This window comes from Canis lupus, chromosome 22 (assembly GCF_011100685.1).
Source record: "Canis lupus familiaris isolate Mischka breed German Shepherd chromosome 22, alternate assembly UU_Cfam_GSD_1.0, whole genome shotgun sequence".
Classification (NCBI taxonomy): domain Eukaryota; kingdom Metazoa; phylum Chordata; class Mammalia; order Carnivora; family Canidae; genus Canis; species Canis lupus.
The window spans coordinates 12,020,458-12,164,636 of NC_049243.1; the positions used below are offsets into that span (position 1 = coordinate 12,020,458).

The 144,179-nt window shown below is 33.8% G+C and overlaps 1 long non-coding RNA gene, 1 other non-coding gene and 1 pseudogene across 3 annotated transcripts; all 3 read right to left on the minus strand.

Moving 5' to 3' along the window:
* Positions 1 to 1,389: 1,389 nt before the first annotated feature.
* Positions 1,390 to 76,015, minus strand: LOC119865195. Of its 2 annotated transcripts, none has more exons than XR_005376310.1 (9): positions 75,882 to 76,015; positions 70,314 to 70,470; positions 68,988 to 69,240; positions 64,238 to 64,306; positions 61,189 to 61,241; positions 60,366 to 60,565; positions 48,846 to 48,897; positions 32,112 to 32,159; positions 1,390 to 1,759 (listed from the first exon to the last, which is right to left on the minus strand). It is a non-coding gene; the product is annotated as an uncharacterized LOC119865195 (long non-coding RNA). The 2 variants fall into 2 exon arrangements; XR_005376311.1 differs by lacking the exon at positions 1,390 to 1,759 and adding an exon at positions 24,769 to 25,348.
* Positions 23,824 to 23,930, minus strand: LOC119865276. Its single transcript, XR_005376655.1, has one exon. It is a non-coding gene; the product is annotated as a U6 spliceosomal RNA (small nuclear RNA).
* Positions 76,016 to 119,098: 43,083 nt separating the features above from the next.
* Positions 119,099 to 120,337, minus strand: LOC100685986 (annotated as a pseudogene).
* Positions 120,338 to 144,179: the final 23,842 nt, after the last annotated feature.

Here is a 144,179-nt window from a genome sequence, read left to right on the forward strand (position 1 = left end):
CAATTGCTGTTAATATTGCTAATATGAATAAAACTTAAAAATAACCTTTGTTATATAATATCATTTAAAGAATAAGCATGAGAAAGACACAAAGGAGACTAAGTAAAGGCAAGAGAGAAAAATCCAAGGAGGTAAAAGAAAAAAGAACTCATAAGTGTATTTAATATAACATATATCACATAGGAAAGAAAGTAGAGAAGGGTATTTAAGACTGAGAACATAAGATAAAAATTGTATTCATAAACAGGCATGTAAAATTAAATCATTATTATCTTAACATTCATTCACTATAGGGATGAGCATGCTACTTTCTGAATGTTTGAAAAGAGGGAAAAAAGGGTTAGTGCATGCAGGTTAGTGTGAAGAGAGTATGTAATGAGGCATAACATTTTATCATTTTATCTACGTTGCATTTTTTTTAAGCTAATTTGGAATTGTTTTTGAGTGGCTGGCTTCTATCTATACAAAGTAGAGTATTTTACAATACCTGGCAGTAGAGATGACTTCTTCCAAATGAGGAACTTGTTATATGTTTCATCTTCAAATCAATACATCATCTTATGAATGGGAATCGAAACCACCTAACTGTATCAGCATGAACATAGGTTTCTTATTTTAAGTGTATAAAGAGACTATTGTTATTCTTTTGAGAAAAATCATGCTGTGCAGTTTTTCTGTATATGTTTTAGAAGCATATGAAGCATGCTGCCAGGACTGTTCTATTTCAAAGCCTGATTCACTTTGTAAATGTTATAACTGGCCATATTAATGGGCTTGGGGTGGATGTGGATGTTGGGGGTGTTGCAAAGATAATAAAGGGGCTCTGATGAATTAAGTATATGTGTTCCTGTGGGGCGATGGAAATAGAATAGAATCATAATGAAATTTCAACCCTGCAGCTGTATTTCACCTGAAACATTCTGTTCATAGGATTTTTCTCTTCCTTAGGCTTCTAACTAGCTGAGAGGAATATAGAAGATAAGCTTCTCTGAGACAGAAACTCTAATTTTCAATGAATAAACTTATTCTCCTATATAGGTATATATAAAAAATAAACATTTTGCTTTTCAAAAGTTAAGTACCTTACTTAGCAATATTTTATGTAACAGTATGCAGCACATATTTTAGCATGTGTAATGATCCTTTTAATATAGAGAGAATTATGTGTAGCAGTATCCGAATTGTTTCCCAGGGAAAATACCAAAACTTATTCTCTACTAATTTTTATGTGTTCCTTCATAATAAAAACTATTTTGCAGTTCTTTCATCTGATAATTTAATGTTTATGATACAAACTATGAGGACTTGGTTTGAGGGATGTGGTTAAAAGTTACATAAGGAATAAAATGTCTTAGATTAAAATATTTAAAATAATTGTTGATCACTACCTAATTAGAAATACCATTATGGAATATCATATCAAAGTCACAAAACCCCCATAAAGAGCAAGCTCTTAGATAAATTGGCAGATTATGTATTTACTCCAAGTCCTTTCCTTCCTTTGCTAGAGGGATTTGTCCATCTCTACTTACTGCATATTCCCACATGACCTAGAGACTTGATCCTTATTCTCTTGTCAGTCTTTTTCATATGACTTTCTCTGGCCAGTAAAACAGGAGAGGAAGTAACTTCATACCACTTCTGAGAAGAAGCTTAAAATGCCATGTGTGTTTCTGCTAATTCTCTGGCAATTTACTCTACCGCATTAATGTCATAATCCAAATGGAGGTTTCTTTTTCATTCAGGTGTCTCCTGGATTCTGAAATGAAAACAGAACATGGAGAGAGCAGAACCCCTAGCTTGTACATAAGCAAGGAATAAAACTTCATTGTTAGGCCACTGACATTTTTTACTATAGTAAAGCTGACTAATATAGTATGTCTTGTTAAAGACTCTATTGTTTGTGTTGAAAGTAAATCAATAAGGAGTTTAAGATGAGTAGCAATTACTTCACAGTAATTCTGTGAAGTACTTCTCCAGGGCAGTGACGAAATTTAATTTATATTTGAATTCTCAAGGTTTAATATGCGGTATGACACATAATTGGTAATTAAAAATTATCCACTGACTGATGGGTTGATCAATGAATGAATTAATGAATGTATGAGTGAATGAATGATTGATTGAATAAATGCCACACCTGAAAGTAAGTACATTATATTAGGTACTGGAGACTCAATAAGAAATAAATATCCTCAAGGAATCATAAAAGACGCAAGGAAAATTTAATGAATTAGTGAGAATATATACTGAGAAACATAGTGGTATGAAATTCAAAGATCAGAAGTCTAACTCACGGTTCATAATAGGTCTAATTAGAGACTGTTAGAGAAGAATAAGAAAATAAATTTCCAACAAACACTTTCTTGTAGTTTCCCTCCATTACAAGAATGGTATGTTCCTAATGGGGCTGCTTCAGGTTTTTAAACAATTAGTCCTTTAAATTTGAAAATATACAACACCCAATTAGAATTGAAAGCTATTAAAACTCTTTCTCAGCATCAGAAGAACAACATCCTGATTTGTTTTCACATTCCTAAACTATGTTTTTTTGTAAAAGATATAATAAAAATAATAGGAATACATTAAAATAGTCCATAAATTACATGTAATGTACAAACAATAATGTTTTCTTAGTACTGCATTCAAAATATACATTAATTCTCTGTATCTTTCAGTATAAATGATATAATTTTAACAAATACTGTGTATTTTATGTTGAGTTATTTTTACATTTTTTCTATCTCAATCAAATGTGTAGAAAACCGTATCATTACTTATGTTCACTGCATTACATGAATACTGGAATCTTCACTCAGTTGGGTAGCTAAAGGGATGCAAAACATTGTCTTGCATCCCAGAAAATCGCCTGCATTTTTGAGCTACATTATCTGCCTCAACAAACGCTGTCATTCTGCTTGGGTTTTCACTCCAAGTTGTCAGCTGCAGGGAAACCCGGATTAAACTATTCAAACTACAAAGCGGGGAAAATAATTAAAGCTGTCTGACACTAAACTTAACATGTAGACTTTAATTTGTGAAATGGTAAATATTAGCCTCTTCCTTGATCTCTACCATCTAGAACTCCCAGGGGAGAAAGCAATTGGATTCATTCGTAAAGCTTCTCTGAAGACAGGCAAGCTATAAAAATGCACTACTTTATCAGAATTCTTTGGAGATTTTATGTGTACACACTTCATTGATTATCAGTTTTCTGATGAGGCTTGCTGGAGTTTAGGAAGCTCCCTAGAAAAAGATTTTTGTTCCCTGGGAAATGAAATCATGGTCTGTTAGCTTGGAAACAACAAAATAGTGAAGGAGAAGTAATGGGATAAGTGGATTTTGCGTGTGAGGTTTAGCATCAGCCTTAGCATCAGCTGATGGACTAGTGAGGATTTCCTGACCAATAATTCAGCAATAAATTTGAGAGTGAAATTTTTCATTAAATATTCTTCACCTGTATATATGCTATATTTAGGGGGATTTCATTTCACATACATTCATAAAAACATGAATACTAAGTAACTGTAATATTTTCAACATTTGCAGATGAATATTGGATAAATGTGAATATATGATTACTTTAAAATTTTGGTAACTAAGGAATGTAATAATCTAACACATATAAAAGCAGTACACAATAGAAATCACATATGGTGTGAGTTAAAAAAGGATCATAGACTAATTTATGGAGTAGAGTATGACTGACTGTATATCACAACACAATCTTTATGTGCCTTCACTAAGCTACAAATAGTTGTATCTCTTCAGTGAACATGCAGTATAGTAAAGTTTAAGTAGTTTGAAATGCATTTCTGAGGCTTATCACTGTAACATTACTACAAAACAGGTAGGATGTCCTATACTTTTCCTCTTCCTTTAAAGTTGAAATCTATTTCATTACAGTGCTACAATTAATTTAGAATCTCTGGTTGCTGAAACAAAATACTATGCTGATTAGTTGGTTAAATCAAGAAAAATTATATAATATAAATGTAAGTATTGTCATTTGTAGGTATTAATCATATCTATTCTCTTTTCCTAATCAGTAATGCACTAAAATGATTCAGTCTCTTGGTAATGTAACTGATTTCTGTAGAAGATACACAATGAAGAACAGAAATGTGATTTTTGGAAATTTGAGATTAAAACATATACAGAAGACTTAGTTTAAAGAAAACTGACCCATAAAATAAACTATAAAACTTCAGTATTTTTCCCTTGCATTTTGAAACAGGAATAACATACCTTACTTTTGAAATAAGAGTAATGCCAAAAAAAATTAAGCTTGATATTATAGTTTTATTTTAGAGTATAGGAAAAATTACCTAAGCAAAGTTATCTATTTTTTATCCTGTTTATAGCTTGATTAATGTTTTCAGTTACAACCTATGGACTCATTATATTTGCTACTCTATTTAGCTAGCATTTTTTCAGGCTATGCCTGAGTTTTTGTTAAGTCTTAATGTAAATACATTTCAAATTTGCTTTTGCAGGTTAATCTATAATGAAAATATATTTTTTAAAATTTTTTTTAAGTTTTTTTTTTTTTTTTTTCTTGAGAGAGAGCAAGAGTGAGAGAGAGCATAGAGGGAGAGAGCAAGGTGGACTTCCTGCTTAGCAGAGAGCCTGACGTGGTATCATGACCTGAACCAAAGGCGTACGCTTAACTGACAAGGCCACTCAGGCGCCCTTTATAAAATTCTTACTTATTTTAGAAAGAGAGAGATCACAAGCAGGAGGGGCAGCAGGAGAGGGAGAAAGAATCTCAAGTAGACTCCACACTCAAAGCTCAGAGCCTGACGTGGGGCTTCTCTCAGGGCCCTGAGATTACAACTTGAGCTGAAAGCAAGAGTCAGATTGATGGTTAAGCAACTGTACCACCTAGGCACCTCAAAAATATGTTTATATTTTAACATTCCTTGAGCTTTGATGGCATTGGATTGTATATAGAAAGCCAAACATGTGCATGTGTTACATGTATATGCTTCTCATGAAGTAATAATTATTATTTCCAGTTAAATATAAAGTGACTTATGTTTTGACTTTGAAATACTTTTATTACAATATATTTTCTCTGTTATTTTACTTATGACATACATTTTTACTTATTTAAGATACTGCTCTCCTAAACATTGTTTTATGCTTGAAATTATATACAGAAGACAAAAATATAACAAAGAAGTGCTGGCTCTCTCTGTATGCATATTTTTCTGGTCAGGAATTTTGATGTCATTCAAATGTGATGTCAAATAAAAAACAAATCTGCACTTAGTAAGGAGAGACTTTATTCAAAATGATATTGCAAGAGATGGGAAAGCGGCTATTGCAGTAGAGAGAAGGCTTTGACCATAAGATTTGTAAGTGTCTCAAGAGTTAGACAAAAATTGTTTTTCTTTTGGTTGCCCTACATTTTAGAGGTGGAATTAGCTTAGGATTTTTAGAAGAAATGGCTTAAAAGTGTTTGAAATATTTCCTATTTGACAATGAAAATAAGGCTTATTTAGAATCTTTCAGGTTCATCTTTTTTTAAGGTTTCATTTATTTATTTGAGACAGAAAAGAAAGAGAGAACATGAGCAGGGGCAGAGGAGCAGAGGCAGAAGGAGAGGAAGAAGGAGAAGCACTGAGCAGGGAGCCCAATGCAGGGCTCCATCCCAGGGCCCTGGGATCGTGACTTGAAGCAAAAGCAGATGCTTAACCTACTGAGCCACCAAGGCACCCCCATTCATGTTCTTTATTAAAATGATAACTATTTAATAATGTTCTTTCTCATATTGCACTCTATATGCAAATTCTCCCTCTGTTCAGCCTTTTTTGCACCCCTCTTAGAAATGTACCATATTCAATCTTGTATTATGCATATTTATGTACCAGTATTTTATTTCTTATTAGATTGCAGCACCTTGAGAATGGTGTAGTGGAAAGAAAGTTGACTTTTAGTAACTATGCATTTGTCTCGTTAATGCAGTTTCTCACCTGCTTTGAGATAATGGGAAATGGAACTAACAGGTAGTGGTGACACAGATGATGGACAATATAAAGATTTGAGATATATATAAAAAAAATTTGATCATTATATGTACACTTTGCTAGTTTTGCTCTACATTTTTTATCCACACAAAAAGTAATTTGCATTTATGTTCTAAAAGTCAGGTATTAGGACAATGGCACAGAGAGTAGTTTCAAAGATAGACAAACTGCCATGACCTATAAAATTGATATATTTGTGATTTTCAAAATTCATCATGTTCAGGGCAGCCTGGGTGGCTCAGCGGTTTAGCGCCGCCTTCAGTACAGGGCCTGATCCTGAAGACCTGGGATCGAGTCCCACGTCAGGCTCCCTGTATGGAGCCTGCTTCTCCCTCTGCCTGTGTCTCTGTCTCTCTGTCTCTCATGAATAAATAAATAAAATCTTAAAAAAAATTCAACATGTTCGTTCAGCTCTAAGGAATTACAAATATCTAATCATGGCAGGTAGACATTCTCTGTATGTGCATTACAATATGAAAAGAGAAGTTGCAATCAGTGCATAATAGAAAGTGCAATCTAACAGTTTTCCCAAGAAATGTTATCTCTATTTATTTGAACCTTGTAGTTAGCACATATGAGATATTCCTTAAAGTCATCTTGATTTTATTTTTTATTCTATAAAAATTATTATTAAAGACATTTTGGTTGATCATTTATATATATGTGTATGCGTGTATGTATAAAAAAGCTTTTACATATCTAATTTTTTAAATATTTTTAATTTATTTATTAGAGACACAGAAAGAGTAAGAGAGGCAGAGACACAGGCTGAGGGAGAAGTAGGCTTCCTGCAAGGAGCCCAATGTGGGACTTGATCCCCGATCCCAGGATCATGCCCTGGGCCAAAGGCATGCTCAACCACTGAGCCACACAGGCATCCCTACATATCTGTTTTGAAGTAAATATTTTTCATTTGTATTTCTTGTGTAGTACTTAAATATTAAACATTTAGGAAATTAATACATCAATTTGAAACAATTTATATTGCATCTAGGTATAGATTTTAACATTTTACATATTTATGCCTATAGAACTTATTGAGCAATAATGACATATTTTACTGCATGTATAGCACTTCATGTATTTGATTTTACTTATCCTCACAACAACACTAACTTCATTTTTCAAATTAAGCAACTGAGGATATGGTAACTTACAATATATTTTATCTTTTGAGCCAGCTAATAAATGCCAAAGCTTGCTTGGATGCAAATCCAGGTATACCCAGTGTTCAAGTTTGTGAAAGATTTTGCACTCACATACAGGTACACTCACATATAATTTAACATGTTTATCTGACTTTATTAATACCCACATGGGTCATAAATTTTTATGTATATGTTTTGTGTGGATTTCCATGTATATAGTAGTAAAGAAAAAACATAGATTATATAGAATTATTTATATACTCATATTTTAATTGTAAAAATATGTCCATTTAACAAAATTACTTGTGGTTTTGAGTTTCCCATTTAAAAGAATACAATGCATGTTCAGAAAAAATCAGTTGGGTGGGTCATTCATTCCATTTCTATATGTATGTCACATGTCTAATACATGATAATAAAAACAAAACACTGACACTGAATAAGAAAATATGGTAGTCTTTATTTCCCAATCTTGAAATGAAAATGAAATTCAATGTTTTTTAAAGGAAACAAATTCTAATGATCTAACTGTAAAAGAAAGTTGCGCTTTATAATTTCTCTACTTTCATAACAACACATTCTGTTTGTAAATTGCTTCCTTTCTGTAGATTTGGTACTAACAATACACATTATATTTAGAAAAATCATATATTACTACTTAGAGGTGTGAATTAAAGCATATATATATTATTTGTATTCTTATAAAATGGAGTAGAAAATAATATATCAAAACAACTGCTACCCAAGCCTGCATTCCTATAGTTAATTGACTGTTAACTTTGGGGAAAAAGCAACTTTTATTATGCATGCAGATATGATGCTACTTAGAAATAAATAAAGTAGTAAGAACGTGATTTGTTTCTGTAGATTTAAATTTTAGGGCATTATTTACACGCTAGGTGGCTTTGACTGAAAATAATTTTAGATAATTGTACAATAAATAAATATAAAACTGTAATTTCATGGATGCTATTTCAAACACAATTAACATAAAACAATTATGAATATCTTTTCAAAATTAACACAGCAACTCAGGCATAGTTATCTGCAAATGCCACACTGTTATTTTCTTATTTTGTTAGTGAAAACCAATTTAAATTATACTATACAAAAATGCATGTACATTTGGAAATTTCTATCACCTGAAGAGGGTTTATATACATTTACTTAATTTGAATGTCTTTTTTTGCATAGAAAGGTCATCAGTTTATTACATTTGAAAAATAATTAGATTTTTAAACAAATTTTTTATGTTAACTTTTTATACTTTCCCTCACAAATTTATCTTAGGGATGCCAAATTCAATAGTTATTTAAAGAAATTGAAACACATACAGGTATATAAACCCCTTAGTTAAGATCTGTTACAAGTGAATTTTTCAATTTTTTAAAATAGTACATGTTCTTGTGATGTATGTGTCTTATAAAATATTTTATGGGTATTTAAAATATGCTCAGTACAGTGGTAAATTTAATAAGCACAATAAGATTTTTCATGTTTAAAATATAGGACATTAGTATTTCCATATATAAAAATATATGTTTTTAATAGAAACATAAAAGAAATATAAAACAACTTATTTATGAATAATTTATCTTTTTCTCCCAGGGGAATATAAGCATAAATCTTTTAGACAAAAATAGAATATCTGTCTCTTCAGTTTCTTCTATATTAGATTTCTTCCTACCTTTTAAGGGCAGTTTAAACACCTTGCCTCCAAAAATTCTTTTTTTTTTTCTTTTTAAGATTTATTTATTTATTCATGAGAGACACACAGAGAGAGAGGCAGAGACACAGGCAGGAGAAGCAGGCTCCCCACAGGGAGCCCAATGAGGAGCTTGATCCTGGACCCTGGGATCACGATCTGAGCCGAAGGTAGGCGCCCAACCCCTGAGCCACCCAGGTGTCCCTCTTTCAAAAATTCTTAAAAAAAAAAAAATCCATGTATTTTGTGGAATTGTAACACTTGTTTTACACACATAATTTATAAGTCTGTGCTGCTTATTCCTGCTGGTATCAACGACTCATTGTCATTTTAACCCTACTGATTGTACTAAGGCTTAAGAGTTGGCAAACTCTTGCTTTGTTAAAAAAAAAAAAAAAAAAAAAAAAAAAAGGCCAAATGGAAATAGAAAAGAATTGACTAAAAGCTTTAAACCTCTACTCTTGCTCTCTGTATTTGTACTGAATTCAGATTTAGATTTTACGACTAAGTAGAAAATAAAATAATTATATTGACCTTAAAAATATTGACAACAATTGGGACATGTGGGTGGTTCAGTTGGTTAAGCATTTATCTGGTGATTTCAGCTCAGGTCATGATCTTATGGATGGTAAGATGGAGTCCCACATTGGGCTCTAGGCTCAATGAGGAGTCTGCTTGAGAGTCTCTCCTTCTGACCCTCCCATCACTCATGAGCTTTCTCTCTCTCTCTCTCTCAAATAAATAAATCTTAAAAAAAAAAAAACGTTAATGATAATCTTTGGTAAACTTGCTCTTTGTTAGGTACAGTGTTAATTCTTTGATATTCAGTTTCTCCTTTAATTGCATCAATTTAAGGGTGATTATATCTTTACAATGTCATATGTTTATTTATATTTAGATATAGAATGCAAAATAATGTATCAAAACTACTAAAAATCTACATTGATATAGCTTATGAATACAATAATATGTAATAGTTTATATATAATGATAAATATCTAATAGTTTATGTATGTAATACTATATATACATATAGCAGTTATATATATCGTAGACATAAAGTATTATTATCTCTATTTAAGGGAATTTTTTTTTAAAGATTTTATTTATTTATTCATGAGAAACAGAGAGAGAGAGGCAGAAACACAAGCAGAGGGAGAAGCAGGCTCCATGCAGGGAGCCCGGTGCAGGACTCAATCCTGGGTCTCTAGGATCACACCCTGGGCCAAAGGCAGACACTAAACTGCTGAGCCACCAGGGATCCCCTATTTAAGGGAATTTAAAGGCATGCAGCTAGAGAACCAGAAATAGAGTATGCCTGACTTAAGTTCGCATTGCATATATACCACTACAATATATATAAACATCCCCCTCCCCGAAAAAATATTGAGTACCTACTATACTTGAAAATGTCCCAAAGCATTGTGGGAAATATACAATGATGATGGTATAAAGATGTGGTCATCAAAATCTTGCCAAAACTTTGTGAAAATTAAATCACTACATACTAACTTCAGTGACTTCAATGTCCGTCCCTCACCCAAACAAAAGGAAAACTTCTTACCCTTGCCTACCAAAACCAGTTGATAGCCCCTCTGTGAAGCCTACAGTACTTTTTCCTATAAGTGTCTTAATGCTTTCTGCCTATGTTTCCTTAACACTCAAAAATAGGGGATCTCTGGGTGGCGCAGCAGTTTGGCGCCTGCCTTTGGCCCAGGGCGCGATCCTGGAGACCCGGGATCGAATCCCACATCGGGCTCTCAGTGCATGGAGCCTGCTTCTCCCTCTGCCTGTGTCTCTGCCTCTCTCTTTCTCTCTTTCTCTCTGTGACTATCATAAATAAATAAAAAGAAAAAAACAAAAAACAAAAAAACAACACTCAAAAATATTACAAGGTTTAACACTTATTTTCTCATTATGTGTTTCCTTACCTTTATCCCTACATGATTATGAGATTCTGGAGAAGAGCTTTTCTATACATCTACATATGTGTGTATTATTATGTGCAGATTCTTACCCATTATATTAATAGTATCTTTCTAAATAATTGGGAATGTAATTAATCATTCATTATACTGTGCATTCTGTTTGAATGGTAGAAATGTTACAAAGGGAGGGAGATCAATTTAGTGTAATCAAATAAAGCCGTAAGAAATAACTGAAACAAAGATACCTTTGAAGAATAAAGTGTGGATAAATATAGAAAAAAAATGAAAGAACATCTAGACTAAGGAAGAACTGCCGTAAGAGGGGTTCCTGGGTGGCTCAGTCGGTTAAGCATCTGCCTTCAGCTCAGGTCATGATCCCGGAGTCCTGGGATCGAGCTCCACATCAGGCTCCCCGCTTAGCGGGGAGCCTTGTTCTGCTTCTCCCTCTGCCTCTCCCCCTGCTTGTGCCCTCTCTCTCTATCTTTCTCTGAAATAAATAAGCAAGTATAATTTTTTTAAAAAAAGAAAAATTACTGTAAGAATATACTTTCTGTAAGATGATTGAATGATTGATGAAAATTGAAGTTTTTCCGAAGAAGGCACTTTGTACTGAAACCTTGGGTAAATAATGAAATTGTGAGGGTCAGAAAATGAAAGGTCTTCAAAGGAAAGCAAAATAGTTTAATGAAGTTCTGGTAGATGATCAAAGTGACTAAAGAATCTATTTGATCATAAGTGTCAAATTCTAAAAGTAGTGGCTCAGGAAAATTATCTATGACAGATAAAAGAAATGCAAATCAGTAAGATTAACCTGAAGGAGTTCAATTGTTTAAGCTTGAATGTGTGTGAATCTCCACTAGGAGAATAACAATGGGCATGAAGATCAAGTTGAATCATTTTAAGGACAATTGTAAAACATATTTCAAGAACAAAAATTAAATAATCCATGACAGTTTGTATTTGGAAATGAGAGAAAGAGATGACTCAAATACAGTCTATAAGGTAGAGAACTGAGGGAATGATGGCAATAATGGTCAAGAAAGATAGATGTTAATGTTTAAAACATATGTTTTAATATGTCAAGTTAAAATTTTTTTACCATTTTTAAAGAAGATTTTATTTGAGAGAGAGAGGGAGAGAGCACTAGAGCAGTAGTAGGGGGAGAAGCAGAGGGAGAGTGACAAGAAGACTCCTCACTGAGCATGGTACCCAGTGCAGAGCTCGACCTCAGGACCCTAAGATCATGCCAAAATCAAGTCAGACACTTAACCAACTGAGCCACCTAGGCAACCCCAATTTTTTTTTTTTACCATTTTAATTGAAGCACTACAGATATATAGTATCCAAAGTCCTTATAGCAATTGTATTCCTTATTTGTACTATATGAGAATTTCACTTTCCTTTTGAAAGGCATTTGCCTTCCTAAACATTTTTTCTGATACAGTTAAATTATCACTAGTTTTGAGACCTGCAGAAGCCATATTATTCAAGGAATAAGAATAAAATTAGTCCACGATTACTGACACATAATGAACTTTAGTCTATTTCTTATAATGAAGTTTAAACAGTATGTAAAAGAACATTATATATTAAAAAACTCAATATACTTGAAATTTAAGACTTTACAGTTGAATAATATCTTAACACTCAGTGAAAACTTTCTTTCTACCACTGAGCTTTTTAGAGCATTAAAAAGCAGCTGTCCAGCATTTCAAAGTATTAAAGAAGGTTATAAAGAGCTTTGGATCGCCACTGCAGCCGTTCATACATGAAATTTGAGAAGGCTTTTGTGGGCTGGATGTAGTAGGTAATTAATTTGGGAAAATTCCAGAGGTTAAGACCAGATGAGCTGTTTCACTTCTTCTGGACCTGGTGCTGCTGATAAATGGTTGAGAAGTTTTTGTTTATGGAAGAAAACTTCCATAAGAGTTCTGCTTCTCCAAGAGGAAAACTAAAAATCACTATGAAACATGGGTAAAATTTCACAACACAAATAGAATGGTTGCCATTTTGCAATGTGGATTCTTCTAAATGACAACTTTTCCACATAAATCATGGAGGTTTTAGCTCAGAGAATAAGAAACTGATTATCACAGAGCTTTAATGAGAATGATAGGGGTAAGTAAACAGTGTACAATGTACCATCAAGTTCTTTAAAGTAGTACTTAATCTAAAGTAGTACTTAATCTAAAAGACTCATAAAACTTTAATATAGAAGTCAATAATTATTGTTACTTAGGGGGGAAAAGGCATTGGCTTCAAAATTCCAATAATTTAATGTCTGCACTTGTGAGATACTAACAAAATAATGTTAAACTTCTATAGGAGACAATGCTTGCTAGTAAAAATATAATCAGTAACTCCCTATGGATGTATAGTCGAGTTCTGTAAAATTTAGCCTAATAGATAATTATGGTATATCTGTGATTTTGTCATAATAATTTTATTAGAAGTGTATTGAAAGTTCTAATGTCACATATTCTAAGAAATTTGTTTAGAAACTGCAATTAAATAATTCAGAAATAATTAATTCAGAAGACAACCCATTAAATTATAACCCTCCCCACAGGTTAACTTGGTGCCAAATGTATTGTTTAATTTATCATTCTTAGTATTTTTAGACAGCCTCAAGGCAGAGAATGAAGTAATAATAAATAGGGAATAGTGGATAATTAGAGAAGGAAATGTGGAACAAAATTACTAAGGGCTTTAGGTGAAGTTCATTATTACTATTTAATAGTGCCCAAGAGCATTCGATCAAATTATGGATCAAGTTTAAAAGTGGGCTGAATGAAATCCTTGTGGAGGAGAGTTTTCTTACTTTTTTTTTTTTCCTCAAGATTCAGTTCTGTGTTATAAAATATATATTGAAAATCTCCTTTATAAGTCATATTTTGACCAAGCTTTATGGAAAATCACTTTAGAGGAATCGTGTATGTAGATGGCGTGTTAAGTCACACATATCGGGGATAAGGGAGATTACAAAATATAAAATGAAGATGAGAGGGGGAAAAAGTAAAATCAAAGAGTCTGAGTTTGTCAACAGGCTGTGTGCCACATAGATTGAGACCATCACACGATTAAGCTGTAATGTACTTCAGGGATAACTGGTTAAGTGACATATGGTAAATATAGCCCTCAGGCCATTTAATGCATGAGGAAATCAAGCCTTTCTAACTCTTCTTTTCTTCTTTTGGCTCACTCTAGAGCATCACATTTTCATTATGAAAATTTTAAAGGTATAAATACAGATTAACTTGTTTTTCTAATTTTAATTCATTTCATTGTGTAACCCACAAATGCTAACCAGCTTATGTGTTATAGAGATATTCCTACTAGTTCCTTAAATAAAGCCAGTTTATTTAGGCAATGAGTTAGAGACGTGCAATTGCTGTATATTCTCTATAGAACTAGGGTAAGGAAATTTGAGGTTAGTGAAAAGAAAGTGTGTTAGGCCTGTTTATTCAACTATATGTTGTAGGCCAAGTGGTGTGGTTGGAAATTATATTGAGACTAATGATAATGATATTAATATTAGCAATAGCATATGCTTACTTCATGAATTCTAAGAAATCTATGCCTTATTTATATATATTTAATTTACCGGTGATTTTTATCATGGTACTAAGTAGCAGGGACTAATTCCCAAATACCAGTATGTTTTACTTATAAAGGAAATATATAGTACTAATTCAAATGTCCTCTATACTAATGATAGCAAGGTAGCTACACTATTGAACACATTCAAAGTTTATGTGAAAATGATTTCATAGTTGTTTAACCTATAGGACAAAATATATTCTTGTTACTTATTTACAATAGTAGCATTTTGGAGTATGAAGGCTCAAAAGTAAAAGAGAAAAAGGAGTTCATGATGGCATTTAACATGTATAAAATCTCAGGCTAAATTACCCACCTTTATGAACCACTTATTATTGATAATCAGGATTTTCTCAATGTGATCCAATCACCAGTTCCAAAATATTCACTTTGGACCAGGCACTCTGCTAAGATCTGGGGATAAGTAGGTTAATAAGTCTTAGAACTGCAGGGGTCCAAAATAAAGAGAAAAAGTAGATATATACTCATCAGCTTACAAAATGTATGTGATATGAAAGATATCCACAAAAGAAATCATTGAAGAGGAAAGAGGGTTTTTGGAGAGTTACAATTTGAATTAGACCTTGAAGTACTTGGTTTAGATATTTTCTTTTTTTTTTAATGTTTATATTTCTTTTTTTAATTTTTTATTTATTTATGACAGTCACACAGAGAGAGAGAGAGAGAGAGAGAGAGAGGCAGAGACACAGGCAGAGGGAGAAGCAGGCTCCATGCACCGGGAGCCCGATGTGGGATTCGATCCCGGGTCTCCGGATCGCGCCCTGGGCCAAGGCAGGTGCCAAACCGCTGCGCCACCGAGGGATCCCTAGATATTTTCTCATTGAGATAGGAACACAGACATTTCAAGAAACAGTATTAGAAAATACCCAACTCATTTGTGGCACTGGTAGTAGTCCAGTTGCTGGAGATAGGGGAGAGATTAAGTAGTGGTTAAGATTGAGGATGGAATGGTAAATTGGATCCTCCTATGGAGAATTTGAGGATCAATGCTAAAATTACCACAAAGTGTCCATTCATAATGAAAAAGTTATGGGATTATTTTAAGGGAGGAATAGCTTGACCTAGTTCCCTTTTAGGAAAAGATTGCTTTGATTTATGAAAAAAATGGATTACGAGGTAAAAAGGAGAAGCTTTAATGATTGACCATATCAATAGAAATGTGATCGTACTAGATTAGAAAACTTTGAGTCCAGTGAATAAAATTGTTTGGAGGGAAATAAGAATCATTGAAGAGAGATCTGGTAGATGTTTATTGCATTTCTTCAAGACAGAGAAGATGGCACTTTGAAGTGAATTTATAGAATCTCTCTATGTAGATTTCAGTGTATATCAGGTGGGACAGGTAACCACAAAAAAAAAATGACTTTTAGGTTTATATTGGAAGATCTGAATGGACTGGGATACAGTTTAATATGAAATTATGAACGTCTTTGGAGAATATGAAGACAGTCAAGTTTAAAAATCACGAATCTGAGGTACTTGTTAGTTATCTAGATAAAGATGGAAAGTATAGGCTTATTTGATTTTGGGTCTGAAGGAGCTAATGAAAAATATCATGTGTGGATACAATATCTTAGCAACTGTGTGTGTGTGTGTGTGTGTGTGTAAACTGCATTTAAGATAAAGATTGTTAGCTGAGATGAGGTCACCTAGGGAGTACAGTAGAAAACAAGAACGGAGAGGCAAACCTGAGGACCAAATTTTCGATTTTGGAGGTTGAGTAAAGGATAACATATCTGTAAAAGAAACTGAAATATGTTGATGAGGTATATAGAGGCTAAGAAAAGAAATACCGTGAAGGAGAGAATGATCAAACTTTTCAAATGTTAAGAGTTTGGGTAACAAATTTTAGCAACATGAAGGTGATGATAAAGTTTAAAAAGAGCTCAGTATACTTTTGGTAATGAAAGCAAATTGGGATATGTTGCTAGGAAAATAAGAAAGTGGAAATAGCAAATGTAGATAACATTTTCCAGATATTTGGATAAGATGAGGAATAAGATACTAGTATATGTTAGCTAGAGCAGATTTTTGGGGGCTCTGTAATGTCAATCCATATGTGCTTCTCACACAAATTAAAAGTTAATTTAGAGGTAGACACAGTAATGAAATAAATAGAATAATAATTATTTATTTTTTTAAAGATTTTTATTATTTATTCATGAGAGAGAGAGAGAGAGAGAGGGAGGGAGAGAGGCAGAGATACAGGCAGAGGGAGAAGCAGGCTCCATGCAGGGAGCCCGATGTGGGACTCGATCCTGGGACTCCAGGATTAGGCCCTGGGCTGAAGGCAGCACTAAACCGCTGAGCCACCTGGGCTGCCCTAGAATATAGATTATTATGGAACTTTTTATTATTGGTAAATTTTAAATTGGAATATATGGCTAAAGTATGCTTCCAGATGAACTTCCTAATATACTCTGCCTCACCTCAATCCACCAAAGGTTGAACTTCAAAACAAAGCTCCTGAGGACAAGCTTTAATTATCTCTATAGACACCCTTACCCCAAACTGTTGCTTGGTCTCTGTAGGGGTGGACAGGCCAGACCATGTGCTCACAACCAGTCGTAGATTGGTTTCATCCAATCAGGAAACCAGAGCAGAGACAAGCTACGAGAAAAATTACTCAGATCCAAATACGCCACCATCTATACTCAGCACTGAATATTTTTGCCTGCTATTACAAATTTTGCTCATCCAGGGCTTAGTTATCCCCTTTGGAAGAAAAGAACAGACGTCTCTCCTGGTTATCCCACTCTTAGCTCTATCAGCTGCTTTCAAGGCACAAGTTACTGCTCCTTAGTTTATTATCCTAGTTCCCAAAAGAGACAATGTAGAATCTTCTCTCCCAGAAAACAAATAATATATTAAATTAGTTCTAATTCCACTATGTGTCCAAGGCTTAAAATTCACTTCATGTTTTATTATCCATCCATCGAAAATATCTCCAACCATGCTCTTCCAGTTAGTCTAATTGTCTTCAATGAAAATAAGTGATATTATCTATGAAATGCCACCAATATAGTAGTATCTTGCATTTGAATGGACCTATTATTACCCTGAGGGAAGGAAACTCTAGTTCTTTGTTCTCCTCTGCTACTGTCTCCCCTCATTCTCTTAACACTCCTTACTTTGCCAACCCAATCAATCTAAGACAATAGGGATAAATCTGTTGTCTCACAAAGTCAGGTTTGTGGACCTATCTCGGTGAGATGGACTGTAAACTGATGCAACTGTGAGACTTTGCCACAAAAAAAGGAGAAAGTTACTTTAAGATTTGGGAAAGTGGCATTTAGGCCAAATCTAAATGAAGTAGGGTTTTGATAGACCAAAAACAAAGCTGGGCCTTGTGTAAAGGGGTCAATATGTCATTTGGATGGGAAAGTGGACCAAGGATTCTGTTCCTGTGGAAACTACAAAGCCCATTTAAATGTGGAATGTTGTGTCCAGAAAACTATTATCTGCATCTTTGCCCCTGCATTAAAAATTGAGGCTGCTGCTCTGTATCAAGATGACTTATAAACCTATGCAAGAGTGGCATGATTTATTCTCAGTGATATGTTTTCAAACCACATTTCTGCTGGTCTGATTTTCAGAGGACAGAGTTTCTCAGTGATTAAGAAATCAGTAGTCACTAAAGAAGGTGGTTGTTATGACACGTTACAGCTGCAGCAAATCCTTAGAGACATATTGTTTCATGTTAACTTTGAGCTGGCCTTGTCTGTTACTCCAGTCTAATGAATTAGGCAGTGAATTTTTACTTTCTTAGCATGTGCTAATTTTTTATTTTCTCATTATAGATTTGCTACTTATCAGGATCTCTTTGCCATTTTCTTAATTGTCAGTGGTCTTGCCTCACATATCCACATGAGCCACTCATCCTTTTTTTTTTCCAAATGTCATTGTCAATGCAGTTTTCTCATCCTATCTAAAATTTCAGCTTTTTTCTCCTAAAACATATTATCTCCTTCCCTGTATTATTTTCTTCTTAGCCCTTATCACTATATTTACTTACTGTAGGAAGCAGCCTCTAAAATGGTCCCCCATGCTCCCCACCTTCTGGTGTTCATGCCTGAGTAACTTCCTCTCCTTTAAACGTGGGCAGGACTCATTGACACACTTCTAACAAAGACAGTGTTACCTAATGCCACTTCTGAGATGAGGTTTCCAAAGAATGGTGGCTTCCATTCTCTCTCTTTGGGAAAAATAAGCTGATATTTTATGAGTAACTTTATGGTCAAGATCATATGGCAAAGAATGATGTCCCCAAAGAACAGCCAATAGACACATGAGGGAGCTCGTTATTGGAGCTTCTGATCACAGCTATGAATGAGATGTTGATAGCAGTCTTATGACACTGAGCCAGAAGCAGGCCTGAATAGCTGCACCTGGATTTGTGATCCCCAGAAACTCTAAGATAATGTATGTTTTAAATAACTCACTTTTTGGCATAATGAATTATGTAGTAGTCGTACTAGATAACTGTTACTTTTATTTAGCTTGATTACCATTTTACCAACTAGAATGTTAACCCACATAGGCAGTGATTTGGGATTTGTCTTGTTTTGTTTCCACTGTTTTTCCTTACTGCTTAGAACTGGGAATAGCATTATAATTGCATATTAACATATAATCATAAGGCATCCAGAATTTGGCACCTTGATAAGGAAGTATAATATGCAGTCTTAATAGATCTAACTTCTCATGTAATACAAGGGTTACTTGTCAGATCACATAAGGGTTTTTATCCAAAGGAAATCCATTTAACAAAATGCACAGAGAAAAGAGCAGCCTAGAATTAGCAAGTCCTTTTGACACATATGACCCACATTACATATGATGATAATGTGTTGCTTTTTACTACAAATGAAGAAATAGCACAAGAGTTCATCAACTGTACATCAATATATTCATTTTTGGAGGTTATTTAAAGAAATAAGATTTAAAACATTTTTGTAGTATCAATTTGTTGATAAATATAGCAGTTTAATAATTATATTCCTGATGAACCACAGACAGCTTCTATTCATACTGAATTCTTGCTTAGCTGTTATCTACTAATTACCAAGCAAATTGGTTTTGTAAGTTGATGTGTACTATAAAAAGTAGCATATATTTTAAAAACTATAATTTTCCCCATTCCAGTTCTGATCACTCCACTTCTCTCATTTATCATGTTTCTGTATTTGTGGGGGTAGTTTCTGGGACCACCAGTCTATTGAATTAGTCCATTGTACTATCCCTGTCCCAATATATGCTCTTTTAAAAACTTTAGTTTTATTATAAATCTTAATAACAGGACACAAGTCCTCATCCTTTACTTTTTTGAAGATAGTATTTATATATTCTTGGGTGTAAGTATGTTGGAAAGGGCTTATTAACTCCACTTCACAAAATTGTGAGTTTCATTGAGATGGATCTATAAGTCAAATTGGAAAGAAAAAAATCCTTAAAATATTGAATTTATCCTTAAATAAACTTCTTGCACATCATTTCTAGACCCTGTATACGTTTGATACTCTGCTGTTACCAATTTTAAAAAAGTATATTTTGCATTCTGTATTGGTAGTGAGTGAATAAAGTTGTAAATGATAAAGTCCTTTATGAAAAGAAATCTTTGATTTTGGTGTAACTAAACGTATCAAGTTTTGCCTTGTCATTTGTTCTGTAAAAGTTTTATACAAGAAGTCTCTTTTCTGCCTCTAGGATACAAAGAAGCTTTCCTTGATTTTCCTCTATTAACTTTACAATTTAACCTTCAAAATTAAATGTTTAATCCATCTAGTTTCCATCCTTGAATGTCGTGTTTGATTAAGTTTCTTGTTCTCTATAAGAAGAACTAGGCTTCTGTTGCAATCCACTCGACCTCTTCATCTTTCCCCAGTGATTTATGATAATGCTTTATTGTATTTTAAATGGCCAAATACAAATGGTCTAGTTTCTAGCTCTCTGTTCTTTCAATTGGTTTTTTCGGTGGGTTCTTATAAATGCCAAAATTTAAAACATATAACTAATACTATAGCATACTATAGAATGTCTTTTATCTTCCTTTAAAAAAAATTGATTGGGCTTTTTGTGCATTCTTATATTTCTTTACACAATTTAGAACATTTTGAGGTTTCTGAAAAAGAAGAAAAATCCTAGAAGTGAGAATGTATAGAATTTGCATGAAGTTTAAAAGTAAAGGGATCCCTGGGTGGCGCAGCGGTTTAGCGCCTGCCTTTGGCCCAGGGCGCGATCCTGGAGACCCGGGATCGAATCCCACATCAGGCTCCCGGTGCATGGAGCCTGCTTCTCCCTCTGCCTGTGTCTCTGCCTCTCTCTTTCTCTGTGACTATCATAAATAAATAAAAATTAAAAAAAAAAAAGAAACACTCTCAATTTATAAAAAAAAAATAAAAATAAAAAAAATAAAAGTAGAGGATGGAAGATGTCTAACAGAAGAAATAGGTTATTATCTAGAACATATAAATAAGCTTCATCAAATTAACAATAAAGATACCAAAACAGTAATAGGAAGTAAATGAAGAATATATACTTAGGCAGTTCACAGAATAGGAAACCAAAAGAGTCAATAAGCATATGAAGACATGTGCTGTGCTTAAAATCATTGACATTAAACAACATTGGTTAAATACACTGGGATATCATTTTAAGCCTCAGTTACTTCCACATAAGAATATAATCCCAACTGTTGCTGGGTATGTTGTGTGAAACTATAAAGTCCCCTGGTCATAGAAATATCTTTGGAACTCTCCCAGAAATCCAAATGCAATGTTCTATACTCAGCCCAAAATAAGTGCTCAGTATATTGTGTTTACTGTCTTAGACAATCACGCTCAAGAAAAATTCCATCATCAAGAATATGTCAGCTTGAACAATAACACAACCATACTCTTGCCTTGCTCAATAAGGGTAATAAAACATACAAATATCTTGGATTTCCTAAAGCTTATATTAGGATGAGTTGCTGATGCATATATCATACAGATAAAAGGTCATATACATTAATTTTTTATAGACATAAATAATTTGGGGCAATTTCACAATGCATAAGTAGTAACAGTGAGATCCTTTGTAATATTTTCTATAACTATTAAGGGAAACAACACCAAGAAAAATATAGATTTAGTCTCTTGACTATGGTAGTTTTTTTTCTTTTCTTTTCTCTGATGTTTCCCTTTGATAATTATTTATGGTCTTTACACATTTAAAGATCATTCAGATTTTGTCTAATCAAAACTAATTTTAAACTCTATAGGACATTTTTATGTGTATGCAGCATTAAAACTCTAAATTTATTTAAGGTACCAAAAAAATTTCTTTCTTCACCATGATGGACATTCGTGTCATTATGCAGTGTTCAAGAAGCAGCAAAGAAATGAATATGGAATCAAAGTACACATCAGAGTGATCTAGACGACAGACAAAAATGGACATGGCAAGAGGACGACAACTCAAATAGAGTTTAAAGGATCTTGTAAAAATCAAAGCAGTAATGAATTTCACTAGACACAACCAGCCCCTGTTATCAATAGATGAGTGGAAATTTCTGTTTTTCTTTCAGGAATAAGAGTAGAAAATGAAAATGACAAAAGACAAGTGAAAGTTGGGTAGTTTCGGGAAAAAGTACTACCCTGAAGACAGTTTCTTATGAATTGCATTCTATTTCAGTGAAGTTTTTTGTGTGTTCAATGAAGTATTTAATCTCCCCAAATTCCATTTGTTGTAACTACCAAACCCACAAAATTATATTTAAAATAATTATTTCCTCTACTCTACAGAATGATTTCAATGATACTGTCTCAGTTATTTCATAAGGTAACCAAAGTAGTTAGGTCAGGCACAAGTTATTATCAGCAAACCTACACTATATTTTAAAAAGTCAAGTTAGAGAGATCTTCCAAACAAAGAACAGAAAAGTGTGAGCTATAACCTGCTTTTCTTACTCCAAACTCTGTATTGCTGTCATGACTACATTCTGCTATTATTTTATAGAATTGTAATAGTTTTAGGTAATGCAGCAGATGCAAAATGAACCTTATTTAGGTTTGCATTTTTAGGTAAGAGAACAGTAAGTGATTATCACCCTATATCTGGCATCTTCTGCCCGTCATGCTGATGATGTTCTGTGAAGCAGTTCAGAAGACAATCCTGTGTATTTAATAAACATACTTTTGGCTTTAGGACAGTTCTACAATCATCTTATTATTTGTGAGACAAAAATTAAAAGATGGTAACATGCCAAACTTCATTTTTATAGATACAGTAGTAAAAAAAATATTTTGGGTCTTGAGCCAAATAAGTAAGAGAACTGAAGTTGGGGGGTGGGGGGCAGTGGGCAGAGGCAGTTGTAGCAAAAAGGCCAGAGATTCGGAAATAAATTTCAAGTGTACCAGCAGATTAAATTGCAAAACAGTTTGGATATAAACAAGAAATATATTTTGAGGAATAAGCCTGTGAGATTTGAAAAAACAGTGCGGGGAGAGGAAAACACCATAAACAAAAAAAAAAAAAAAAAAAAGAAAAGAAACGCTAAGTGTTAGAAGAGGGAAACCAATACAAGGAAGAAAAAGATGCTACATAAAAAACTGCAAGGAAAGTAAAGGACCCTTGTTGGATCGTCCAGTGAACATGCATGGAAAACTGTCGAAGTTCAGTACCTAATTATGGCTAGGATCAAATCCACCAAAACTTTTTCTCCCTCTTATCTTTCCTCCATGACTGTACGCTAATATCTAGACTATGATGTTTCTTTTTTGATTAAATTACCACTCCCCATGTCCTATCATGGCTTTCCTTTTTTTTTTTTTTTTTTTTAACTTTTAAAGATTTCATTTATTTATTCATGAGAGACAGAGAGAGAGTGAGAGGCAGAGACACAGGCAGAGGAAGAAGCAGGCCCCACCACCACCGCCCCTGCGGGGAGCCCAATGTGGGACTTGATCCCAGTACTCTGGTATCACACCCTGAGCCAAAGGTCACACTTAACCACTGAGCCACCCGTGAGTCCCTCAGTACCATGGCTTTCATTACAGTTCAATCATTTACTTTTCAGAGTATCCATATGTAAATCATTGCTGTATTTGTTGTTCAGCTTTAAAATGGGAAAGAATGATTACAATGTTACACTTTTGTCCTAATTAGTTTTCAATTTTCTTTTATAAGAGTAAGGAGAGTGGGGAACAGTGACTTAATATAATTGAATCTCTACAAATACACTATATTTTGCTCTAGTAAGCTTATTTGCATGTATGTATATTTGCTATTTTAACAATTTTTAAGTGCAAATTCCATACCGTTAATTATATTCACAATGCTGTGCAACTATCGCCACTATTTCCAAAAATTCTTTGTTACCATAAAAAAGCTCAACTTAATAAAAAATAAATGATATGAAATACTTCATAAATTCATATGTTATTCTTGCACAGGGGCCATGCTAAGCTTCTCTCTATTGTTTCCATTTTTGTAAATGTGCTGCCAAAGCAAGCACTTGAGTTGTTTTTCTCAAAGTATTTCCATGTTAGAGCTTCAGGAAACCCACCAAATAGAATAATGGCATTCTATTGGAAATTAATGGTAAGAATTTAGATAGTTGTTGAGCCACCTGTCCCTTGCCCTCTACTTCACTCTGAATTCTGAATTGCCCAAGTTTTTTTACTCATTTTTATATTTCTAGGATTGGATAGCACAAGCCTGAGATCTGAAAGTGATGCAGAGTACCAACTTCGCAGAATTATACTACCTCAGTCAACTGGGGTTTGATGCTTTGATTGATGTCATTATGTGAAATTATGTAAAGCAAGTTACATTACATGAGAGAGGTATTGCATAGGTCTATGTCTGCAGTCAAGAATACTACCAAATTTACATGAACCTCACTATTTAAATTCCATTATACGTAACTTCTTAAAAATTCATATGTTTAAATTTTGCTTATCCAAGTGTTACAACAACATATATACTGGGATCATGGTGACAGCAGTGCTACTTGAATTATATGAACATTATAGTATTTAAGAACCCATTCTTTGAATATCTTTTCCTAGTTTATATGATATTTAAGCATTTTTGTTTCTTTGATACATTTCTTAAGTGTTTATTGGGTGATAAGCTCAAATATTATAAAAATGAAAATTCTATTTTGAAAAAGTAGTGAAAATATTTTTCTTCATTCTAACACTTTCCAGTCAGTTACATCTTTTAAAGTACCTCTTATAATAGAATATCCTTAGTAATAGATTCAAAACTACTCTTTATAGTTCTAATCACGTGTCACTTTATATCACGAAAGGTTATTGATTTTCACATTATACTTAATATGTCTTCCTGAATGAAATTCATTTATTTGTCTAAAAGTAGAATATGCATAGTAAAACAATACAATAAACAATATTCAGCTGCTTCTTTGATAAACATGTTCCAAACAATTAAGTCTTGAATTGCAGCACACAAAAATGCTTCCTAGTCATGTATTACTATACTTTGACTTTTGTTCTCCTTCTTTATAATTACTTTACAGTTGATGATTTTCAAACTCCCACATTCCTCCAGTCCCAGATCATGTGAATTCATTAATTTTTATTTCTTATCAGGGGCACTGTTTTTCAGACTTATCCTCTACCCATACTTGACCCCCCAGAAAAATACTTATTCTTAAGACCAGTCATATTTATCAAATAATTATCAAATGACCAACAACTTTGGGACTTTCTATACAGTTCAGATGGTCTTTCTAGCATCCTGGCTAATGTTAAATTCATTTTAAATTAAATACATCTTCCTTTGCATTTGTCCTATATCCTTAAATAATTTTAAATCCAGTAACCTATTGACCTCCTCCTCTCTCTTCATCCACTTCTGCAATATTGTCTGTCACCAAGACATTGCCAGGATCTTAACCTGCTCCATCTGCAAAATTTAAAATGTGGAATTTTACTCTCTGACCAAACCCTTATACCCAGGGTCATTTTTCTACTTCATAATTTTCTTTAATTTCCATATATTGGAAATTAAATGGGCTTTGAAGTTTAAATATAAGTTTTACACTTACTAAGTGATTTTTGAAATATTACTTACTAATCTCGGAGCCTCATTTTTCTCTAACTTAAAATAAAAAGAAAATTGCTATGTATCCCAGAGCTTATTTCAAATATATGTTTAAATATATCTTTGACTATAGTATATCCATTTTGATTATTGCAGAAAATAGTTATATATTTTTCTGTACTTTGAAAAAAGAGTCAATAAGGTGAAAACATTACTTTTTGTTTTACAGTCTAGATATAACTATATATTACTATATATATGTGTATATATATATATATATCTCCTTAATTAGCATCTCAGAGAAAGAAGGAAATTCTCTACTTAGGGCTATCTCATTAACTTGAGGTGTTTTTTTTTTCCTTTTTGCCTGGAAGGGATTAGTTTCAGGATGATCATCTTTTTCTCTCACATTTTTATTTCCTCACCAGTTTGTGGGATAAGAAGAATAGGGTTAATAACCAATTAGAACCATGGAGAATGTGACTGGAAGATGTCCAATCCTGTGGCCTGAGAGAACACACGACATAGATAATTATCACTGGTGTTTATTACCCTACAGATATAATCATGTTTTGAAGTATCAAAATGTTATACGATTTTTACAAAGGTAGATAAATTGGCAACACAAAACATAGCTGGCAATTATTCCTGGGCTGATTCTTTAATTGTAGGAATTTTTGTTTAAAAGAGGAAGTTAATATGATCATACATTCAATAAGTAAAGGGTTTGTCACAAAAATGAGATACCTTTTTTTTTAATGAGATAACTTTACGTGCTATTTTGCCATCATTGTCAAAAAAGAACACAGAAAGTAGTTCAGTGGCTTTATATTTGGGGAAGAATTCAAGCAGCCTCATTAAAAGATGTCCACAAGCAATCTTTGTGTCATCAATATATGAAATTGAATGGGGAATTTAGTAACAAATTTTTTGTTTGTATCTTTAGAGCTCCCCCCCCCCACATTTTAATAGTGTAATTAGTGCCAATACCAGTCCATAGTTTAACATACTTTTTCTTTTGCCAAATATTAGCTATTATTTTTATTCCATGTTAAAAATGAGCTCATTCTGAAGAAAAAAAAAATGAGCTCATTCTGTAAGGCTGTTGGATTTTGCAATACAGCCTTAAACAAAGCAACAGATGATTTCTGGTTCTTTAGCTGGAAATTTGTCTCTAAATATGTCTTCCACTTCTACAACACACAATTTTCCAATATGTTCTTCAGCTACAAAAGCTGAATATAGCAAGACAACAGATTTTCATTTTATATTGTCACATTTGATTACTTCTGTTTTAAGTCTTTTCTGAAACTCTGACATACATATCAATAATTGCTGTTCCTATTTAAAAGTAAACAGACTTCAAAGGACTTTCTTTCTTTCTCTTTCTCTCTCTCTCTCTTCTCTCTTTCTCTTTCTTTCTTTCTTTCTTTCTTTCTTTCTTTCTTTCTTTCTTTCTTTCTTTCTTTCTTTCTCTCTCTTTCTTTCTTCTTTCTTTCTTTCTTTCTTTCTTTCTTTCTTTCTTCTTTCTTTCTTTCTTTCTTTCTTTCTTTCTTTCTTTCTTTCTTTCTTTCTTTCTTTCTTTCTTTCTTCTTTCTTTCCTTTCATGCTTTATTAGCTGATGTTTGTTTGCCACCGATGTGGCACATTGTTTATTAGCAACGAACAGAATATACTTGGGGTAGCTGGAACAAGGGCTTGCTAAAAGAGCCTAATTAAAAGTTTATCCAATATTTGCATAGATATCCAAAATGATTAGAATCCTTGCCTTGCAGTAGTAGTCCTGACAAATCCAGACCAAATCAGAACCAATCAAATTGATACATTGGGGAAACATAGGGGTGGGTGCTACAAGTATGTGTAAGTATGTGCTACAAGTTTTTGGCTTCATAAATAATCCATAATAAACCTTAATTAGAATTCTATTTAAGGGCAGCCCGGGTGGCTCAGCGGTTTAGCGCCACCTTCAGTCCAGGGCCTGATCCTGGAGATCCGGGATTGACTCCCACGTTGGGCTCCCTGCATGGGACCTGCTTCTCCCTCTGCCTGTGTCTCTGCACCTCTCTCTCTCTCTCTCTCTCTCTCTCTCTCTCTCTCTCGCTGTGTCTCTCATGAATAAATTTTAAAAAATAATTCTTTTTAAAAGAATTATGATTATTATATTGCATGTAATTTTAAATTATTGAAAATTTATTATATGTTGAATATCACATGAAGCTCATTCTAAACATTATTATCCTAATTTATTTGAAATTAAGCATAAAATTGTTATAGTAGCCTAATACATGTATTTAATTAGCAACTGGGTAATGAGTCCATTATATCATTAGTAAATGAAGGTTTACTTTACTGAAATTCTAAGGAAAATGATGAATAGAGGTCAACCAACAATTGATGAAATAAAACTTTATCAATGCCATGTAAAATCTAGTCTATCTGCTACTCTCCAGAATGAATGAGTTGATCAGTGGGTGAGTGAAACAGTAAGCAAGGCAGATAAACAATTTAGTACAAATGTCTTTCTTCACAGAACGCAAGAATCTGCACCTAGGTCAGTCACAGCAACCCACACTGGAAAGCTATATTTATACTACTCAAATAAAATCAAGGAAAAAAATCATCTTGATATCTCTTTCTGCATAACTGATAAAATATCATCACTTTAAAAAACATTTTGTTCTTTTATTTTTTAATGTAGACAGAAATATAGCTGGAGAATTTTTACTACTTTGAAGCCAGCAGAGATGGTTATTATGTTGGCTTCTAATTTTCCTCTAGATTAATAAATATGCTGTCATTCATTGTATCACATTGTTTGCATTCCAGTTCATTATGATAAATGTGTGTTAGTAGAGGCATCAAAATCATCAACCTGTAAACCCTAAGACTGGAAAAAGTAGTCATCTTTACTGCTTTAAGAAATTCTGGAATTTTAATAATCTCTCTTCTATATGTTACTGTAGAAAAAATTTGATAAGGTATTATACACACACAAACACATACACACGCACAATGTTTGCTTAATTTATAGCCACTTCATCTTAAATAAAGACTGCTTAGGTTTTCAGTCCTCAGTGTCAATGTTAGGCTGTGGAACCCAGAATATTAGCTTGGCTCAGTGTCCATGGAGACAAATCCCAGATTCCACAACAGCAACAGGATTTATATGGCACTATTCCTACTGTGTATCACTTTGGACTTAATAATATTCTGTAATGTAACAGAAAAAAGCTAAAGTACCAGACTACTCAAATCCATGTTTAAAAGAATAGAATTCAATTTATTCTGAAAGTATAACAGTAACTCATTTCCAAATGACATAAAGAAAGCAGCGGGCATCAGATAAGTTTATTGCTATTTGTGTGAACTGTCAGGAAAAAAGAGAATTATCCAGTTGAGCATACTGAGAGACTTATTATCACATACAAATCATGCAGTTCAATACAGAAAAGAGCTCAGGATCATATGTCAGGAAAAAAAATTGAAGGAAATCAAGATGCTTGCCTACCATTCAGACTATTTGAGTTTTAAGGGACTTTTGATTATTCTCATTCTTACACTCACATGAATGCACACGTGTATACACACTATCACTTGCCAATCAAGTCAGATTAATTATGTTAAAGCCAAATTGTCATATTTTAATATCCCTAATCACAATCTTTAGAGGATTTCCTTTGTTTATTAGGTAAACAACAACAACAACAACGAAAGCAAAACAAAAACACTTGGTATGTCATTAAAGGCCTTTGAAGTTTAGATTCACTCTTATTTTATCTTTCAAAATCATTGATCATGCAATGTGTATGGATCAATGAATTTCTTGGAAATCTCTGTAAAGACAAGTCTAGAATTCAAATACAGTTAACATTGATTAAGTACCAACCATGTGCTGGGCTAGACATTTTAACATATGATACCTCAGTTACACTCTTACAAAATCAACCGTTGAAATCTCAGAAGAGAGGAAAGGAAAATAGTCCTTGAATTTTCCAGTTAAGATATTTTTGACATTTTATATCCCATTGCCTTTTGTTTTCTATCACAATTAAATTGTATATTATTTCATTACTCTTAAGAAATTTAACCAAATTTATTTTTAGAAAATTGGAAGCAAATGTACTTTATTTTTTAAAACTTTTTAAAAAGATTTTATGTATGTATTCATGAGAGAGACACACAGAGAGGCAGAGAAATAGGCAGAGGGAGTAGCAGGCTCCATGCAGGCAGCCTGATGCAGGAATCGATCTCGCAACTCAGGGATCACGCCCTGAGCCAAAGGCAGGCGCTCAACTGCTGAGCCATCCAGGAGTCCTGCAAATGTACTTTAAAGTAGTATAATAAAGGCAAATATTTTATGCAAGATAGTTGCTATTATGTAGAAATTAAGAAATTTGCATTATATTTGATATTTTGTGATTGATGAACCTGTGGATTGTTCTTTATTGTCTATAATATACTTGACTCAGTTTCATCACTTTCTGATTAACAGAAAAATGTATACCTAAGGCAAAATGTGTATGTTTTCTCCATTTTCTTGGATAAAATAAAATTTCAGCCTCAATTAGTAACTATTTGAAATACTAATTTATATGTAAATATAGACACTCTATTATTGATCTTTTTAAATTTTTAAAATTATTTAAAGTCTCATTAGTTACCATACAGTGTTGTAATAGTTTCAGGTGTACAATTTAGTAACAGGACTGGGTTTTTAAAAGAAATTTGTGTTGGATGTGGACTTTAAATTTTGTTCTAAGTCGAATTTCTTTTATTTAATCTTGTTAAGGGAGTCCCTGAGGCTAATTATACTCCGCTGTGACCCCTTTTCTTTTCTTTTTGTAATTGCAAAAGAAGTAGTATTTTAATAGCCATTTTAGATGACTGTGGCTATTCTTCTTTGCTACTACACCAAACGTTAACAAGCGATAGTTTCTTTCTTCTTCTTTTCTTTTTTTTTTTTTGATTTCATGAGTAGAATTTAGTGATTCATCACTGACATATAACACCCAATGCTCATGACAAGTACCCTCCTTAATACCCATCACTCATTTAGCGCATCCCTGCCCACCTCCTCTCCATTAACCCAGTTTGTTCTATATAGTTAAGAGTCTCTTATGGTTTGTTTCCTCTTTTGCCTCCTTCCCCTATGCACATCTGTTTCATTTCTTAAATTCCACAGCTGAGTGATATCATATGCTATTTATCTTTCTCTGAATGACTTATTTCGCTTAATATAATACACTCTAACTCCATCCACATAATTGCAAATAGAAAGACTTCATTCTTTTTGATGGCTGAGTAATATTCCATGTGTATGTATATGTGTGTGTGTGTGTGTGTGTGTGTGTGTGTGTGTGTATGTTTATATGCCCCTCGATTGATGGACATTTGGGCTCTTTCCAAATTTGGTAATTATTGATAATGCTTCTATAAACATCAGGGTGCTTGTGCCCCTTTGAATCAGTAGTTTTGTATCCTTTGGGTATCTATTAATGATCTTAAGTAATTACATAAAGAAGAAATAAGAAAATGCACAAATGGCAAACAAGCATGTGAAAAGATACTCCGCAGTTTATGTCATTAGGGAAATGCAAATTATAACAATAAGATCTACTACACAACTGTTAAAATAGCCAAAATCCAGTACATGGAGAATATCAAATGCTGGTGAAGGCATAGAACAACAGGAACAGTCATACATTGCTGATGGGAATGCAAAATAGTACAGCCACTTTGGAAGACAGTCTGATAGTTTCTTACAAAACTACACATAGTCTCTTACCATAAAATCCAGCAGTTGTGCTCCTTGTTATTTGCCCAGAAGAGTGGAAAACTTACGTCCACACAAAAATCTGCACACAGATGTTCATAATAGCTTTATTCATAATTGCCAAAACTTGGAGACAACCAAGGTGGTCTTCAATAATGGATAAATTGGTACATTTAGACAATGGAATATTATTTAGAACTCAGAGGGAACGAATTATCAAGGCATGAAAAGCATAGAGGAAACTTAAATGCTTATTACTAAGTGGAAGAATGCATTCTGAGTTTATATACTGTTACAATTCCAACCATATAACATTCTGGAAGAGGCAAAACTATGGAGAAGATAAAAAAAAAAAAAATCAGTGGTCACAGTGGTGAGATGACGGCAGAGCACAGAAGATTTTTAATGCGGTGAAAATATTTTGTATGATTATAATGATGATTTCTCCAAATTCATAGAATGTAAAATACCAAGAAGGATCCCTAACATAAGCTATGGATTTTGGGTGATTATGATATGTTAATATACATTAATTCTTGGTAAAAACAAAATGTACCATTTTTGTGAGAAATGTTGATAATGGGGTTGGCTATAATATGTGGGGAAAGGGAGTATATGGGAAATTTCTGTAACCTTCCTTTCAGTTTTACTGGAAACCTAAAACTGCTCTAAAACATAAAGTCTGAAATTTTAAAAAGAAAAATGCTTTTTGTATAAAGACAAAAATTTCTTCTTGACTTACCAGCTAGTTTAATTCACAACTAAAAAGCTCATTTTTTTCCCTGTAAGATCAAAGCACTATGAATTTACTGCATAAAATGCAACATTTTTGAGCATAGAATTGCCACTCACCTCATTCAGAAAGTGTTCTGAAGTGGGTGCCCTGGAGGTCAAATCCTTCTGGAAAAGTAAATAAAGTAAAAAGAAAAAGAAAGATGGAGATAGTATCATGTATCTTTCTGTTTTTATTTCTCAGACGAGGCATATCTGAGTTGTTAGTTACTTAGCATTCATTAGCTTAACAGACAAATTACAGAAAATGGGAACCTATGAAGAATGGAAGAATAAAAGAGCTTTTATTTTCAAAGGCCAAGAATGAGACACAGTTTGCATTTATTAAACATTAGTCTCATTAACCAGTTAGAATGGCAAATATCAAAAGGACAAGAAATAGCAAGTGTTGGCAAAGATATGGAGAAAAAGGAACCCTCGTTCCTTGTTGGTGGGAATGTAAATTGATGCAGCCATTGTGGGAAACAGTACAGGGGTCCCTTAAAATTTAAAAATAGAAATATCATAAGATCCAGTAATTCCACTATTGGATATTTACCCAGAGGAAAAAAAAAACACTAATTGGAAAAGACGTGTACATTTCTGTGTTTACTGAGTGTTACTTCTAATAGCTAAGATATGGAAACAACCCAAGTGTCCATCCATAGATAAATGGATAAAGAAGAAAATACACATATGATGGAATATTATTCAGCCATAAAAAATGAGATCTTGCCATTGCAACAACATAGATGTACAGAGAGGGTATTACACTAAATTAAATAAGTCAGACAGAAAGACAAATATTATTTCACTTATGTGAAATCTAGAAAGCAAAACAAGCAAGCAAACAGAAGCACATAGACACTTATATAGAGAGAATAAACTGTGGATGTAAGAGGAGAGGTTTGGAGATTTGGGCAAAATACATAAAGGTGATGAAGAGGTATAGACTTCCAGTTATAGAATAAATAAGTCAAGAAAATGAAGTACAGTGAAGGGAATATATTCAATAGTTTTCTAATAATGTATGGTGAACAGATGGTGACTACACTTGTGAATATTGAATTATGTATGGAATTGTCAAATGAATATGTCATACACACGAAGCTAATACAACATTGTATGTAAATTATGCTTTAAAAATTGGTCTCCTTTCCTAGAAATACAGAGCTACTTCCCAATATTCAGTATATTATCACATTGTTGTTTAACATCATTTTTGTAATAAAAATAAACTGTAATCTGTGTGAACCCTCTATGAATGATTTCTAAGTAAAAATGCATATTGTTCCATTATTACTTCCTGTACTCTCATTGGAATCATTTAAATATCCCACTGCTACTTTAAATTATGTCTAGAGCTGACAACTTGCATTTTTTTCCCAATCACAGCCCCTTAGACATTACCTGACATTTGATGTTTATGCTGTATAATTTATTGCATAACTTACAGTATCCAGATTTTGTTTAATAAATATTTTAAATCCAAGCTATTATTAAAATGTGGGGCGCTTTGATTGACATTGCCTATTCATATAAAAAATGATGGCACCTTCTTTTAGGGATTATATTTCTTTTGGAAAAAAAACATTTTACTCTTCAGATACCTTTTTTTTGCATCTTATCAATTATGGGTTATTTGGATTATAACATTTATCTAACAAAATCAATAGTACAAGTTGATTACTACCTGTCATGAAGTCTTTGATGTGGCTACCCCAGGTATTTCTAAAATTTTTCATTACTTACGACGTTCTAGTATTGGGTTAAAATGCCATACCAGTAGACAAAGTTACCTTAAGAAGTTTTCAAGTCCATTTTCTACAGATTGTAAGTTGAAGTCAATTGACACAGATCTCTCATTTCTTTAGGCTTGAAATGTGTCATTTTGAGTGATTGTTCTATTTGCTGTTATGCACCTGCTTTGTGGAACTCATCATTGCTTATTGACATCCTTTCCTTGGGTAAATTCTAAACTTAAAGCAAATCTCTTGTCACTGACTAGGTTAATGATATAGCTCCAGTGTGCTTTACTTTAAGTTATATAAAATATTTTTAAACCCTTTATGCAGAAGGTTAATATAAACATTTAGGTCATTCAAGATACATATCTGAGAAAGGTTGCTAACAAAAGTATAGTGAAAAAATGTATCTGGTCTTTAAAGTCCATGTAGTATTGTATGTTGCAGTGAATTTTATCTTTTTAGAAATATTTTTTTTATTTATTCTTGAGAGACACAGAGAGAGGGGCAGAGATACAGTCAGAAGGAGAAGCAGACTCCTTGTGGTGAGCCTGATGTGGGACTCAAGTTCAGGACCTCAGGATCATGACCTGAGCCAAAGGCAGATGCTCAACCCTTGAGGAACCCAGGCATCCTACAGTGAAATTTGTCTTATCTTAGCAACACTTCATCCAAAATAACAAGCAAAGATAAATCTCAGTTTGTATAATTAAATGAAATTTCAGATTATATATGAATGTATAATCAGGAGAACAAGAATATAGAGAGGAATAACCTTTGTATAGATGATATAGGCTCCTCTTATTACTTGCTTCTATATAGATCACTCAGAAACGATCAGGGGCAGAACCACTAAGATAGAGCCTTGTGATACTGTTTGTGTGAGCTTGATGTGATTACAGTTAATATAAAAGAAATCTAGATTTCTTTTTAGATGAAATATCAAATGTTTAGATATTGCTGTCTTATTCATTTGTGTAAATATTATTTTGCTAGATGAAAGGAATATAATTTAATATAGTTTCAATAAAGACAGTATGGGAATATACTCACCATCATATGGTTGGACTGTGCAAGAAAAGTTAACAAACCTCTCCATTTTCATATTCATTGTGATACTAAACTGGATTTCTAGACCAACAACAAATAGAATATTGTGTTGAGAGTATAAGATTGGGGATTGGGAAACAGTGAGGACAAAGAAAATTTAGTAAGAAGAAATATTTCTTCTTATGAGAAATGGAAAACTATACATGATGTTTATTTATTAAAGGCATAAAATAAAATTTTTGCTTCATTAACTGAACTGGAAAAAAAACTGAAGAAAATTTAATTCTACATTAATACTAAAAACTAAGGACAAGGTTTTAGTATTAGCAATAAGTCATTCTAGCATTGTTTTTTTCAAATATTAACAGAAAGATTTGGAAAAAGTATTATACCAACCCCAGAATTATTGTTATTAAAAAAAAATCCCAAACAACCTTTGATACCAACTCTTTGTTGTCTAGGACAGTGGGGGGGAAACAGTTTATATAACCATGACTTATTTCTTAACATGAAATTATAAATTAGTTTTTGGGGCCCTCAGTTCTTGACGTCTTATACTTCCGAATAACTTTAATAAAATTTGAAAAGAGATCAATTATACTTAACAAAAATTTGACATTCTGATTCTTATTATTTATTTGATATAGGATTGATCCATAATAATTTAAATTATTTGAGAAATAAAGATTTTATTTTTTTAAAGATTTTTTAAAATTCATTTAGTCATGAGAGACACAGAGAGAGAGACAGAGGCACAGGCAGAGGGAGAAGCAGGCTCCATGCAGGGAGCCCGACGTAGGACTTGGTCCGGGGTCTCCAGGATCACGCCCTGGGCTGAAGGCAGTGCTAAACTGCTGAGCCACCAGGGCTGCCTGAGAAATAAAGATTTTAAAACTAAAATAGATCTTACCTCAAAGATATGAAGAGGAAATTTTAAGATTATTTTGTACAAATTGAGTACATGAGGGTAATTAGGCCTATGGTTTTCAGTAATAAAGACAAGAATACCGGATATGTTCGATTGATTATTATAGAGGAAAATTTGAATTTTAGCCATGAACATTTATTAGTTATGTACAATAGTTGGCCACTTAATTTTTCTTGATGTACAATATACTTTTACATAATATATACTTTTATTATTAAAGAAATAAAGACAATTAAATATGAAATCTATTCATAATTGCCTCATCTAATAATATGTTGTCATCAGAATCATAATCACCTTTTCCAGCAGCATCTTTTTAGATATTGCTCACTGGTAAATGTGCACATGTGTGTGTTGGATGTCTGTGTGTTAAAACAGAAAAATACCATTATATATGTAAACAGATGTATAAATATATATATATATCATATAATGTGTGTGATACATACATTTATACATTCTGATGTGACACACATATGTATGTAAATATATATGTATATATCTGTTTATATGTACACTTAATTAATTTCAGATTACAGCACAAGATTTGACATGTTCTACAAGTGAGATAGATTTCGAGGAGATATGTGCAATATTGAAAACCTTAAGAAATAAGTACCTCTAGAATATAGTGTATATATACTATAGTATATAGTGGAAAACTAAATAAGCATATGAAAAGCTCTTCCAAATTGCTAATAATAAAACATATTCAAACCTCAATAGCAGAAAACTATTCATTACTTTCAGAGTAAAAATTTTTAAAATCAGATATGAGTAAGACTGATGAATATATATAACAATTAAAACTTTTATGCATTGCTTGTATGAATCAATACACTGGTGGATCAATTTCTACAATCACCTTCAGAGCAATTTAAAAATACCTGGTAAAGTGAAAGGTTCATACCTTTAATATAATATAATTAATTTGGCTCTTATTCATATACTTAAGATGTGCATATATAAACATGCACAGAAAAAATATACATAAAATACAGCATATATGTAGTACTATAGATACACTCATTTATCCTCAATGTGTAAGATAGATATACCTCATTTAATTGCACTTCTCTTTATGTTTTTCAGTTATTACTTTCTTTTTTCTTTTTTTTTTTTTACAAATTGAAGATTTGTGGCAGCCATGCATCAAGTCTATAGGCACCATTTTTCCAACAGTATTTGCTTAGTTCCTGTCTGTCACATTTTAGTAATTCTCACAGTATTTCACACTTTTTCATTATTATATTTGTCACGGTGACCTGTGATCAGTGATCTTTAATGTTACTATTGTAATTGTTCTGGAGTGCCACAAACTGCACTATATAAGATGGCCACTTAATAAATGTTGTATGTGTACAGACTACTCCACTGATTGGCCATTGCCCAGTCTCTCCCCATCTCCTTGGGTCTTGATATTCCCTGAGACATGACAGTATTGAAATTAGACCAATTAATAACCTGGCAATAGCCTCTAACCATTTAAGTGAAAAAAGACTTACACATCTCTCACTTTAAATCAAAATCAAACATGATTAGGCTTAGTGAGGAATGCATATCAAAGGTTGTGACAGGTCAAAAGCTAGGCCTCTACACCAAACAGCCAAGGTTTGAATGCAAGGAAAATTTCTTGAAGAAAATTAAAAGTGCTACTCCAGTGAACACATAAATGATAAGGAAGTGAAACAGCCTTATTGCTGAGATGGAGAAAGTTTTAGTGGCTTGGATAGAAAGAAGATCAGAACAGCCACAACATTCTCTTAAGCCAAAGCCCAATCAAGAGCAAAGCTCTAATTGTCTTCAATTCTATGAAGGCTGAGAGAGGTGAGGAAGCTGCAGAAGAAAAGCATGAAGCTAACAGAGATTGGTTCATGAGGTTAAAGGAAAGAAGCCATATCCATAACTTGAAATTGCAAAGGGAAGCAGCAAGTGCTGATGTAGAAGCTGTAGCAAGTTATCCAGGAGATCTAGCTAAAATTTTTAATGAAAGTGACTACACTAAACAACAGCTTTTCAATATAGATGAAACAACCTTCCATTAGAGATGTTATCTAGGACGTTCGTAGCTAGAGCGAAGTCAGTGCCTGACTTCAAAGCTTCGAAAGATAGGCTGATTTTCTTGTTAGGAGCTGATGCAGCTGGTGACTTAAGATGAAACCAGTGCCTGTTTACCATTACAAAAATCCTAGACTCTTAAAAATTATGTTAAATCTACTTTGCCTGTGTTACATAAGTGGAACAAAGCCTGGATGATAGCACATCTGGTTCCAACATGATCTGATGAAGTTTTAAAAGATTTTATTTATTTATTTGAGGGGACGAAGAGAGAGAAAGTATGGGGGGAAGGGGCAGAAGGAGAGGGAGAGGAAGAGACCTTCTCAAAAAAAAAAAAAAAGATTTCTTTTAAAATATTGCTGCTCATTGATAATGCACCTGGTCACCCACGAACTCTGTTGGAGTTGTATGACAAGATTCATGTTTCGTCCACTAAGACAACATCCATTCTGCAGCCCATAGATCAAGAAGTAATTTTGACCTTCAAGTCATATTATTTAAGAAATGCGTTTTGGTGGTACCTAAGTGGCTCAGTTGGTTAAGCATCTGCCTTGATCCCAGGATCTGGGATCAAGCCCTGCAGCAGGGAGTCTGCTGCTCCCTCTGCCTCTGCGTGCTGCTCTCCCTGCTTGTGCTCTCTCTCTGTGTCAAATGAATAAATAAAATCTTTAAAAAATACATTTTATATTAGCTGCCATAGGTAGTGATTCTCTGATGGATCTGGGCAAAATAATTTGAACACTTCTGGAAAGGATTCACCATTCCAGGTGACATTAAGAGAGCATTGGGGACTCATGGGAAGGGATTAAATATCAACATTAACAGGAGTTTAGAAGAATTTGATTACATCTCTCATAGCTGACTTTTAAGGGCTCAAGACTTCAGTGGAAGTAGTAACTGAAGATGTGGTGGAGGCACATGATATGATGAGCAACTCGGTGTTATATGCAACTGAAAAATTATTGAACACTTCATCTGAAACTAATGAAGTGTTCAGTATGTTGGCTAACTGAATTTAAATTAAAAAAAAAAAAGATCTGGTGGAAATAGTAAGAGAACTAGAATTAGAAATGGAGCCTGATGTTGTGACTGAATTTCTGCGTCTTGTGATAAATCTTGAAAAGATAAGGAGTTGCTTCTTTGGATGAACAGAGAAGGTGGTTTATACTCCTGGTGTGGTTGTTGTGAAAATTGTTGAAATGACATCAAAGGATTTAGACTGTTTCACAAACTCAGTTGATAAAGCAGCAGCAGTGTTTGAGAGGATTGACTCCAATTTTGAAGTTCTATTATGGGAAAATTGCTATAAAAAATCACATATTACAGAGAAATCATTCATGAAACGAAGAGTCAATTTATGCAACAAACTTCTTTTTTTTTTTTAAGAAATTGCCACAGTCCCCTCAGCCTTAAGCAGCCATCAACCCTGATCAATCAGAAACCATCAACAATGAGGCAAGACTCTCCACCAGCAAAGAGATCATGAAATTTCACTCTTAGCATTTTTAAGCAATATTTTTTAAATTAAGGTATATGTATTGCTTTTTTAGACATAGTGCTGTTACACATTTGATAGATTACAGTATAGTGTAAACATAAATTATTTCTATAACATTCATGTAGTATAAATACAACTTTTAGATGCACTGGGCAACCAGAAAGTTCATTGACTTGCCTTACTGCATTAATCACTTTTTTTAGATGGTCTTGAACCAAACCTGCAATATCTCCAATGCATGTCTGTTTCATCCTACCAAATATTTAGAAGCAGTGAAAGAAGCTGTGGGGGAAAATGACAGAAATTTGTTTAAAAACTAGGGTCATCACTGAGGAAACATGTATATGACTTCACATCTAACTGGAAGGAAAATTAAGAGGGAGAGAACGTTACAGACAATAAAGGAATGAAGCTAATGTGATATCTGTTCCATGAAGGAACAGATTCAAGAGTAAAGATGTCAAGATGACTCATGGGAATGCTGACATAAGGCATTTGATATGCCATAAGGTAGCAGTGAAAATTTTATTTAATATGACTTATTGTTTGAATGAGATCTGTGTTTGAATTACAAGGAAAGTTTGAGGCTATCTCTTGTTGCAGCTTTTCACTTACTTACAAATCATGATTCACGCAAAGAACTAATTGAAATGAGCAAGGAAACTCACAAAAAGAGAAACAGTAAATGATGATACAACGCTTGAAATAAGAGCCTGTGGCTAATTCTTAAATGGATTATAAGGAAATATCAATATAATAAATAGTAAGTAGGTAGTATTTATAAGGTTTTAGGGGAAACATTATTAAGAAAAATAAAAATTTGTGTAATAACTTCTATTATATCTCAATAAGAGCCAAAAATAGTACTTGTCCTTTCTGACAGCATATTAAGTGAATATTTAATTCACTTAATCAAATTTGTCATCCACTAACATGATTTGATGGTAGAGAATATGGGTTCTTAAGGATCCTTGCAATATTGTATTGAGCATTTCCATTTAGTACAAATATCTGCAAAGGAAATGTATTTAATGAGCTTCCTTAAGTTGCTATAAATAAATGAATCAAAAAGGTTTATTCATCTGTTGTATCTATGTTATGAAGGAATATTTTGGAGCTAACCCCAATTAAATTTTCAGTAACTTATCACAGGAATTATGTGGAGCAGCAGGCCAGCCTGTAATGGCTGTGCTAAGAGTTCTTAAATTATTCCCTACAGAGTTCTATTACCTGGATTACTATCCCTGTGTTAAACTGTGAACCAAAGAAAGCAATAGATTTTTTTTTCTTTTAATTTGGGTATTAGGTTGTGCATTAACTCAATTATATTAATATTTTAATTTTTATTCTCATTTATGACATACTAATTGTAAGAATACTTTTTCAGAAAATGCTGAGTGACAAAGCAAGAATACCTAATAATTTATCTTTAGAAAAGAAAAGAAAAAAAGAGATTGAGATCAGCCTTTTTTTAAGCAGATGTTGCTTGCTCCAAAGTGTTTCTCAGCTCTGATCATGTTTACTGTTAACAATCAGGTTATTGCTTTTATTTATTTATAGCTATAGTTAGCATAAAAGACTATATATAATTTCTTCATAAATCAAACTGCCAGAAAACAAATGTGTTCCATGTAAGCATTTGCCAAACTGAGGAAGAGCACTCCTCTCTCAGGCACTCTGAAATGTGGTGTTTGAGGAATAGCTGGTTCTTCATAGGGATTTCTGTGAACTGGAGTGAATAGGAATGAGTGTCAAAGGGAAATCTGAACCTTTCTAGAAAAGAGTGGCATACATATATCTAGACCAATGTTTCATGAAGTGAAGAAAAAGAGGATAAGGGGAAACCACTGGATAGCATGACTTATATTTCCACATAGCAACACATAGACATGACGCAAGTTACTTCTACTTTTTTTCCTGGCTTTATTACTGAATTTCCCATATCCTTACCTCTATGCACACATTGCTGGGAAGAATCTATTAATTAGGCACATTGATATAAGAAAGAAAAAGATAAATTACTGTCACTTTTTACTTTATAATGTTACATAAGCCTGTAGTATAATGGAGTAATAATTTATTAAAAAATTAGTAAAAATGTATCTGTGATGCTATGGATAAATTCACAAATGTTCATGTGTAAAAGCAAAATATACTAATATATAGTCATATTTCACCTTTCTAACACTGAAAAGGCTGACTTTGCTACCAACCCCAAATAACCTCATCCTTCTTTTCTTTCTTTATTCCTTTAAGAAAAAAAAAAAAAACTTATAAAAACACTAAGCATGAGTTCTTAAGATTTTTAAAAAATATTTCATATATTTATTTATTTGTTAGAGAGAGAGAGTTAGTGCAAGCAGTGGGGTAGGGAGGGAGGAGCAAAGGAGAGAGAGAATCTCAATCAGACTCCCTGTGAGCTGGGAGCCGAATGTAGAGTTCAATATCTCACCACCCTGAGATCATGATCTGAGCTGAAATCAAGAATTATATGCTTAACTGACCGAGTCACACAAGTGCCCCTAAGCTCTTAAATTTTTATGCATAAAATAAAGTATTTTTAACTATAGACATTATGTTGTATAGAAAATCTCTGGAACATATTTATCTTACATTACTGAAACTTTATACCCATAGAGAGTTCTCCATTTCTTCTCTCTCAGTCTCTGGAAACCACCATTCTACTCTCTGCTTTATGAGTTTGACTGTTTTATATCATTTCACGTAAGTGGAATCATGTAATATTTGTTCTTCTGTGACCGACTTATTTCATTTAGCATCCTCTAGGTTCATCCATGTTGTTGAATATGGGAGGATTTTTTTCTTTCTTAAGGTTAAATAATATTCTATTTATGTATATACACATTTTCTTTATGCATTCATCTGTTAGTAATAGTTAGGTTACGTCCATATTTTGACTATGGCTGACAGGTATATGGAAAGTACTCAATATCAGTAATCATCAGGGAAATGCAAATCAAAATCACAATGAGGTATCACTTCACATCTAATAGTAATGGTTATTACAAAAAAAAAGATGAGTTTTAATGAAGATACAGAGAAATTAGAACCCTCATTTATCGTAGGTGGAAATGTAAAATGGTGCAAACACTATAGACAAAAGTATGGAGGCTCCTCAAAAAAATAAAAATGGAACTAAATATGAACCTGTGATCCCATTCTGAGTATATATATTCAAAATATTTGAAATAAGTATTTCAAAGAGACATCTGTACTCCTGTGTTTATTTACATAATTTATGTTTTGAATGAAATAAAGAGATCAAGAAATTACTATTTTGGTAGTATTCCACATGAGTGAATATCTTACTCAAAGTCCATATTTATTTTCTTGTAATTTCATAATGACCTCTTAAAATTATGGATTTGAATGGGTACAGCTGCCTCAAATGAGTTAATTTATTTCTAAAGTTTTAGTAGTGGGTATTTGTGGGTGGTATTAATTTAAGTTCAGATAATCAGGAATTTGCCATAAGCATTATTGAGTTTTTTAGATTCAAAGACTTTAATACATTTATATTTTATGGCATATATGTATCATGAAATATGTTATATATTTATGAAATTTTAATTATATATGTATAAAACTTATCCATAAAAATGTAAATTTAATCAACCTCTTAAGTAAACATATTGAATTAAAAATATATTAATATTTTTGTGTAATTTGGAATAACGTTCTCATGTCTTAATTTGAGGAGTTTACTAATGTTCCAAATGTTTAGTTAAAGGAGTTCTTTACTCAGTTGCAGAGATTTACAATTTATTTTTGAGAGTATGGACTTCGACCAAGAAAAATAAGATTTTAATGTAGACTAGAAAAAAATGCACTTTATTTCAAGCTACAAATTCCCTTTTATTTTATTTTTTAATTTATTTTTTAAAAGATTTTATTTATTCATGAGAGACAGAGAGAGAGAGGCAGAGACACAGGCAGAGGGAGAAGCAGGCTCCATGCAGGGAGCGTGACGTGGGACTCGATTCTGGGTCTCCAGGATCAGGCCCTGGGCAAAAGTCGACGCTAAACCACTGAGCCACCCGGGCTGCCTACAAATTCCCTTTTAATGTAAATGGTAGCATTTTCAAATTTTTTCCCTAAGAAGGGAAATTAAGGACCTGCAGATGAAATACTTCAAGTTCATTAAGATGTATGTATTTACAGGTTTATTCACCAAGCAGATACTTCTTAAGCCAATAGGTATATTTTAATTTGTTGTTTAAACATGTAAAATCTAAATTACTTCTACAAAAGAGAGCTAAGCATTTCTGGTGATTGCACACTAGCAGAAGGAGTCTTAGCCCTAGTTGTGCTGCTTTTTTCTACTCTTGCATGGAAAATATGCACAGGGAGCAAAGATAAACAATTTTCATAAGGAAATGTCAATGCAATCCCTTGTTAGTATTGATTTTAAAAGACTGTGACAATATCAAGATTTTATATCTCTTGAAAGTATAAAAAATAAAAAGAAGACAAGATCATCTGTTGTAAGAGAGTTGGCATTAGAGATGGAAGACAAAATCTGCCATCAACAATTCCATTGACCTACTCCAGAAGTTGAAGTGATATTTAATCCCTATGACTCAAAGCGTATGTCCAAAATAAGTAACAGACACAGATGTTCACTACTCCTGCTAAACTTTTCAGCCTGTATCTTCTTGTGAAGGGAAGGCAACCAGTATCTTTCAATCCTGTATCCAACTGATATAAATCCACAAAATATTAGTCATCTCAGAATTTGTTTTGTGATGCATAACTGGGGCTAAGAATTGACTTCTGTCTGGTTTCCCAAGAAAATTTCAGTTAATCATAATTATAAATATGTTATGATTACTAATATTTATGAAGCTCCCTGTCTAGCTAGCATGATGTTGTATATGCTAAATGTCTGAATGTTCAAAGAAAAATAACTCATGATGACATCTATCCATGTACATTGATTGTGATGATACTAAACTACCTGAGGTCTGTGCTCCTGAAAAACACCAAAGATTTAGAAAATACCCCACTCTTTGTGTTCTGAGAAAAGGCACACCTCAAAAGTGAGTCCCATAGGACTTAAACACATGTTCACCTATTACAAGGCTAGACAAAGAACACACAGGTTCTTTGCCTCGTGAGTATTTTGTTTAACTCTTTTTACTTACCTCAACAAAATACCTATGAATTTGACTTGAGTAAAGTTTAGTTAAGCTTCTTTCCCTTGTCACAGGCTCTTGAACATTGACCAAACCTCAGTCTAGATCAGAGAGGAAGATGGAACAAATTCTTCGTAAAAGTACTCTTTTCTTTCTTTTTTTTTTTTTTTCCCGTAAAAGTACTCTTGAGAATAGGCTGATGTCAGGGAAAGAAGTGTCCCTGCTTAACTATCCAATCATGCCACTGTCCCATCCTACTCCCCCATTCCTGGTTTTTATTGGCCTCATTTATACCTCCTTATGAAAGAAAATTCCTTTCTGCTTGACCTCTGAGACATATGACAATCTAATGGTCAGAGCACTCTCCCTAGTCTGACTCTTTCTCTCTGATTTAAAGAATTCTTTTGAATAAAATCCCTCCTTAACTTAGTCAAGATTTGGGGTTTTTTGGCACTCTTTTTTTCTCCAAATATTCCTATTGGAATTATTTTAAATTTATAGCTGCACAGGTTTTCAAGGTGAAATTCTGAGAATTGCATTAAATCTGTCAATCTAGTTTCACATCAACACATAACAAGATATTTTTTGCTATATTTATTTAAAAATATCAAGTTACTTGGATATTGGTGATTGTGCAGTGAATTTACCATCTGTAGGGCATATAAAAGGAAAATATTTCTTTATGTGATAAATCTATAGAGGCTTTTGAGATTTTCTAATTAGAATAATCACTAAAGAATTCCATATGAATTAGAACATTTATTTTAAAGAAAAACAAAAGTAAAATAAAAAATAATGAATATATGTTTATAATCTCCCTTGACATATATGCATGCTGTATATATTTACACATAGCATACTATGTATATGTGTGTGTGTATATATATATTACATAGGCATAATATTTATGTATACATATACCAACATATACTATGTTCCAGCTTGTCCTCCTCCAAAATTCATATGTTGCATTTTTAACCTCCAACATGACAATATTCAGAGATAGGGACTTTTGGTAATTAAAGTTAAATGAGATTATATAGGTAGGCCCAAATCCAATGCAACTGATATCCTTTTAAGAAAAGGAAGAAATCCCAAGAATATGTGTGCATGGAGAAAAAACCATGTGAGGACATTGTGAGAAGGCAGCCATCTGCAAGCCAAGGAAAGAGGCTTCATGAGAAATAAAACCTGCCAACATCTTGATCTTAGCCACCCAATCTGACGTATTTTATTATGGCACATCTACACACTAATACAAGGACTGTAGCAATAATTTTATGAATGACAGTTTATTGACCATCATTTCTTATTGTTTATCAAGTAATATATAATACCTCTCTTGAATATTAACGACATAAACTGTTAGCCAACTTCATTAGCAAAAGATTCCACTTCCATTTGTAAGAAACTCAATCTGGGGTTATGTAGAAATCTCTCTCTGATAGAAGCCACACCATTTGGCCACGTTATGGCCATACTATGGAGCCACATTGCCTACATTCAGTTATCAGTGTTGCTCTTTATTTACTGGATGACCTTCAACAAGTCACTTAATCTCACTGTTTCTCAATGAATGGCTAAAATGGTGATAGTAATAATGCCCAACTCATAGGTTATTATAAATACTTATAAGAATATTCATATAAAGAGCTTAAAACACATTTCCACCAAATGGTTGGTCTGATTTAACTCAGAGCCTAAGGTGGCCACAGCCTGGCCCACTAACAACAAAGGGATCAAACCCTGCCCACAACTGGCAAAGAGAGCCATTGCAGATGACTGAACTGAAGGCAAAAGCAGCCCAGCCATAAGAGCAGGGCACACACAGCACACATAGGAGTCACTCATGAGGCACCAGGTTCTTGTGAACAGGGCACTATAGAATCTCTTCTCCGTAAGACAAATAATTTGAGAGCAGGAGATGTAGCTGATATCCTAACATATAGAAATAGAAGCAAGTGTTAGGCAAAATGAGGAGGCAGATATGTCCAAATGAAAGAACAGGACAATATTATGGTGAGAGAATAACAAAAATGTAAATAAGTAATAAACCTAATGGAGAATTTAAGATGATTTTCATAAAGATACCCAGTGGATTATGAAAAGAGTGGAGGATCTCAGTGAGACACTTAACAAAGAGCTAGAAAACAGAAAATAACCTATTGGAGATGAACTCTGAATATAAGAGTCCACTAGATGAAATAAATGGTAGACTAGAGGAAGCAGAAGAATGGATAAATGAACTGGAGGGCAGAGTAATGGAAAGCAATTGAGTTGAACAAGGGAGAAAAAAAAAAAAAACAGTAACAAGTGAAAATGGACTTAGGAAACTCAGTGACACCATAAAATATAAAACATTTGCAGTATAGTGATCCCAGAAGGAGTAGAGAGAGAGAAAAGGGGAGAGAGAATTTATTTTAAGATAATAGTGGAATACATAATGAATCTACAGAAGGAAACAGTAATCCAGATCCAGGAGCACAGGGAGCCTACAACAAAATCAATCCAAGGTGGTCCACACCAAGACATATATTAATTAAAGTGGCAAAAGTGGTGATAGAGAATTTTAAAGCAGGAAGAAAAAAAAATCCACATGGACACAAAAACACCAGTTACATCTAAGGGAAATCAATAAGGTTGGAAGCTTATTTTTCAGCAGAAACTTTGCATGCCAGAAGAGTGTGGCATGATATATTTAAGCTGATGAAAGGGAAAAGTTTGCCACCAAGAATACTCTATCCAGCAAGGCTATCATTCAGAATAGAAGGAGACACAAAGAGTTTCCCAAACAAAAGTTAAAGGAATTCATGTCCACTAAACCAACCCTATAAGAAATCTTATAGGGGACTCTGAGTAGAAAGAAAGGACAATAACTAGAAATAAAATTAGGAAGCACAAAAGTAAGAAGTATATCTATAGAAGTCAGTCAAGGGATTCACAAAATAAAAGGATATAAGTTATGACAACATATACCTAAAACGTGAGAGGAGGGGTATTAGAATAAGAATATTAATATTAAAGATTATAGCATAAATAAATGAAATAAAAATTTAAGTAAGTAAATAAATAGATCAAAGAAACCAGGAGGTGGTTCTTTGAAGAATCAACAAAATTGATAAACCTTTAGCCAGACTAATCAAAGAAAGTAATAGGACTCAAACAAACAAAATCAGAAAGGAGAAATAGCAATCAATACCACAGAAATATAAAAGATATAAGAAAATATTATGAGAAATTATATGCCAACAAATTGGACAACCTAGAAGGTATAGGTAAATTTCTAGAGACAATATAACCTCCCAAAACTGAGTCAAAGAAATTGAAAATTTGAACAGGCCAATCATCAGAAAGGAAATCTAATCTGTAATCAAAGAATTCTCAACAGGGACAAATAAACAGTCAGTTAAGCATCTGACTTCTGCTCAGGTCATGATCTTTTGGTTCTGGGATCAAGCCGTGAGTCAGGCTCCATATTCAGTGGGAAGTCTGCTTGTCCCTCTCCTTTTGCCCCTTCCCTCACTTGTGCTCTTGTGCACATTCTCTCTCTCTCTCTTTCTCTTTCTCAAGTAAATAAAATCTTTAAAAAAAAAAAAAAATTCCTGGCAAACAAAAGTACAGGACCAGATGGCTTCACAGCAAATTCTACCAAGCATTTAGAGTTAATGCTTATTCTTCTCAAACTATTCCATAAAATAGAAGAGAAAGGAAAACTTCTAAATTCAGTCTTTGAGTTCACCATTATCCTAATACCAAAACCAGATAAAGATCCCACAAAAAGAGAGAGAGAGACAGAGAGACAGAGAGAGAGAACTACAGGCCGATATCTCTGATGAGAATAGATGGAGAAATCCTCAACAAAATATTTGCAAACCAAATCCAACAATACATTTAAAAAGTCATTCACCACCATCAAGTGAGATTTATTCCTGAGATGCAGTGGTGGTTCAAGAGTCACAATCAATCAACATGATACATCACATCAACAAGAGAAAGGCTAAAACCTGGATGCTCATTTCAATAGACATGAAATGATAGGTAGATAGATAAATGATAGATAGATAGATATTACTCAGATGTTTTGGCTACTGTAAATAATTCTATAATATATATTATATTACTCAGCCATAAAAAAGAATGAAATCTTGCCATTTGCAAACAAATCTAGAGAGTATTATGCTAAGCAAAATAAGTCAGTCAGGGAAAGACAAATACCTTATTTCACTCATATGTGGATTCTAAGACACATAACAAGGTAACAAAGAAAATAGACACATACCAAAAAACAGACTCTTAACTGTAGAGAACAGTCAGGTGGTTACCAGAAGGGAGGGGGGTTAGGGGATACTTAACAGTTAAAGGGTTCATAAGTACACTTACCTTGATAAGCACTGTGTTATGTATAGAATTGTTGAATCACTATATTGTACACCTGAAAATCAATTATACTGGAATTAAAATTGATAAAAATAGAAAAAGAAATAAAATCAGTTTGGTAAATCAGTAAGATGTTGTACACTTAAACCTACACAACATTTATGTCATTTACAGCTCAATAAAGCTGGAAGGAAAGAAAAAACAGGAAACAAATGAAACAAATAATTCAACCTCCTATGAATCATTAATTTTTTTTTTGGAGAGGATTGTGAAAAATAATAATGATGATATTCTCCATAGCCCATTAGTAACTAAGCAACAAAGGTCTAAATTAGCCTGTGTTTTTTCTGTGATATAACATAAAACAAATATAAGATACAGTATTTGTCATTTGATATACTTCTTATCTCCTGTAAATACTGCTTCCTCAACACTTCATTATAAAACTTAAACATTATCTTTATAAAGATTGCTATAACCTACAAATATTTTCCTCAGAATCACCCAAGAAGATATATCTAATATCATGAGTCATTTTAAACAGTCAACCTAGTGTTGTGGATTAATATAACCTAAAGAAAACAAAAGTTAGGTGCTAAATTACAACAGATGAAAACTACATGCACTCAAGAATCATTTTTGGCAACACCTATCTGAAAGTTGTTACTGAATTTTGCTACTTAGCAGGATGCTGTCAAATAATTTATTAACAGACAAAAATCAGAGAAGTGAATCAAAAATCTCAGCATGTCCTTTGGACAGCCAACAACCTGACATCCATGTTAAATTAAACTCCAGACAGAGCTGAAGAAGGATGGTGCCCTTCACCCCAATATGCACGAAACTCAGATTTGCTATAGCAGCCTTGTCCTGTAAGAGTTTCCTCAGTATGCTATAGATAATATTAAGTGATAAAGCAATATCAGGTATAAAGACATCACAAATTAGAGTTTAGCATTAGTGTTTCTAGGTTTGCAGGTCTATAGAATTTTTTTAAAAGATTTTATTTATTCATCAGAGACACAGAGAGAGAGAGAGAGGCAGAGGCACAGGCAGAGGGAGAAAGCAGGCTCCATGCAGGGAGCCCGATGTGGGATTCGATCCCGGGTCTCCAGGATTGTGCCCTGGGCCAAAGGCAGGCGCCAAACCGCTGCGCCACCCAGGGATCCCCTGATGTTATTTCTTAATTTAAATTTATATATATTAAAAATAAAAATAAAAAATAAATTTATATATATTACTTTATTGCAAAGCAATATTAAAATTAAAACTGGAATGCTCAAATTATAGAAGTTGTCTACAATTCCATTTGATAAATAGAGGCCAAGTTTTCACTCATATTTGGTTATTACCTATTGGCAATAATTTGAATAAAATTTGTTATTTCATATCCTTACCTAGATATACAGGTTGCATAATTCTTCATCTGGGGAAAATCCTTAAGTTTTGCTTTTTTTTGGGGGGGGGGGATTTTATTTATTTATTCATGAGAGACGTACAGAGAGGCAGAGATATTGGCAGAGGGAGAAGCAGGCTCCCTGTGGGAAGCCTCATGCGGGACCCTGTGCCAGGACGCCAGGATCCTGAGCCAAAGGCAGACGCTCAACCGCTGAGCCACCCTGGTGCCCCTAAGTTTTGCTTCTTAAAAAATTGGACGGACATAGTTTCAAACCTTACCCCCATACACTAGGTTTACCCCATACATTAGGTTTGTTTTGTTGTTGTTTTTGTACAGATTTTTAAAATATATATTCATCTTTTTTAAAGATTTATTTATTTATTTATTTATTTATTTATTTATTTATTTATTAATTATAGACAGAGAAAGAGAGAAAGGCAGAGACACAGGAGGAGGGAGAAGCAGGCTCCATGCCGGGAGCCCCACGCAGGACTCGATCCCAGGACTCCAGGGCCGTGCCCTGGGCCAAACGCAGGCACTAAACCACTGAGCCACCCAGGGATCCCCAAAATATATCTATCATATACACTTTTCTCAGTGTATATGATTTAGATAATTTCAGCGTGGTTGTTTATCACATCTGTTTAGGTGTACAAGTTATTTTTTCCCTTGAATTTACTTCTCTTATTAATCATTCAGAAATAATAAAACTAAAACTCTCTTCCTTGACTTGTGATTTTCCTGATTCCTTGGCCATTGGCTACTTTTCAGAAAGCACAAGTTATGATCTATCATAACAAATAAAATTCTTACTGCAATTTTAATGATATGTCTCAGTAGTCACTTTTGCTTACACATGCGTATCATTCAAGCTCCATGAGAAAAAATTTTAATACTGGATTTTAATATGAACAAAGATAAACATCTCTACTTTTTAAAACACCAGTTGCAGTGATTTATTTAAAGCTAGAGCCTTTTATATGGAATTTTTTTCTTGTGGTATATTTTATAACAAAGAGCTAATCAATGAATAATTAAAACACTATTTTAGGTAGCTGTCAGATAAAGAACAAAGTAGATACAGGGGAGTATAATTAATTAATATCCTTCAGGCTCTATTATGCTTTATTTTTTATTTGATATGACAAAAACTTAGAACTGTTTTGATTTCAAATAAAGAAAATCAACTTTAGCCTAAGGAGAAAGGCATAATTTATTATGAGGATATGGAGGAGTCTTATTAAAAGAGGGGGGACACAATATGACCTCAGCAAGAACTCTAATCCAGAAACCGTATGGATGCTCTTTATCCCATCTTCTTGCCTTTTTTAGGGTTATCATTTTTGTTGTTGCTGTTACTGTTTAGTCGCTGTCTTTGTTAAGTGAATTCATCTTTTCCTAGATCAATATGAAGAAAAGCATGGCCACCAATAACTATTAACATGATACTTATGTAGTTTGCTGGGGTTTGATTAGCCCCAAATTCTTGGAGACTCATCTTCTGAATGGCCAGCAAACATCAAGCATCATGGTCTATTTTCAGAACTTGACTGTGGAAGCTTTTACAATGACAGATCTTTGAAAATTTTAGAGATAGGGCTCAGAAATGTGGTGCTGGAGCTATACTCTTATAAATGCCTGGCACACAATAGAGGAGGGAAAATCCATAATTTGAACATAATACATTGTGATTTTCTTTACAGGAACCCAGAATAGTCACTTTAACATAATTTTATGATTCCTCCATATAATGTTTTTAATATATAACCCAGTCTATTGATAGCAATTTTATCAAATGTCAAAAGAGATAAAATTTTGACCATTTCATACGATTTAACCAATATATTGGACAACATTACAATGTATATAAATTATTCTGTGATACATAAATCAATATTAAAATGGCTTATATTGCCAGACATCGATAAATAAATGAACGCATTCACCATAAGTTAATTGTGTATATATAATATGCCAGACACTAATCTAGGAACTGAGGATATATTATTAAGCAAAACAGACAAAACTCTGACAAATTGTCACAAAATATTAATATGTATTCATCTCATTTGAACTAAACCTTATTTCTATATTTACAAAAAAAAATCGAGTTGGATTTTCACTTATTAATATGTCCATGCTCTTTTCTTGATCATTAACTATATTGTTCTGTTGGAGCAAAAACATTCAAATTCTTAGAATAAGTACATATATATAAAACAGATGAAAAAGAGAATCAGTAGTTTTAAGAGTTGATGGGGTAGGGTGGCCCGAGTGGCTCAGTGGTTTAGCGCCGCCTTCAGCCCAGGGCGTGATCCTGGGGACCTGGGATCGAGTCCCAAGCCAGGCTCCCTGCATGGAGCCTGCTTCTCCCTCTGCCTGTGTCTCTGCCTCTCTCTATCTGTGTCTCTCATGATTAAATAAATAAAATCTTAAAAAAAAAAAAGAGTTGATGGGGTAGATTTTTTCATAAGGCGAGATAAAAAAAATAATGGGCCATGGTCTCTCAACCAAATTTGAATCAAGTTATTCTAAAACTTGCAAAAGTTATGTATCATATAAATATAAGATCATGAGCATTCAGCTTGAAATGTCAATGTTGTTTAAAGTTTGTTTTTTCAATGAAGCATGTTTCTATTGATAGATTTTAAGGCTTCATTTTGGCAAAAGACAAATATGATGCATTTTGTCAAATGCACAAAAGAGCGGAAGAGTGAATTTCCTCTCTTCGCTTTAACTAAGATATCCATCGTTTCCTGTCTTCAGACATTGGTGCTTCTTTTTCTTCAGCCTTTGAACTTGAACCAGGGCTTACACCATTTCTCCCTGTGCCTTTTCCAGCCTTTGTAGTCCAATTACACCACTGGCTTTTTTGGTTTCCCAGTTTGCAGATGGCAGACTGTGAGATTTCTCAGTCTCCATAATTGCATGAGCCAATTCCTATAATAAATCTTCTCTCCCGTGTGTATCTCTCTATATTCTATTGTTTCTATTTCTCTGGAGAACCTTGACAAATATAAAGCTGTTCAATTCTACTGTATCCTTATGGCTTTCTGCCTGCTGGATCCATCAATTTCTGATAGAAGTACATTGAAAAATCCAACTCTAATGGCGGATTTATATATTCTTGCAGTTTTACCATTTCTTGCCTGATGGATATTGACGCTATATCATTAGGTGTATTAACATTAAGAATTGTTGTGTCTTCTTGAGGATTGACATTTTATAAATATGTAGTGCCCCCCTTTAAAACTTGAAACCTTTCCCTGCTCTGAAGTCATCTTTGTCTAAAATTAATACCGCTACTTCAGCTTTCTTTTGATTAGCATTGGCATGGTATGTATTTCCCTATCCCTTTACTGTAAATCCATCTGTGTCTTTATATTTAAAATAGGTTTCTTTTAGGAGCACCTGGGTGGCTCAGTTGGTTAAGTATCTACCTTCAGCTCAAGTCATGGTCCCAGGGTCCTGGGATCCAGCCTGACTTCGACATCTGTCTCCTTGCTCAGTGGGGATCCTGCTACTCCCTGTCCCTCTGCCTATCACTCCCCTTGCCTGTGTTTTCTCTGTCAAATAAGTGAATAAAATCTTAACTAACCAAATAATAAAATTGATTTATTTTAGACAACGTATTGTTGAGCTGTTTGTTTTTAGCCTACTGATCTGTCAGTCTCTGTCTCTTAAAAGGTCTATTCAGATCATTCATATTGAAAGTGATTATTGATATAGTTGGACTTATATTTATCTTTTTTGTAACTGCTTTCCAGTCATTGCACTTGTTCATTGTTTCTTTATCCTTCTCTCCTTTTCTGCCTTCTCTGGTTTTAACTGAGACACAATGCTATGAACATCAGGGTGTAGGTGTCTTGACAATTCACTACATCTGTATCTTTGGGGTGAATACCCAGTAGTGCAATTGCTGGGTCATAGGGTAACTGTATTTTTAACTCTTTGAGGAACCTCCACACAGTTTTCCAGAGTGGCTGTACCAGTTTGCTTTCCTATCAACAGTGTAAGAGGGTTCCCCTTTCTCCACATCCTTGCCAACGTTGTTGTTTCCTGTCTTGTTATTTTCACCATTCTCACTGGTGTGAGGTGGTATCTCATAGTGGTTTTGTTTTGTATTTCCCTGATGGCAAGGGATGCAGAGCATATTCTCATGCACTTGTTGGCCATGTGTATGTCTTCTTTGGAGAAATTAATGTCTTTTGCCCATTTCATGATTAGGTTGTTTGTTTCTTGGGCATGGAGTTTGATAAGTTCTTTATGGATCTTGGATACTAGCCGTTTATCTGATAGGTCATTTGCGAATATCTTCTCCCATTCTGTAGGTTGTCTTTGAGTTTTGTTGACTGTTTCTTTTGCTGTGCAGAAGGTTTTTATTTTGATTAAGTCCCAATAGTTCATTTTTGCTTTTGTTTCCCTTGCCTTCATAGATGTACCTTGAAAGAAGTTGCTGTGGCCAAGTTCAAAAAGGTTGTTGCCTATGATCTCCTCTAGGATTTTGATGGATTCTTGTCTTACATTTAGATCTTTTATCCATTTAGAGTATCTTTGTGTATAGTGTTCTGCACGTGGCTGTCCAATTTTCCCAACACAATTTTTTAAAGACACTGTCCTTCTTCCAGTGAATATTCTTTCCTGCTTTGTAGAATATTAGTTGACCATAGAGTTGAGGGTCCATTTCTGGGTTCTTTATTCTGTTCCATTGATCTATGGGTCTGTTTTTGTGCCAGTACCAGTACTTGTCTATGATCAAGACATAGCTTTGGAATACAGCTTGAAATCTGGCATTGTGATGCCCCCTGCTTTGGTTTTCTTTTTTAACATTCCCCTGGCTATTCGGGGTCTTTTCTGATTCCATACAAATCTTAAGATGATTTGTTCTAACTCTGAGAAGAAAGTCTACGATATTTTGGTAGGGATTACATTGAACATGTAAATTGCCCTGGGTAGCATAGACATTTTCACAATATTTATTCTTCCATTCCATGAGCATAGAATGTTTTTCTATCTCTTTAAGTCTTCCTCAATTTCTTTCAGACGTGTTCTGTAGTTTTAGGGTATAGATAGATCCTTTACCTCTTTGGTTAGGTTTATTCCTAGGTATCTTATGGTTTGGGGTGCAGTTGAAATGGGATTGATTCCTTAATTTCTCTTTCTTCAGTCTCATTGTTAGTGTACAGAAATGCACTGATTTTTGGTCATTGATTTTGTATCCTGCTACATTGCTGAATTGCTGTATGAGTTCTAACAAGCTTGGGGTGGAGTCTTTTGGGTTTTCTATATACATTTCTATATCATGTCATCTGCAAAGATGGAAAGTTTGACTTCTTCTTTGCCAGTTTGAGTGCTTTTTATTTCTTTTGGTTGTTGTTGTCTGATGGCTGAGACCTAGGACTTCTAGTACTGTGTTGAATAACAGTTCGGAGAGTGGACATCCTTGTCATGTTCCCGATCTTAGTGGAAAGGCTCTTAGTTTTTTTTCCCATTGAGAATGATATTCACTGTGGGCTTTTCATAAATGGCTTTTAAGATATTGAGGGATGTTCCCTCTATCCCTACACTCTGAAGAGTTTTAATCAGGAATCGATGTTCTACTTTGTCAAATGCTTTCTCTGCATCTGTTGAGAGGATCATATTGTTTTTGTCTTTTCTCTTATTCATGTGATCTATCATATTGATTGTTTTATTAGTATTGAACCATCCTTGCATCCTGGGGATAAATCCCACTTGGCCATGGTGAATAATCTTAATGTGCTGTTGGATCCTATTAGCTAGTATCTTGTTGAGAATTTTTGCATCCATGTTCATCAGGGTTATTGGTCTATAAATCTCCTTTATGGTGGGGTCTTTGTCTGGTTTTGGAATTAAGGTGATGCTGGCCTCATAAAATGAGTTTCGAGGTATTCCATCCCTTTCTATCTTTTGGAACAGCTTTAGTAGAATAGGTATTATTTCTTCTTTAAACATTTGGTAAAATTCCCCTGGGAAGCCATCTCGCCCTGGACTTTTGTGTCTTGGGAGGTTTTTGATGACTGCTTCAATTTCCTCACTGGTTATTGGCCTGTTCAGTTTTTCTATTTCTTCCTGTTCCAGTTTTGGTAGTTTGTGGTTTTCCAGAAATGCATCCATTTCTTCTAAGATTGCCTAATTTGTTAGCATATAGCTACTCATGATACGTTTCTAAAATCGTTCGTATTTCCTTAGTATTGGTTGTGATCTCACCTCTTTCATTTGTGATTTTATTAATTTGAGTGTTTACTGTTTTCTTTTTAATAAGGCTGGCTGGGGCTTTATCTATCTTATTAATTCTTTCAAAGAACCAACTCCTGGTTTGGTTTAACTGTTCTAAATTTCTTCTGGTCTCTATTTCATTGAATTCTACTCGAATCTTTATTTTCTGTTTTCTGCTTGGTTTAAGCTGTATTTGCTGTTCTTTCTCCAGTTCCTTTAGGTGGGAGGTTAGCTTGTGTATTTGTTCCAGTTATTTGAGGGAGGCTTGTATTGTGATGTATTTCCCTCTCAGGACTGCCTTGGCTGTATCCCAAAGATTTTGAATGGATTTTCATTTTCAGTAGTCTCCATGAATCTTTTTAATTTTTTTTCTAATTTCCTGGTTGACCCATTCATCTTTTAATAGGATGCTGTTTAACCTCCATGTTTTTGAGTCTCTTCCAAATTTCTTCTTATGGTTGTGTTCTAGTTTCAAAGCATTATGGTCTGAAAATATGCAAGGGACAATCCCAATCTTTTGGTATTGGTTGAGACCTGATTTGTTACCCAGTATGTGATATATTCTGGAGAAAGTTCCATGTGCACTTGAGAAGAGTGTGTATTCAGTTGCATTCAGATGGAATGTTCTGTCTATATCTGTGAAATGTATTTGGTCCAGTGTATCATTCAAGGCCCTTGTTTCTTTGGTGATGTTCTGCTTAGAATATCTGTCATTTGCTGAGAGTGCCATATTGAAGTCTCCTACTATTAGTGTACTATTATCTAAGTATCTCTTTACTTTGGTTATTAATTGATTGATATACTTGGCGGCTCCCACATTAGAGGCATAAATATTCATAATTAGTTAGGTCTTCTTTTTTGATAGACCCTTTAAGTATGATACAGTGGTCCTCTTCATCTCTTACTACAGTCTTTGGTATAAACTTTAATTTATCTGCTATGAAGATTGCTACCCCAGCTTTCTTTTGAGGACCATTTAAATGGTAAATGGTTTTCCACACCTTCATTTTCAGGCTGAAGTCCTAAGGTCTAAAATGAATCTCTTGTACACAGCACATCGATAGGTCTTGCTTTTTTATCCAGTCCTATACCCTGCGTCTTTTGATGGGATCATTTAGTCCATTCACATTCAAAATAACTATTGAAAGATATGAAATTAGTGTCATCATATTACCTTTACAGTTTACTGTTGTGGATTGTTTCTTTGGGCTCCCTCTTTCTTTTATAGGGTCCTTCTTAATATTTCTTGCAGAGTCGGTTTGGTGGTCACATATTTTTTACTTCAACAGCCTTGCTGGATAAAGCATTCTTAGCTGCATGTTTTTCTCATTTAGTACCCTGTATATATCATGCCAGCCCTTTCTGGCCTGCCAGGTCTCTGTGTAGAGGTCTGCTGTTATCTTATATTTCTCCTCCTATAAGTTAAGAATCTTATCTCGAGCTGCTTTAAGTATTTTCTCTTTACCTTTGAAATTTACCTTTGAAATTACCTCTTTACCTTTGAAATAGTGTCAATTTACCTTTGACACTATTAAATGTCAAGATGTTGAACAGTTTTTATTGATTTTTTTTGGGGGGGGTCCTCTCTACCTCTTGGATCTGAATGCCAGTTTCCTTCCCTAGGTTAGGGAAGTTCTCAGCTATGATTTGTTCAAATATACTTTGTGATCTTCTCTCTCAATCTCTCTCTCTCTCTCTCTCCCTCTCTCTCTCTCTCTCCCTCTCTCTCTTCCTCTTCTGGAATCCCAATTAGACATATATTCTTCCTTCTCAATCTATCATTTATTTCCCTTTCCACATGGGCTCTTAATTATTTTTCTCTTTTTTCGTCAGCTTCCTTCCTTTCCATAAACTTGTCTTCTATGCCACTCACTCTCTTTTCCACCTTACTAACCCTAGCAATTAGAGCATCCAGTTTGGATTATATCTCAGTTAAAGTATTTTAAATTTCAGCCTGATTAGATCTCAATTCTGTAGTAACAGAGTCTCCAGAGTCCTCTGTGCTTTTTTTTTTTTTTTTTTCCAGAGCCACCAGTAACTTTAACTTCTGAATTGAATTTCTGACACCGTATTTAAATCCATGTTTAGTAACTCTGTGGCAGACAGTATTCCTTCTGGTTCTTTCCTTTGTGGTGAATTCTTCCTTCTAGTCATTTTTGTCCAGTGCAGAGTGGCTGTATGAGTGAGGTGAGTCAAAAATTATCAACCACGACCTAAATAAAATACAGTCTAGATGATTCTGCAGAGGTCAGAGACCAGAAATTAAAGATAAAGAAGAACAGAACAAAATAAAATGAAAGGACCACTAAAGTGAAAAACCAATTTTAAAACAAAATAGTGAAAATAAAAAACCAAAAACAAAGAAGAAAAAGAAGAAAAAGAGGGGTTGGTGAGGAAGTGGTGGTGGGGAGAGAAAACAGTCTCCCTGAGGGGACCTAGAGGTTTATCCTTTTGGTTCTGAGTGCATTTTGTTCTGTATTCTAGAAGATGCTCAATCCCGAATTTATATAAATCAGCAATACTTACATAAAGACCCTCAACTACAAACGCATAACCAAGATAAAAGAGGGGGACAGAATGGGAAGGAAGAGAGAACAGTCTCACAGAGTGAACCAACATGGTATTTCACTTGGTTCTGGGTGTCGTATTTTGGTCGTGTGTTAGAAGGTACTAACTTCCACCACCATAAAACAAAATGAGACAGGAAAAACAAAAAACAGAAACCCATATCTCATATATATACCAAAATTAAATTGAAAATGTTGAAGGGAATCCAGAAGTGAAAAATATATCTAAGACATGTAATTGTAGAAATATGAAAGTCAAAAGGGAAAAGCTTAAAAATGAGGAGGTGATAAATAGTATTATGGTTAAGGCAGGAAAAGAGAAAAAATATTAGAATTTTTTAACCTGATATAAAAACAAGTCGTAATGGGAAACGAAAAGAAAAGAAAAAAACGGAAAGAAAACTCTCTAGTTCTATATACTATTTTCCCTCATTCCTGGAGCTTTCCAGTGCTGCTTGTTCAGTAAACTTGGTTTTCCCTTGTACTTCCAGAAGTTCTTCTGCGGGTGGGGTCTGCTGCACTCATTCTCAGGTGTCTGTGCCTGGGCAGAAATGCCCTGACCATTGCAAGGTGCTGAGTTGTTTATCCTGCGAGGTCTTTGTTCTCTAGAGGCCCTGCCTCTTCCAAGTGCAAGATGAAAACAAGAGAAAAAACAAAAATGGCAGCGGCCAGATTTCCAGCTCTGGAGTCTACTCCTCCTGAGTACTCAACCTCAGTCTCCCACTATACACTGGCATAGAAGCTCATGGGGGCAAGCACCCAGCAGCAGGAGAGTTCTCACTTTCCTGTGCCCTTCCTACTTCTGCCTGTCCCAGGGGGAACAAAGGACAGCTGGCTTTGTCCACTTTGGTGCCCTCGGATCGATGGCCCTGTCCCTCTGGACCTGCACTCCTAGGGGCCGCCTCTCCCAAAGGGAAGAGAGGACAGCCACCTCTGTCCATTGCCAGGCTCTAGGGTTAAAGGGAGCTCCAGAGCTGGTCCACGTAACTGCTGGCTTTTCCCAAATGCCCCAGAGGACTATGGTGCTCCAGCCCTTTACCTGTATCAGACAGAGGTTTGCTGTGAGCTTTCTCTGGGGCTCCCCTCCAGTTATTATTCCTTCCGGAATCTTGAGGCTTCACTGCCCCTCCTGGGATTGTGCCCTATTTCTCTGCTAAGCACTTTCTGTCAGGGGAAGACTCAGGTGCGGACTTTTAAAGATCTCGCTTGTCCAGGGCTGGGTTTTCATACCTCAGAGGCTTTTGAGGCTCCACTTTCAACCGACTTGTCATGGTTCCCCTACCCCACTTGATTTATTTTTTATTATTTTCACCTTCCTACCTTGTTAGATGCAAAAACTTTTTTCTCTGTAGCATTCCAGCTGTTCTCTCTTTACATCTCAGGTTGACTTCGTAGGTGTTCAGATGTTTTTAAAATTATCTAGGTAAGTTTGTGGGACCAGATGAGTTGAGGACCTCTGCTATTCCTCCATCTTGCCTCGACCTCATGTTTGATTTTTTTCAAAATAAAATATAATTTTCCTAGAGGGTGAAATTATAAACATTTAATTTAAGCTATAAGGGTCAGTTATTTCTTAAAAGGTGAAGTTAAGCCCTTTACCCTTTATGAGTGTCCTGTTTAGTTCGTTCCAATTATAATTTATTTTTTCTCTTTTAGGAACTATTTTAATATATATATATATATATATATATATATATATTTTAAATGTTGAAATAGTATGAATTCTTTTTTTATAAATATATAAACTTTTGAATACAATTGAATATTTTTAGACTATTGTGAATGTACTGTATTGATTTATGTGCTGTGAATGATCTATAATTAATTACCCATCATTTTATAATTAAGTTCTTTCTTATTTTGGATTTCATTATGGCATTTAATAAATAATCATATAGTTATTTATATTTTTGTGCTTTTAATTTAAATCAACTCTCTGAAGTGAAATTACTGAGAAGACAGAACACTATTGGAGTTGAGAATATTTGCTGAAGTGGTTGCCCTGTAGCTTGGGGAAAAGAAGCTTAAGCCCAGAGTATGCCAAAGTAAGGAGTCTATATGATCCTAGTGGGCTAAAATCCCAAGGAGCTATGTGCTTAGTATAAGGGTAAAACTAGAAATAAATCTATTCCCCCATACTCACCTCAAGTGTCTTCATTCACACTAAAAAATGCTTGTTTGGAACTTCACAGCTCACTGAAGAGGAAAAAAAAAGACTAATTTTGTTACCGTAGAAGATGCCTTACATAGGTTTTCAGACAAAAATTATATATTTAGGTGGTCCAAATAATCAACAGCTAATAATTTTGGTAAAAATATAGTCGTGGAGCTTAACAGAAGTAAATTCAGGGGCACCTGGGTGTACCAGTAAGCATCTGCCTTCTGATCAGGTCATCGAGCCCACATCTGGCCCTAGCCTCAGCAGGGAGTCTGCTTTACCTTTCTCTCTTCCTCTGCTTGTGCACACACATTCTCTCTCTCTCTCTCTCTCTCTCTCTCTCAAATAATAAGAGACACCAGTATTCTGGTGTGTCTATTAAACTATGTCTAATTGCTTTCTGTGTTCAGTGTGAAACTATTTATCTTCATAAGAATATTTGCTCCATTTGGATTTATTGTAACCACAGATACTTAGATTTATTTCCACCACCTTATTTTATTCTTATTTTTCCCTGCATCTTTTTTTATGTATGTTTCTCTTTTCTTAGTTTTTGGGAGTTTTTTTGCGGGGGAGTCTTTTTTCTTATTCTACAAATTTTCTCAAGTACTTGGGAACTTATATACTCATATAATTGTTGTATATATGATATAAATCATAATACCCATTCTGAATTCATTCTAATATTATTTAACATTTTTATTGCCCACGTAAACTCTAGAAGGGTCTTAAAACACTTAAAGCTCTATCATCCATTCCAATTAAATATTACTTTCGTCATATGTTTTAGACCTATTTTACATTATTGATTTCATCATGCTCTTTTTTTTTTAAAAAAAAGCTACTGTTATTTTAAATTTAGATGTATTTTTAGTATTTTGTTGGTTCCTCCTATTTTTTCAATTGCAGAAGTTCCATGTAGTATCACTTTTTCCTTTTTCTTCTAATACATTTTGAATTTCCATTAATTAAGGTTTGTTTGGGGCCAATCCAGCTTTGATTTTGAAACTATATTTTATTATACTTAATTCTTAAAGGATATCATTAGGTATAATATTCTAGATAAATGGCATACTCTTACTTTTTCTACAGTTTCATTACATTACTCCACTAACTTCAATGTTACTTTTCAAATTGTGTATCAGTTTGATTTATCTGAAGTTAATTTGCCATTGATTTTTGCTATTTGTAAGATCTCCTATTAATCTTTAGTGGTTTGAATCATTACCTTGATGTGTCTAGGCCTAGATTTATTTTTATTAATATTATCTTGATTCATTTGGCTCCATGAATATATAAATTATTTTACTTCATCACTTGTGGAAAACCTTTGGCTTGTATATTTTCCAGTGATATCTGTGACTTAATAACTTTTTTTGTCTTCCCATAACTCCTATCATCCATGTGTTAAGACTTTCTTCATGTTTCCATTTTTTTAATCTCTTTGATGCATTCTGCGTAATGTCTATATATTTATCTTTTGGTTTACTGTTCTCTCCTGAAATATCAATTTGTGGTTAAACTCATCCACTGGATTTTTAAAAATATTTATTTATCTAAATGAGAGAGAGGAAGAGGGAGGTCCAGGGGGAAAGAGAGAGAATCTCCAAGTAGACTCCTACTGAGCATGGAGCCCTACACAGAGTGGCTCGATCTCACAACTCTGAGATCATGACCTAAGTCAAAACCAAGAGTCAGATGCTTAACAACCAACTTAGCCACCTAGGTGCCCCTCATATACTAGATTTTGCATTTCAATTATTTTACTTTATTTTATTTTATTTTTATCTTATTTTATTTAATTTATAGAACCCTTTGGTTCATGAGTTCATTGCTTAATGTTTTTATGTTCAAGCTCATATTATTTTTGAGCTATTTTATTATGTGTTTAATAATTCCTTTATCTGAAGTCTTTATCAGGCCTTACTCTACAGTTTGTTTTTGTGTATTTTGTAATCTGTATTTGTGTATATTGTAATGTGTGTGAGCTATATTCATGTATGTGTGAGAGAGAGTTACTCGTTTTTCCCCAGAGCTTTATTTACAGATAATTTGTGAAGCTTGAGAAAATCTGTACTTGCTTCTGTCAGACCCATCAAGACACTAAAGGTCTGGGACCATTTTTTTTTTTTTAATTTTTATTTATTTATGATAGTCACAGAGAGAGAGAGAGAGAGAGGCGCAGAGACACAGGCAGAGGGAGAAGCAGGTTCCATGCACCGGGAGCCCGATGTGGGATTCGATCCCGGGTCTCCAGGATCGCGCCCTGGGCCAAAGGCAGGCGCCAAACCGCTGCGCCACCCAGGGATCCCCCTGGGACCATTTTTAACAAAATCATCAGCTCAATGTTTCTTGGGACATATAAAGTGGTATTTATTTCTAGTTCCCACTGTACTGATGGTGTTTCCATATGGAGGAATGAGCTTAAAATAGTTGATTTCTTATTAAATTAAATTACTTCAGTAGGCCTTGGGCTCTGTGAGATCATGAAAATCAGAGGCTACCATTCACCTAACTTGGGAAACACCCTGAAGGCAAAAGCAGTTTTACAGATGAATAAAGCAAGACTCTAAGAGTTGAGAGCACTTAGAGTTTGAGAATAAACCATATATTGTTCATGCTGAAAAGAGAAACAATAAACTATAAGGATTGCTGGTGCTAGCACTTATTTGTAAAGGCGCAACATATTATAAAGGGAGTGTCATTGTCTTAATATTTATTTTAACAATGACTTTCTCAGCTTATAATAAATGTACAATTTATTATTTTTTTACTGCAAGTGGAGACTAATAAAGCAGCCCTTCCACAGGCAGAACATGAAGATAGTAGGCCTGAGCATAGAGTACTTAAATTACTAGGAATTAGAAAACAATGGCAACTATCTCTATGAAGAAATAAGGAAGTAATTCCCTCAGAGTAACAGATTTTTTGCTTATAGTAGAAGGAAGGAAAACTGAACACTTGGATACTTGGATGTTTTGTGTTGTTAAAATAGTGCAGAATCAGTTGAACATTTTTAAAAGAATGCTAATACCTCAAATCAGAAAGCATCCATCACCAAATAGATCATCAGTGATGTGTAAAAGTTAAGCATCATCAGAACCTGGAAAATATATGGAAAAGTTCAAAACTGATGCAATCAGGATAAATATAGTCTATGGGCCATACTTTACTAACAGGTTTTATAAGATTCTTCTTAGGAAAAAATAAGAAATTAATATTATATTTACATTTACTATTATACATAAATTAACTCTAAAGTATATTTAGATTGGTTTCAATAGTCTTGATTCAATCATTCTTACATTTTTGACTTCATAAAAATCTCAGGATAAAGATTCTTCCGTTTCAGTGATACTTAAATTTTGAGAAGCTATCAACTTATTTAATAATTTGTTAAAAAGTATATGTTCTCTGCACTAAATGTATGTATGCGTGCACGTTTGCTTAAATATACTAATTTAAGAAATCTCACTCTGTATATTAGGACAAGATGATTTCCACCAGATAATTGTAGTCAAAGCAATAATAGAAACATTACCTCTCCCTCACAGAATGTGGCCTCAGTGGGGATAATTTAAAACTGTGTGTTATATCTGCAATGCATCATCTAGCTAATGAGTGACAGAGCTTTCATTAGAATTTATGTGTTCTGTGGCCTGGTCCAGTAATCATTATACTATATCACAATTTTTATAAGACATAAAGATTTGTTTGATGGTAGAGTGCAATGCAGTGACACTCAGCTGAAAGGCAGAATTTTTTTGTTATTTATAGCCCCCAAAGAGAGAAAACTTCCAGGCAAGGTCACAGAAGGGACTGAACCAAGGGGTAGGGTGACAGCAAGTCGGAGCAGTAGAGAGTATGTATTGCAAGCAGGGTGTGGGTTGGCTTCTTGAATAATTTCCCAGGCTCTGGGACACAGGTTGGCTATCCCTAAGTGTCTGGTAGCTGGGTCGGGCTGATTAAGGTGTGTAGAGTTTGAAAGCCTAATCAGAGACAGGTTGGGTATAGGTTTAGTTGGCCATTCAAGAAAAGGAACTAACCAGTCACTAGCCGGGGCTTCAAAACTGGGTCAAGACAGTAGTTTAAAAAACTGTATTATATACAATGCATGTTTCTACAATTTAATGTAATAAGGATTTCTATTTTGTTATATTTTCTTCAGTTAATAAAAAGACAAATTCAACATTTTAGCTCTCCTATGGTTCATTATCCTTCTAACTGGAAGATACTTTTTCTTGTGCTTTCAGTATCAAACTCTAGTATAGATTCAGTAAGTTATATAATGAACAGTGTCCAAGATATCTGTGAAGAAATATTTCAACTTTGACAGAAGACCCTGAAGCTACCTCACTGAACCTGACCTCTTGATGGGAGGGATAATCATGAGTGACAGGCCATGTGCTTTGTTCATTGTTCATTGATATATTGACTTGTCTCAGAGTATGATTTTGTTTGGTGTTTCTTTTCTGACATTTCTTTAATACATCAGGTGTTTAAGTAGGAAATGGTGTCTCATAGTTTAATGTCTGTGAAAGTTCATCCTGGTAAAAACCTGAGTTCTTCTTACAAGGTTATCTAATAAGGATCTAAGATATTATTCTGATGCAAACTGAGCTTTGAGCAGCCTGTGAATAGAAATAACTGGAATTTCCTATTTGCCAACACCCTTAACTTCTATTTACATAACAGGTAAACCCATCAGTGGGGAAAATTGGATCAAATAGGTAATTAGCTAATGAAGATTCCACTTATGAATTGGGATGTCCCTGCAATTCTTCTAAAACTATAAAATAAAAATATGAATTTTAACTCTATTGATTCTAAGCAGAATGATGCATGCCAGAAACAATAAAAAACAAAAGGACTTCTTTTCAAAGATATCACATTTTTATACTGCGTGCCGATATAATTTGAGTTTTTTCCTTCTTTTGAGAAAATGTCTGTTCTAGGATTAAGTCATTATGACCAAAAGCTGCACAATGTGTTTTAGGTCAATTAAAGAGTTGAACGGGAGAATATACCATTCATAGGTGAGCAAAATCATTCCTAGACATTCTCTGAAGATATTATATTTTCATAATAGTGAATTCAGTTCAAAAACTGGACCTATTCAACATAAGACCTCTTGAGTGACCTCCGAAATTCTGAAAAATGCCTAAGGAAATCATTCTCCTATCACTTTTATTCCTAACAAATCAGAATAATGTGAATTTTGATAAAGTTAACCAGCAAGCACAAAAATCCTCATAGATATGGTAAATGGACCGACCATATACCAAGGGCTTCACCTGAAGCACTGTGAATATGCTCATCTTCAATTGCAGCATAGAATACGAAGGCAGAAGTGGAGTTCTGATCACAGGGTCATTACAGACTTCACCTACTTGAGTTATTGGAACCCTAGTTTCCTCCCCTAAAAAATGAAAATACTAATAAATTTTTTATTTACCTAGAAAGGGTCTTAGGACTTAATGAGATACTGTCATGAAATGACTTCTGAATACATTAAAGATTTTATAAAAGCAGATAATGATTGATATGTATGAAGTGACTTTAGATTACCATTTATATCTGACTTGGATAATCTAAGAATTGACTTTTCTTTTACTTTAAAATATCAATATATAATCATATCACAAAATTACATACATAATAGATATTTCACATATCATTTGCTCTTATTGGGAAAAAAGAAATTCTCAAATGTGATTATAAGCTTAGCACTGCACTCAGTGCGGGGGCATCTGCATGGCTTAGTGGGTTAAGCATCTGCCTTTGGCTCTGGTCATGATCCCTGGGTCCTGGGATGGATCTTCACTGGGGGGCTCCCTGCTCAGCAGGGAGTTTGCTTCTCCCTCCCCTTGCTTGTGAGCTCTCTCTCTCCCCCTCAAATAAATAAATAAATAAATAAAATCTTTAAAAAGTAAATAAATTCTGAATGCATTTTAACTTGGTGAATCCTCATAACAGTCCTATGAAGTAGATTCTGGAATGAATGTGATGATAATATTTTTAATGGCATTGTAACTGGTAAGGCACTCTTGATCTTACTTTCTTAAATGATTCATTGTATTACATGTTGCAAATGCATGGTATTATTTAATACAAGAATACAGATTTTTATGAACAATAAATAATAAAGAACTATTAGATTATTCAGTGGATAAAATGTAAGGTTATTAACATTTTCTCTCAGTTATATATTTAGTCACCCACACATTATATCTCGTGCATTTTACCCAGGCTACTAAATAGATTTCTTCCCATGAATTTAATTTTTAAATATCATTTCTTATGTTATTTGAAAACTCTCCTCTTCCATTTATATTTACTGGAAGAAGTTAGTGTAAGTATCCTCTGTTTTTTCAGATGTTCTGATTCCTACGGAAAGCAAATCAAAATTGTGTATTATAGGGAATACTGAGGCATAAATCTTCAGTCACTTTGCCTGAAAACTAAAGGGTTTGAACTCAATTATCTTAACAGTTCCATTATGCCGAAAAATTCTATGAGGTTGTGACTTTATGGTTTCTTCACGGGTATGAGATGATTTTCACAGGAGTCATCACTTGCCTATTTTCTGGAGCTGAAACCTTTCTTAGCAAAGCATTCCTAAAGCATTGTCCAGTTTCATTTAAGAGACCAAGGGGATGAATATTCCATTTGTCATTTTTTATTACGAACTGAAACTGCACGCAAATTTATTTTCTTTTCTCCTATTATGTATTAAAATATATTTGGATTTTTTAAAAAGATTTTATTTATTTATTCATGAGAGACACAGAGGGAGAGAGAGAAAGACAGAGACAGAGACAGAGACAGAGACATAGGCAGAAACAGGCTCCATGCAGGAAACGTGATTTGGGACTTGATCCTGGGACTCCGGGATCATGCCCTGAGCCAAAGGCAGACACTCACCCGCTGAGCCACCCAGGCCTCCCTTTACTTGGATTTTTTTTCATGGTCATAAATAGGCAGTTTGCCCCAGTCACTACTCATTATATTACACTGGAAATACTTCACACTTTGATATAACTTACTGCATCTGTGTAGCCATCTTGGTTTGAAATCATTTGCACAATGAAAGAAAAAAAAGTGAGAGGCAACTCATTTACTTTCCCTGAGAAATTACTAAATATGATCAATTTTAGGGAGATGCAAACCATTGTATTTTATTATGATTAACACACATAATCCTTTTAAATCTAACATCGTAATCTAATGTAATAGCATTTGCTATCAAAACTGGACCTAAAAAAATCAACTGTGTCCCTAGTTATTGAGTGACTATTAATTATTTGGGGAGCTTATTGTTTTACATAGAAGTAGTCATACAATTGGTTTTAAATTATTCAAAACTACTATGAGTCTAGAAAAGAATTTGCAATGAGGAACTTCTAGTGTATTCTCTATATTGTAATGATTTTATTTATTTGAGAGAGAGAGAGTGCACACAAGCAGGGAGGGAGGGGCAGAAGGAGAGAATCTCAGGCAGAGAGCATGGAGTCCAATGACGGACCGGATCTCACGACCCTGAGATCATTACCTGAGCCAAAATCAAGAGTCAAAAAAATAAAAAAATAAAAAAATAAAACAAACAAATAAAACAAAACAAAGCAAAAAAAAAAAAATCAAGAGTCAGAAGCTTAACTATCTGAGCCACCCAAGTGCCTAGTATGTAATATTTTAAAAATATAAGACCAATTTTGTTCTTTCCCTTGTTTAATATATTCTTGTGCTTGTTTTATTTAACACATGATGCAATCAAAACCCTTTACCATGTTCTAAGAGGTCCTAAGTGAGTTGGACCAGTAGTCTCCTCCTTTGATCTCCTTGCCATTCTTTGCCTTGATCAGTATACTTCAGTGACAGTGGCCTTGCTCTTTCTTCTTCATACCTGGTAAATTTTTTCCCAACTCACACCTCTTTTGCTTGGCATTCATTCATTTTTTTAAGAAGTGATTCTGTCAAGATGTGGAGAAGTTGAATGCTTGAACCGGAGACCACATTTTTATCCTTCTCACTAAAGTCCTTTCCAGAAGGTAGACAGTGGAGGGAAAGTAATGATAGGTCATTGAGGAAGTGGCTGTTTATCAGAATTGCTGGGGAGTTATCTCAATATTTTGTCAAGTGGCCATACTGTTGGAGGATGTCACCAAGAAGACATGACCACAGATTTGACCCATGAGCTAGATGTGGGTAAGTTAAAGTCTCCTCAGCCCCTTCCCATCCCTGGAATATGGGTTCTGCTTGCCTTCTCTACTCCCAGAAGCTGCCCCAAAGATAAAATCTTGAGATAGGCAATGTGGTGATAGCACTACCTTAACCAAGCACACTGATGTAGTTAAGGCCTGTATATGAAATTTTAAGATTCTGGTGGATAGGTATAGAGAGATCTATTTATTTTGTGGCTGCCTAAGTCAAGTCTCACAAGTAAGTTCCCTTGCTTATTAAACCTGCTACCTACCAGTATGGAGTGGTCTCTTTCTGTGGCCCCTCCCTATCCTCCATGAGTACACAGGCTGGTTTTAGTTCTACCTGGGAGGCTCCCAAAGTTTCAACTTAGGAACCACAGCATTTTATATGCAGTCACTTGAATACAAAGATCTCAATAACTAGAATACAAGATCATTGAAAGGATGAACTGAATTCTACCAATTGTTTTATACTCTGTTGCCAGCATAATATTTACCATATATTGAACACAAAATACACATATAGCAGCCACTCCCCTCCGTGGTTTCACTTTCCACATTTTCTGTCACCTGTGATCAACTGTGATCCAGAAACAGATGATCCTCCTGCTGAGGTATGATCAGAGGGTCAATAGTGCCTAATGTTATGTCCTGATGCCTACATCATTCACCTCGTTTCATCTCATCAGGGAGGCATTTATCATCTTACATCATAACAAGAAGGATGAGTACACAATATTTTGTTCACATTCATGTAACTTTTAGTACTATATTTTGTTATAATTGTTATATTTTATTATTAGTTATTATTGTTAGTCACTTACTGTGGCTAATTTATAAGTTAGAGTTTACCATAGGTATGTGTGTACAGTATAGGAAAAAAATAGTATATATAGTGTTCAGTGTTACCTGCAGTTTCAGGCATCCACAGGGGTCTTGGAACATATCATCCATGGATAAGGAGGGATTACTGCACACATACTTAATGTTCCAAATTACTCTTGCTTATTATCTCTTGAGCAAATTAAAAGTGAACCTGCATCAAATATTGTTACCACCTAATACTCTAGATGAAACATAAAGAAACACAAACGATCATGATTTATCTAATTCTTTATTTCCTTGCCATTATCTACTTCCATTAATATAAATCAACATAGCATAATATAGTGAAATAAAATAAAACCAACCAGTAACGCTTAATGGTATCTACTTTGTTTTTTGCATCTATGTGGTGTCAGTTTCCCTTAATATTAATTTTTAAGAAAAAGATACAGCTTTTTAAATTGTGTATAGAGTTTACATATATAGGTGTATTTATTTAGTTATCTCTTTGTTACTTCCCATTACATTTTTTACAAATACCCCTATTTCAAATATTCATTTTCATCATCCTCTTTTTAGTAGCTCCAAGTAAACCTGAGGGCATCTCTTAAAAGAGATAAAAACCTATATAATCTATAATATTATATGAATGAAATAATTATATATGAATGAAATAGTATATATAAATATATATATTCGTATGTGTATATGAATGAAAGTCTTCCATAATGGAAAAAAAAAAGCTGTATGTTGTATTTCCCAATTAAGAAAATCAAAATAGGGATCCCTGGGTGGCGCAGCAGTTTGGCGCCTGCCTTTGGCCTAGGGCGCGATTCTGGAGACCCAGGATCTAATCCCACGTCAGGCTCCCGGTGCATGGAGCCTGCTTCTCCCTCTGCCTGTGTCTCTGCCTCTCTCTCTCTCTCTCTGTGTGACTATCATAAATAACTTAAAAAAAAAATATCGAAATAGTTAAACATGAATAGAAATTTTTAAAAATTAGGAGGTGACTCTGCTCTCTTAAATATCTTCGGTTAGGTACTCCATCCATAATATGTGCATAAGCATGGGTGTGTATATATGTATATGTGTGTTATGCATGCATATCTGTATATATATATATATTTGTATAACATTTAAATCAAAGTTATAAATTAGGGAATTCTCTATAGCTTCTTTTACTAATACTAAGAGAAGTAAAAATTTAATCAACTACAAAAAATGTAATGAAAAGTATTAATCAATGTGTATCTTTTAAATCTGAGTTTTATAATAAATAAGCCATTTTGGTGATTTGTGGGTTTTTTTTTTAATTTATTTTTTCTACATTCTTAACTCAGCTCTTTATATTACATTGCGTGAAATTTATCCATTTCTCTCAAGCCCATGCAATGCTACTCCAGATAGCAGATACTTTCACCCTATCTCTGAGTCAATGCAGCGTTCTCACTGACCTCCCTGTTTTCAGTCTCTTTTCCACTAATATACTGTCCGCCATATTATCATCATGTTCCTTTACAACGCAGATTTGTTTTTGTCATTTGTTCTTCTGCTTAAAAATCTCCATTGTCTCTTCTCATTGCCACCAAAATAAACACCAACCTCCTTATCCTGCCAGTTTGGTACCTTTCACAGCCTGGTCCATCATCTCTACAATACACCATATGGTCTAACTGCACTAGAATCATATGCTGTTCCACAAAGCAAGCCAGGGACTTTCCTGGTTCCAAACCTCATTCTTGCTATTTTTGCTATTCCATTGCTTCTTTTAAAATCTTTCTCTAATCCTGAAAGGACTTTGTTTAGGAATAGCATTCAGACTCAGTAACCAATTTACTTGAAACAGAGTAAATTTGTTACAGCAAATATATTGTAGAATATTGGAAAACAAGCATGCAAAATGTAGGCTTCTTCAGACTGAATTCATTTTCACTAACCTGCCAATTCCTCCATTTTCTCATTCATATTTTATATTTTCATGTAACTTAACTGAATTTAAAGGTTTTTCTTCAAGGTATGATAGATAAAAAGATGTCAAGGGCCACAGAACTAGAATAATGACACTAAGACCTTCCTAATAAGAAAATCTCGTATCTGTTCTGAATGGCAAAATACTATATTTCATGGACCTGTAAATTTTGTAATTTTGAAGACCATATTAGGGTCCTAAACAACTTGAATATGCACATTATCCATTTTGGTAAGTGATCTTTACTTATGATTGTAGATTCTGCTCTAATTATCCTCTGTATGGTTACTAGTCTTAATTTTTAAAAGTTTTTTTGGGGGGGGCACCTGGATGGTAGAGTATGCAGCTTTTGATCTCAAGGTTGTAAGTTTGCACCCATGTTGGGTGTAAAGATTATTTAAAAAATAAAATAAAATCAGGGCAGCCCGGGTGGCTTAGCGGTTTAGCGCCTGCCTTTGGCTCAGGGTGTGATCCTGGAGACCCGGGATCGAGTCCCATGTCGGGCTCCCTGCATGGAGCCTGCTTCTCCCTCTGCCTGTGTCTCTGCCTTTCTCTCTGTGTCTCTTATGAATAAATAAAATCTTTAAAAAATAAAAAAAATAAAAAATAAAATCTTTAAAAAGTTCTCTTTTCTGTCACCTGGGTGTGTTCTTTTGTATTTTAGCAAATAGGATAGCTTCTACAGTCAATGATTTTATTTTGAGCATTTATAGACATGTATTTGCAAATGCCTACGAAGATTGCATTTTTCATATACATCTATATAAGGTAAATAGTATATGTTAAATAAATAAAACTTGATAACTTGTGAATAATATAGTGAAGTAGGGGATCCCTGGGTGGCGCAGCGGTTTGGTGCCTGCCTTTGGCCCAGGGCGCGATCCTGGAGACCCGGGAATCGAATCCCACATCGGGCTCCCGGTGCATGGAGCCTGCTTGTGTCTCTGCCTCTCTCTCTCTGTGACTATCATAAATAAATAAAAATTTAAAAAAAGGAAAAAAAAATATAGTGAAGTAATTTTTCATTTATGTAAAAATAACGTTATTATTTGGGCACATTTAGAGAATGCAAATTATTTTTCTATCACTCCCTTATGCCAAATAAAAAACTTACTGAAGTATCTTTCGCATACTGAAGTTTTTGTCATAAGTCTGAAAAATTGTCATTTTTGATTCATAGTCAGCGGGTACAGATAAAATCTTTAAACACTAAGAATGTGTCCGTTTAAAGGGAAAATGCAAAATACGTGCTGACAAATTCATGAAGTTTATCAATCTGAGTCACTGAAATTCAAAGCAAAGATTTGTGTTTCAGAGAAATCCCTTGAATACAGTGATGATAACATTCCACAGGGAATGGTTCGTTACGTTTACTGAACGTTTTACTTCAGTCATTTCCTTGTATTTACATTTTTAACATGTTTTATCTTAGAGAAGTAAAAAAAATGTTCAAATATGTTACTTGTTACATGTATTAATTTGGAAAGTTTGATTTATAATGATATAATTCATTTTCATTCATATAAAAAAGTCAGTGTGTAAACATTTGAAAATAATTTGCTTTAAAACTATATTACATCTTTACAAAAAATCAATTAAAAGAATGAATTACCTCACTTACTCAAATAAAACCTAAGTGACATTTTGGTTATTGCTTATCCTTAGATATAGTTTTATGTAGCTTAGAAAGAGAATAAGGAGCTACTCAAACAAAATTTAAAAATCTATCATCTATCTATCTACCTGTCTACTTTTTTTTTGTCTACTTCTTTACATAATTCTACCCAACCAGTTATCTATATATTATATGTTAATATATTCGTTTTACCATAGGAAATAAAACAAGTTCTATTCAGAACATGTAAGACTCAAAATTCAACTTTCAAAATGCATCTTTAGTGGTTATATTTCTTGAAAGGTAACTTACAGTTTGTACCCTGGAAACACTGCACTTCTTTTGTATTCTCTTAGCTCTGTTATATCTAAGGGTCATTTTCTGTTGGCTAAAATTTTTGTGAAACATAAATATGACCCTGGATATTCAACAGTGTATAACCATAACACTTTAAAATGCTAAGTGCTTTTTGTATCACACACAGTGAATGATTTTTTGCAAAGTTCAAACATGAATAAAGAAACAATGGGAAAAATACCTTCAAATATAAGTGGAGAAATGGCATTAATCAGCTATCAAAATACTTTCATCATTTTGTACTAAGAAAGTTATTCCAAGGTTAAAGAATATTCATGGGAGGTGATAGTGTTAGGCAGTTTTTACTGTATAATCATGTCAATGTTTGTCTCTCAACAACAACAACAACAAAAACTCCTTGCCAGGTCAACATTTCAATATAACAAATATTTGTTAAATTAGTAATTTGATATGCTTATTACTTTAGATGATATGACTGGTTGATAAAAATTCAGATTTTTTTTTAAAGATGTATTTATTTATTTATTCATGATAGACACACACAGAGAGAGAAAGAGGCAGAGACACAGGCAGAGGGAGAAGCAGACCCCACACCGGGAGCCCTGACGCATGATCTCGACCACGGGACTCCAGGATCGTGCGCCGGGCCAAAGGCAGCCAAACCGCTGAGCCACCCAGGGATCCCCGTCAGATGTTATTTTTTTGTTCCTTAAGCATATCCCATTGGGTGACAGAAAGTTTGGTTCTAAGAGTCTCAGAGTTTAAGATGTGGAGTTCAGAAATATCACTATGCCAAAAGATTATGATATGTTGATTTCATAAACAAAGATGGCTTGATTCACCTATTTTCAGAAGATTAGTTTCCAGTAGTATTAATGGATTTACTTAAAGATATTTGTACTCACAAATTCCTTTGACAGAATACATCATTATTGACTAAATACATAAAAGAGTAAAGAGATCAGTAATCAGAAGTAGCTAAATAAATTTAAATATTATCTTTTTTTTTCCACAAGCATTATTTCTGTACAATAGTTTGTACCAGTAAAGAACTTTAACTTAGGGACTCCTGGGTGGCTCAGTGGTTGAGTATCTGCCTTTGGCTCAGGTTGTGATCCCAGGGTCCTGGAATCGAGTCCCACCTCAGGCCTGCTTAGGAAGCCTGCTTCTTCCTCTGTCTATGTCTCTGACTCTCTCTCTCTGTTTCTCATGAATAAATAAATAAAATCTTTATTTAAAAAAAGAACGTTAATTTATCATTAGATATATAGTTTCTCAAATTTAAATAAAGATGATCTATCAATATTAGTTCATACCTTTTTAAAAAATTTTTGAAAGTGACCTTGAAATCTTTACCTAGCTAGGTGTATTTCACCTATGTTGAATCACCAGAGAAAACAAGGTCAAAACAAAGTCATTGAAGTCTTACACCCTAGCATGCTACTCTTTGGGATTGATGAATAGCTTCAATTTTCTCAGTTCCATGACAAAGAGAATTGGAGCAGTTCTGTGGAGATCCATAAGAAGCTGACTGTAGCCAGATGAAAAATGACATTTCTTGTACTGTTATTGGCAAGGTTAAAGCTTTTACAAATAAAAAGCTTAAGTTTTTCTCAGAATTCAGTTTAGAGTCTGAGTCGTATTGTCTAGGTGAATTGGCCATTTGGGGAAACTTTATGAAGTGTTAACTACATTTGGAGATATCTGAAAATAAACCCTAAATTACTTTAGAGCGAAAAATATACTGCACCTTTCTGAGATTTGGTTTCCGTGTTGACCTAGTAGAGGTGCAAAATAATGTTTTTCTCTTGTAACAGGTGTTATGAAGATCATATAATGCTATTTATGAAAAAAATTTAAATGGCAAATAAACTGATGCAAATGTAAAATGATCTAATGAAAAAGAGAAAAAAAAAAGAAACCTAAGATTTGACTTGATAGAATACTTTACATAAGCAACTCATTTATTAGAAACTAAAGTTCTGCTCCACACATACTCAGTCTTTAGAGGGAGGATAGCTCAGTGGTAGACTATATCACTACATAGGATTTGAATAAATTATTTGTAAGATTCTTTCTAGAACATTCCTTTAAAATGCATTTTAATTAAAAAGGAGTTTTACAGTGGCTGTTTTAAAACCTTACCAAAAAGAGGGTATCTAGCTAATAAAAGTTTGAGAAGCCACAAGTCACAGAAGCCAATAAAAAAATGTCCTATTCTTACCATTTTTTTCTCTACCCATGACATTTTGAACAACATTCAACTCTTATCCATTCCTCTGCTCATGAGATGAATTTTATTTCAAGAATATGAATACTTCTGAAACCTAACTTTCTGGATGCTACACTAGCTCTATAGTTAAAAAGGTTGATTTTTTAAATCTCTTTAATACCTTCCTCGGGGGCAGAAATATCATGCCATGATGATAATACATCCAATCACAACTACTTTACATAACAGAGCATGATGTATAGGCAATTTCACCCTGCAATTAAAGAATGAAGCCAGAAGTGTGGTTGTTGGATGAGAGAATCCCCATAGGAGTGTTGTAGCACATTACAAGCATCTTTCCCTCATTGAATGCTTAGAGCCCCCTTATACCTTATTTTTAAGGCAATAATCATAACTTCTTTACTTAGAAAAATAAAGAACACTCATCTTGCTAATAGCCCTGAAAAGAAATAATTCATTTTTGTATATGTTGTTGTGTACTAGTTGTAAGGATTTTTGAGCATATTTGATTCTGATTTCCTTAGTGTTGGCTTCCATTTCCAAAATAGTTTTTACTGAATAAAGAATCATTTCAGCTACTTTTGAAAGTTCAAAGTAATGTGCCATACTTTACATTTATTTTGGACACTACCAAGCATCTTTAAAAAATTAAAGTTAGGTTTCAGAGACTATACTTTCTCTTTGCTTTGTAATATTCATAACAAATGTAACCTTTAAATTAATTTGCTTCTTATTCAACACAATTTTTAATATATAATTTTAGACCAGGTTGATCATGCTGACTACCTAGTAATACTCAAATAATAAATACTTGCTGTTATTTAAACATCAATCATAGCTGTCATATACTAACATCTTTTTAATGTTTAAAGGATTAGTAATTAAAGTTGGGATGTTTTATTAAGTGTACATAGACTGGTTTTCAAAATTGTGTGACCTTTGATATCATTCCATATAAATAAAATTTCAGATCAAACCAACATTCCAATAATGTAAGGCTTACAGAGCACCTATTCAGAATTAGAACTGGTGTTCAATACTTCACATGCTAATTAGTATTCAGAAAGGTTAACCTGAAGATTCATAAAACCATGCCTTTTCCACGCTGATTCTGATTAAGTGCACTGTCTTTAATTAGGTACACAGTATCATACTAACAGGTTGCTTCCTATCACTGAAACTACAAGGGAAACCTAGAGATGGAGTCAAAGATTATTTCTTAATATTAAATATTGAACAATTGAATAGAGGACCAGACACAGGAGATTGGAGTCAGTGATTATTTCTTAATATTAGATATTGAACAATAAGAAGAGAGGACCACATAGATATAGAATCATGGAAAATTCCATTACAATAAAAATTTCAATTGTACTATATTTGATTATTAATATGGTTATAATGCAAATTACTTATTTAAAATGTAGCATGTTTTGAGAACTACATTTGTATTTAACCTCATAATGAATGCTTACATTACATTACAGACTGCAGCTTTTCTGCCTGTGTTTCCTATCACGTAAAATAGATTTACAGGTCATGTATTACTTAATTCAGATTATTAATTTATCTAAGTATTATTATATGCTTTACATAACAATTTAATTTGCACTTTTAAAAAGATTTATTTATTTATTCATGAGAGACAGAGAGAGAGAGAGGCAGAGACAGAGGTAGAGAGAGAAGCAGGGTCCCTGTGGGATCTGGGATCATGCCCTGATCCAAAGGCAGACGCTCAACTGCTGAGCCACCCAGGCATCCTTTAATTTGCAATTTTTACTTACGATTCTCTAAATTGCAATTTACAATCATGTTTGTTATCTATGTATTAAAAACTGTAAGGAAAGAATGGAATTTGATGATTTTTTTCATTATTTTTTTTTTAATAATCTCATGGTACCAAAATTTTATACTGGTTTTATTTTAGAGACTACCAAAGAATTATTGTTGTTCTTATTAGTGAGGTTTTATTTTCCTTTTTAAATTAGATTGTTATTATGCTCTTGCCTCCAGATCCCTTTCCGGTGAACAGGAAAAATTCATAACAACTATTTAATATTCAGAAAGAATAAAGACTAAATATTTTATGGAATATGAATGGGAGCTTTCTTTTTATGTTTTTTGTTCATCTTTTTGTATATCCGTTTGCTTTTTCTAATGGTTATTTAGATCTAATGGATATTTATTTTCATAACTAATATGAGCACATTTTTTTCTAAATTTCTTCTGCAAAAACTTAAATCACTGTTGTTGTTTTTTAAGATGAAAGATATTACCAAGAAATCAAAGGTGAATTTGAAAATGTTTAATCAAAAGTATTAGTGTTTGCTCTGGCTAAGAAAAACATTTTCTAAGAGGCAGGTTTTGCTTCAGCATGATTTTTCTGTGGAATTACCATAGTATTAGAGAACCTGTTAGCACATCATAATTTTAAAAATGCTATTAAAGTCTAATACTCTAAATTTATCTCCCACTTGAAAACAAAATTGTTATATACAGAATGTAATGCAAAGTATGAAATCCAAATTAAAATTTTGTTAGCAAGATATTAGCATTCTGATTTTTTACCACTGATAGCAGAGGCATTACCAAATGGGTTTACTGAAAGTTTCAATGAACCAGAGAGGCTTAAGGGTGATGGACACAAAGGGAACTCATGAAGTCCCTCCATTCATTTATGATACCCAACCCACTGTACCACCGAGGAGTGCTTTGTGGTAATTATTCTACACCTGCTACTACCCACCCATGGGCTTTTATAAACCGTGTTATTGACCTAGTTTATTGAAAGATAACAAAGCTTGTTCTGCAAAGTGGTCTTGTGGGCAGATAAATGGAACTATATAATTTCATTTTTTCTCATCATTTTCAAAACATTTTGTTACTTTTGTTATTGACACCAGAGACCTCTCATCAGTTTACATGGCATAACTTTCTCTTTTTGTTTGTGTATATTGGAGTGGGGAAGGTAGAAATGGGAGTGGCTTTTTTCTGACTCAAAACTATTCTTTAATGCAACCATAGCCTCTTTTCTATAGTATATATGATCAAGAAACCACTTTATTGTGTAATCAATATCTAGACTGTGCCAGGAAACCTTCTTCATTCCTTATCCCACATTCAATAAAGGTAAACATGTCTTCTATCCTTCCCAGATGCAAAGGTCTTTTTTAACAATAAGTGTACATGAGGGCATTTGTCATTCTTAGAAAAAGGACCCCTGTGAGTGACAAATACTAATGTGCTTAGGAGAGGAGGTCCCATAAAACCACAACTGTTTCTCCATCTGTAGAACACCTGTCCTCTGTGCCAAAAAGGAGAATTACAGAGATGCAATATAATTTTGCAGTGAAAGAAATCCAAAGCTATTAAACTAGAGGTCTGTGTCCAAATTATTTAGACAATGAAAACTTCTCTTCTGTTTCTAGAATATCACATTTTATTCATCTTACTGCTAGAATTTCCTGTGTTTAATTCCAAATAAATTGCTTAATAGGTGATCAAATTGGTAGTACAACATGTTAAGGTAACAAAATTTGATTTTCAGAATGCTTCTATGCCTACATTCTGATCTTTTAAGACAAATTAATGTTTTCACTTCTTGAATGCTTGGAACTCATGGAATACAGGGAAGAAAATAATGGAATATTTTCAGACCTATACTTCTATAAAGATAAATTTTTATAAGTTGAAAATTGTTTTACTATTTAAATAACGCATTTATGCAATCCATTAATTTTTTAACTTAAATATTGAGTTAAAATATAGAGAATTACTATATTTAATACAACCTCAAATATCTAAAATGAAGGTGGATTCAAGCAAGAAACGATGTTAGATGAAACAAGGAAAGGCAGACTGGTTTTGAAGCAATTTTATAATAGTTAAGTCCAAACTCTTCATTTTAGAATTAATGATACTAAATTTCAAAAAGATTAAATAACTTGTCTTAAGTAATGCAGCTGGATCTAAACCACCAATATCAGGACCAGAATTTGGAAATATTTTCAGTATCATTTCTAATCAAAAGAAGACTATACACTGTAAGCCCCCAGGAAAAATGAAAAGTGGAGAATTATATCTAAAAATAACAACTGTTGTCAAATCGATATAACTGATCTGTGGTCCAGACGTGTCTGCATTTTTTTTCTTGCTTTAGAGTTTAGAGATGGCATTCAGCATCAGGAAGTGACCCAGATGAGGAAAGAGACTGTTCGGCAGACTTTCTACGCCTTACAAGCACATCATTGGTGAAGTATTTAATTCACAAAATGAAATATGACCAGAAGTCACATCACCCTATTTTCACCACAATCTTCTTCCAAACTAAATCATTTCAGATTCTTTTCTCTCTTTTGGGAAATATTTCTATGGAAGATATTCTATAATATATGTTAGTAGAAAAGAAGGACCTCTATTACCAAAAGGTGACTCAGAAAAGATTGAATATAGCAAAAATTCATCACAAATTAGCAGGTGGTGAGTATAGAAATCACTCTGAAGAGAAACACACAAAAACACTGAGAACAGAAGAAGCAGGGGGCAATCAGAGTTATATATCTTCCCTGCACTTGTAAATTTCCTCTTTTCTTCCATGCTCTGTGTCCTTCTCTATGTCAAAATACAACTGTTTACTGTGTATACTCACCTCCCCATCTTTTTTTTTCTCTTAATCTCCAGATCTGTTAAGTGTCTGCTTTTGTGTTGTCAAAAGAAGGATTACAAGGTAAAATTGGAGGAAAAGAGTAATAAACCTTCTGTCACTCCTCATCCTTGATCTTTAGTTTCAGCTATCTTCATACCTTAGACACCAAAAAAAAAATGAACCAAAGCATGGAAAATTGAACTTAGAATATAATCATCCATGGAGATTTTCTAGGAAAGGGAGATACTCCATTATATTCTGTATTTCTCTCTCTAACCCCTTCTTCTGTGCACCACAGATGTAAAATGTGAGCAATACTTGCTTTAGCTCTCTCGTTTCATGATACTCAATATGTCCTGTCTATTAATTTAAAAAAATAAAATAAGGTGGAGGGAAACAAAATTTGTGTATAAGTATGGCAAAAAGTTTTGGAGAAAGGGTAGTGCTTTACAAGTAGGATTAGGGATCCTTATTCAGTTCTGCTGTGGTTGAAAGTTGTAACCAGAAGAACAGAGATACTCCAAAATATATCATAATCTATTTATTCATTCTGATTTGATGGTTATTTACATTATTTGCACTTTTTTCTCAAAAAGCAATGCTGAGATAAGTATATTACATAGTTTTTTCGTGTGCGTATATGATAAAATTTCACTAGGATGTTATTCTTAAAGAGGAGTTTCTGGTTTATTTCGTATGAACATCTATGACTTTTCTACAAAATGTCAAATTGCCTCTAAAAGTGTTGTATCGATTTATACACCTATGGCAGTGTAAGGGAATTCTTTCTCAAAAATTTACCACTACTTAATGTCTGACATTTGCGTATCTGAGGATAGAAAATCTGAGGAGTTTTAATTTAAACTTTTGCAGGTACTAACGAGACTTACCCTTTCTTACATCTTTATTCTACTATGGCTTACATATCTATTCTCTTTGAATTTTTTTTTTTTTTTTACAATTTACTTTTCTCATTTTGAATATATATATTTTGGCCTTAATTGCATAACAAAACTATTTTCTTACCTTTGGCTTGCCTTTTTATCTTGTCAGTAGTGCCTTTTGACATATGTAATATTTTTTAATTAAATATAAGTGTCATCAGGCACACTTTTTAAAACCTGAAATAATGACCAAAAAACTTAGAAAATGGTCATTTTGGTAGAAAATTTGAAAATGTATCTTAAAATTATAGAAGTGAATACTGCAATGACTAAAATGTAGAACTCAAAAATTGAGTGTAGAAGCAGGCTGCTCAAGGACAGATGGATTGAATGCGAATTGGAATATAGGTAAAAAGAATATACTCATTCAGTCCTAAGAAATAGAGGGGGGAAGAAAAGAAAGAAAACAAAGGGAAAAAGAGAGACAATGAGAAATAATTAAAAGCATACATATATTTTTGTAGTTTCAGAGAGAAAAAACAAAATGAAGTAGAGAGAATATTAGAAGAAATAATGGCTTGGGGCACTTGAGTGGCTCAGTGGTTGAGCATCTGCCTTTGGCTCAGGTCATGATCCCAGGGTCCTAGGATAGAGTCCCACATCAGGCTCCCCACAGGGAGTGTGCTTCTTCCTCTGCCTATGTCTCTGCTTCTCTCTAAAAATGGCTTAGAATTTTCAAGATTTTTCAAAAATTTATCAAGACTTATAAACTGTATAAATACAAAGAAAACCACTACTAGACATATCTAAGAAAAAAACTAAAAAAAGAAAACCTTAACAACAAACAAAGCAAAATATGTATTATCTTCAATGGTCTCATCATAAATAAAGCCAGAAAATGATGGATGATAGGTTTAAAGTGTTTTCAATTCATGTTTAGAAATCTGTACCTTAAACCCAATAATATATGTCAGGGGTAAAATTAATGCATTTTTAGGAAACAAAAGATTTTTAAAAAGTACAACAAAAACCCTGGAATCTTTGTCTATGGCAAAGAAAAGAAAGTTATAGGAAATAATTTTAAATGTTCTCTCTATAGACAGAAATTAATCCCAGATGGAAGCATGAATATGCAAGAAAAAATGATGAACAAGATATAGCATAAATATCTGGATTAAATGAAAACTATAAACTAATAATGTGTACAGGAAATCTATAATGTATCTCAAATTAAAATATATAGCAACAGTAACATGGATTGGTAGATGATAAAACATTTTTGTTATTTGTAAGGAAGTGGTAAAATTACCAATTTATATTGGCTCTGATTAATCAAAATCATGTTATAATTTCTAGGATAACTAATAGGAAAAAGGTATATGTAACAAAGAGTGCAATTGAAGAAGATAATAAAATAATTTTTATTCAATTCATAAAACTTAGAATATATAGAAATAGAAAAGGAGGGATAAATACCAAAGGGTAACATGACAGGTTTAAGGATAAATATGTAAATGATAACAGTAATTGTATATGGACTAAATATTCCAATTAAAATAAAAATATCATGCTGGATAAGAAATAATCAAATATATATTGCTTCCTAAAGATGTGGTTAAGTTATAAAAAGAAAGCCTGAAATATAAAAAAATAAAAGGTGGCAGGCAAACAAATACAAAAATATTGCATAGATGTACTAATGAAAAGGTATACTATATTATACTAATATAATTATTTTACTTACTTGGATCAGTTCATCTAGTCATCATTTGCCTATTTGTAAGTTTTATAAAAAAACTATTTTACAAATTAGAGTAATAATACCTTTATTATTAATTACGTTACATTTTTAACAAATATATTTACATATTATTTTTAAAAGACTTTTTAAACGTTTTTTCTTAAATACTTTCTAATAGTGAACAACATTAGTATTATGTACAACTTTGCCTTCATCATGATATTGTTTAATATTCCAAAGAAAAATATTTATTTTTACAGTTGATAGTTGGATGTGTTGATATATGTAATATAGTGTATTTGCCATTTTTTTCTAATTGATGTTTTCCTGGATTTATTATTTCTGAAAAGTCTATAATATTTATTAGACTAAATGTAGAGAAAATACTTTGTCTCTGCATTTTAAAAAGTCTTCATTTACTCAATACCTAAAAACAATTGTTTCCATAAAATTCTAGGAAAAATTTTTCATCATTTCAAAACTAATATTCAACTTCTAATTTTTACTGTTTCTGGGATTAGCTGTCAGTCAAATTTGGTCCTTCTGTTTTCACTAGTATTCTTGATTATTTTTTTCTTTTTCTTTTTAAAGTTTTATACTTTATTACAAAAAATTTCACAAGTTCAGGTATTTGAAAGGACTCATGAGAATGCATAAGAATATACAAATCCAAGGTCTTTAGGTTTGACGTTAAGACACAGCAAGAGAGAGTTCAGATAGTCATCACAGGTCTTAGAAACATCCAGATGCAAGCTTAATGTGGTTCTTATTCACACATGGACACCCTTCTCCAGTTTGAATCACCAAAATCTGTGCAATGAATCTTGACTTCAGGAAAGCTCAGGGCAGAGGTTCCCAATGGAGTCTTTTATGCCTCTCTGGTCAAGCCAGGCTGTCTAACCGATTATGCTGGGTGAAAATCATCAGTAAACAAACTGGCCCTGGAGGTTGCCAAGGGAGTTTCAGACTTTAAACAGCATGTCATAAACCCCACTGCTCTTATCTTGGCCAAGAGTCTAAGTCAGAAATCCTGAGATCCCGAGAGATAAAGATAGAGCATTCCCAGTCCAGCTGTAAAATGACTCTATCCCACACAACTAGCATATTCTGGATATGAATTTATTTTTATTTATCCAGCTCAGTTCTCAGAATATACTTACCTGAGGACTTGCGTCTTTATTCTTAAATTTTGGACTTCATATAAATAATTTTTAATGGGCATTATACGAATATATGACAAAAAGTCAGTGCATATACTATATATATTTAGGTAAATAAAAACACATGGTTAGGTGGGCAAATATATCAACCTTTGGTTGGTTTTGTGCTCTGTACTGTCTTCATCTTGAAGATTTAATTACTTGTCGTTAGACATTTTTATTATCTCAAAATCTCTTATTCTTTATTATGTACTTTTTATTCTTTCAGCTCTCAGTGTTCTGACTTGAATATTTTCCAACTTACTAATGCTCTTTCTCTTCTGTTCCATATGTGGTTGAATTAATCTACTGTGTCTTTAATTTTAATTTTTGAATTTATACTTCTATAATTTCCATTTGATGTTTATTTCAATTCTCTGGTTAAATTCTGTACCTTCTTATCTATTTCCTTGAATATATCAATCGCAATTACTTTAGAACCCATGTCTGAAAATGCAAATAACCCCATCATTTCTCTGTGGTTGTCTGTATGTGTATCTCTTTTTATATTTTCTTGGTCCTCTTTCTTTGTACACTTGACAATATTTTATTGGATTCTCTACACTATGTAAGAAATACTGCAGAGCCTTTGGGTGATGCTGTCTTCTCAGAGAGAATATTCACTCTTTGCCTTCTCAGAGCCACAAGACAGCTGAACATTGTTTTGCTTCACCAAAATTTTCTCCTTAACTTCTTAGACTCTTGCCCTGGGCAGTGTTAAGAATTCAGAAAATGCTTAAAAGGAACAAATACCAAGTGGACATCTGCTTCCAGGGAGATCTAGTAATAGGGGTCAAATTTAGGCTCCCCATTCAAACAGCAGCAAAGTAAACATACACATGAAAAATTGTTTTCACTGGACAACAGACAGTACAGAACAATAATCTCTGAAAGAGGGGCACTAAATGAAGTGAGCCCCATGACTGCCCCAGCTTCCTATTGGCAGGGTTATCAAGCTACATACTAGGGGCGGAGCGTATGTGGGACTTTGACAGGACTCAGGAGCTACAGAAAGACTGCTGAACTACCTGAACGGAGAAGGATTCATCATTTCAGGGAACTTAAAGGCGCTAGAATGATCAAGGCAGAGTGCCAGGAGGTTTTTCTCCCTGAACAAGGACAGTTACAGATCTGTACTGAGGGTCCTCTGCTTTTCCCAGCTCAGTGCTGATTAGCACATGTGAAGAAACCACTGAGGCTAGGGAGAGAACTCCATGAAAGGAGCAGAAGGAACACTCTCCAGAGGGCTGCAATGGTTTGTTTCTTCACCATACAGAGTGATTTTATTAAAGTACATAAGCTTAGAGAAGGACCAGTGTGCATTTGAGTACAAAAGATAAAGCGTACCTGTCTTTCTGGTGGCTAATAGGGAGTTAGGAGGAAGTGAGAAAACTTGTTTAAGCAAAGCCTTAGAGATAAAAAAAAAAAAAAAAGTATTTTTAGGAAGATGTAAAGGAGAGTTGGAGGATGTTTAGGTAAGCAAGTAGAGGGCAGGGATCTGGGATGTTTTCAGAGAATTTTATTAAATATGGCTGCATTGTAGCATCAGAATAAGAGCAAGGCAAAAGAGAAATCTTGAGAGGTGGTCAAGTTCCAGATCTTGGAAGACTGGATAAGTGTTAAAGGGTAATTTTATAACCTAGAGCTTAAATAGTGGGGCCAAGGGGGTGTGTGGGTACTGAAGTCCTTTACAGAAAATAGCCTGATAAGGTATATTGCAGAAAGGTCACTTGCAATCCTGTGGATAATAATGCAATTCGATAGAAATCTTTAGACATCAGTTAGAAAGCTTGTGTAATATTCCTTCAAAAGACAGTGGATGCTAGAACTAAGACAGTGAGACTGGATAAGAGATAAGTTACGGTGGTGATATCAATGGAACTGGGTCACTGTGAAATAAGATGAAGGAGGTTTCTAGTTGACTGACATGGACATAGTTCATACATATCATCATAGTGTTACTAGTAAATGAGAAACAGATTAGGGGTAGGGAATTAAGGTCTTACTTTTGGATAGGTTGAGTTTGAGTTATGGGACATCCAGGTAAAAATGTCAGGTGGACAGCTGGATTTAAACATCCGGAATCATGACCAAAGTCTGTATCAGTGATAGTCTTCCTCCAAATATGTAACCATATTTGATTAATAAAACTATTCCAAATATTGAAACACGATTTCAAATGTTGGTAAACTTATTTCAGACAAATATATAGCAATCACATATGTAAAATTAAAATGTATAATATGGGATGCCTGGGTGGCTTAGCAGTTAAGCTCCTGCCTTTGGCCCAGGGGTAAGGATCGAGTCCTGCATCAGGCTTCCTGCATTCTTTCTATCTCTGCCTGTGTCTCTGCCTCTCTCTCTGTGTGTCTCATGAATAAATAAACAATTTTTTTTTAAAAAAGTATAACATGTCAAAATTCTCTGGCAATAGTATTATTAACATGGATAGGGTATAAAGTAACTGATGGGACACATTTTTAAAATTTTTTGTGTGGTATATTCCTGCATGCCTCACCAGTATACAAGTCCATGAATTATGAATAAAAGCAATATTCAACAACCTATACTTGATATAGTAGTTACAAAAATAGAAAAAAGTTTTTGAATTATAGCAATTGACATTTACAATTGGTTTCATGTAATCTACTAATTAAAAAAGTAATTATGCCCCCTCAAAATAATAAGAACTACATAGGAAAGTGTAAGTAGTTCATCTGCCTCCTGAAATAGACAAAGTGTTAAGGAACTGTCTTCTGCATCATTAATTGGGCAAGTAAATAACAACCCTGCCTAGATTATAGCAACTGATGATATGCAAGAGATCAGGGGCTAAAATAATTCCTGTAAATCAGCAGCAGTGTGATAGGAAATAAAGACAGATAACACATTATCACGAAGATAGTTTGATGTGACACCACCTTTTATTATCAGATATAGATGGCATTCTTCATTAGATGACAGAGAGCAATTATTGCTGTCTATAAACGAGTTTGAAAGGAAATAAAATAACTTTCAGATATCCTCACACCAAAAATTTTGAATAATTAATGAAAATACATGAAATAAAATCCTTTCCTTTACCCGTCTCCACTTTCCCATTCTTTTCATCAATAACATTCATTTATCCTTTAGCTCAAAAATCACTTCCTCAGAGAAAGCTTCTCTGACCTCTTAATCAAAATAAGCCCTAGTCATAACTATTTTTACCAGGATGTTTCTTACACAGTGAAAATAATTCCACTCTTTGTTTCCTACATCAATGGAAAATAATGAGTGGGAAAGGAAAACACTGCACTGGAAGAGTGGAAGAGGGTGGAGTTATCTAAATTCATATTTAATTTGCATTTTCCCTAATAAAATAACTTTAACCAAATAAGGTGACTTGAAGATAAATAACAAAATAAATACTAATAACTTTTTAATTTTATTTTTATAATTTAATAAAATACTACATATAAAATAAGATTGACATAATAAATTTATATATTATATAAATAAATCATATATACTTATATAATAATTTCAGACTTGAATAATTGATAGCTGAGGATGGAGAACCCCAATGCAATGACATTTTCCCTCTTGTGGTAACTGACAGCATTAATATACTTTGACCAATATTAGTAAGCAGTTATCACATTAGCTAATGTTTATTGAGTATTTGCTATTTGGCAGAGACTGTCTTTAATATTATACATAGATTATTTTATTTAAACCTGAAAACAGCCTTATGAGGTTGATACTCTATTAGCCCCATTTTCGAGATGAAAAAACAAAGAATGTAGCTACTAGCCCGCATAACTCGTAAGTGGCAGAGCCAGGATTTGAAAACCGTCATTTTAAAGAACCAACTCCTGGTTCTGTTGATCTGTTCCACAGTTCTTCTGGTCTCGATTTCATTGAGTTCTGCTAGAATCTTTTTTAACTCTCTTCTTCTCCTGGGTGTAGGATCTAGCTGCTGTTTTTTCTCTAGCTCCTTTATGTAACCTGTAAGGTTAGCTTTTGTATTTGAGTTCTTTCCAGTTTTTGAATGGATGCTTGTATTGTGATGTATTTCCCCCTTAGGACTGCTTTTGCTGCATCCCAAAGATTTTGAACGGTTGTATCTTCATTCTCATTAGTTTCCATGAATCTTTTTAATTCTTCCTTAATTTCCTGGTTGACCCTTTCATCTTTTAGCAGGATGGTCCTTAACCTCCACGTGTTTGAGGTCCTTCCAAACTTCTTGTTGTGATTTAGTTCTAATTTCAAGGCATTATGGTCTGAGAATATGCAGGGGACGATCCCAATCTTTTGGTACCGGTTCAGACCTGATTTGTGACCCAGTATGTGGTCTATTCTGGAGAAAGTTCCATGTGCACTTGAGAAGAATGTGTATTCAGTTGAGTTTGGATGTAAAGTTCTGTAGATATCTGTGAAATCCATCTGGTCCAGTGTATCATTTAAAGCTCTTGTTTCTTTGGAGATGTTGTGCTTAGAAGACCTATCGAGTATAGAAAGAGCTAGATTGAAGTCACCAAGTATAAGTGTATTATTATCTAAGTATTTCTTCACTTTGGTTATTAATTGATTGATATATTTGGCAGCTCCCACATTCGGGGCATATATATTGAGGATTGGTAAGTCCTCTTGTTGGATAGATCCTTTAAGTATGATATAGTGTCCCTCTTCATCTCTCTCTACAGTCTTCGGGGTAAATTTTAGTTTATCTGATATAAGGATGGCTACCCCTGCTTTCTTTTGAGGACCATTTGAATGGTAAATGGTTCTCTAACCTTTTATTTTCAGGCTGTAGGTGTCCTGTCTAAAATGAGTCATTTTAGCTCTAGAACATACATTCTTAAATACTGAACTGTCTCAACGCATGCCCTTCTGAGTGAGAGGCTGCACTGCATTATACAAGGACACATTGTAGGATCTGCACAAACCTCACTTCAGAAATTATGACTACTTGCCTATTTGTTACATAGTTCTCTGCATAGTTTGAGTAGAAATGTAAAAACGTGTCTTTCAACATACAAAGAGCGGAAAGAAATGTTTTTATTGGATTTCAATTTCGGTCAATCTTTTTTGGGTTATAAAATTGGGGGAACATGCCTTGTCTATTTGTGCTTAGCTATAACCTGAGCTCTCCTGCTGCCACAACCAAGTCAACTATTGTAAGACTGAGATTGTTGAGATAGTTGAAGGAATCCACCTATCTGCAGAGAGCATAGAGCAGCTGATATATTAAATAGCAGATCATAAAGCAGAAAGACAGAAATAGTGTGATCTTTCTATCTCAATGAACTGAAATCTCCAGTTTGATGTAATGAAAGAGAAGAAGGACGGAAGAGAGGGAGGGAAGAAGGAAGCAAATGACTTGCAGAAAAAAAGGGAAAGAGGCATTCTTAGTTTTTGGAAAGGATGTAACTATTTATCCTTAGGAACAAATAAAGTGTCTAAAGTTTCTGGTATTACTAGAAGGTAATGTTCATTGTCAAAAAGAGGGAACTACATGTATTTACAGAGATGAAAACAGAAATGTTCCCTTAATCCTAAGAATCGGTATTTTCAATGTCAAAATTTCAAAATATGTCCTTATAGTTTTTTGTAGGTGTATAAATGCCTGAATTTATTTGGGTAATGTGAACAATTTGTAAGATTAGTTATCCTGTTACTGCGTAAGATATTTTTTCTAATTACGAGTATATCCATATGCATTATTGAAAACAGGCACAATGAATACAATTATAATGAAATGTATATTTAAATATATTAACTGTAATTCTATTTCTCATAGTTAAGCAACATTAGTGTTTCCTATTAATGTTTTGGCTAGTTTGAGTTATATATTCATTTTTGCATTTTTATTATTTTATGATATATGTCAAACTATTATATTAAGTTTCATTGAAATCATAATTATGAATTGTAGAAGTTTTCTGTCACTGCAAAGCAAATTACCGCAAAATAGCAGTTTAAAATAGCACCCATTTATTAGCACATGGTTTTATAGATTAGAAGTTAGGGCAGATTCAACTGCACTTGCTGTCATTGAGGGTTTCACAAAACTGCCATCATTGTTTGCCAGGTGAGGCTCCAGTCTGGGGCATTAGAGAAGAATCCACTTATCAAGTCTTTAAAGTGTTGGATAGGATTCACTCCTTACAAATGTAGGACTAGAGCACCTGTTTTCTTCTGACTGTTAGTTTGGATTTGCTTTCAGCTTCTAGAGAGCTTTATTTTTGTCTTCCCTCTTGCCTAGCTCCATATTCAAAGCCAGGACCAGCACAAGAGATCTTTCTTTTACATTGTATCTGATTTCCTCTGGGCAACCAGCTAAAAAAAACTCTGCTTGCTTTACAGGACTCCTGTGATTGCATCAAGCCTACATAATCTCCCATTTAATTAACTAGAGGTCAGCTGATTTATGACCTTAATAATAGGTGCAACATTCCTTTTGTTGCATAACCTAACACAATCATGGGTGCAATATCTCATCTTATTCACAGTCCTGGGGCTTATGGCAGGAAATGTTGGGGCTGGGGGCAGGGAAGCCGTTTCACAATTCTGCCTACCACAATACTGTCTGGGTACTTGACCACTATGCTACTAGTACATCATCATTTATTTAAGCATTACCTTATTATTGAACGTTTATTTAACTATCCCAAATTTCAATATCATTAATAAGTGTAATTAAGAACTGTAAACATCTTAGGATTCGACTACTGTTATTACCTTAGTATAAATTGTAGAAAGAAAATTACTTGATTCAAAAGGTACAAGCATAAAAAGATCATGATATACGTTCCTAAATCACTCCCTTTTATCCTACAGTGAAAAAAAATACTTTTTAGTTTTTGTTGTTTCTGGTATACTCCAAGTTCTACTCATTATATTTTGGACCATTCATTTATGTAAAAAACAGAAAAAAAATATCGTTCACTCTAATTAATAGTGAAAGTAAATGTATAGGAAGTAGTGTACCCATTCATAAGAGAAAGAAGGTTGGAACCCAACTGATATGGATAGGAACCCAGTTCCTCCACAGCTTAGTTCTGTGAGTCTGTTAACTTCAGTACACTTCAGTTTTCTCAGTTTCCTCAACTGTTAAAAGTAGGTGATATTAACCAGCTCATGAGGTTATTGAGATAAATAAATGTATGCAAAGAGAGTAAAATATAAATGTATGACAAATGAGTAAATATGAGTGAGCTGCATCTAGCTATATTTGATTAAATGGCCACTTATTTTCTTATGAACTATTTAATCTTCTTTTTCATATCTTTTATATTGAGTGAAAAGTGGAGCCCTGGGTGTTGTATGTAAGTGATGAATCACTACATTCTACACCTAAACCTAATGTTACACTGTATGTTAACTAATTATAATTTAAATAAAAACTTGAGAAAAAAAAGTGATGTTTAGGACTAAAAATAAAATGAGTTGATTTTTAATACATTTTGAGTTCTCAGATATTTTAATAAATATTAACTCATAAATAGAAATTCATTATTATGTAGTTGCATACTTTTTACAATGCCAAATATTTTATTGTAAACTAAAATATATTTATTTATTCATTACTTTTCCAAAAACATTTATAAAGAATAATAAAATTGTGCACAGAAATATTATATATTTTAATTAGTTGATTCACTTGGGCTTTTTGGTTTTATAATATCATTTTACATAAAGATATATTTGTGCCTCTCCAGTTGTTATCTACATGTTTCTTGTCTGTTTTCTCCCTATAGAATTCCCATTAATAATTGATTAAATTGCCTCAGTGTATTTTCTATTTCTCTGTCTCTAGTCTTCATTTTTAATTCTTTACTTTTTTTCTCTGAATAATATGAGGGTGTTTTAAGCTAATTTTATTCCATTAATATACTTTTCTGCAGCATCTACTCTGCTATTTACTGTTCTCATTGTTTTAAAAATATTTTGCTTTTTTTCATGACTTCTTTTTTGGATTTAAATTCTATTCGTGATTACCTTATTCTATGTTATAAATTTAACATCAGTTTAAATCTTACTGGAAAGACACTTTAACCCTTTTGGAATCTATGATCTATTTTTTAAGAAAATCTATTTTATAGGATGACATTTTTGCAGTAATTAAAGCAGTGTATTCCTTTGAACTACAGTTTCCATTAATGTCCAGTATTTTCTCTGAATACATCCTTAAAGATTGATGCCTAGACTAGCTCAGGATTCAGAGACTCTTTTGAGTCCTTACCTGAATCTTTTGATCCTGGAAAAAATTCGAAAGGAAATTTTTTATTCCCAGTGAATTTCTATGAGTGCCTTAGAGATCTAGCAGCCCAGGGAGGAGAGGCCAAAGGCAGTCCCAACACCGGGTATCACCTCAGAGAAGTGAAAATAGTGTGCTGAGATGGAATCGAGGAATTTCCTAACAAATAATTCCAGTCGTGGTTTTCTAAGAAATATTCAGCCAACTCTTAACTTAGAGGAAACCCTCTCTCTCTCTCTGTGTGACTATCATAAATAAATAAATAAATAAATAAATAAATAAATAAATAAATAAATAATAAATAAATAGGGATCCCTGGGTGGCGCAGCGGTTTGGCGCCTGCCTTTGGCCCAGGGCGCGATCCTGGAAACCCGGGATCGAATCCCACGTCGGGCTCCTGGTGCATGGAGCCTGCTTCTCCCTCTGCCTGTGTCTCTGCCTCTCTCTCTCTCTCTCTCTCTCTCTCTGTGTGACTATCATAAATAAATAAATAAATAAATAAATAAATAAATAAATAAATAATTAACTTAGAGGAAACCTCCCAGGATAGGCTCTCCACATAATTCAGAGTGGCCAGATGAAATACAGAACTTCCAGGTAAACTTGAATTCAGATAAACTGCAAACATTTTTAGTGTAAGTATATCCCACATATATTTAATACATATACTAAAAGCATTATTGGCTGTTTATCTGAAATTCCAATTAATTGGACATCCTGTATTTTTATTTGCTGAGTCTGGAGACACTAAACACATGAAGGGCAGATAACATTTAGTTCCATGTTAGCTAACCCGTTTCATATACCACATTCATTCTTGTCATCTGTGCCAAGATAAGAAGTCTTACTGAAATTCTGTCCAAAGTCACTGCCTTCTCATTCTTGACTTGCTGCTGCTTTTCAGATACAGAGATTTGTCAATGGGCTCTTACTGTGACACTGGGTTATACACACTTTTTCCGTAAGAAAGTAATCAGTTTCTGATTTTTGAACATTATTCTTGCCTACGTTGTAGGGGTAATTCCTCATTTTGCCAATCATTGGTAATTTCAGTGGTGGTCTGTTGGTGAATCAAGGAAAAATCTATCTCAAATCCTTTCAGTAACATTTTACAAACATACCTTTACAGTTCCTCAAACTCTATCACTAATTCACCCAGACAACCTGCCATCTTCCCGTGGCCAGTAAACCAGGTTGATTAATATTTCCAAATGATTTTAACTGATGGATAATATTGAAATGTGCGGTTCAGAAAATTCTCTGAATAGGAGGGTATCGATGCTTTTTTTACATGTATCTCTTTATATTACATATTTTACCATGTGCTGGGAATACTGTTAAAAAGCAGAAGGTACACACTGAAAATGTATTTTTCTCCCATAGCAAAAGTGCTCCATTACAGGAATACTCAGTTGAGCAAAAATCTAAAACAGCAAATATCAGCTAGCATGCACCATCTCACTGTGGCATCCACAGTCAGGAGGCAGAGAGCAATTTACAAGCAGCAGGTAACCATGCACAGCAGCACCATAGCATTACAACCAAGCTACCAAATGAAATCAGGGGGAGCTTTTTCCCATGAAATTGGGGGCAAGAGGCTATGCTTTGCTTGGTGTGGCTGTTTCATTTCTGTGTGTATTTACTCATTTGCTTTACATTTGTTGTGTGTTGCAGCCAGAAGTTTGCTCACATAAATGAGTGGTGGGACTTGACACTCTCTCAGGTTGCTGCTACTTCTAAATTTCTCCCTCGGGAAATTTCTTAGGCCAGTCTGGGTATCTGAACTTAGTTAACAATGTCCTAGAAATGGAAAATAAAAAGTTACAACCGTGGTTAAACCGAGAAAAAAAACAACAACCTTTCTTTGTGTAAGTCATTCAGGATGTATAGACATAAAGAACTAAGGAAATAGGTCATTGTTTTGGAGAAGAGTCCTTTCATGTCACTCATTCTCAAATATATGGCAACAGATAAAATCTTTCTGAGCTACTTCTAATTCTAAAGCCAACTCTTAACATTTCTTTTCTATCATCTGAAAGTCAATTTTTATATATTTTGCAGTGCTATCTTTTTTTACGGGATCCTAAAATCTTTGTTTTGCTGGCAGATAATTTACTTATGTCATTTTCATTGTCACGTGTTAAAGATAGAATAGTTGGATGTTCCCATGTTTTTGAATGAGATAGAATAAAATATGAGATGGGAAGTCATAGGTAACACAGAACTGTGGTTAAAAACCTATGTCCTCATCACCCCAATTCAGACTCTGGCATCATACACATATTATCTACCCACATATAAACAAAAATGTCATAATCTTATGTTACTTAATTGAAAAATAGGAATATATAGTACGTTAATTGCCTCCATCTGTAAGTCATAAAAATATATACACTAGACTATGGTAACTGATCTATGTACTTTCCTTTTTAAAATTTTATTTTTATAGTCCCTCTTGCTTTCATCCCACCTTTCTCCTATGTGTTAATATTGGAGATTAAGTCAAACAATTCCTAATCTACATTAATATATCTTTGCTTTGAAAATAACAATTTTGCCTCCCAAAAAATACATTCTCCACCTGTTACTATAGACTTTATATGAGAAAATTTGAAAAATGTGTTTTTAAAGTTGTTTTTATTGTATTTTAATTTAAGTATAGTTAACATACAGTGTTATATTAGTTTCAGGTGTACAATATAATGATTCAACAATCCATACATCACCCAGTGCTCATCACAAAAAGTACACTCCTTAATCCCCATCACCTATTTCACCTATTTGCCCACCTAACTCACCTCTGCTAACCATAAAGTTTGCTCTTTATCATTAGGAGTCTATTTCTTGGTTTCTCTCTCTCTCTCTCTCTCTCTCTTTCCTATGTTTGTTTCTTTTGTTTCTTAACTTCCACATATAAATGAAATCATATGGTATTTGTCCTTCTCTGATTAACTTATTCTTGTTTTACTTGGCATAATAGTCTCTAACTCCATTCATGTCATTGCAAATGGCAAGATTTCATTCCTTTTTATGGCTGAGTAATATTCCATTACATACACACATGCAAACATGGTATATGTGTATCATTTCTTCTTTACCAATTCATCTGTCAGTGGACACATGGATTGCTTCCATCTCTTAGCTATTGCAGTAATGCTACAGTAAACATATGGATGCATATATCTTTTTGAATCAGTGTTTTCATATTCTTTAGGTAAATTCCCAGTAGTAGAATTACTGTTTCATATGGTAAATTCATTGTTAATTTTTTGAGGAACCTCCATACTGTTTTTCAGAGTGGCTGGACCAGTTTGCATTCCCATCAACAGTTCATGAGGGTTCCTTTTTCTCTACATCCTCACCAATGTTTATTGCTTCCTATGTTTTTGATCTTAGCATTCTGACAGGTGTGAGGTGGTATCTCATTGCAGTTTTGATTTACATTTCCCTGATGATTACTAATGTTGAGCATGTTTTCATGTGTCTGTTGGCCATCTGGATGTCTTCTTTGGTAAAATGTCTGTTCATGTCTTCTGCCCATTTTTAATTTTTTTTGTGTGTGGGGGTGTTGGTGTTGAGTTGTATTAGTTCTTTATATATTTTGGATACTAACTATGAGATTTGTTATTTGCAAATATCTTCTTCCATTCTGTAGGTTGCCTTTTAGTTTTGCTGATTGTTTCCTTTGCTGTACAGGAGCTTTTTATTTTGATGTAGGCCCAATACTTTATTTTTGTTTTTATTTCCCTTGCCTCAGGAGACTTATCTAGAAAAATGTTGCTACAGCTGATGTCAGAGAAGAGAAATTACCGCCTGTGTTCTCATATGACATGCAGTATTTAAAGTGTGGGATTTTATAGTTTTCCAGTGATTTGTTTAGTCACCATGATGCACTATCACATGCCTTAAAGAAGAGATAATTTCTTTTGTTTCAAAATCACAACCTTCCTTCCTCCAAGGTTCGAAAAAAATAGTTCTGATATCTTAAAATTCTTGGAATGTCATAAGACAAATGTACTACAGATTTTCATCCTTTCTAAGGACCATCTCAGAATAATTCACCTTCCCTCTTGCATGATAATTACTAAGATTGCTAAGCATCACAATCATGTTCACTCGGATGAGAGAATGAGTGGTAATTGGGATCTCAGACTATGGGGAGATTCTATGCCTTGAATGTGATTTGTAGCTGATAAAGTGAATAAGGAAAAGGTGACAAGCTGGACTTTAAACACGAGCTTATTCAGAACAGATTTATAAAGTCAAACCTTATAAATTCCTAACACAATGGGAAGCTTAATAATACAAATACTTGGCCTGCCTCTTATCTTAAATACATTATTTTTGAGATAAAGTAAAGTAAATTATTTTAGTTCATGATTGTTTGAGGAAGAGATAAAGTTTTAGTGGTCTAAAAGAAATTCTAGAATTAGGAATTTCAAAGAATAGAGCTGTGACTTTATAATTTTTCTTGGGGTTCACAGGCTTGCCCCAGTTACCAACAACCATGTCAGCACTTACAGGATGACCCTCTCTTTCTTATTTCCCCTTCTTCTACATATGCACTGTAACCTAGAAGTTTAATGCTGCTCATCTGCCCAGTGGATGGTAAGGTAGATAAATTTAGCCTCCTTGCTTTGTGCCTGTCTGAGTAGTTTCTCTTCCATTTAACAAAGGACCATTTTTGTCTTATTGAGTCAATATTTGACGAGTCCTTCCAAAGGATTGACAAGGTGGAGAACACTGTCACCCACTGCAATCCCTTCCCCTTTGCTCACGTAAGCCTTTAGCTGTGATTTTATTAGGCATTAAACCATTCTATTCAGTTATCGAAACTTCAACTTTTACTTCATATCCAGAAATTGTGATAAAAACTTCCCACGTTGCCTCCTCAGTTAAGATCTTCAACCAGATTGAACTTGTTCACATCAGCGTTTATAGCACTGAACTCATTATTGCCCTGCTACTTCAGCAGAGTCATTCACTCATCCTTGGCTTTGTGTTTATTTTTTCTTCTCAAAAGTCATTCAACTTTTCTCTTCTTAAACTATATTAAAAAATTCTTCTCATGATCAGTCCACATAGATCAAGCAAACTCTGACTTTTCCTGGTGCTTTTAGTTCATCTCTTCTCTATGTACCAGCTGCATCCTGTGAAGGTTACCCTGCTGCATGACATTTGTTCTGTTCACTTCTCTGACTCCCCACTAGACAGTTGATGTCTGGAGAAAGAGTCTGTCTTTGCCTTATTCATCTTTGTATCCATTGTGCCCTGTGCTTAGCCTATAAGAAGTGCTCCGTAAAAGAGAGAAGAAGAAAGAAAGAAAGAAAGAAAGAAAGAAAGAAAGAAAGAAAGAAAGAAAGAAAGAAAGAAAGAAAGAAAAAAAGAAAGTTCTTATTCACCCTCTCTCTTTTCTCATAGTTTATATATATGGAACATGGAAGACTTGGAAATAAGTGAAAAAGCCAAGACATTGAGTTAATGTTCTACTTGTGATAAACCAACGTTTAGTGACTTCCAGTTGAGTAACCTTTCTGTCATACTATTCTATTATACATATCACTGACTTCTCATCAAGCAGTGTGCTGGCTTTAAATTTATAGTATTTTACTAAATATTCACACATAATGAACAAGATATTAATACCTTATTATCAGATGCAGCCACTGAGGCTTGAAGAGGTGGAGTAACTTACATGAAATAGCCCCTAGTTAGTAGAAAACCTGTGATTTCAAACACAACCTTTCTGATCCTAAATCTTAGTCGCAGTTTTCCTTTTTTTTTTTTTTTGAAAGATTTTACTTATTTATTCATGAGAGACATGGAGAGAGAGAGAGGCAGAGGAAGAAGCAGGTTCACCATGGGGAACCTGATGTGGGACTCGATCCCAGGACCCCAGGATCATGACCTGACCCAAAGGCGTCTGCTCAACCACTGAGCCACTCAGGTGCCCCAGTCACTGCTTTATACTGCCACCCCAAAAGAAAATCTATCACTTTTAATGATCATTTGTTATTTTGTTTGTCATACTTTCTGCTTTTTATTCACAAATAATGCTGGAAGGGTGGCACAGGTAACTAAAAACTTGTGTATGTATTACAGTAAGGTTTATCTCACTGACCACACGATAGGTATTACTTCCTATGTGTATCATGATTTTTACATGCAAAACTTATTGAAAATGGAAGTATACTTTTCTTTCTTTAAAATAGTCTGTCAACTATGAAAAATCAGTTTTGTATCAATTTTATGGTAAGCTTGCTCAAGTGAGAAAGCTCATGCTTAGGCATTTCAGTGCATAAGTTACTATTTGTGCTGTCATTTTCAATGATATCAATAATTTTTATTGCTAGTGAAGTAGCACACAAGTAGCTTTTGGATAATAATAGTATTTTTAGGCAATATTCCAATATACATCTTTTCAAACTGAGCATTACTAGTACATTGTAACACATCACAATGTCTTCACTGCTTTGGTTCTATGAACTACTGTGCATACTTCTTTCATTTATTTACCCTTCCCTTGCTGCTACTGTTGCTCATAAGGAAAAGTTTCCAACTCAGTTGCTTTTCTCTTTAAAAGCTTCTTTGTTATGGATTATAGTAAATGATTTAGCTAGTTGGCTATATGCTTGGTGGAGCATCCTCAGGCTTATTTTCACAGCTAAGCAAGATTTTGCTAGATGGTCTTGGAATTCAAAGACTGCTTTTGGCAACTCCAGGAAGAATAGTGCTGATTATTTAGAAAATTGTAGCTTTATAAATGGCCACTCTCCAGTGGCAGGAAATTAATGGCAGATGAATGGTAAATAGGTCCATTTCATTTTATTCACAACCTGCATGTATTCTAAGGAAATGGTTATAGCCTGGAAGAAGAAAACAAGGGAAAGTTTTTAAGATGAAGGAAAGTTTAATTGGAAGATTAAAAAACAAAAGTATCATGTACAAGTGTCTTAAATTATTTTAAGTAATCTAATTGTATTGTTTTCTTAGAGAAATAAAATTGGAGGTAGGCTACTGAGCAGGCCTCCATGGGCAGGAAGCAAAAGCAAGAACTACGCCTGCTTTGTGTTAGCCACTGGAGCTTGGGTTTTATTTATTACTTTAGCATAATAAAGTTTTAAAAAGTTATCAGATGCTGATAATAATAATAAAATTGGGATTTCTTTTTTGAGCAACATTCTAATGGCTGAGATGGGACATTTTCTTTTTTCTTTTTTTGAAATGGGACATTTTCAAGCATTAAGTTAGTCTATGGGACTGAGACTTAACCAGAACAAAAAAATTGGGGGTAAGGCCATATCTTGTTTTCATTTGCATTTATTTTGTTTCATCTAAAAGGCCTTGAAGAATAAATTTCTTCCGAATTTGTTTTAGTTTTATATCATTTCTAGATTTATATCTAAACATTTCTGATTGAGGTTGTTTTATCTAATCAGCATATAGTTCTACATAAAAACAGACCAAAATCTATGTCTTACCCATCTAAGATACGGACAGCCAATAGTTGAGATGGATTGCCGAAAGTCTCCATAAGGGTGTGTAATTGATTTGTTGCAGAATTTACACCGATATAGAGACCTTGAAGAGAAGTGTAAAACCACATTGATCTAGATCTATAACTTTGAATACTGGCCAGCATGAAAACCATGTCCATTGTATTCTATGAGTAAGTCTTTATTACAAAGGTTGAGTGAATTGTAATGAATCGGGACAATGAAATTAGTTAGAAGGTCTGTGTAAAGTTATTACCTTAAGCCTTTGGGGTCTGAATCAATAGTCCTTTGCTCAATCATAACTGAAGTCAATGAAATGAATTCCCCCAGAAAGCTACAGAATTGAGCATAAGACATTAACATTGGGACCATTTTAGCCGCTAGCTAACAAGGTAATGTTTTAGAAAGAGAAAGATGATTTATCACAACTGCATGAAAATTTCTGAATCAGTTAGGTGACATTATACAGCCTCTGCTCCCTTGCTGGTGCATTGATTAAGTAAGATAACTTAAAGCTGTGGGTTGTCGTGTTGGAGGCACAGTCCAATATTATCTTAATTATCCCTCATTACGAATGTTGCTAAGCTAAGGCTAGAATGTGCCAGAGTTGTGAGGATGGCATTAAATAATCCATCACCTCTATAATCAGGCAAAGGATAAGTTTCAACACAGTAGGTAAGACAAGAGCTTTGTTTTTCATTTTAAATTGAATAAAAACAAAATGCTTTCTGAGTATATACAGCTCACAGGAACAGTCCTTTTATACATTCATTTCTTCAGTTATGAATGTCATTTTCTAAGGCATAGTTTATATAATTTTTTCCTTGTGTACCTTTATTGCAAAAGAACTGAGTTTACTTTAAGATCTGTAAATATACTGTTGTTTTAGAAAATAGAGCCTTGATTCCATTTAATTCACTATTCACATAAATTTTACTACAAACATCTGCACTACAAAAATTAATTTACTATAACATCAATTTTATTTAATTCATCAGTGAATGGCTATTCAGACAAGAGAGATAATGGGTTAGCTAGTGAAGTTTCTCTCTCCCCAACAAATGTGTCATTCAGAACACACACTGTTTTGTCAGTATTAAACCAATGCTTATACAATTAATTATTTTTCTTTTTTGAAGGACTAGCTTTCAAAAATAATTTTTTTTTCTAAATTGCTTGCTATAGAACAAAAAGCACTATACAGATATCTAGTTTTTAAGTCTTTCTTTAGTAAAACAAACACTTTGGATCAGATGTTCTTTCTTTTGTATATTATTTTCTGAAATCTTTGAGCCTTGTAGTAAAATTGTATAGAATTTCCTACGGTGGTCTACTCCAAAACAAACTCACGGTCATTTCAAATGAAACCTCACTCCTTTGAAAATCATTTTAATCATCATAGGATTTTTTTCCTGACATATTTGGAAATTGTAAAATATTTTGAAAACTATTTCTATGTTTATTTTCCTATTGCCTCTTAGTAGGTTTTCTTCCACAGATTTAAGAAAAACTATCAGGCATTAATCCTTTTCCCCTCTTTATATACTCATATTTCTTTCCTCTCACAAAAGATTAGGTAAGTCTTCTTTATCCAAATGTCCTGTGCTTACTTTACTATCAGTCTTTGCTCTCCCATATTCTTCAAGAGTCTACAGCACTGTCAATCTTTCGAGTATGCATAGACACCTTTCTTTTGGAATGAATAAAATGAGAACAATAAGATAAAACACTTAATCAGCTTTAAGGTTATTTAATGTATTGTTTACATTTTTTATGCCCAAACTCTCTAATTAGTGTCCTATAACTTGCTTCTCACTATTGATTCAGTATTTTGTGTTTTAGGTTCTATTGAAATTGTATTATGCGGATCACCATGGGTTTCCTAATTCTCAAGTATATTTTCCTCAGTTCTCATATTAAAGATATTGGCAACTCATTACTCTTAGTCACCTTTCTTCAAAAAACAGTTTCTCTCTTTTGGCTTCTGTGTCATAACTCTGCAGTCCATATCATGGCTTTATTTCTGGCCTCTTGTATAACTATCTTATGAAAATGTTTGCTTTTCCTCTTATTGTTAAGGTTTTAATGAGCAATTTAATTTATTCATCCAACACATGATTATTGAATGTCTGCCAAATACATAGATACACCATGAATGAATGTTGAATTTGTCAAATGCTTCTTCTGCATTTATTGAGATGATCATGCGCTTTTTCTTTAGGCTGTTGATAACAATAAATTGTATTGGTTGCTTTTTAAGTGTTGAACCAGTATATAATACTGGGATACATCTGACTGGTCATGATTAAGTTTAATTTCTGTGTATTACTGAATATATATTTTGCTAATATTTGGCCAATTATATTGTGTTCATACTCATGAGGAATATTAATCCGTAGTTTACCTCTCTTGTAATGTCTTGACTCCTTTGTATATTCAAATATTACTGGATTCATACAATGAATTGGGAAGTGTTCTTTTTTCTTTTTTCAGAAAGAGGTGGTATTGTTTTGTTTTTTTCTATCTTAAATATTTGATAGAATTTTCCCAGGAAACCACTTGTGTCTGATGTATTATTTGTTGATAAGTTAGAATTACAATTTTGCTTTCTTTAATGAGGCTGTCATTTTTCCTCAACTTTATTGAAGCATAATTGATTAAAGTTGTATGTATTTAAGATGTATGATATGACTCTTTTTAAGATTTTATTTATTTATTCATGAGAGGCAGAGACATAGGCAGAGGGAGAAGCAGGCTTCTTGCGGGGATCCTGATGTGAAACTCGATTCCAGGACCCAGGATCACGACCTGAGCCAAAAGCAGATGCTCAACCACTGAGCTACCCAGGTGCCTGATATGATCACACACACGCACACACACACACACACACACACACACACACATGCACATTGTGAAACATTTACCATAATCAAGCTAATTAAAATATCCATTAACTCACATAATTGTCTTTAAAATGAGAACAACTAAGATCTACTATCTTAGCAAATTTCAGGTGTACAATACAGTATTTTAACTATGGTAGCCATGCTGTGAATCAAATCTCTCAAACCTCTTTATGGTGCATACCTGAAACTTTGTACCCTTTGATCAGTATCCAGTTTATTTCACTGGGCATAATGGCCTCCAATTCTATCCATTTTGTTACAATATATAATGGAATATTATTCAGCCTTAAAACAATCTTGATATATATCAAGATTATATATATGTCACATTTTCTTTATCCATTTCTATGTTGACAGATAAAGGTTGTTTCTATATCTTGGTTATTGATCATATAAGGATATTTTTGGTTTTGAATATAATATACATTTATAACATACACACATGCTGGCACACACACACATTTACCCTGAACTTCAGAAAAATAGTCTCAGGACTATTATTAAGTAGAAAAATACTAATGCTTATCAAGTGGCTATAGCAGTGTCTAATAAGAACTAGATAGATATATGGTATTTTTATTAATAGCAGAAGTATCCATACATCTGTATTTTAAGGTATGATAAAGAATTAAGGGCATATCGAAGTAGTGGCAGTTAACACACATTTAGATAAAATAGGAAATAGTGAATGAATAAGCAGGAGTTCAATGCAACTGGTAAGCTTTTTTACTGTCCCTCCTCAGTCTTTATTCCATTTTCTTCTTGGTACAATCACTGATATCTGATATTTTTCTACTTTTATTGGTTATTCTTACCATACTGGTGTTTCTATTTTTTTTTTTTTGTTTACCCTGTTATTTATGCTTGGAATTTTTTAGACATTTTAGTAATAAGTTTATTGCAAAACATTATTCAACTATTTTTGTAGATGTTTTTAATTATTTAAAATATGATTTGGTCTTGAACAACAATAACAAACCCGTCTATTGACCATTTAGAGTAGTAAGTTAAGCAAAAACTCTTCAGCATTTAAAGCAGTACCTGACAGTTTCTCAAATTATTAACTACATATTTTCCATGTCACAACCTAAGGAGGAGGTTTTGTCATTTGTCACTTAGCACAGTCATTCTAGTTGTAGGCTGTTTCTGACATGACGATGACTTGAAGTGACAAAGCTATCTGATACTCTGATGTCAATCAGCATCATTATAGGATCTGTCTAGATCTGAAATTTATACAGCACTAGTTCAAGGAAGTACTTTTTTTTCATAATGTGATGGAAACTAGTCTAGCATGGCTGGAAGGGATCTTGCTAAGCAAAATGATTGCCACTCTGCAGGTTTCAATCAGTTTTCCCTTGCTATACTAAATATCAGTTCCCTTTGTGGTGGTCATATTCTGACTTGTAAAACAACCACACACCTCTGAGTATTGTGATTCTTTCATTTATGTTTTAGTTCACAAATATTAACTTTAGGAAAATTAAAAATTGTGAAAAACGTAAAAGAAAAATAAAATTCCATAATTTAGAGACATTGCTAACATGTTACAATCCAACTCATTATCCATATTATTCATTAGAACTTGTGTTGGTCAGAAATGGGACTCACTTAGGCCGACTTGTGGAAGGTGAGAACAGTCTTCCAGGTACTTAGGGCACACTGGTTCTCTGTCACTGAACACCTCTCAAAATTCTTTACTGTCACATAGAATTTGGTGGAAATGAGGCTGCTGATGGAGCCCAGGACATTGGTCTGGGACAGATTTGAGTCTCAGCTCTGTCACCAACTACAATTGTGTCCTGGGGCAAATTATTTAAAATGTCTTAATTTCTGTTTCTTCAAAGGGCAAAATGGCCTTAATAAAGTCCTAACACATCGGTTTGTCATGATTACATAAAACATAAATATAAAATGGTCTATAACCATGAACTGTTATTATTACTAATATTACGATTATTCCATGTTTTGATTTTTCTCTTTGGAGGAAAAAATACATTTTAACATGCAAAAACTACACAAAATAATCTTACTCTTGCCTGCTCTGATGCATTATATTATTTTCAATTTCATACCCTTTTATTTCAATTAAAATTTTCTAATGATGACCCGCAAAATTTATTCCACACATTAATGTCTTATAATCCATGATTTGGAAAGCAGTGTCCTGGGGGAAAAAATGTGTTTTGTACTAAGGGATAATAATTGGGAACCTGTCTGGGACATAAAGCATCAAGAGAAAGAAGAGCAGTTAACTTTTCAGGTATTTAGAGGTAAATGATAATGGCACCGGCACTGACCACAGGCCATTGTAATGGGTACAGTTATAAAAAGGTAGGAGGTGCCTGCAATGATGACAACCCATTATGCATCAGGACCAGCATCAACAGAGAAGGCCATTAAGAGTAATGAACATGGAAATTCTACACCACGTAAAAGCAGTTCTGATAATAAGTGAACATCTGAGAATCTTTCCCTGACTTTTCAGGCATTCCTATAGACATAATGAGGCTACTATGCAAACGTTAGACTATTTGCCACTCACGTTGATGGAAACTTGTGCTATTGGAATTCATCCTATAAATTTAAAATCCCTACTATGTACTATATTATGTTAAGAATTTAATGTATTTGGGGATCCCTGGGTGGCGCAGCGGTTTGGCGCCTGCCTTTGGCCCAGGGTGCGATCCTGGAGACCCGGGATCGAGTGCCACGTTGGGCTCCCGGTGCATGGAGCCTGCTTCTCCCTCTGCCTGTGTCTCTGCCTCTCTCTCTCTCTCTGTGTGACTATCATGAATAAATAAATAAAATCTTTAAAAAAAAAAAAAAAGAATTTAATGTATTTAACATACCAGTGGAGAAGGTTGGTTGAACACACACACGTGCACTCGCATGTATCTGGGCAGCCGGTATTTTTCTTTATTTTGCAGTTACCAATAACGGTAAACATTTCCCATATAATCAGATATTATTGTATATTTTGGTAACATATTTATGTAAATATAATGTATTTATTCAAATACTATTTATTTTCTATTTTTTATGCTAATACAATGAAAAGGATAACATGTCCTTTTCTGGAGATAAAATTTTGTGCAAAATAAAGGTGATTTTATTCTAAGAATAACGGCCTAAAAACAATTGCAGAGTCAATTGAAATAAGTTTTTGATCATTTTTGAAGTGTATTTTTCTCCCTAAACTTTATGTCCTCATTTAAATAAGATGTTTTCTTTATTCATTTATATAATTAAGGCAAGTGTACAAATTCCACGTACATATTGGGCATCATATGCATATACAAAGGAAAAAGGAGGGAATGGATGGAGGGAGGGAGAGTAGCAGAAAAGGAGGGCAGGAGGAAAGCAGTGAGGATTTGTCCCATGGATAGTTACTAAAGTACATATATCTCTTGGGCAGTTGCAATCTTAGTGCAGCTGAACAAGATACTTTGCAATGATCATCTGAAAATGCTATTTAAGTTAATTGCTCACATTTTTAACGTTGAAATATTTAATGGGACATTTGAAATAAACTTTCAACATATTTTTTACTTTTATATAGTTACATTATTTTGCTTAATGTTCATTAGATGAAAATTGTCACTTACTGGCAGTAAAGTTTCCAACTTGCTTTTTAGTTATATAGGGCCCCAAATAAAGAGCTATGCTAATTCAACTAGAATAACCTGATTATGATAGGATTCAGAATGGGGGGAAAAAAAACTGTTTTTCAAATGCTTTGTATATCTATATACAGAATGTAGGTCTTTCTTCTTCAGCACTACCCTCAGAGAAAGCTCTCAATTTAAAAAGAGTTAAGCATCTTCAGAAAAATTTATTTTAACCTTCACTAAAATCAAATTAGTTCTAAGATAATTTTTACCACGATTTAGATATTCTTATTAGAAGAGTATCCAACCATCAATATATCTATTATATTTCTTATATTCAAATGCCGACAACTTCACCAGCAAGGAAGAAAAATGACTTATTTTAGTTTGATTATATCAATCAATAAAATCAAGATTCTGATGAAAAGCTTACTGTACATCTCAAACTTTGGAATACTTCTTATGAAGAAGTGTTAGGCAGGCACCTACACCCATGACATTTTATCAGGCAGTCACTGCTGAAGACCTTTCCCCTCAATAGATCAAATGTCCAAAATAGCTCCCCACAAAATTTCAAAAATCATCAGTTTCAAATCTTGATATTAGTAGATTAATTCCAGGTTTGTTTCCAGTTCATAACGACTTGCCATAGCTCTATGATTTTCAGTAATATAAAGTAGCCAGCAACTTCACGGATCTTTATCAGTTTATTTAGGCAAGTTAGAGTGAATGTCTCTTTTTTTCACTACTATTATGAGCTGTTCAATGAAGCAGAATGGTAATGAACTATGAATGTAAAATCAAACACGAATGACTCTTATTGATTAAAAACAAAACTGAGGCACTGGAAACAAAATGTAAGTTAATAAAACAATAATACAAATTTGAATGTGTAAAACCATGTCATCAAGAGACTAAGGGGGTGTCCCAGGCTAGAAACCTCCTAACTGTAGTGTTGGGAAGTGATTTTTTTTTAGGCCTTAGAATATTGCTGCATTGGGGCAGAAGTGTCACTCTTCTCTATAATCTGTAGCTTGAAATTAATTATTCATTTTGTCTCTATGTTTATCTTATGCTACTGTAGTAATAGAGTGGCTCTTTACTGTGGTAAATGAGTCATTAAAATGAAGCTTCAAATTACAGATCTAGCAGTTTCATCTAAAATTTTTTTCATACCCAATTTTTTATTGTATAATATGTATACACATATGAAAGTCGTGGGATGCAGTAAAATGAACGCTTGTGAACCACCACAACATCTGAGAACTAGATATCTCCATCACTTTGAAGCTGCTTGTGTGTTTCATCTCATCATCTTGCCTCTTTTGTAAACTTTGTCTTTAACAGTTCTTTACTTATATATATATTTTAAAGATTTTATTTATTCAGAGAGAGAGAGGCAGAGACACAGGCAGAGGGAGAAGCAGGCTCCATGCAGGGAACCCAACGTGGGACTCGATCCCGGATCTCCAGGATCACAGCCTGGGCTGCAGGCTGCACTAAACCTCTGAGCCCCCCGGGCTGCCCTTTACTTATATTTTTAATTTGATCTAATTTCAACTTGCAGAATATTTCACCGAGGCTTACAGGAAATTCTCATACACTCTTGAACCAGCTTCATCTATTATTTATATTTTCTCCTTTTTGTTGTAGTGGTTTATCTGTCCATAGATATTTACATATATGCACATATTCTAAATAAATCATTTAAGAGTCAAGTAAAGATAATATGTATGCTCTTTAACCCTAAATACTCAGTGTCTCTTACTTAGGAACAAGAGCATTTTCTTACATACTGAGAAGTTATCAAAATCAGAAAACTGTATCGAAACAATACTATTATTTAATTACTCTTATAATTTCTATTATTTAGTATTCCACATTCAAATGCCATCATATGTCCCAATAGTGGCCTTTATAGTAACTTTTTCCCTCCAGTCATGGATTAAATTCAAGATAACTTTTAATATGGCACAGCATAAAAAATACAGTCATTGATATTGAAATAGGAACGTGAGGTGATGGATGGTAGTTACACTTCTGGTGAACATAGCATAATGTTTAAACTTGCCAAATCACTATGTTGTACACCTGTAATTAATGTAACATTGTGTGTCAACTACACTCTAATAAAAAAAAAGTTGAAGATCTCTCTGTATATATTTAATCATTTGGTTTGCATTAATCTGGAACAGTTTTTTAGCCTTGCTTTGTGAGTTTTTTGCAGTATAGGACAGCTATTTTTTATGATGTCTCTCAATTTAAGGTTCATCTTGATAGAATCAAGTAATACACATTTTTATTAGGAATATCACAAAAGTGATGCGTGCCTCTCAGTGCATCATATCAAGAGGCATACAGTAATAGTTTATTGCAGTGCTATGTTTTAATATTTAAGATTGTGCCCATCAGGGTTTTTGCCTATATGGTTACTTTTATCCCTTTAGTTAATAAATATTTAGGAGGAAGGAATTTTGAGAACCTTCAATACCTTGTTTCTCACTGTAACTTCACAGCATCCATTGATGTTTTTATAACTCCTTCAAACCCCCTATGTTTATTATTAAGGGTTTTACTATAAGAAAGAATATTCTTTTTTTTTCTCAACTATGTATTTCTTTATTTATTTATATAAGTGACCTTACATGTTCTTACTTAATTCAGTGATAATCCACAAATTACCATTATTTTGATGCTTAAATTCTCCCAAAATTGGCAACCGGGAGCCACTTTAAACTAGCACCTGTATTCTATTGCCATGTTACCATCATATTTTGAGAACTGTCTTGCTTTCTGGAACACAATGTTTTAGGCTCATTTTCTACATTTTCTGACTCAGCCTTGAAATCAGTATTTCTTCCAAGGACCGCTAGATTCTTTCCATGAAGGTTGATAATTAGAGACTGAAATCTGAAAACTAGGTTTACTCATTGTTACTCATGTGACATTATTTTTTGTCTCTCTTAAAAGACAAAACTGAGATGTCTCTATCTCTCTCTCTCATTGACTCCCCCTCCCCATCTCTCTCTGTCTTTCCCCCTGACACACACACAACTTTTTGCTGACGTTTCCATATCCAATCCAACAGCACAGAATATATTCTAGATTTCCCCATTGCATAGTCAAAACTTCCTTCCCTGACAGCAAGTAACCTGGAATTCTCTGTTCTCAATAAATTTACTCATTGCTCAAGACCAGGTTACACAGAAAGTAGTTTCAGAATATGCATTTATATTTAACCCTAGAAATGGGTAAAATGAATCCATGAGCTAATGTTCAATATTTGTTTTCAAATCTTTGTTAGATAATTTTTGCACCAAGAGCAATGAAAAAGTATTAATCTCACACTCAGTGAATTTTCACAATGCATGTAAGCATGTAACCCACGTCCCTTTTAAGATATGAGAATGTTTATATTTCAGTTTCCATATAAAGGGAACTGCTATTTTTTTTAACCAAGCTTAGTTATGTTTCAGATTTTTATATAAATAGAAACATAACACGGGTACTCTTTTCTGTCTGATTTTTTTTACCTAGAGATTTATCCAGGCTGTTACATTTATTTGTAGATTAGTTCATTGTATTGCTGAGTATGAATATTCTAAGATTGCTCTACCAAATCATCTGTTGGTTGCTTTTGGTTTATTCCAGTTTGAGGCTCTTATAAAAATACAGTTGTAATGTTCATTCTAAGCTAGGCTTTGTGTGGACAGTGAAGAATCTCTATGAGTGAGCACTTTTGTGTTGCTGAATTTTTGCATATCTTCCACATGGAAATCAATACAAATATTTTGGTCATTTGATAATTTTTACCATTGAGTTGTAGAAATTTAAAATATATATTCCAGATACATGTTAGTTTTCATATATAGTATAATACATGTATTTTTCCAAAATATTTTATCCTGGTCTGTGGATTACTTATAATTTTTAGACAGTATGTTTGATAAGGAAAATGTTTTTTAATCTTTTTTATTGAGATATGATTGACATAACAAAAACTCTAGGTATTTATGTATACAACTTGATATATTTGGATATAAGTATACAGCATGAAATCAGCACTGCAATCAGTGCCATAAATTTATTCATTATCTCTAAGTTTTATCCTACCCTTTTTATTTTTCATATTGTTTTGTTTTGTTTTCATTGTGCTGAGGCCACTTAATGTAAGATCTTCCTTCTTAGCAAATTTTTAAGTATGCAATACAGTATTATTATTGTATTACCTTAGTATTATAGTATTACTAAGTATGCAATACAGTATTACAGGTCTTATGTTTTATAGCAGATCTCCAGAAATTGGAGATTGGATATTAACCCAAATCAGATTTATGGTCTGCAAATGTTTTCTTCTATGATATAGGTTGCTTTTTTACTCTGTTGATTATTCTTTTGCCATGTAAAAGCTTTTCAGTTCTATTTTTGCTTCTCTAAACTACACTATTGGCATCATATCGAAGAAATCATTGCCCCATCCAATATCTAGAAGATGTTTTCTTCTAAAATTTTATTGTTTCAGATTTCACATTTAATTCTTTGATCCATATTGATTCTTGTGTATGTTGTGAAATAAGTGTCCAATTTCATTCTTTTGCATGTAAATATTTCCCCAGCACCATTTATTCAAGAAACTATCTTTTCCCCATTGTGTAATTTTGGCACCCTTGTTGAAAATCACTTGACCAATGTGTGAATTATTTATGACCTCTCTATTCTGTTCCATTGATCTATATATCTGATTTTACCCCAGTATCATGCTTTTTTGACTACTGTATCTTTGAAGAATGTTTTGAAGTCAGAGAGTGTGATAGCCCCAGGTTTGTTCTTGCTAAAAATTGCTTTTGCTAGTCAGATTTTTGTTTGTTTTGTGGTACCAAAAGAATTTTAGAATTATTTTTTTCTATTTCTGTAAAATTACTGATGGAATTTGGATAGAGATTGTATTGAATCTATATATTGCTTATATCTATATATTGTTTTGGGGAGTATGGACATTTAACAATATTAATTCTTCCAGTCTATGAACACAGGATATCTTTCCCACTTATTTCTGTCTTTCTAAAAATCTTTGTTAAATGTGCATATTTTTCAATGTACAGGATTTCACCTCTTTGGTTAAATTAATTCCTAAGTATCTTAGTCTTTTTGATGCTCTTGTGAATGGATATTTTCCCTTCTTATTTCTTCATGAGTAGAGTAGGTTAGAGTATAGAAATGTAACTGATTTTTTTGCTAATCCTAGATCTTGCAGCATCACTGAATTCACAAATTAAGTATGTGTGTGTGTATGTGTGTATTCTTTAGTATTTTCTATGTATCAGATCATGTCATCTGCCAAAAGATAATAGTTTTACCTTTTTTATTTCAATGCCTTCAATATTTTTTTTTATTTTTTTTCTTAATTTGGCTGAGACTTCTTGTACTGTATTGAATAGGACAGGCAAGAGTGGGCATCCTGTCTTGTTCTGGATCTTAGAGGAAAATTTTAAGTTTTTACCATTGAGTGTGATATTAGCTGTGGATTTTTTACTTTATTACATGAGATAAGTTCTGAACATAACTAATTTATTGAACATTTTTATCATGAAAGAGTAAATGGAATTTTGACAAAAATTTTCTGTATTTATTGAGATAACTATATGATTTTTATCTTTCATTCTGTTAATATAGTGTATCACATTGATTGATTTGTGCATATTAAGCCACCTTTGCACCTAGAGATAAACTTACTTAGTCATAGTATATGATTATTTTAATGTCATTTGAATTATGTTTGCTAGTATTTTGTTGAGAATATTTGCATCTATGTTCATCACAGAGATCAGCCTGTAGTATGTTTTCTTTTGTTGTGGTCACTTTGGCCTTGATATTAGGGTGATACTGACCTCAAAGGTGAATTTGGAAGTATTCCCTTTTCTTATATTTCTTGGAACAGTTTAAGAATTTGTATTAATTCTTTTGTCAGTAGAATTTAACCATGAAGCCATGTTGTCTTGGGCTTTTCTTCGTTGGGAGTTTTTTGATTACTGATTCAGTCTCCTTATTTGTTATTGCTCTTTTAGGCTTTTAACTTCTTTTTGATTCTGAATTGGTAGGTTGTATGTTTCTAGGAATTTAGCTAGTTCTAAGTTGTCCAAATTGTTGGTGTATATTTATTTGTAAGGATCCTTCATATTCTTTTTATTTCTGTAGATCAGTTGTAATGTCTTCTTCATTTCTGATTTTATTTGAGTTTTCTCTTTTTTCTTAGCCTAGCTAAAATTTATGTATTTTTTTCCCAAAAAGACAGTTATTATTTCACCAGTTTTTAAATTTCTTCCTTCTTGTACTGCTTTTGTCACATTCTATACATTTTAGTGTGTGTTTTCATTTTCATTTGTCTCAAGTTTTTTTTTTTTTAATTTTTATTTATTTATGATAGGCACACAGTGAGAGAGGGAGGCAGAGACACAGGCAGAGGGAGAAGCAGGCTCCGTGCTCCGGGAGCCCGACGTGGGACTCGATCCCGGGTCTCCAGGATTGCGCCCTGGGCCAAAGGCAGGCACTAAACCGCTGCGCCACCCAGGGATCCCCTGTCTCAAGTTATTTTCTGATTTCCAACTTGGTTTCTTCTCTGACCCAATAGTTGTTTAAGAGTATGTTGTTCAGTTTCCATGTTGGAAAAGATACTTGGAATGATTTTAATCTTGTTAATTTTGTTAAGACTTGTTTTGCAACCCAACATGTGGCTTATCCTGAGGACTATTTTTTGTGCACTTGAAAACAACAAATATTCTATTGCTATTATATAGAATGTTCTGTATATATAGGTTAGGTCCATTTGTTGTAGTGTTATTCACGACTGCTGTTCCCATACTGATTTTCTATCTGGATGATTTATCCATTATACAGAGCAGAGTATTGAAGTCTCCTGCTATTATTGTAGTGCTGTCTATTTCTCCCTTCAGATCTGCCAATGTTTTTTATATATTTAGGTGTTTTGATGCTAAGCTCATATATATTTATAACTGTTATATCTTCCTGCTGAATTGAATCTTTTTTCATTATATAATGACCTTCTTGTCTCTTGTGACAGTTGTTGACTTAAAGTTTATTTTATCTGAAATAAGTATAGCCACTCTGTTCTTTTTTTGGTTACTATTTACCATTTGAATGGAATATCTCCCCTCCCCCAACATAAAGTCAGTACTGCCTTCACTTTTACCCTATATATGTCTTAAATCTAAAGTGAATCTCTTGAGTGGCATCAGCATGATGGCTGAATAATTCATCCCCCTCTCATATCCCCTCTCAACAACAACTTGCATCTATCCACAAACAAAATTGTCTTTTAGGGAACTTTGGGACACAGGTAGGAAAGTGAAACCCTGGAGCAGTCCAAGACTCTCTACCGTGTTTCAGTAATCCCTGGAGATAAGCTCAACAAGCTCAATCAAACTATAAATCCTGAAAGGACCCTGTAACTGAACCCCAGCCCATCCCAGCCATAGTCTGTGAGTAGTCCTGCTGGCACAGAGACCTAAAAGGAAACACTTGCATTTATATCTCTGGAGATCCTAAAAATGACCTGTACTTTGTTTTAGCCCCCTTATGGCCACTATCTGTCAGGAGTCCTGAGGTTTGAAAATTCCAGTGGAAGATACTCTCATGTGTCCCCAGAGATCCCATAGGCCCTTTACCCCACTTCAGCCATTCCCAGACACAACCCATAGCAGTACTGGTAGTAGCCAAAGAACTTAGCAAGAAACACTTTTGTCTTTACCTCCAAAGTCCTGAAATAGCCCTATAATCAGTGCCAGCTCCTACCAACCATAGTCTTCAAGCAGTCTTGCTCTCACAGAGACCCCACAAGAAATGCTCACATCTACATACCAGGAGATCCAAAAAAGCGTCTTATACTTGGCTCCAGTCCCCCTAAGCAGTTTTAAGGAGTCTAGTCAACTAAGAGATCTAGTAGGAGACTTGGCCATTTATACCTTTGAACCAGGTCTTCAGACCTCAATATTGGCAGTGGAACCTGAAATAGCACTAGGGTGTGATTTCGGGTCCCTCTCAGCGCAAGTCCTGTCTACCTGGGAGCTCATACAGTGACTAGGAAGAAGCTTTCCCACGGATTTGGCAGAAACCACATCTGCACACCTGGCAATAAGCCTGTTGGTTGAGGACCCAAATGCAGACCCTAAATAGATCTCTGTCTCATCGCCATCCTATTGAACAAGGTCCTGGAAGCATTTCCGTACACCCAGAGACCAGAGAGAATCCATACCTCCTCAAGCCTGTAGTTACAAATATGCCAGTTGTAGACCCCACTGCAGACCTAGGGAAGCCTCAAAACTGGCTCAAACTCAGCATGACTATGATTCTGGAGAAAAATAGAATAAAAAAAAAAAAAGGCTAAATGATTATGGGACAACATCAAGCAAATATCATATCCTAAAAATTCCAGATGGAGAAGAAAGAGCAAAAAGGGCTGAAAGCTTATTTAAGTTAATAATAGCTGAGCACTTTTAAATCTTGAGAGAGACATCCATATTCCAATACAGGAAACTAAAAGGATCCTGAGCAATATCAAAACAAATATCAAAAACGAGGAATGAACTTTGAAAACAGCAAAAGAAAAAATACTTATCATATTTAAGGGAACTTCTATTAGGCTATTTTTCTCCAAAAACCTTGCAGGCATAGAGGGAATGAATAATGTATTAAAAGTACTTAAAAAAAATTCCATCCTAGGGGCAACTGGTTGACAGTTGGCTAAGTATCCAAATCTTAGTTTCAGCTCTGGTCATGATCTCAAGGTTGTGAGATAGAGCCCTGCATCAGGCTCTGCACTCGGTACAGTCTGTTGAAGATTCTCTCTCCCTCTCCCTCTGCCCCTCCTGCTTATTCTCTCTCTCTCTCTGTCAAATAAATAAATAAGTCTTAAAAAAAAATACCACCTTGGATTACTATACCCATCAAAACTGTCCTTCAGAAATAAAGGAAAGAGATATTCAGGTAAACAAATCTAAGAGAGGACATCACCATTAGACTTGCCTTATAAGAAATGCTAAATGCAGTTCTTGAAATTGAAATGAAAGGACACTAGTAATAATAAGAAAACATGAGAGTCATAAAAAGTCCATAATTATTTTATTTATGACTTTATCTCTATCATAAATAGACTTTTAGTCAAAATTGGTGACAAGAGACAAAGAAAGTCACTATATAGTAACAAAGGAGTCAGTTCATCAAGAGGATATAAAATTATAAGAACATACGTAGTTAACATTAGAGCACCTAAGTATTAACAGAAAAGATGGGAGAAATAGACAACAATATACTAATAGTAGAGGACTTCAATATCCCAATCTCAACACAGAATATAATACCTAGACATAAAGTTAATAAGGAAACAGCAGACTTGAATAACACTATGGACCAAATGGACCTTACTGACATGTACAAAGCATTTGATCCAATACCAGCAAAAAACTCACTTTTCTCAAGCACACACAGAATGCTCTCCAGGAGAGATCAAATGTTGAACCACAAAACAAGCCTCAACAAATATGAAAAGATTGAAATAATATAAATAAAATGGTATGAAACTAGAAATCAATGACAGGAGGAAAATGGAAGTATTCAGATATAACAATGAAATTAACACATTCCTCAACAAATAATAGGTCAAAGAGAAGGTAAAGGGAAAATCAGAATCTTGAGACTATTGAAAATAAAAAGAACATTTCAAAAATTATGGGATGCAGTGAAAGCAATTCTAAGAGGAAAATTTATTTATTTTTTTAATTTTTATTTATTTATGATAGTCACACACACAGAGAGAGAGAGAGGCAGAGACACAGGCAGAGGGAGAAGCAGGCTCCATGCACCAGGAGACCAACGTGGGATTCGATCCCGGGTCTCCAGGATTGCGCCCTGAGCCAAAGGCAGGCGCCAAACTGCTGCACCACCCAGGGATCCCTAAGAGGAAAATTTATAGCAAAATTTATGCATACACTAATAGAAAGAAGATATCAGATAAACAACTTAAGTTTATATATAAAGAAATTAGAAAATTAGGAACTATCTAAGTCCAAAGTTAACAATAGGAAAAATATAATAAACAGTAGAGCAGAAATAAAATAGACCAGAAACATAATAGAAGAAAAATCATTGAAACTAAGATTTGGTTTTTGAAAGACAAACATACTAGATAAAACTTTAGCTCCATTAAACAAGGAAAAAAGAAGACTCAAATAAGGAAAATTAGAAATGAAAGAGGAAACATTACAATTCACATCACAGACACAAAGGAACATGAGACACTAGTAGGAGCACGAACAAATCAGTTAACATAGAAGAAATGAATAAATACTAGAAATGTATAATCTACCAAAAAAAATCTAAGAAATAGGAAATCTGAACAGATCATTAATGAGAAAGGGGACTGAAACAGTAACCAAAAACCTCCCAATGACAACAGAAAAGCCCAGGACCAGATGGTTTCACTGATGATTTCTACAATACATTTAAGGAAAAATTTAAATTAATGCCAATCCATCTCAAATTCTTCCAAAATATGAAAAGAAGGGAACACTTCAGACTTATTTTACAGGATCAACATTACCTTGATTCCAAAGCCAGATAAAGATTCTTTTTTTTTTTTTTTTTTGTGGAACACAATGAATCGCTTTTATTTCGTTATGCATCCACATCTCAGCATTTAGTGGTCCTGAACAGAAAAGTGGAAAGATGCAGCAATTTGCCAGGAAGTGAAGCCCGCCAATTTTGGGGATCTGCTGTGCACGCTGAGTTCTTTCTCGATCCCTGCTGAGGAACATGAGACACAGCAGCACCAAAACCAAAGTATGCACCGAATCCAAGGTTCTTTTCGTTCCAGTTGTCAGATTCCAAACTAGACCCAAATGGATTATAAGATGACCACATGAGAACCCTGTTTAAAACTTCTTCAATTGTTAAAAGCAAAAGCAATTACAGGAAAAGAAAACAATTCATTCAGAGGGATCGTGTGTGCTTACAAGTGTCTTCTGTAGCCTTTCTCCAAATTTTACCACCAAGCACTTTGAGAGTGGGCAGGTCTGAGTACCCCTGGTGACTGTTCTTTTCACTTTATCAAAACCTGAGCTAAAAAAACGGCATCAGCTGATGATGACAGCAGAGGGTGGCAGGGCTGAGGACCCAAAATTCATTCCCAGGCTGGTGGAGAGTAAATGTGATTCCAAACTAAACAAGGGAAGTCAGAGACTCTTTCCAACCTTACCTGATGGCTTCTGGCCAAAGCAAGGAGTAGTATTGGGTGGTGATGGTGCAAAAAGGGACTTGAGGAGGAAGGAAAAAGTAGCACCCCTCGATTAAGGTAGGGGAGAAGATATGGGGAAAGCCCTGAATCCCTCACCAAAGGCCAATTTCAGAGGGGAGCAGAGGGGGTTGCAATCTATGCTTCGGCCGAGGGTGGTCATGGGAAGTGGAGAAAGGATGATGGCTTCGAGGGGGGAGGGCATCATTTAAGACTTAAAAAAAAGAAACCAGGGGTGCAGCTGGAGCACCCCTGCACACCCAGCAGTAGTCCCACAGGCTGCAACCTGAAACCTTCATGCCTATTCTAGCAAGCCACCCCAAGCTGGAGGGCTGTTGTAGGGCCGGAGGGGTGGGTGGAGGGAGGGAGGGAGGGAGGGAGCCAGCAGGAGGAGAAGGGGAGAAGGCAGAGACCCAAGGCCATGTAATCAGCAGCAAGGTGATTGTGTGATGTGTCTTTTCACAGTTGAGTTAGATGTGCACCACCGGTTAGGATGGGAATCAATTTAAATATACTTTCTTGATCCCAGAAGTTCAACTATGTGGACAGTGGTTACACTTGACAGGATGATTGTTATAGCACAACTTATATATTTCAAATGGACATAAATTAGTATCATTTACAGTATCTTAAGATAAACTGCCTTTGAATGGGAGCTTCCTTTCCAGTACTTTTGAGGTCTACAAGACGTATCTAGAAAATGTACTACTGTGGAAAATGACTGCTTAAATCGAATGGGGGGGGAGGGGAGGGTGGTTTCTCTTTTTGATTAATTGCTGTAACACTATCCTTCGGGGGCTGAGGGAGTTTCATGTTTTCTTTAGACATCATTAGGCGCCGGAGCTCTTGCAGGACAACTTTGATGCTATATGAATTCTGCCATTTTGCTAGCATGGATATTGTTCTTGGGTCCACCACTCCATTAGAACTATTGACTCCATTCATATTAAATTTTGTTACAAATCTTACAAAGGTGGGTGCTCCTGGGTATTTAGGTCCACATTCTATTTTAAGGCTGTATATTCAGTTTTCATAAATTGTTCTTGGAGGCCCAATTATCATCCCTGTCCATCTTGTGTCATGTCTTCATCATCTTCTAGACCCCAGCTAACTGTGCCATCTCCTACTCCTTTATGGCCTTCTTCCAGTTCTTCTAACAGTTGAAAATTGCGAGGGACTTTTACTCCTGAGTTCACATTGAGGCTTGAGCCATTTCTGGGTGTTTTCCAGAACAGAGCCGAGGCATTGGGGCCAGGTAGGGGATGAGGCCAAGCCCGTGGTGGCTGCTGTCTTGCATCGCTGTCACTCCCAGATAAAGATTCTATCTATCTATCTATCTATCTATCTATCTATCTATCTATCCAGCTAAAAGAACAGAAAACTATGCACCAATATCCAATATCCCTGGTGAATATATGTGCTAAAATTCTCAACACAATATTAGTAAACCTACTTTTCAACAGCACATTAAAAGGATCATATATCATGATCAACTAAGTTACCCCTGGGATGCAAAGATTATTGAATACATGCAAATCAATATTTGCATATTAATAGAATAAAGTGTAAAAAATCACAGGATCCTCTCAATAAACACATCAAAGGATATTGATTTTTGTTTTAACAAGTAGACTCCTTGACTGGTCTCAAATTCCAAACTCTTTCTTCTGTAATAGGCAGCAGATGAAATCTCCCATCCACAGTGTTTCCAACTTCCCACTCACTTTCCACTGGACTTGTTGAAGTCTTCCCCACATACATAAAGTTCAAAAACCAGCCAAGCTTTGGGATGGAGTTTCAGATTTGGGAATTTCCCCACTGCATAGCTCCCTGCTTTAAAAGACTTCACCTCATTTTCCAACCACTCTGGTGCTCCTCTACTCTATCCTCTGACTCCTAGATTGGTGAAATTGAAACTTTTCTGTTATGTTTTACCAACCTCATGGGGGAAGTTGCCTTCAGGAGGAAAATGAATGCTCATGAACACAAATTATCACTCATTGCAATTCTCCTTTTTAAGATTTTGTTTTACTCTTTTTCCCCTGCATTTATTCATTCTTCAATTGCTGCAAATACATTTTTAGAAAATATGTTTCCAGATTTTAATCTGTTGGAGAGTTAATAATATAAAAGCTTTCCTACCATATGCAGACATGAATCCTCCATCTAGTAATTTTTAGTCTTTGTTCATTATTTGTTTCCTTTTTTAAAGATTTTATTTATTTATTTGAGAGAGAGCAAGAAAGAGAGAGAGACGGAGAGAGAGAGCACAAGCAGGGTGAGGGGCAGAGGGAGAAACAGACTCCCCCTGAACACAGAATCCAGTGTGGGACTCGTTCCCAGGACTGTAGAATCATGACCTGAGCTGAAGACAGATACCTAACAAGGGACTCACCCAAACTCCCCTATTATTTGTTTTAAATTGCTTCAAACTCTTGTAACACAAAAAAGTAAGTATGTATGTGAATGTCTTCTACCTACCTACCTTCAAACTCTTGTAACACAAAAAAGTAAGTATGTATGTGAATGTCTTCTACCTACACATATGCAATAAGTAAGTATGTATGTGAATGTCTTCTACCTACAAATAAAAGCTATTAAGTATTTTGTATGTATTATTTTGTAAATAGAATAGTGTATAGTTTTAAGTAACGTTTGCCAAATGTTTACTGATGGTCATTTGTTAACAGATAACAGAGAATAGAACTTATTTTAGATCAAATAAATTAGAACTTCAGGGTCCTTATTGCATAACAGAAATAGAATTTGAAACATATCTAACTGACAAAATTCTCTATCCTACAAGTATTAATTGAAGTGTTATACTTCATAGATCAGAAAATAGACAATCTCAAATATACATATAGTTAATAATTAGATATGTTTACAGATTGTCTTAATATATCTTTGGTTTATTTTCATGGATCATGTTGTAATAATGAATAGATCTGAAAAATATCTGTCATAATCTGATGAGAGTTAAAATTCTATACTGTGAAACTTTTTAACTAAAAAAAATATTTCTCAAAAGAAATTTCAATTGCCTATTTTAAAGAAAAATAACCTTAAAAAAAAGGAAAGAAAATACCTTATCATCCATTCTAAAAAGTAAAGTCAGCTCTAGAGTGGCTCTAGTGATTCAGGGAGATCCTGTAAAGACTTGCCCCACTTTTCTTAGAGGACTTGGCCAAATGAAACACTTGGAGAATATCCTTCTAAGAGGACTAGAAATTAAAAATCCACACAATGTATTCCATATAGTGGGGACAGGGCCTATGTCTTTTATAAATCTGAGTCTCTAAGCTTGGAACATTGCCTAAAATTTGTTAGCAGTTGGGTTGTATGAATAAAAATTATTGTTAATACTTGAAATGGAAATTAACCCCTGTGATAATTTTGGTATATTTTGGAGCTCTTTTTTTTTTTTCAGCATTATTCTGTTCACCACATAGACCCATGGAACTTCTGGGCTGCTGAGATATAGGATTCATAGTCAGCAGGACACCTAAAAGCCTAGTTTGATTTAGGTGGCTTATCCTTTGAGTTATACACTTGAACAACTCCACTTTAAATAATATATATTGTGGGGACACCTAGGTGGCTCAGTGGTTGAGCGTCTGCTTTCAGCTCAGGGCAGAGTCCTGGGATCAAGTCCCGCATCGGGCTCCCTCTGCCTATGTTTCTACCTCTTCCTCTCTGTGTGTCGTTCATGAATAAATAAATAAAATCTTTTAAAATAAATAAATGAAAAAAAATCATATATATTGTGAATCACAAATGAGGGAAACAAGTGATGAAATGGTAAAGGATCTTTATGTAAGGGTTTGCTTTTGTTTATATTTTGTTCTAGAAACTTGTGAATTTTTACAAAATGCCAATAGCATATAAGTTATGATTATGGATCTAGTACAAAGACATTGTAAAGAGATAGTACTCAGCTTTCTTTTCAACTACTGTTTGGATATAAGTACACATTTGAGATGTTGTTCCCTTAAACTCCACAAATCTGTCTTAAAAGGAAATAGAAGCTGGGACACTTGGGTGGCTCAGTCAGTTAAGCCTCCAACTCTTGGTTTGACTCAAGTCATGATCTCATGGGTCTTGGAATCAAGCCTCCCACCCAGGCTCCTCACTCAGCGAGGATTCTGCTTGAAGATTCTCTGCCTCTGCCTCTCTGCCCCTCCACCCCAACCCCTGCACAAACACACTCTCTCTCTCTCTCAAATAAATAATAAATAAATAAATAAATATTTTAAAAGGAAATAAAACCTAATAACAACTCAATTATTTACTATTTATCAAGGATAAATAATAACTATTTGAGTTTTAAAAATTTAGAAATGTGTTCCTGTGTGAAGACAAGAAAGATGATGTTTAAAGCAAGTACCCTGCATTGCAGCAAATGACTACTAATTTAGTAACTACTCATCTCTTTTACAGTTCTTTATATCCAATCCCAAATGAGCATGGGAACATAATGAGATATGTAAGAGAGAGATCAGTCAGGGAACATTTTCAGACATAGCAAGAGTGAAGTTCAGAATTCTAAGATCCTTCAAACACAGCCTGCTCTCTAGAATTTAACAACTAACTCTGGGCTGCTTAAGAACATGAGGCAAACTGCTCAGAAGAATGGAAACTGAAGAAGAGACACAAAAAAACATCTATTTTGTGATATACTTGGAAACATACACAGATGGGAGCGTTTGTGTTTAATACTTCTATTCTCTAGCATTAAATAAGCCATGTTCATTTTGAGAAGTAGTTTATTAAGGGATATATTTTGCTTTTAGAGACACGGCTGTTTTATTTCGAGTGATGACCTCAGTCTCACCTTTTAGAAGTTGGCTGAATTGAAACACTACATTTCCTACAATAGAAGTAACAAAAACATACTTTTCACAGAAAGGTACCCTATCTGCTTTTTTTCCCCCCATGCATACACTTTAGGAATGTCGTAGTATTTTCAAGGGGATATTATGTTAAAATTACTATATTATTAGTGGGTCTTACAATTTTAATGTTAGAAATCATTAGTAATTCTAATTGCAATATATCAATAGAATAAGACTATATTGACTTAATCTGCTTCTCTTCCACCTGATATATTTCCAGCTATATCTCCTACTGGCATATATTCTCTGTTTGAAATCACCTATGCGTGGGTATAAACAGGAACAGACTTGTCTTCTAAATATAAGAGTTTGTATATTTATTATAAGCTGACATTTATAGTCCAAAGCATTAGAGATAAAAGTGTTTTCTATAAAATACAAACAAAACAAAACAAAACAAAAACATACAATTGACATGATAAATTCCAAAGTGATTTTTTCTGTTAGAATATTTGTTTTCTGGGAGCACCTGGGTGGGTCAGTGGTTTAGCATCTGCCTTTGGCTTAGGTCATGATCCTGGGATCCCAGGATCAAGGCCTGCATCAGGCTCCCTGCTTCTCTCACAAGGAGTCTGCTTCTCCCTCTGCCTGTCTCTGCCTCTCTGTGTCTCTCATGAATAAATAAATAAATTCTTAAAAAAAAAAGAATATGTGCTTTCTGTTATAGAATCATAAAATAAACTGAAAGATACATACATATATACATCATACATATATATATACATTCATACATGTTCATAAATATGCACGCATATCTACACACATTTAGAAGAGAGTATAAGCCATTCTTAAGTGAGTAAAAAAACTAAAGTAAAAAACAAAAAAAAACACTAAAGTACATTTCTATGGTAATATTATCCATTGCTTACATAATACATTTTTAATATCTCTGACAACCAATAAGACTTCCCTCAGATAGGATCCTATACATCTTCCATTCACATTTTTTATGTAAAATAGAAAATATGGAAAAAAATCCTTGAAATATAGTTTAAAAAGTTTAAAACCCATAATTTGCTTCTGAATACTTCTTTGATGTTGCCCTAATTAATAGGTCATTTTACTGCATCACTAACAATTGTAGAAAGACAAAGATGAACTGTAAGAAGTGAACACACACATTTCTCTATATCCTCTCCAGAATCCATTGAAATTATAGTAAAACAATTAAAAATTAAAACTAAAATGTAACTCTAAGTGTGTAGGTATATATGCAAAGATACAGGAGGAGGAACATAGCAAATGAGAGGATTCAACAATTTCCTGGAAGATAGAAAGGCTGTGGCCATCTGTTTAATGGATGCTTCTGTGGGAGGAAATACCAGATTGTCCAATTAAAAATGAGAGCCAGTCTGACAAGCATAAATCCACATACTTTCAAGTTCAGGGCTGGAAGGTGTGAGAGAGAACAGGAGCTCAAAGAAAGGCCAAGAGGGCTAATTAATTGCCTGTTTCATAGATACAACTAAGTTTTTGACTCCTAATTTAAAGGTAACTGATACTATCTAAATATTAAATAAATTAGGAGGACAGAGACAGGCAAGAGATATGCACTGTAACAGAAATGAATCTTCTTTCTTTCGAGTAGAGAGTAAGTGGAAATATCTTCAGTTAAGACATAAAAAGAATAACATACCATTTGAAGATAGGAAAGGGAAAAATTAACAATACGTAATAATAAATATTAATTCACAAAAGCAGATATCATTTACTGAATGCTTATTAACTGCCAAGCACAGTTTTAACTGCTTTATATGAATTGATTTCTCACAATACTGCTTTCAGATGAGAAAAACAGGCATGAGAGATCAAGTAACTTTTTTAAGATCCCACAGAGCAAGTGACAGACATAAAGTTGGTATGCAGGAAAGCTTACTGCAGAGAATTTGCACTTAACTAACAGAGTTATGAGAGTTAACTCTCTTCCAGTTATGGAAGATTTAGATGAATATGATAACATTTTATAAGCAGCGATTCTTTTGCTTTTATTTAAAGCATCCATATACCTGGAAAATGTGTTGCATGCATGCTATCTCTCTTCCGTATATCCACTCTTGCCTAAATTGCCTCATTTATAAAATTGGGGGAATAAATATTGCTTAAGATTGTTGGAAAATTATGTGGATTAATATATGTTTAGGAAATGTGTGGCACAAGGATATTGATGGCATTATTTTTTATTATAATTAATATTACTACTAGTCAATTCTTTCATCTACTGTTAAATCTGTTCCAATGCAGGAGGAAACATCAGCAGTGTTTAACTCATTCTAATGTAGTGCGTGTCTCCTTTTGGCGTCGTATTGAGTACAACTCTTGTTTCACATGCTGTCCAAAAACATAACTTTCATGCAAGATGTGAATCAACTATTCCTTGTAATTCCCTAGACCTTTATATTTTTGTTTGCTCTCCATTTCCTTGCCATATACTTGGAGTATATGGCACCATGTGCTCAAACACTCAGGCCTAGTGTGTGGTAATAGCCGATCTCTCGTACAGTTATGTAAGCATGTACAAAACCAGACCCAGGTCTTAGAATCCACAATAAACTCAGTAAATCACACTTAACAAAGAGAAAAAGTTATTATATTAAGCCGTATAATACTAGTTGTAAAGGAAGCCATTAAGGAAGAAGACTCAAAGCAGATATGGAAAAGCAAAGTAGCCTCAGTCTAGAACTTGAAATTCAGGAGGCTGCGTTGGGTAACTTATCTGGCCCTTGCAGTGGATGACATGGGCATGTCAAAGGAGATAGAGATATGGTGAAAGAATAGGTACTTTTTAAATAAAAATTTTTGTCCTATAATTGAATCAAATTAAATATATGCACATACCTGTATTCTCAACTGTACTGTTTCAATTTCAAGGACAAACTGTGCTTTTAATGACCTTTGTATCCTTCTACAAAGATAGTGTAGAACATATAAAAATGAAAATATTTTGAAAGATTTAACTACACAATTGGATGGATGGAGGACAGTGGGTAGATTTCAGTTCTAAAGGTACACAATTACTTTTGAAAAAATAAGAGGCAGACTACATCAGATTATTGACCAACTTAAAAAGTTGTGATCTCAAAAATTTCTCTACATATTTATCTTCTCAATTTTATTGGTATAGTCTACTCCAAAAGAACATTAATAAATGTATACCAGTCAGCTTTTATATTAGTGACCCAGAAATCATGTTTAGAAATGGTATCATGTGTGCTATGCTAGAACAAATAATATTTATCCTTTAGAACCATTTTGTAAAAAGATGTAAATCCCTTTCAGTAATTTTGTACAAATCTAATCATTTGCATTTGTGTTGTTTATGATAATACGGGACAAATATAATAATTTTATTTGTCTAGGATTCCAATGATGATGACGGTAGCAACAACAATAATAATAGATAACATTGATCATTGACTCTGGGCAAGGGAATAACCTATTTTATTTTCAACCACCAGATGGGGTACTCTTATTACTTCTATTTTATATACTAGGTGACTGACTTTCAATGTTTAGGTAATTTACTCAGTATCATAGTGGAATGTACATTCTTAGGGTACAGGAGATTTTTTTTTTTTTTTTTTAGTTCACATTTACATCATAAGTGCCTAGCATAGGGCAGCCCCGGTGACTCAGCGGTATAGCACTGCCTTCCACTCAGGGCGTGATCTTAGAGACCCGAGATCGAGTCCCACGTCGGGCTCCCTGCATGGGGCCTGCTTCTTCCTCTGCCTGTGCCTGTGCCTCTTTCTCTCTGTGTCTCTCATGAATAAATAAATAAATAAAATTTTAAAAAAATAATAAGTGCCTAGCATAGTGTTTGAACATGGTGGATTCATAATAGAATTTATTGATTGAATGAACATAAAACATGGCACTGTTGCTATTGAATGTTGTTTTACTTTAATTTTGCTCTAACCTTCTATAATATACTGCTTCTCACTACCATGAAAGACCAGCTTAACCCAAGTACGGATTTGTGTATGTTTATTGGGAAGTATATATCACGGATGGGTATGGCTTGAGACTCTCCCCATCTGTAGAAAATTGTATGTCTCTTTTCATCCATCCTTTGAATGATTTTATAGGAAGCAATTATGGTATCTTTTTAAAGTGGCTTTCTATACCGTTGTCTACATTTACTAAGTACCTGACTTTGAAAATAGATCCCATTTCTGAAATTAGTTGTCTAAATCTTGAAAACATAGACAAGTTTACAAATGAATTCTTCTTTGTTGGTTGATATAACCAGTGACAACATATACTTATCCAAATGAGTTAATCTTCTTTGCCAAGAGCTTTTCAAAGGTCTTTATGAGAGCATAAACCTAATTCTAATGATTTCTTCTAGATAGACCACATGCAACGAGTTTACCAAGGCATTGAAATCAATTTCTTGGTTATTAAGATGATCTTACTAAGAATAATCTGAATAATGTAAGTTGAACATCTAAACATCTGAGGTTAGCCAAATGTAGTATATGAAAGCTTTCATTGCATACTCCTAGCAAGGGACAACTCCTGATTCCTGGTTTGCAGCGTTTCACGACAGGTATTTTCCACTTTGCTTTTACTTTCATTCTTATTCTTCTTCTTTTTTTTTTTTTAAAAAAAAAAACATTTTAGTATTATCCAACTTTGTAAACTAACAATTCTCCTTAGGTTTTTCATTTCTGGTGCCAAAACAACAAAGCTTCTATTCAAAGTGAAGCATCAAAACTCCATGACTTTTGCACTAGATCTCAATTTCACAAGGCAGTGAGCAAAAGCACAGTAGGATAGAGTTTTGCATGCACTGTCATTCTTGCGGTTTCAGATGTGGTGGTCAGCAGGACTGTAACATTAAAAATGCAAGTTTCATTAATGATGGTCCACAAGGAAGAGGGATGAAAGGTTACTTTGAATTGTCTTTGAAGACCATAGATAGTGAAGTAGCCTTTGATACCAGGAATCAGCGTTCGTCTACTCAAATCAAGGACATCTGTCCTCCAAAACAGGAGAGAACAAAAAATAGATATTGATGAGTAGCTCAAGCAGGGCAAAAAGATGAAAAAAATAGTTATTGCTCAGGTGTTTAGATAGCTATGGGAAAGAGTGAATAAAAGTGGACAACCCTTCCTTTGGAAAAAAACATGAAACAGTGAGTATTCTTTACTTGTCAAATGTGAAAGGATTGAAAAAATTGTTAAATGTGCCTTCTGGCTAGCTTGCTGGCAAATACAAGCTGTTCTCCCCAGATATCCACAGTTATGTGTTTCTTTTACTAAACTCGCTAAAGTATTTGCCACTTAACAATTTCCTTATTCAATTTGGCTGGAGGGAGATTCATTAAAAAGAGTCAGGTGACATAATACAGAGAAATAAAATTAGATAACATTCCCATATTCTAGCACATATAAGCAAATTAGTTGGGATTGACCAGTTTGGTTTCCAAATATTCTTAGACATAAACAGAGACATCCAATGAAAGACAAAATTTAATAAAGCTTTACATTTTAGCTTCTCTGAGAACACATGGTATTAATAACATCTTGAGGAAAGAACATTTTAATATTGCATTAATAATAGCTAACACAGTCTATACTATATGTCAGACCATTTTATATATAGTAACACATTTAATCTTCACCATAACTCAGTGAGGTGGGTGCTCTTTAATCATTTTGGAGAAGGGGGAGTGAAATAAATTGGTCAAGTAATTTTTTCCCAGAAAGGTATAAAGAGTAAAAGGAGAACTGGTATTTTAAATCAGGATGCCTTGGTTAAAAATCTGTGCTCTTTATCAATATGTTATGCTCATTTTCTGTTCAGTAGATTTCTACAAACAGTTACAGCCTCAAAAAACCTACTCCTAAACAAAACAAAACAAAAAAACAGACTCTTAGTAATTCTCTTACCTGCTCTAATTTCGATTGTACACACACACAGACACACACACAGATACGCACATGGACTAAAATAGTATCATGTATTTGTTCATATAAATGAGGACAGTTCAAGGCTTTACTCCAAGTCCAAACTAATCATAATAATACTAACATTTAAATAACATGTGTGCCCTGATTAAAGACCAATAATCATACTAATTTTTGAAATACATGTACATAACATGAGTATCTTTTAGATATCACAATACAGTATCTCAGTGCTCTCTTCAATAGGAAAAGGCTATCATAGCATGAAAAATATGTTGTAGAGTGTACCCACTGTGGGGGATGTCATCCGGAAATAGTGTCACTAGTGTGACATGTGGACAGCAATGTCTGTAGTGCATAGATCATGCATTATATGCATTCAACAAAATATTTTCATGCATGTTAGTGTTAATTGAAATAGAAAATCAAATAGCTTTAAAAAAATTGAAGTCTGTGGTGCAAATTAAAGATGCACAAAGGTATAAGATTCATACACTTAAAAAACCCTAAAATTGAATTATCAAATATGTTGCAGAGGAGAACATCCAGGTGAAGTGGGAGTGTTGCCTACAATGGAAGTCAGAACTCATGCAGGGAGTAGAGTTATCTGTGCAGGGGGGAATGTGGCAGTATAGAGGGAAGATTGGTTAGATACATGCGATTAGTAAAATAAATAAATATAGGGTGCTTGGCTGGCTCAGTCAGTAGAGCATGTGACTCTTAATCTCGGGATTCTGAGTTCAGGACCCACACTGAGTATAGAGATTACTTAAAAATAAAATCTTAAAAAAATAAAAATGGATAAATACATTTAAATAATAAAAGCCATTTTCTTGAGTGAAGAAGGAAGTTAAAAAAGCAAAAAAATGAGAAAACTAGAGTGAATCATGTTGTGTTATATTGGATACATCAGGTTAAGACATGATTTCCAATATATAGTTGGATATATTAAATTAGATAGATAGATCTAGACGTCATTTTCTGTGTATATGACTGTATGTACATTACTTTGTTTATTTCCTAGGTTTATTCACTGAAAAAATTATTGATTCTTCATTCACCATGAATATAACCAGAACATGTTCTTGACTGCTAAATATAGGCAGGCCTCATCTTGTTGCACTCTGCTTTATTGTTTTTTGTTTTTTGTTTTTTTTTTTACAAATTGAGGGTTTGTGGCAATTCTACATTGAGCAAGTCTATTGGTGTCATTTTTCCCTGTGGAATTTTCTCGCTTTGTGTCTCTGTGCCACCTTTTGGTAACATTATTATTTCATAATGAAAAGTATAAAATACTTTTTCATTATTATTATATTTGAATTGCTGCAATCTTATGATGAAATTTCAACAAATGAGGAATTGCTTCTTATGGATTAGCAAAGGAAGTGGTTTCTTGAAATGGAATCTACTCTTGGTGAAGATTGTTGAAATGACAAAAGATTTAGAAGATTGCATAAACTTAGTTGGTAAGCCGTAACAGGGTTTGAGAGAATTGACTCCAACTTTCAAAATTCTATTGTGGATAAAATGCTATCAAACAGTAACATGTGCTGTTTGAGAAAATGCTCATGAAAGGGTGAGTCAATTTATGCGGCAAATTTCATTGTTTTAAGAAATTGCCACAGCCACCTCAACCTTCATCAACTACCACCCTGGTCTGTTAGCAACCATCAACATTGAAGGAGGACCCTCCACCAGCAAAAATATTATGGCTTACTGAAAGCTCAGATGATAGTTAGCATTTGTTAGCGATAAAGTGTTTTTAAGTTAAGGTATGTATATTGGGATTTTTTAGACATGATACTATTGCACACTTACTAGACAATACTATTGTGTAAACTTCATATGCAAAAGTTTGGGAAACCATAAAATTCATTTGAGTTGCTCTTTTGCAATATTTGCTTTATTGTGGCGGTATTGAACTAAACCTGCAGTATATCTGAGATATGCCTGTATTATTTCCCTCTAAAAGAAACCAAGGCTTCTTGAAGAAATGGTTGATTCTAATTTTGGCTCATGGAAAGTACAAAATTAATCTAAAACATCTTGTTGTCCATGAAAATAAAGTGGTCAGAGAATAATGAGATGTCAAAAGAACAAGGGAGCCCACTTGCAAGAGCTTCTCCCATTGACCAATCCCAGAATAATTTTGACATCAAACTAAACAATGATATTAAAAGATCCCAATACATCTAATAAAATAGAAAACCCTGGGTTTATACAGATAGCAATAGATTAATGAATACATTGAAAGTATGACTAGGAATGGAGAATGTATAAGGTAAAAATGTAACCTCTCCTTGATTTAATTAATTAAAAAGGGGAAAATATCAATGGCATGATAAAGAAGGCTGACAGATACCATAATCAAGTGACTATGATGAACACCATCAGTAACTGGACAAATTAAAATCATATGATACCTGGTCAGGTGCAATAGAAAGAACACATTGTTACCCCTGTGATATAATCATCAAAGATGGAAGGCCTGAATCAAATCACAAGGAAACATTCGCTAGTCCTGGAGTGAAGGCTGATCTATAATAGAACTGGCTTCTCATCTTCAAAAGTGTCAGATTCATTATGACAAAAAAAAAAAAAAAAAAAAAAGACTGAAGACTGCTTCAGCTTGCAAGAGATTATAGAGACAAGAGAACTATTTACTATGTATGATTCTGAGCTAGATTATTTTCCGTTAAGAAACACTAGAATACCATTTGGCAAAACTTTAATGTAGCCTGAGGATTAGATGATAGTAATGTATCGGTGCTAATTCACTGATTTTGAAGGTTGCATTGAGAAGTATTCTTGTGGGGCAGCGGGGGTGGCTCAGCAGTTTAGCACCTGCCTTCAGCCTAGGGTGTGATCCTGGAGACCTGGGATCAAATTCCACATTGGGCTCCCTGCATGGAGCCTGCTTCTCCCTCTGCCTGAGTCTCTGCCTCTCTCTTTCTCTGTGTCTCTCATGAATAAATAAAATCTTTAAAAGAAAAAAAAAGTATTCTTGTTTGTAGTAAAAATAATACTAACAACAGCGTATGATATGATATCAAGTCCACCACTTACTGTCACATGGTTCAAGAAAAAAAGTTCTTTGTGTTTTTCCTAACTTCTCTGTAGTTTTACTTTAAAAAGATAGATTTGCAGTCAATGTGAACTTTTTATTTTCTAGAAATTCCCATAGTTGTAGCTTTTACTAACCGTGATCTATAGATGTACAAGTAGTAACATTTAAAAGACATTGGCAAGCAGATGAGTTCTATTGACGTTACCCAAATACCTTTCAAGAGGGTTCCTGGTGGCTTTACATTTCTAGAATTACGTGATACCTTCTAGACAGTGTTCTGTAATACAGGAATTCTCTAAGACATTTGGTGTGGCTTTCTCTAGTTAATATTCCCCGATCTGGTGTTGGGCACGTAAGACCTGTTGCTTAGGTAAATCTGCACTATTTTGCAATTTGCCTAACATGCTTATGAAATTTTAAAATAATTGCTTTCAAACATTTCCCTAAAAAAAACGTTAGCTTCATGAGGTCAGAGTATTGAAAAATCATGGAGTATTGAAAATCAATCAATCCATTCAGTGGATGTTGTATTATGTATATTTCAAAATATATGTCTAGTAATTAAAAATAAAGGCAAAAGGCTAGTTTGGGGTAAAGAAGTCTACATTCACTTTTTGCTTCCCCACTTTCTATTCTTGCCAGGAAAAAGAGAGCCCATCAAATTGTCAGACTAAAAGATACGTGTGGTGTTACTTTGATGTAGTTTCAAAATTTTAAATATATTCTAAATGGTTTTTATCAAAGTAATGCTGTGCTGTATCAAACAATAATATTCTGCTGACTGAATAGCACTGGTTCCTTACCTGTTCCTCATAAGCCCAAGTCAACCTCCCATGGGGAATTGAGTTCGCTTTTGTTTCAAAGTTTCTATATTAGTTTTTCTATATTTTTAAAAGTAATAGACTTACTCTACTTGATCTATCAATCAATTTCCTACTTTGATTTTAAGATATTATCACACTTCGTGTTCCACAGTTATACACACCCCTTCTATTTTGATGATACTGTTTTCAGTTCCTCCATTTACTGCCATTATGAATGTAAATAATAGCACTGTGTTTTTACTTATTGTTCTAACAACCCTAGATATCACCTCCTGCCCATTATAATTGTAAAATGAAATTATAGTTGACTCTTGAACAATGCAGGGGTCAGAGTGCCAAGCCCCCTCACAAGTTGAAAGTCCATGTATAGCTTATGACATCCCCAAAACTTTACTAATAGCCTATACTATTGGCCAGAGGCATTATTGATAGCATAAATAGTTGAATAACACATTATTTGCATATTATATATATTATATATTGTATTAATATATAATTTTATTATTATATTATTAATATTAATATTATAATTATTAATATAATATTATATTATAATATAATATATTATATATATTATATATTGTATTAATATATAATTTTATTATTGTAATAATAAAAGGATCTGGAGAAAAGAATGTTAACAAGAAAATAATAAAGAATAGAAAATACATTTATAGTCATGTACTGTAAAAAATCTCTGTATAAGAGGACCCACATAGTTCAAAACCACATTGCTCAAGGGTCAGCTGTATTTGCACGCCTACACTTCTCTAGCTCTATGTCCTGTAATCTCCCAACTCATTATTTGTACTTCTACATATTCATGTTTACTTATTTAATAATTTACTTTCTTTCTGTAAACATACTGAAGTCCTCTTTGTCTATTGCGACAGTCAGAAGCTCAAAAGCCTACAAAAGCAGTGCAATAAACATAGAGATCTGATTCAGGGCAGAAATAAAAATATTAACTATGAGAAATAAAACTCAACTTTTTGTTTTATTATTATCACTATTGATATATACTATTATATATAAAAGGTGTATTTTGCTTATATAACATAAAAATAATAAAATTACGGTATATATGATACTGAATGTTTTATTTTACATTTCATATTAAAAATAGATACATTTAAAGGTAGCCTATAAATGTAGGCTGTAATGTAATGAAAAATAGTAATTTCATGTAGTGAAAAATAGTAATGTTTCAAATCTATTACTCTTTTTATTTGGTTCCAGTTACCCGGCACCTTTTCTTCTATACTAAGAAATATCCATGTCATCCTTATATTTTGGGTCCTGTTGTGCAATAAGAAGTCAGCTTTGAATCGTTTAACATGGAAAAATATTTAATTATATTCAGTTTTAGTAGAATACAGCTGTTCACCATTGTAAGTGCTTCCAAAGATGGATATAATCTTTTCACAATGGTTTTTATATTTATGGTAACATGTCCCAAGGTATTTGTAGTGTTCTAATATACCAGCATTATCATATTGAATTTTCAGTATCACATTTTATTGTAGTTCAATAACTTCCACTTGAAGCTCTTCATTCACACTATCAATATTCATTGAGAGAGGTGAATTGAACAGTGTTAGTTCATTTTCATAAAGTAGCAAATCAGAACATTTTTCTAAAATTCAATCTTTAATTCCACAGTTTATAAGAATGTAGTTCAGAGTATTACTTCCATTTCTGAAAACTTATATCTGCATAGGAAATTGGGTCAGATTATTTCTTACCAAATGAATTTCCCAAAGAAACCATTTTACTAAGAAGGAACAGATTGAATTATACACTTTTGTATGTATGCTTAGAAATAATTACCAGGAAATGTTCAAACTGTTTAGATAGGTTTTATGTCAAAAAACAAAAAACAAACAAACAAAAAAACCAAAAAAATAAAAAGCTAACTTTGGACTCCACCTTATCTGTAAACCAAAACATGTACTTTCACTAGATGACAGGGCCAATTTTATTTCTTTCAGTTGTCCAAAAAATGTCATCAACATCATTTCAAATCACCATCCTCTTTGTAGTAATCAACCATGTTGTGCATGTAACATGCCTAGAAAAGTATTAATATTTTGGGGGACACTTTCAAGGTATGTAACAGTATGTTAATTATTAAATTCAAAGACTTCATTCAAGTTTTAACTTTCTAGCATGAAAGAATTACTTGCATGTGGTGCAATTAATGTATCAAACCTGAAATCTTGAAAAAATGCTGCCACACTATACTTAATTTTTTTTAAACTAAAATCGTATTATATTCCACAGCTGGAATACCATAGCTGCACTGGAATAACGTAGCCACCAACCACAGGTAGCTACTTAAAATTAAATTAATGTTAAGTTAAATGAACATTTCAGTTCCTCAGTCACACTAGCCACAAAACATTCAATGTCCACATGTGGTTAGTAGCAACCCTATCGTGAGAGCATACACATACAATATTTCCATTATCTCAGAAACTTATGTTGTAAAGTGCTGATTCATAGCAGAGGATGGCAGACATTTTCTGTAAGGGGCTAAAATTTTACTAAATATTACTAAATATTACTAAATATTTTAGGTTTTGTGGGCTATAGGTTCTCTGACAGGATTACTGAATTCTACTGGTGGAATGGGAAAATAGCCAGAGACATAGATAAAGGAGTGTGGCTGTGTTCAAATAAAACTTCATTTACAAAAATAGGTTTAACCAGGTTTGGCCTGTGGGCTGTTTTTTCTTACTCTTGATCTATATTAACATTTATTTTGCATTATATATAATATAATTATATATGATATAAACAACATATATTAGCATTTATATAAGCATTTAAGTAGTTTTCCAGTACACATAAGTCATATCAGAATATTAAGTATTTTGAACATAATGTACAACAGGTTTTTAACTGTATAAAAATAAATATTACAACCAGGGTAGTACTTTTTAATAACTGTGTAGTCATCAATTGTGATATGCCTCAATTTCATTTTATCTTTTCCACAGCATTTCAATAGGAAGTTTTTAATCCATATTTTCCAAAGACAAGAGTTTAGAGAATTTGTAGTTGAATTTACATTAACAAATTTGTGATTATATTTAGGACAGCTGGTTTTTACCATATTCAAAAGACACTCTTTTATATATCCATCATCTACTAAAAGTTTTTATTTAATATACTATTGAATTGTCTTACCTTAACCCATACCTTATTTTTATAATTTTAATTTTAATTCTCTATCAGGACATTCAGTTTTGTACTATGTGTCTATTTCTGTATGTGAGTTATATTTTTTCCTGTGGTAACACAAAAAACACACAGTGAATACATACTTTTAAAAATTAATGGTGTAAAAATTGACTTTCTCTCCAAGAATGTGATGTCTCCCATTTTTCTTGAAAGACATTGGTCTAATAATAGTTTTCTTTTGTAATAATAACATAGGTTCAATGGTAGCCCCCCCACCCCCCAAATATACCCATGTCTTTACACTGGAAGTTTTTTTTTTTTTTTTACAAATTTTTATTTATTTATGATAGTCACACAGAGAGAGAGAGGGGCAGAGACACAGGCAGAGGGAGAAGCAGGCTCCATGCACCGGGAGCCCGACGTGGGATTCGATCCCGGGTCTCCAGGATCGCGCCCTGGGCCAAAGGCAGGCGCCAAACCGCTGCGCCACCCAGGAATCCTACACTGGAATTTTTTTTAAAAGATTTTATGTATTTATATTTATTTGAGAGAAAGAGTGAGGAGCATAAAGAGAAAGAGCAAGCATGCACGCACAGGTGCACACACACACAAGCAGGGGAAGGGCAAAGAGAGAGGGAAAAGCAAACTCCTTGCTGAGCAGAGAGTCCAACGTAGGGCCTGATCCCAGGGCCATGACCTGAGCCAAAGGCAGAATTTAACCAAATGAGCCATTTAGACACCCTACCCTGACAACGTCTGAACATGATTTTATTTGGAAAAAAATGGTCTTTCCCAGATTTAGTATAGGACCTAAGTCCAATGACAGGTGTACGTGGAAGAGAAAGGTATGGGGAGATTTGGGACTCAGACACACAGGAACACAGGAGGGAAGGCCATGTGAAGGCAGAGGCAGAGATTGGAGTGGTGTAGCCCTATAAGACAAGGAACTCCTGGTGCCATCAGAAGTGGAAATAGAAAGAATTCTCCCTCAGAGCCTTTGGAGGGAGCTCAGCCCTGTCAACACTTTGATTTTAGACTTCTGGTCTCCATTACTGTGAGAAAAAAAAATTTCTGTTTCAAGCCAACAGGTTTGTCATAATTTGTGCACTATAACACTAATACATTTGTGTGTGAAATCAATTTTAGACTGTTTTATTGAAACTATAAAACAAAGCGTAAAATTAATGACATTTTTCATTTTATTTTGTTATGGGGCAAATATTATGGAAAACTAGGGAAGGCAAATTTCATCCAAAAACAGCGATTATTTTACTACAGCCTAATTTTTGACATATAGATATATGAATCCATGCTTTCTGAGTTTTTTGAGAGAGTTTGGAAATAATATATTTTATATGAAATACTGTAATAATTAGGACTTAAATGACACTCATGACTAAAATCCATATTTTCAACTACATTTTGACTTAGACAACTAGTTTATAGCCTTGGATATATTGTGTGATTTCAAAATTGAAAATGAAAGATGCTGCATAGTATTGTAAGGGAGGCAAGATATAACCTCTGCCCTCTTAGAAGTTTGGCTGAGTCTGATAATTAAATTGACATAGATCAATAGGAAAAAAGGCATACACATTTATTTAATTCAAATTTTACACAATGTAGGGGCCCTCCTAAGGACATGAAGACATGAAGAAGTCACAGACTAAATGCTTTATACTAGACTGAACAAAGAAGGAATTGTGGAAAAGTAACTAAACTATGTGGGAGACAAGGAAGATAAGAATTATTTTAACAAAGCCTATTTCAACTTCCAGTTTTGGATTATAAGAATGTTACTTTACTTCTGGTATAAGGCGGGGTTTTCTTGGCTAAGCGGGGGTGGGATGGGGTGGCTTCTTGGTTTTTAAGGTAAAAAGGAAAGAGTCAGAGCACTCCTCTTGTACTTGCTATTTCTTTAAGTGCCTTTATATCAAAATAATTTTTATGGTAAAGTGGCATATTTGGGGGTAAATATTCTGGTTGCCTTTACTATTACTATCAGGTACATATTTTCACTTGAAAGTCAGTTAATGCACTATAATAAATTCATTTCTTTATTCCATTTTGTTTCTTGTTTATAATCCCAGTGTTTACCCAGAAACTTAACTGGATCTCTGGAATTGTTCTTGTGTTCCTAAACCTTTATTCGAAAACTCCACCTTGTTACTCTCAACATTTACTGATTATTTTTTGGGCTACTGAACAGATTCCTTATGTTACTGTCTTTGATTGACATTTTCTAGTTCCCTTGTCCTCTCTCTTTCAGGTTTATTTCCTTATCTTCTGAGAACAAGTCCAAAGTAACTTGTTGAGAATAATATTACTCCATTCAGAGTCTCTAGCACATAGGAAAGCTAATTAGAAAAATAATACCAGCCTGAGTTTAATTCCTTTATCAGAAAATCTTTACTGGGCACCTGGGTGGCTCAGTGGTTGAGCAACTGCCTTTGGCTCAGGTCCTGATCCCAGAGTTCTGGGGTCAAATCCCACATTAGGCTCCCCACAGGAACCCTGCTTCTTCCTCTGCCTATTTCTCTGCCTCTCTTTATGTGTCTCTCATGAATAAATAAATGAAATCCTTTAAAAAAATCTTTGTTGTTGTTCTTGTTGTTATTATATAGGTGGTGATATATTCTTTCTGGATTTGGGGACATATTTCTTTATCCTTGCTTTCTTTTAATTTCAAAATTATATATCTTGATGTGGTTGTTTTTCCTCTAATATATGTAATAAGTAAAACTCTTAATCTGATATTCATTCTTTTAATCTTATTTTATAAATTATCTAATAATTTCTTATCATGCATGAATTAGTCCTCTATGTTTATAATGTTTCTCTCATATTTTGTGCTCTTTATATTATTTCCTCATTTTATATACTTTAATGTACTATTTTTAGACATTGCATTGATTTTTATATTTTCTTTTTTTTTTGATTTTTATATTTTAAAAATCCTTTTACTATTCCTTGAATATTTTTAATGTAACTTTCTATTTTTATATTACTGATACAGCATTCTGTTATAGTGTTTCTTGTTTATCATTAAATTGGCTCCATTCCATAAACTTCGTTGTCTTGGGAATCATATGTTGTAGATTTCTTCTCTGCTTATCTGGATTTACATGTTCTTATTCAAATATATGGGAACCATAGCTTATTTATATATATATATATATATATATATATATATATAAGCTTATTTATTTAGAAAGCCAATTAGGAGTCTAAGTCATGTGATTGGGTTTTTCAACTGGGAGGCTTTGACCCTTTCGGTGAAAAAACAAAGAATTAGCAGTTAAGCTTTGGAGAACTTAAATGCCTCAATACAGGGCTTCGTTCTAGGACACTGGCTGCTTAATTTTTCCAAGCTAATTTTTTTTTTGTAACTTTCAGAATCTAACTCTCTTTTATCAACTCGCCTTTTGAGGGGTGTTAAATGACTGGAGGAAGTATTTTCATGTGGATATGTATGTATAAGAAGGTATCAGTGAATCTTCTTTTATGTTTCCCATTTCTCATGCCTACAGTTTAGTTTCTAAGATACAAGTTGACCTGGTACTCTATAGTCTAACATGCTTCATTGTTGGCCCTCATCCCTTTGATCCATAGTTTAGGCAGCATTTTTCCTTTCCTGCTTCATTAGTTGCTAGTTATCAACAGCTGATGAAATCTGTTATCTACTGATATCACTACTTTCAAATTCATTTAGTCCTTGTATTCTTTTGCTATGATCATTAAGAGAATGAGAACAAGTATGTATGTTCTGTCTTTCAGTCTTATACGACAATGCCAGTATCTTCTAATTTCTTCTCTAGATTTATATTAGTAAAATCAGAAAATATATCAATAACATCAATGAGAAATGTGTATTCACTAATAACATAATTGATCACAATCCCACTAAGCTGTATCTAAGAACCTTTTATTGTATGGACCTTACTAGAGTATTTTGGCTTACTGAACCCCATTTTTAAAAACAGTATACAGAGCATCAATTCTTAGTAAAGGAAGATAATGGGAAATATGTTTCTTAATATGCAAAATATAGTTAACCACATTAACTTGTTGGAATACTAGGAAAATTAGTTGACACAATGTGTATAGTAACTTATCTGGTATGCTATATAGCAAAATGGAGTGCTAACCTGAAGCTACCATTTTGTAATCTTTCAGTTGTAAAATGTCTGTGCACTGAAGGATTTCAAGTAGAAATTGAGTAGTTCTTTGTAAGGTTTATTTAAGAGGTAGGACCTTTGCTAGGTGTAGGGATGAACCAAACTCCTGAGATCCTTTCCATTTCACAATATCTCTACCTTTAAAGAAACTGTTTTCTAATGTACCACAATGCAGATTGTTACTGCAAAATCTAGCACTAATTTTGAAACTTATAGAAGAGAGAAAACATATTTTTAGAGAGAGCTTTGAATATCTAAACTCTAAGGACCTTTTGTTGTGCATTCATAGATGCTGAGAAGTTGGAAAAATGCAGGTTGCAAAAGCCTTAGTATTGTACAAAAAATTGATTTGCATTTTTCCAAGTAGATTCTTTTATATTGAAGGCTTTAGAACAGTGGGCAATAGAACCATTTACAGCAACACGAATAAACTTTAATTTAACCAAAACATTTGATTAACTACCATTTCAGTTTCATCCAACATGCTGGATAATCAAGTTATAGCAGTACTTTGATATAAGCAGTATGTAAGGTTTTGCCATGGAATGTTTTTCAAAGTCCTAATTTAACATTTTTAAATATTTATAACAATTCTCACATATCAATGAATACCAAGGCATAAAAGTACTTGCTTTAACTGTGAATATAAAAAGAAAGAAAAAGATGTGAGGTGGAATGAAGGGCAAAAGTTCTTTCAATATTATTGACTGTTGTAGAGGTAGAGGTTTGAAGTTATAATCATACACCACACCATAAGCCTTTGAATTCATACCATGCTTGGACCATTTTTTTCCTGAATACCATTAGCTGAATCTCTCTGAGCCTTAGTTTTATTATGTAAAAATGAGACTAAACAGGTCTACTCTCTAGAATTGTTAAATATTTCATGAATATAAATTACCTGGGTAGAGGCTAGTAAATGGTTTCTAAATTATCCTTATTGTAAGACATTATTATAAAAAATATTTTCATTATTTCATTTAACAACTAGTTAGTGATCCCTGACTTACACCAAGTATAAAGCTAGGTGCTGGGGATTCCACTGTAAATGGGAGACTCATGGTCTGGCTAAAATGGGCTGACATTATGTTTAACTGCAGGCAATACAGAAAATCTACTAAAAACTCGCAGTTTTTAATGTGCTAAGGAGTAAATATGATATTGCCTAGAAAGAAGAATACAAAGCCTGCTTTTGAATTGGTTTGTTAGTGAAGGATTCTCAGGGAGGATATATTTACTCTGAGATTTTTAGAATGAAGAATCAGCCTGTAAAGAATAAAGGACAAAAGGTCACATGTATGTGAAAAACAAGTTCAAGTTCACTGAAGCCCTCTCCCTGCCCCCAAAAGTTTCTCCTCTGGGAACTGCTAGGACAATAGTGTATCTGAAGCAAGAACAGTTAAGAGAGCACAAGATGAAGTTGAATACGAGCACACAGACCAGATCAAGGAAGATCTTGCAAACTTTTGTAAAGAAGTTTGATGTGTTTTTTTTTTTCTAAGTTCAGTAGAATCTATTTAAACATGAAGATCACATAATCTTTTTTTATGTTTTAAAATATCCTTCAGCTGCTCAGTGAAGAGAGGAAAGAAAAGGAAAAAAGAACAGTCATAAAGTGATATTAGTGATTCAGGATTAAAGGCAATGTAGTTTGGGTTAGTGAAATGATACTTAAGATAGAGGAGAGTGAATACATTTGAAATAATTTTGGTGTAGAAGAAATGGGGGCTTAACATTTAAGCTTATAATCACATATCACACGATGTGCCTCTGATGATGGAGCAGGTAAATTAGAGAGTTTATGAGTCATCACAAGATGACTCCAAGAGTTGTGGGTTTTGCTACTAGGTGAGTGGTAATACCATTTACTCTGATGGCAATGCTGGATGAGGAACAGATTGGAAAAAGGGAAATCAAAATTTCTAGCACGGGCTAGAGGTAACCAGGAGGCATCCAAGTAGAGTTGTCAAGTAGGGCAGGTAGATAGTGAGTTTGGAGAATCCAGGAAGGGTCTGCAATGGAATTACTAACTTAAAATCATAGGTATTAAACCTTAAATATCCATAATTTAAATTGTCAATTATATCTCAATAGAGCTGAAAAAATTGCAAAAAATCACCAGTACTTAATTTTTATAATCATAGATACAAATAAGTTACTAGGGGATAAAATATCTAGAAAGTTGTAGTACCAGGATGCATCCTTAAACCTTGAAAAAGGATAGAAGGGCAAGAATTCAGCATAAAATGCTAAAATGTTAAAATCTGTGAGTTCAGAAATTGAATGGGGTATTGTCTTAGACGCCAAGAGGAAGAACAATATTTCAATAGCAGTCAATAAATCTAAAGAAGCTTATTATTTGAAGACAGAATAGAGTGGAAGAGTGTCCCTTATTCAATCATTCCTTAGAGAATAATGAACTTAAAATCTACTCTGTGCTAGAAATTCTTCAGGCACCAGAGAAACAGCAGTGAAGTAATGTAACAGTGGGCAAACATTTCTGCAATTATGGAGATTATATTCTGGAGAAAGGAGAAAGATAAGAAACAAGAAAAATATGAAATATGTAAAACATATGGCATGTGAGATAGTGTTAAGTTCTAAGAAGAAAAATAAAGGGGAGGTGTTAAGAATTCTTGGAAAGAGTTTGCCAAATTCGGGTAGTTTTGACCTTTACATTTGGAAACGTGAGGATTATTTGTAACTTGAAAGAGTGTAGAGAGAGACACTCATGATGAAAGTCTGATTGCAAAAGATTGAAGACTGACACAAAGAAGAACAAGTAGAGATGTAAGGGTAGAAAATTCTCCTAGGAACTCTTGTGTGAATAGGAGATGAGATGGGGCTATACACGGAAAGAAATGTGGGGTTAAGGAGGGTTTATTGATTTATGCAGTATACGTATTTACTTAAAATACCATGTTTGCTTGCTGAGATGTGTGATCTAGTAGAGATTGACAATTCAGGAAAATATGCCAATGAACAATAGAATATATAAAGGAAATTATAGAATAAGCAAGAGGCAAGACACTTAACCTCTTTGACAGATAAGAATGGGAAAAATGAGTGAGAATATACTAGTTTATAATATGATAGCAAACAGATGAGGTAGTAAAGTCATTTGAGAGTGTTGATTAAAAGAAAAATAAATAAAGAGGTCTTAAGTATTTGCCAAAGGATGGTACAGTTCAATAAAGGTTAAAATTGCCAATTGAATACAATGGAAGAAGAAGAATCAGAAATGTTGAGATTATTTTCAAATGAGTGATTACAAAAATGAACCTTGAGATATAACCTAAGGAAAAAAAATATTATGTATAAGAGAGGACCACTGAATAAAATATCTTGATGAGGTCAAATATTTAAGGCAGGAGTATTCAAGGGACACTAAAGTGGAAGTGCACATCAAGGGAGAGGTGTTTGAAAGTAAGTTTCAATAAAGAACTCCAAAGAAAGGGAATATTAAATCCTTTTGAAAGCAAATATTCTGGATATTATTTTAAAATATGCATTTAGGTCAATTTTTGTACTGAACTTTCCATTTTTTCCCAACCCACTACTTTTCGCTTCCACAACTTGAGTAAGGAAGCATTTGGCATCATTTGGCTGGGGGCAAGGTGTCAAAGTGGAAAGTAAAGTAGTCTGTGAGGTTTCCTGACTTTCATTATTAAAAGTTAAAGATCTAAGATTGAATATTTGTTGGGGAGGTAAAAAAGAGAAAATA